The sequence below is a fragment of the Diaporthe citri genome (assembly GCF_014595645.1).
Source record: "Diaporthe citri strain NFHF-8-4 chromosome Unknown scaffold_2, whole genome shotgun sequence".
Taxonomy (NCBI): Eukaryota; Fungi; Ascomycota; class Sordariomycetes; order Diaporthales; family Diaporthaceae; genus Diaporthe; species Diaporthe citri.
The window spans coordinates 3,260,103-3,370,319 of record NW_025064847.1 but is presented as its reverse complement, the minus strand read 5'-3'; the positions used below and the strand labels follow the sequence as shown (position 1 = coordinate 3,370,319).

General features: G+C 55.3%; 29 protein-coding genes across 29 annotated transcripts; 15 read left to right on the top strand and 14 right to left on the bottom strand.

Annotated features, from left to right (window-relative positions):
* Positions 1 to 1,590: 1,590 nt before the first annotated feature.
* On the bottom strand, positions 1,591 to 2,964 carry INS49_006522 (uncharacterized protein; the record flags this gene model as incomplete). The annotated part of the gene is made up of 1 exon (XM_043167294.1): positions 1,591 to 2,964. The coding sequence occupies one exon, from the start codon at positions 2,962 to 2,964 to the stop codon at positions 1,591 to 1,593; it is 1,374 nt and encodes a 457-aa protein (XP_043028438.1).
* Positions 2,965 to 8,662: 5,698 nt separating this feature from the next.
* INS49_006521 (uncharacterized protein) lies at positions 8,663 to 14,307 on the bottom strand (the record flags this gene model as incomplete). Its single annotated transcript, XM_043167293.1, has 4 exons — positions 8,663 to 8,796; positions 9,163 to 10,289; positions 10,405 to 10,747; positions 10,815 to 14,307. The coding sequence occupies 4 exons, from the start codon at positions 14,305 to 14,307 to the stop codon at positions 8,663 to 8,665; spliced, it is 5,097 nt and encodes a 1,698-aa protein (XP_043028437.1).
* Positions 14,308 to 16,269: 1,962 nt separating this feature from the next.
* INS49_006520 (uncharacterized protein) lies at positions 16,270 to 20,000 on the top strand (the record flags this gene model as incomplete). Its single annotated transcript, XM_043167292.1, has 3 exons — positions 16,270 to 16,448; positions 16,536 to 17,237; positions 17,291 to 20,000. 3 exons carry the CDS (start codon positions 16,270 to 16,272, stop codon positions 19,998 to 20,000), a joined length of 3,591 nt encoding a protein of 1,196 aa, XP_043028436.1.
* Positions 20,001 to 20,986: 986 nt separating this feature from the next.
* INS49_006519 (uncharacterized protein) lies at positions 20,987 to 22,468 on the top strand (the record flags this gene model as incomplete). The annotated part of the gene is made up of 3 exons (XM_043167291.1): positions 20,987 to 21,249; positions 21,353 to 21,623; positions 21,695 to 22,468. 3 exons carry the CDS (start codon positions 20,987 to 20,989, stop codon positions 22,466 to 22,468), a joined length of 1,308 nt encoding a protein of 435 aa, XP_043028435.1.
* A 229-nt stretch (positions 22,469 to 22,697) lies between these two features.
* INS49_006518 (uncharacterized protein) lies at positions 22,698 to 23,806 on the bottom strand (the record flags this gene model as incomplete). Its single annotated transcript, XM_043167290.1, has 2 exons — positions 22,698 to 23,585; positions 23,636 to 23,806. The coding sequence occupies 2 exons, from the start codon at positions 23,804 to 23,806 to the stop codon at positions 22,698 to 22,700; spliced, it is 1,059 nt and encodes a 352-aa protein (XP_043028434.1).
* Positions 23,807 to 24,679: 873 nt separating this feature from the next.
* On the bottom strand, positions 24,680 to 26,581 carry INS49_006517 (uncharacterized protein; the record flags this gene model as incomplete). Its single annotated transcript, XM_043167289.1, has 3 exons — positions 24,680 to 25,250; positions 25,316 to 26,390; positions 26,461 to 26,581. 3 exons carry the CDS (start codon positions 26,579 to 26,581, stop codon positions 24,680 to 24,682), a joined length of 1,767 nt encoding a protein of 588 aa, XP_043028433.1.
* Positions 26,582 to 28,100: 1,519 nt separating this feature from the next.
* Positions 28,101 to 30,135, bottom strand: INS49_006516 (uncharacterized protein; the record flags this gene model as incomplete). Its single annotated transcript, XM_043167288.1, has 4 exons — positions 28,101 to 28,521; positions 28,582 to 29,429; positions 29,497 to 29,793; positions 29,851 to 30,135. 4 exons carry the CDS (start codon positions 30,133 to 30,135, stop codon positions 28,101 to 28,103), a joined length of 1,851 nt encoding a protein of 616 aa, XP_043028432.1.
* A 1,566-nt stretch (positions 30,136 to 31,701) lies between these two features.
* Positions 31,702 to 33,558, bottom strand: INS49_006515 (uncharacterized protein; the record flags this gene model as incomplete). Its single annotated transcript, XM_043167287.1, has 3 exons — positions 31,702 to 32,216; positions 32,281 to 33,329; positions 33,392 to 33,558. 3 exons carry the CDS (start codon positions 33,556 to 33,558, stop codon positions 31,702 to 31,704), a joined length of 1,731 nt encoding a protein of 576 aa, XP_043028431.1.
* Positions 33,559 to 35,807: 2,249 nt separating this feature from the next.
* INS49_006514 (uncharacterized protein) lies at positions 35,808 to 36,553 on the top strand (the record flags this gene model as incomplete). Its single annotated transcript, XM_043167286.1, has 2 exons — positions 35,808 to 36,200; positions 36,275 to 36,553. 2 exons carry the CDS (start codon positions 35,808 to 35,810, stop codon positions 36,551 to 36,553), a joined length of 672 nt encoding a protein of 223 aa, XP_043028430.1.
* A 1,690-nt stretch (positions 36,554 to 38,243) lies between these two features.
* Positions 38,244 to 39,382, top strand: INS49_006513 (uncharacterized protein; the record flags this gene model as incomplete). The annotated part of the gene is made up of 3 exons (XM_043167285.1): positions 38,244 to 38,405; positions 38,463 to 38,593; positions 38,659 to 39,382. 3 exons carry the CDS (start codon positions 38,244 to 38,246, stop codon positions 39,380 to 39,382), a joined length of 1,017 nt encoding a protein of 338 aa, XP_043028429.1.
* A 2,379-nt stretch (positions 39,383 to 41,761) lies between these two features.
* On the top strand, positions 41,762 to 45,412 carry INS49_006512 (uncharacterized protein; the record flags this gene model as incomplete). The annotated part of the gene is made up of 1 exon (XM_043167284.1): positions 41,762 to 45,412. One exon carries the CDS (start codon positions 41,762 to 41,764, stop codon positions 45,410 to 45,412), a length of 3,651 nt encoding a protein of 1,216 aa, XP_043028428.1.
* Positions 45,413 to 46,972: 1,560 nt separating this feature from the next.
* Positions 46,973 to 49,140, top strand: INS49_006511 (uncharacterized protein; the record flags this gene model as incomplete). The annotated part of the gene is made up of 5 exons (XM_043167283.1): positions 46,973 to 47,311; positions 47,501 to 47,844; positions 47,933 to 48,445; positions 48,815 to 48,917; positions 49,069 to 49,140. 5 exons carry the CDS (start codon positions 46,973 to 46,975, stop codon positions 49,138 to 49,140), a joined length of 1,371 nt encoding a protein of 456 aa, XP_043028427.1.
* Positions 49,141 to 51,276: 2,136 nt separating this feature from the next.
* INS49_006510 (uncharacterized protein) lies at positions 51,277 to 52,350 on the top strand (the record flags this gene model as incomplete). The annotated part of the gene is made up of 3 exons (XM_043167282.1): positions 51,277 to 51,490; positions 51,580 to 52,122; positions 52,187 to 52,350. 3 exons carry the CDS (start codon positions 51,277 to 51,279, stop codon positions 52,348 to 52,350), a joined length of 921 nt encoding a protein of 306 aa, XP_043028426.1.
* Positions 52,351 to 53,056: 706 nt separating this feature from the next.
* On the top strand, positions 53,057 to 53,373 carry INS49_006509 (uncharacterized protein; the record flags this gene model as incomplete). The annotated part of the gene is made up of 2 exons (XM_043167281.1): positions 53,057 to 53,087; positions 53,162 to 53,373. 2 exons carry the CDS (start codon positions 53,057 to 53,059, stop codon positions 53,371 to 53,373), a joined length of 243 nt encoding a protein of 80 aa, XP_043028425.1.
* Positions 53,374 to 53,980: 607 nt separating this feature from the next.
* INS49_006508 (uncharacterized protein) lies at positions 53,981 to 54,733 on the top strand (the record flags this gene model as incomplete). The annotated part of the gene is made up of 3 exons (XM_043167280.1): positions 53,981 to 54,290; positions 54,319 to 54,522; positions 54,585 to 54,733. The coding sequence occupies 3 exons, from the start codon at positions 53,981 to 53,983 to the stop codon at positions 54,731 to 54,733; spliced, it is 663 nt and encodes a 220-aa protein (XP_043028424.1).
* Positions 54,734 to 55,853: 1,120 nt separating this feature from the next.
* INS49_006507 (uncharacterized protein) lies at positions 55,854 to 57,613 on the top strand (the record flags this gene model as incomplete). The annotated part of the gene is made up of 3 exons (XM_043167279.1): positions 55,854 to 56,190; positions 56,255 to 56,842; positions 56,913 to 57,613. 3 exons carry the CDS (start codon positions 55,854 to 55,856, stop codon positions 57,611 to 57,613), a joined length of 1,626 nt encoding a protein of 541 aa, XP_043028423.1.
* A 740-nt stretch (positions 57,614 to 58,353) lies between these two features.
* INS49_006506 (uncharacterized protein) lies at positions 58,354 to 60,127 on the bottom strand (the record flags this gene model as incomplete). Its single annotated transcript, XM_043167278.1, has 3 exons — positions 58,354 to 58,590; positions 58,657 to 59,894; positions 59,968 to 60,127. The coding sequence occupies 3 exons, from the start codon at positions 60,125 to 60,127 to the stop codon at positions 58,354 to 58,356; spliced, it is 1,635 nt and encodes a 544-aa protein (XP_043028422.1).
* Positions 60,128 to 64,068: 3,941 nt separating this feature from the next.
* Positions 64,069 to 67,523, bottom strand: INS49_006505 (uncharacterized protein; the record flags this gene model as incomplete). The annotated part of the gene is made up of 2 exons (XM_043167277.1): positions 64,069 to 67,383; positions 67,458 to 67,523. 2 exons carry the CDS (start codon positions 67,521 to 67,523, stop codon positions 64,069 to 64,071), a joined length of 3,381 nt encoding a protein of 1,126 aa, XP_043028421.1.
* Positions 67,524 to 68,053: 530 nt separating this feature from the next.
* INS49_006504 (uncharacterized protein) lies at positions 68,054 to 69,059 on the top strand (the record flags this gene model as incomplete). Its single annotated transcript, XM_043167276.1, has 3 exons — positions 68,054 to 68,401; positions 68,450 to 68,706; positions 68,771 to 69,059. The coding sequence occupies 3 exons, from the start codon at positions 68,054 to 68,056 to the stop codon at positions 69,057 to 69,059; spliced, it is 894 nt and encodes a 297-aa protein (XP_043028420.1).
* Positions 69,060 to 71,487: 2,428 nt separating this feature from the next.
* INS49_006503 (uncharacterized protein) lies at positions 71,488 to 74,790 on the top strand (the record flags this gene model as incomplete). The annotated part of the gene is made up of 3 exons (XM_043167275.1): positions 71,488 to 72,397; positions 72,459 to 72,556; positions 72,613 to 74,790. 3 exons carry the CDS (start codon positions 71,488 to 71,490, stop codon positions 74,788 to 74,790), a joined length of 3,186 nt encoding a protein of 1,061 aa, XP_043028419.1.
* A 2,129-nt stretch (positions 74,791 to 76,919) lies between these two features.
* On the top strand, positions 76,920 to 78,389 carry INS49_006502 (uncharacterized protein; the record flags this gene model as incomplete). The annotated part of the gene is made up of 1 exon (XM_043167274.1): positions 76,920 to 78,389. The coding sequence occupies one exon, from the start codon at positions 76,920 to 76,922 to the stop codon at positions 78,387 to 78,389; it is 1,470 nt and encodes a 489-aa protein (XP_043028418.1).
* Positions 78,390 to 80,402: 2,013 nt separating this feature from the next.
* Positions 80,403 to 81,769, top strand: INS49_006501 (uncharacterized protein; the record flags this gene model as incomplete). Its single annotated transcript, XM_043167273.1, has 2 exons — positions 80,403 to 81,407; positions 81,482 to 81,769. 2 exons carry the CDS (start codon positions 80,403 to 80,405, stop codon positions 81,767 to 81,769), a joined length of 1,293 nt encoding a protein of 430 aa, XP_043028417.1.
* Positions 81,770 to 83,122: 1,353 nt separating this feature from the next.
* INS49_006500 (uncharacterized protein) lies at positions 83,123 to 87,282 on the bottom strand (the record flags this gene model as incomplete). The annotated part of the gene is made up of 7 exons (XM_043167272.1): positions 83,123 to 83,706; positions 83,771 to 84,004; positions 84,061 to 84,102; positions 84,156 to 84,314; positions 84,705 to 85,711; positions 86,571 to 87,013; positions 87,076 to 87,282. The coding sequence occupies 7 exons, from the start codon at positions 87,280 to 87,282 to the stop codon at positions 83,123 to 83,125; spliced, it is 2,676 nt and encodes an 891-aa protein (XP_043028416.1).
* A 643-nt stretch (positions 87,283 to 87,925) lies between these two features.
* INS49_006499 (uncharacterized protein) lies at positions 87,926 to 89,256 on the bottom strand (the record flags this gene model as incomplete). The annotated part of the gene is made up of 3 exons (XM_043167271.1): positions 87,926 to 88,456; positions 88,570 to 88,719; positions 88,792 to 89,256. 3 exons carry the CDS (start codon positions 89,254 to 89,256, stop codon positions 87,926 to 87,928), a joined length of 1,146 nt encoding a protein of 381 aa, XP_043028415.1.
* A 1,233-nt stretch (positions 89,257 to 90,489) lies between these two features.
* Positions 90,490 to 91,826, bottom strand: INS49_006498 (uncharacterized protein; the record flags this gene model as incomplete). Its single annotated transcript, XM_043167270.1, has 3 exons — positions 90,490 to 90,795; positions 90,862 to 91,338; positions 91,404 to 91,826. The coding sequence occupies 3 exons, from the start codon at positions 91,824 to 91,826 to the stop codon at positions 90,490 to 90,492; spliced, it is 1,206 nt and encodes a 401-aa protein (XP_043028414.1).
* A 733-nt stretch (positions 91,827 to 92,559) lies between these two features.
* INS49_006497 (uncharacterized protein) lies at positions 92,560 to 93,320 on the bottom strand (the record flags this gene model as incomplete). The annotated part of the gene is made up of 2 exons (XM_043167269.1): positions 92,560 to 92,607; positions 92,673 to 93,320. The coding sequence occupies 2 exons, from the start codon at positions 93,318 to 93,320 to the stop codon at positions 92,560 to 92,562; spliced, it is 696 nt and encodes a 231-aa protein (XP_043028413.1).
* Positions 93,321 to 93,853: 533 nt separating this feature from the next.
* Positions 93,854 to 99,035, top strand: INS49_006496 (uncharacterized protein; the record flags this gene model as incomplete). Its single annotated transcript, XM_043167268.1, has 5 exons — positions 93,854 to 93,951; positions 94,004 to 95,541; positions 95,662 to 95,990; positions 96,342 to 96,432; positions 96,703 to 99,035. 5 exons carry the CDS (start codon positions 93,854 to 93,856, stop codon positions 99,033 to 99,035), a joined length of 4,389 nt encoding a protein of 1,462 aa, XP_043028412.1.
* Positions 99,036 to 100,314: 1,279 nt separating this feature from the next.
* Positions 100,315 to 102,411, bottom strand: INS49_006495 (uncharacterized protein; the record flags this gene model as incomplete). Its single annotated transcript, XM_043167267.1, has 1 exon — positions 100,315 to 102,411. One exon carries the CDS (start codon positions 102,409 to 102,411, stop codon positions 100,315 to 100,317), a length of 2,097 nt encoding a protein of 698 aa, XP_043028411.1.
* Positions 102,412 to 103,378: 967 nt separating this feature from the next.
* On the bottom strand, positions 103,379 to 107,690 carry INS49_006494 (uncharacterized protein; the record flags this gene model as incomplete). Its single annotated transcript, XM_043167266.1, has 4 exons — positions 103,379 to 103,850; positions 103,913 to 106,602; positions 106,751 to 106,942; positions 107,019 to 107,690. The coding sequence occupies 4 exons, from the start codon at positions 107,688 to 107,690 to the stop codon at positions 103,379 to 103,381; spliced, it is 4,026 nt and encodes a 1,341-aa protein (XP_043028410.1).
* Between the last annotated feature and the right edge of the window lie 2,527 nt (positions 107,691 to 110,217).

Genomic DNA, 110,217 nt, shown 5'->3' with positions numbered 1-110,217 from the left:
CGCGAAAGACTCCATCAACTGGAATACGCGTAAGGTCACATCGTGACCCACAGATCGGAGCGTGGCAAGACCTGAGCCGGATTGTCAAGATTTCACATGCTCTCAGAAAATTACCGCTGGCACGCCCCCATCGGCCCCTTCCATCCACATCAAATTCAATGTTTACGGTGTGTCCTTCCCACAGCTGCAGATGCGTTCATCCAAGGGGCAAGGCCGCGACTCAGTAAAGGGGCAGGAACCAGACGTGGATCACCACAGCTACGTGCATGGACTCTAAACAGGATCTATTAATCGCCAGCGGACCGAATTATGGACCGAGCCAGACCGCGGGAGGCGTATCAGATCGCCTAAAAGTGGACCATACGGGGATCCACAGCTATAACACAAAGTGTAGCCCAACACTGAACTCTGCATCAAGGGCGTCAATAGTGTCATTGAAAAATGGTGCTCATCCCTTGGCGACTTTAGCCCATAGCCCGAGGGCTCCAATGACATTGGGCCCCGCGTCATGTTCTGTAGGCTGAGTTGCGCCCGCTCCTGCCCAAGGGCTCCGCCCTCCTGGGAGCGGCGAGAAAGTCAAATGGATGGGTCCTGGCTTCTTCCGCCTCACTGAATCGTGAACTACCTCAGCGACGGGCTCGCGGAACAAACCGGGTGGGAATGTTTCCAAATTTTTTTTGACGGAGCCCATGCATTTTCCCCCCTGTTATTCGTGCTCACCAGGGTTTGCATTTAATTCCCAACTGTCCCAAATCATAGTCAACCAAAATATGGGCTGCAGGAGGGAGGGCTTGGCCCCGTTCAAATTCGGCACCCGCTCTAATGCAGCTTCGGCTTGGCGGCCGTGACGGCTTGGCGGTTATGTGCCGCCTTGAGATCTGAGCTTGAATTATTACGAGGTTGGTGTGCGGCTGGGCTTGGCGGGCTGGGCGAAAGGCACGCCGAGACGGGCCAGTCCGGTAACCCAACGACTTGTAACGACATTGGAACCCGCCCGTGAGACCAGACTGAAGGACAACCGACCGGATCAGGAATTTTCAGAATGGGTGGCGATTGAATTGTGGCGGAGCAGAGCAAGTGCAACAAAGGACAGGGTGAAACTATTTTGTGTTTTGCGCAATGGTTTACAATTGTCCTTCTGGGCATCGCTAAGGTCATTCCGCAATGTCACGTTCGGAGTTACTCAAGCCTTTTCAGGATCGTGGGAAAGGTTTTGTGAAGGAGAGCAACAGAAGGTTTTTTTTTTTTGGGAACGGGAGCCTTTCTGGGCCTGACAAATTAAACGAGTGACGGTAGTTGGTCTTTTTTTTCTTTTTTTCCTTTTGCGTAGCATTCTAGTCAAAATCAAATTAGTCTATGGGGATATCGTACTCTACGTCCAGAAATGAGCGCCTGATGGAGCATTCTGTGACTGTCTCCCAGTAATGCCTGCTCCTCCGTCCGAGTTGAACTGGTCAAGCGCAGTTGCCAACGTTCATTTTTCCCATAGAAAATCAATCCCATCCACAACGCCTGGCAGTAGAAGTGCAATGCTAGCAAATTTTGAATGCTGAATCCATGATGCAAAAAAGAAGTGTGAAATCCTCCTCCTCAGTGGTCTTCGACATCCTCGTCCCTGCCTGGGTACATGATATCCTGGACTATGACAGCCCGGATGTGGTGGTACAAGACAAAGAAGTATGTCAGTAGTATGCACACCGACATGAACACAGCAAAGTCGAGCACGATCTTGCTGTTGATCGCGTTACCAAGTGCAATGGTAGCGAGGGTGAAGCCGGTGTTGGGGAACACACTAGCCCACCATCCGAGATGGAAGTACTTGGGCCTGCTCTGGATCACTGCGACAACAGCAACTCCCCACCACCAGAGGGCGAGCCCCCAGAGGTAGACGCCGCCGAGGACTGCCATCTGGCGGACAAAGTGGACGTCCATGATGCCGTTGGAGTCAAAGTCGAAGTTCTCAGGCAGGCCGTTTGACATGCCGATGAAGGCGAGGCAGGTGAAAGATGGGGGCCCCACGTTCATGAAGAGACCGGCCCTGTGCTCACGGCTGGGCAGGCCAAATGACATCAGGCGTCCGACCATGTGGGCGTACATGAGGAACGACACACTGATGCCCAGACCCTGGCATGCGAGACCGCCGTACACAATGGCAACGGACATGAACTCGGGCTGGGTCTCGGCAACGACGGAGGCGATGGTGCCCGTGAGCATGATGGGGAAGATGGGCAGGATCCAGGTGGGCATCATGGTCTTGACCTCCATGGTGTGAGCCCGGAAGACGTAACTGTACTGGGCGACGGCGAGGATCAGTGTCACGGCAAGGTAACTCCAGAATGCAACCTGGATGGCCCAGTTGAGAGTCTCATCATTCTCCGGGATGGCGTAACGGTAAGTGTTCGTGATGAGTGTCGCGGTGGAGAGGAAGAATGTGGGGAAGAAGAGTCCCTCACGCGGGTGGCAGATGGATTTCTTGAGATCGCCCGGGAACAGGAAGAACCGCGCGACCAGGGCACTGGCGGTGAGTGTGAAGAGGATGAGGGTGATGACATAGACGACGAGACCGATTTGTCTCAGGCCGGGGAACTGGTACGGTTGTGCAAAGATGAGAAGTGATAGTCCACCTGTGCTCATGATGAGAGTCCACCATGCCCAGGTGAAGTGGTGTAATCGTTGCTTGAGCCCCAGCTTCGGCCTGTTTGGGTCGTAAATGTCATAGCCCTGGTATGTCTGTCGCTTGTGGTCGTCCTTCTTGATCGGGTCTTCATCCTCGTACTTTTCAATGTCGCGCTCGCCCGAGGGCGTCGACACCCGCGTGCTGTCGTTGCTCTCGATCTGAACGTTTTGGAAGTCGTTGGAGAAGCTGTTCGGGCGAGGTTGTCTGGTCTCGAACAGTCCTTGTGGAGCGGCTTGAGACTCCATGAAGGATGGCCTCTGGTCGAAGGATCTTCTTGCGCCCTCCATTTTGTGGTCGAGCAGCGGGATGGCTCAAGTGTTGTAAGCCTCGCTATCGGACGTTTATTCGGCGGGGTGCATGTAGGGTTATTGTGAATAGCAGTTCGTGTGATTTGTGGATGGAATATCCAGTCGACGCCAACAACCTCACCGCTAGGATGAGATAGACCGAGGAGGTATGTGCTGACGGACCGGGAGTGGCAGATGCAGATGCGGATGCGGATGCGGATGCAGTGAGCGATGTAAACAAATTGGACAGTTTGAAACAAAAGTGAAAGTCAATAATTGGTGGGACCAGCCTGTGACAGAAGAAATGGATCAGAGAGACCTGGGATATATATCATCAACAGTCGGGAACAGGAATGACAGGATAGGCATTAGAGTTATGTATCTTTGTTCAGAGGTCAGGTACGGGGATCGCCAGGCTAGCAGCGATATCAAATTGTAGATGGAAGATCCACATGAGCCAAGCCCTTCGCCATGCCCGAGCAGCTGGTGTTCCAGAGGGCACACAAGAACCTCCTAGCCACGGCAAACGGTTGCGAATGTGCAACAAATTGTTTCTGATTTTGGACTGACCCAATCCCAGTACTACGTCGTGGCGATCTGGTACAACACACACGCACCCCCCCCCCCCCCCGGCAGTGTGTGCGAAGCGGCTCTTTTTCGTGACATGGCAGCCAAGAGTTTGGAAGAAGTGGGTACGACCGCCCGCGAAGTATCGACGCCAAGGACGGACTGGACTGCCAGCGTCTAAGAAGGAAGGACGGAAGCTTCAGATCTTCAATCTGGCGGCCTGCTGGTGGGGACTGCCGAGAGAAGACATGGCCCACAATTTAACATGCTTCGCGACGTGAACGGCCAGAGCCTCAGGACCATGTCCTTCCACTGCCCCTGACCTACGTGTGAAGTACAAAAATACCAGAGACAGAAAGCGAGAGAAACACTTACCCAGCGAGGGACGGATCCAGACAGGCAGCCAGACAAACAAACAGGCACACCAGTACAGACAGTGGAGAGCTGGGGGCGCCTGGGGAACGGGGTCACGTCGACAGGCATGTGCAGAAACAGAGAACAGACAGAGGTCAGAAGCATCACATGGAGAGCCACGGAAGGCGATGTGCACGTAGCGTGTGCACTGCCTGTTTCTGTGGGTGGATGTTTCCCTTAGCACATGTTGGCATAATGGATGTGCACATATCAGAGATCTGCACGCACGCAACGCACGTACACACACGGTGGCGTCCAGGAATGCCGAGTCCGGGTGGTGAATGGTGAGTGGCAGGGGCGGTTGTCCGGCCTGTCTGGCCGTACTGGGTCAATGATTGCATGGGTGAGTGACATCAGCTTCAGCGTGCTTGTGCGGGCGGGAATACGGTGCAGCGCAGCGCAGAGCAGCGCAGTTCAGAGCAGTTCAGTTCAGAGCAGTTCAGTTGCTGCTGCGGTTCTGGTGCTTGCCGAAACCTTAAAGAAACTTCTGCTCTTCGTCCCGAAAACCCTGCCCCGAAGATTGTTTCGCCCGACTCGGGCGCTTGGCGACTTGGCGGGCCATGGGGGCGTGAAATTTGGGCCTGGACCGTGGGCAGCATGGGCAGAAGGCGGACGAATGAGTCGGGCTGTTATCTGGACCCCCACGGAGTTGGGATGTGGCTTGATGCTTGATGAGGCTCTGGATGATCGACGGAGGGAAGCCATCAAAATTAGAAGCAGGCCAAGACCCCTGAGGCCGGGAGAGGCAGCGGACGGCGCCGTCTCAAGACTTTGAAACCCATGCTGTCAAGGCCTCTCTGCTGCCGCCCATCCACATCCTTGCCACGGCGATTAAACACCAACCGGAATGCCGCCCTCGTCCCTCTCGTCCCTCTCGTCCCTCTCGGCCAGAACAGAGCAGTACAAGACAGCGTATCCCGCCCCCATCGCACCCTCGCCCGGCCTCCATGTCCTGGCACATCTGGCCTTGGCGAACCGGACCAGCCACTGGATCCGAACTCACAGACTCGACGGGACCCCACTGGCGCTGTCTGGCGCTGTCTGGCGCTGTCTGGGCCACTGTTGCTGATGGCTGCCCGAGTCCACTTTTGATAGACGATCGCTGCGTTCCCCGTTGTGAGACGTCCATTCTTGACGTGTCGTTGCTCTTGGCAACCCCCTACTCTATGTACCCTTCGCAGTCCAGTAGAGCTTCCACGCCCATTCAGCCCTCTGCTCTCTTCCTGTCCTCACACCCTCGCCCTCTCGGCCCATTGCATTGCCACAAAAAGAATGCCCAGCCTTTGAGAGCGGGTACCTCGCCCTTTACATAGGCCAAGAGACGCTCACTCTGCAGGCCGAGCCACGCAAGCTTCTCACCCGATCTGACTCGTTTCGTGCAGTAGTACATTCGCCATGCCCGCAGCCCGTGTGTTTTGTTGGCGGTTGGCGATATAGATCAAGCGCGTGTTATACCGGGTACAGACTACAACACCAGTCTTTCTAGTCCCGGCTCGCCAGTGTCACAGATTCACAGCACTCGCATCGCGGGCCCCTCCATTGGCTGGGAGTCGATCCGACGTATGTCAACAACCGCATTAGGCCGGCTATTGATTCTCGCGATGTGGGACTTCGGTGGCTCTTTCCGGACTCTCCGTCCTGATGTGCGAGGGGTGCTACGCAGCTAAGATTGGTACGGTACTATTGGGATTTTTTGGTGGGAGCCCTTGCTTGATCGCCGCGTCCGCTCCTCGGATTTTCGTGTTAGCCTCAGCTTCGGGCACCAAGTGTGCCTGCGTGCTGTGGGTCCTCAATCTTCGCCGCCCCTGGCGACCAGCCGCCCAGAGTCGCCCAGAGTCACCCAGAGTCACCCAGTCACCTCAACTGTGGCAATCACGGTATCATCCAATAACCTGAGCACGTGCGGCAATGTCACAGCTGTCTATCAAGGTGGTCTGGCAGCCTGCCTGTTTGGGAAATGCCCAGTCGGGAGACCGTGGCTGAGCAGCTATCGTAATGATCGTTGAGGTTTCCACCTTTGAGCTGCACAGTCGGTCACTGCGTCGCTGAAACCAACACTCCCGTGCTTGGTAAACCGTGGCGCCCAGGGTTGCGCCTGGAAGAACACGGGTTGTCATTCTGCTATCTTGCCTGTTCGACCCGGAATCCATCGTTCCGATGTTTGCTCGTGCGATAATGCATATCCAATGATTTGACTGTGTTCGTATCAAGGCCGGACGATGTCTCTCATGCGCTCGTGCTGATTACTTACCATAACGGTCCTTTTCCCGTCAGAAACACTTGGCCATAGTTAGTAACCCACCAATTTGTAAAATGCAAAACCGCTCCTGAGGCGGCCGGGTGTTGGCGAGCATCAATGTTGGCCGTGTGCGCTTTCCGGACGATGAGGGCGGCGGCGAGGTGCTCTCACAATACTATCATCTCATCACTACCAGACTTTGCCAAGGGCACACCTCTCACGAGTACGGGGCGACATGATTCTCGCATCTGGATGCCTGGACGAAGAAATGCCTGTTCAGGAAGTCGAATGGGATGGGCCTTGCTCTCCAAAAGGGGGGGTCGTCACGATCAAGGTTGTCTACAGATGCCCTCAGTCTTGTCTCCTGGTTGAACACTCCCAGGATTTCCGCATTTGACCCCATGCGCCCGGCCTCGTTTCTTCGCCGAGAGCCTCCATTCTGCAGGACCAAGATTTCCTCTATACACGCCCTCGCCGGAGAACCTAGTGCCGTAAGCCCCGGTACTTCTTTCCCCAGCACCTGGGCGTCTTGCGAGATTTGATCTTACAGCAGGCGACTCCCCGGGTCTATTCCCGGGGATGAAAGCCGAAATGAAGACAATGCTTATCGAAAAACAGGTTGCGGACCGCTTTCAACTCCATGCGGGTGGGCATAATATTGAAATCTAACAACGACACATGGTCGATGGCATTATCGGTGAGGGTGAACCTCCCGGTCGTTCATATAATCTCGGTGACAAGAACGCAATGAACCCACATATTTGCGACACTGATCTTCTGGTTAAGCACGCCAAAAAAAAAAAAAAAAAAAAAAAAAAAAAAAAAAAAAAAAAAAAGATTCCAAATTCGTCTCCGGCATCTTGTGCGGGCAAAAGTCCAGTTTTCTGTGTGGTCGACGTTACAATTAAAAGTCTTGACTGTCACAGGGGCAAATGCTTACTTACCAATTGGCAATTGCCAAATTCCCACCCTGAAGCTTGACCCTCATTCCAAGGCGCTCGAGTCAAATCGCCAAGTACTAGGGGACTGATTGCGCAACTGTTTCAATGGTAACCGAGTAGTGAGTGCGTTTCAAGTACAGAAACTACAAGGGTTGAAACCACAAGACAATCCTCAGATACCGAACCTCTAAAAACATACACTGTGGATGCACCTGCAAAGACAAAGTATAGCCCGCCGCATGCGTGCGGACAAACACGCGAAATTAGACGCCCTGCATAGATAATGATTTCCTAAATGCGGCTTCTCCAGTGCGCGCGTATCTTCTACCGCCGACCTCTACCAAGCCTAGGTGTGTGCCAGAAGTAGTTTGACTCCAGAAATAGAATGCTAATTGTGCTCATGGTAGGGTGCAGCGCGATGCCTAGCTGTAGGGGACCACTTGCGTAAGGTTCGCTTTGCTTACGTAAGATTAATAGGGGATGCCCAACAAAAAAGGCGGCGAACGTAAGTACCATTACGGAAGGATTGTCACAGGACACCCCCATCGGGATCCGTGAGGTATTTTTTGAAGTACCCAATAAGAATCAGACTTGGCTACAGTGAGCGAGAAGAGCGAGGCTGGGCGCGTAGGTGAATTCAAACCGTGAGAATTACCTCGACATCGAGCCTGTGCGACAAGGTGATGGCTCACGTCTCAGGGGCGCCAACTGCGACCGTGCTGTAGCAACGGCGTCCCGGCGCAGAGAGAGGTGAATGGCCGGCACATGAGAGGAGCCTGCAAAGATACACGAATGTGCTAATGCTACCCAGCAATGTCCTGATCTCGTGGTCTAATGATCGGTCATAATTGGACGTCCCACGCCGGCCGAGTCTTCAGAGGAAAAGCAATCAAGGTTACTGTAGTGACCGTTTCTGACGCAAAACCGATCTATTAATACGAACACAATATGGAGAATCAGAATCAAGTCTTCACGTTTGGAAGGTTTTGGAATTTTCACGACAAGTGGCTAATTACTGGCATTAGTAAAAACGTGGTTCGTACTCCCTTCGTTGCACGATAACACGTTGAGGCGCGGCGGTCGGAGAAACGCGGCTGATTTATCACAAGTTTGGGTCGAGAAATGGGGCCGCCACCTCCAAGAAACCTCCAAGAACCAACAAGAGATAGACGACAGCGATCCGTTCCGGCCGGGAACCGAAGGACAGAAAAACAACCAAGAAAGAGACGTGTCATCCCGCTTGCCGATGGGAATCGTTCCAGGGCCCCGTTGTTTCCCTTCCCGCGCCGATGCTTGGAAGAATCTTGGCCTGCAGCCCCTGTGGGCACGTGAGCGGCTCGCCTCGACGAGCGCGCCACAGGACTTTGTTGACGACATCTCCAACCGACAAATAGGGGAGCAATCAATCACGGCGGATTCATCGTGCCAACGTCTGTACCGTGTGGCCTGGAGTATCGCCCTTGTTCGTACAGCACAACACTGAACGAGCCGGCATGGTCGTGGTATCAAAGAATCACATCATAGACAGCTTGGAAGGTTAGCCCAGTGGTTCTGGTTGCGTGGCCCTTGGAGCCGTCAAGGTCACGTACGTCATGAAGTCCACGCTTATAATCGAGTGCTCCCACGATAGGTATTCGGATCGTAGATTTACAATTTTGTATCTGTTGCTCCCTGTGCACCTTGCAGCTTGGTCGCAGCGACCGCCTGTGCTCCTCTATGTCTACCGAACTGGAGCCTCTCAAAGCATGGCTAATGCGCTCCATAGGTCCCTTTGACCCAACCTCGCGTGTATTTAAGCAATACTGAATAAACGGCGACGATGGCCGAAGCCACATCAGCCCACCATGCATGGTGACTTTGCCATCATGGTAGCATTCCCAGGTTTCTGTCCTCAGTCGAACCCAACTCTGGTCCTCCTTCTCTCTCTCTGTGTATCATGTCCAGCTTGCCCCAGGCCAAAGTTATGCAGCCTCTCCCCAATAAGGTAGGCCTCATCCCGAATCCTGACCCTCCAGGAACGGAACACACCTAGCATACTCCGCAACATCGCCACACCAATAGCGCTAAGCAGCGCAGCAAAGAAGCAGAACCGATGAACAAGAACCACCGCTGCGTCGTTGCCTGGGTCTATGCCTGCAGATATACCGTAAGCGATGCACGCCCTCGCCAGCAGTGGGGGCCCGAATACTGCGATGGCCCAGACCGATAGACCTGGTACGACGAATGCGCGAGTGAGAACCTTGACGTCGGGCTCGAGCCAGCCACGTCTTAGGACAGCGCGGGTGGCAGCTGCAACGCGGCTATCGCGGTGCCAGGCGACGACGTATCGAGCAGCGAGCTTAAGGTAGATGACGCCGATCGTCCAGGACTGCATCACCCGAACTGTGTGTCGAGGGTTTTGGACGCTGAGAAGCGTGGCGTCAGGGGCAGCGCCTTTGGATACGACAGCCCCATACATGTACGTGTCCAAGGGAATCAAGACGTACAATTCCATCAGGCTGGCAACCATGAGTGGGAATACCACCAGCAGGAAGAAGTACGCGTAAACAAGCTTGGCTGCACGAGTCGCAACAAGTGCAGCGCGATGTAGGGTTTCGGGTTGAAGGATGTGTGATGTGGTGTTGGCTACCCGCTTCCTGGCCTTTTTGTAAATATCCTTGAGGTGGAACAGAAAGTAAGCGGCAGAGCCGAGAATGTAAATGCCAATGCTGAAGGCATAGATGTCGTTTGTACGGATACGGTCAGGGATGAGTGACCGGAACATCCAACGACCGAAAATCAGAGGGATAATCGTGAATCCCAGGCCTGTCGCAGCGGCAAAAATCCAAATGAATAGAATGAACAGGAAAATGCGGAGTCGGAAGTTTGGCGGAACATAGACGAATTGGTACTGAGGGGTTGAGTAAAGATCGACGCCCGGCTGCTCGATGCGATCCTGCCTCTGATTACCCTCCGTCACGTCCAAGAAGACTCTTTGGCCTTTAGGAATCTTCACTTGATCCGAGGCTGGAGCACGCACGAAACGTCCATCAGGAATGAGCTGATGAGTGCGCACTAGAGTGGCCTTGCTTGCGTTGGTGTCTTCCAGCTCCTGAGGACTGAGGGGCAGGGCGGGTTTCGCCTTCCCTCCTTCGAAGGTGCCTTTCCACGTCTTGGGTATGACCCTGCTGTCATCACTCCAAGAATATTCTCTTCCAAGGCGGTAAGACATAACCTTCTGGATGCGGTCGCATTTGAATTGTCCCTTCTTCGTCAAGCTTTCTCTCGCCAAATAAGAACCACGTGAGCCGCAAGGCCCGGGCCAATTTGCGGAACCACCAGGTGTACATAGCGTGAAGCCCGTCGCTTGGCTTGAAGAATCTGACGGCGAGGGGCATCAAGAAGTTGTAGAACAACAAGTCGATCGGAAATTCCAAGACAGGCTCGTTAGACGAATAGTGGATGGGAAGTACGTTCTGGAACCCGTAGGACAGAGCCCACACGACGCCACCTAGGCAGACGATGACTAGAGCGCCGTACACAAAAGCAGAGAACAGGATTTTCCGCAATTGCGTGGTGACGTTCCGCTCCAGAACGTCTCGGACAGGATGGAACTCGGCGTCATCAGGATCGCGGATGAAGTCTGCGGCTCATCGTAAGTAAGGATTCGTGGAGGGGGGGGGGGCATTATTGAGGGGGCATGAACTTACAGAGCACCCCCTTGCGCATTATTTTGCGGCACATGGACACGAACAAAGCAAAATGGAACATGTACCCTGTGCCGACAAACCAATGCACGAAAACGGAGGTGAGAGGGTAGTTGACCGTAAACATCACACGCGACATGATCGTCGTGTTCTCGAACAACGGCAGCAACCCGATATCCAGCAGAAGCCCGCAATACAGCGGAAAGACGAGCATCTCGATGCCGATGATGAGAATCACCTTCATGACGCCACTTGCTTGGTTCAACGCGTCTATCAAGGTTGCTTCCCACTCTTGCCCGACCCGCCCAGGGGAAATGGGCCCGCCGCGACCTAGATAGAGTGCTGCGGAGAAGGACAATGCGACGTACCCGCCCAAGATGGCCCAAACCCGGTCCATGGCACTCCAAGAAGCAAATTCCGCCTTCAAAGGCGTCACACTTTCAGAGGTACCAAGGTCGATGACCCATGAAGTCGGGTTCAACAAAAGGTTGGGCATATCACTCAAACCTTGCCACAACGTAGTTGTAGCGATCGTGATCCATGAGCAGAGTTCGGTTGCCTTGGATGAATAGTCACCCCCAAAGAGGAACAACACCGATTTCCCGAGCGTGGTGAACAAAAGTGCCACCTGGCTCTTCAGTGTGAACAAAGCGACATGGCTAACTGTTGAAAAATTGCGCACTTCGTCGGCCGATATAAACGGAAGGTCTGTCCACATGCTGTCGAGTAAGCTTTGGAAAGCATTCTCAGTCATGTTCCACGAGCCTTGCATCGACTGGCTGATCATCTCTGGTCGCGTTGCACTTGGCTGGATCACAGTGAAGAGCGTGTCCACAGCACCACAAAGCAGCGTGGACGCGAGCCCCATCAAAAGCAGCGCTGTGTCCTGCACCAACTTGGAAAGACTGAAGAGGATGCGAACGGGTCGAGCCGGATTGGCAACCAACCATATGGCTAGGCGTCCCAGGTTGTAGGGCAAGAACACACCAAGGAAGAGTGTAATGGAGACCAGAAACGCGCAGAACAAGGCATTCTGGAACAAGCCAGCAATTGGGCCTCGCATGCCGAGAAGTTCGAGAATACCTTCCAGGTCTTCAGCATCTTCTATGGCCTCAGCTTCGGCATCTATTCCTGCGGCTGCGGCCGCGGCTGCTGCTGCTGCTGCTGCTTCTTGGTCCTGTTCTTGATCCCGGAGCTCTGGCAGGGGATCCTGTGCGATTGCAGCTGCTGCAACTTGGTCGTGGTCGAAGAACTCATCAGCGGCATCCGGCAATGGCGGAAGCTCGTGAGCTGGGATCGCCTCAACGTCACGCCACATAAAGTCGGCGAGGCGTCGCGCGAGCCCATCCGCTTGAGGTTGTTCTTGGGCCAGCTCTCCATTGTCTTCGGCATCTTCATTTGGTTGCATTTCAAGAGGCGCGTTAAAGTCCGGTATGGCCTCCCAATCCAGAGGTCGACCAATATGCATCGCGGAACCTAAAAGATTCCCGTCTTCAGGATTCACATCGTTGACGGGGATGTCATCGATCTCGGAGGAGCCCGGCGTCTGGCCTTGTGAGCTCGACGGCGCGCTTTCCGCCAACGTACTTGACGGCGGCGTTGTAAATGCCCAAGGTTGCGAGGCCGAGCCATTCTCGTCGGGAAGTGTCCTTTGTGAGGAGTTCGGCATTCCAAGGGTGGGTGACTGTCGAGGATCTGTACGCGGAGACTCCAGAGAAGCATCTGGCCACGACCAATTGTTATTGCCCAAGGGGTTGATGCCTCCAACTCTTTGCGGTCCATCCGTAGCAGACCGAGGCCTGGACGTGTAGCTCTGTTCACCTCTGACATCCGATGATCCGTTAGTCAATGGCGCCTTGCCTTTGCCAGAATGCCCATCATCTTGTACATCTTCTGCCCACGGCCACTCCGGCTCTGATCCCCACTCCGCCATTTGACTCGACGACTCCTCTTCCTCGGTATGCAGCTCTGGTCGCTTCCGGTTCATCTGAGATTGAGTAAGTCGCACAAAGTAGGCAAGCCTATCCTCGAGGTTCTCTTGGCGAATAATGTTGATGATCGTTTCTGGGTCCCCTGCAGCCGCGCGATGGATTCTCACGTATTCATCTACGGTGCTTCTCCCAACCTCAGTCGCGTGACTATCTGATGCATTGGCATCAGTCGCTAATGTCGTTTGCGCACGTATATTCTGCTGTGAGGTTTCCCCCGAGGGGCCATCAGGGGTGCCTGTCGCAACCCTTGCGAGGGTCTGACCATCAGCTGCTGCACTCCCGTGGAGGTCCTCAAGATCAGTCCAGAGGGCGTCCCCGTCTCCCTCATTGCCATCCAGTGTGTCGTCGCCAAGCCCAACGTCTCGTGCCTCGGGGCCGGGAAGCCTGTCGATATCTTCTGGCCGCAATGCGTCTGCGGGGTCGGGCATAACCGCGGCTGGTGCGACGTTCTCTGGGGGCGCGGCATTCTCTGCGGCAGCAAATGCGGCTCGCATGTTTATATCTGGCTGTTGTTGAACGACGTAGTCTCGGACCAGGATAATCAGGATGAAACAAATAATCACCAGTACAGTGATGATTTGCCCCTCCAGAATGTCAATAGCGAAACTACCCAGCGCTGGTGAGGACGAGGAAATTTTCTGTAGGAATCTAACCTCGCTCAAAAGGGTGGGCTGGTGTACGAGGGTCGCCGGGGCGATGTTCTGCACGTTAGCTGATGTGTTGGTGCGTGATGCTGTGCCACCGATGTAGAACGTCCCCAAGAACATGTTGAGGAGGATGTTGGACAGAGGGTTGTCGGACGTGATGTTGATGCCGTAAAGGGATGTAGTCGTCATGGCAGTGCTGCTACGAGGGATCTGGCTCATGAGGCCCTGTAGCGAGGCTGCGGTTGTTGTTGCCGCATGCAGGGGGCTTGATGGGCACGTAGCCGCACCAGCCGTCGACCCAGCACTCTCGCTCAGGATAGTACCGACCTCAGATCTCCCAAGCACAGGCCCCAGGCCCTCGTCACTGAGCCAGAACAGGGCAGACCAGACTCTCCTCATGAGGTAGGGCAGCCAGACCAACCACACCATCAGAACCAAGCCACCCCGAGCCCAGACCAGCATATTGCGGAATAAGTATTTGGTGATGTGGCTGATAAAGACGTAGAAGGGAACGGTCTTGGGCATGTTCGGGGCGTATAGCTTGGTGAAGCGGAAGGGCGTCTTGCATAGCTCGCAGTGCTTCTTCTGGGAATGGGAGAGCCATTCCATCAGGCAGTCCTGGTGGACGTACTTGATGCTTCCACTGCATTTGCAAGGGTAGAATAGTGGCTCGTCTGGCGTAGCCTCGCCTCTGCATATTCGACAGGTGTCGGGGTCGGATTGTGAGGTGGCATCTTGCGCAGAGGTGTGTCCGGGGGGTATACGCCTCAGCAGGGCATCAGGCTCTGGATCGCTCGTTGAAGGCCGGCGACGCCTTGGTTCGGCCTGTAAGGGCTCGAATGTGTGATGTTGGTCCATGTTGTTACGATGGTTGGCTTGGGGCAGTGCCCCTCGGGAGCGAAGCTGGCTACGGGAGGTTCATGTGAAGTCTCGGTTATTCGCGTGCCGATCGTCTTGTGTGTGAAAACCGAATACGTTGCCCGGTGGCGTGCGATGCCAGTCCTAGGACGACGTACAGGCGGACTAGTTTCGCGGAGGCGTCGGGGAACGTCGAGTTGTTGAGGTGTGTTCAATGTGGTGTGGCCGAGGAGAAGTCGCGACAAGTGTCTGACGCCGGTAGGTGAAGGCAAGGGTCGTTGGGAGGAGGTCTAGGAAGAGGCGTTTACGACTTGCTGGGGGATGAGGGCATCGATGTGTGTTCAAGGACAAAGTGTCAATGCCTCCTAGGTATGTAGGTGGATGGCTGAGTGTCGTGTCCCCGGTGATGGACTGAAAGGAAAGAATGATTGACCGGCTGACCTCGAAAGGCTGACGGTCTCTGTACTGTGGTACAGTGCAGCACGGAGTAAGTGGAAGGCACAGACGGCTACGGAAGGAGAGGAGCAGGGATCTGGACTGCTTAGAAGGAGCGGCGGGATCCTGCCTGGATCTTAACTCCGACGCTGAGGGGAGCTTATCGATAGTGGGGAATGGTGGAACACCGACCTAGGCACCTGGCACCCGGACATCTTACTAGTCTACCTACTGTAATTCTTGGAGAAGACGGCGATCACATGGCAACAAAGTACCTGTCACGGTCCCCCCATACGATGCCTAGGTAATATTTTATGTACCTAGAGGAGTCACAACGCGGTCGGTCGTACGTACGCGACGGTAGGAGGTCTTGTTCTCAACTGTGCAGGCTTGCTCTGTCAGTAGGCACCTTCCCACCCACCCTGTCTTTGACGCTGTATCGATGACGCCTTGTCTGCCAATCCTGTAGGGCTTAACTCCTCCAACAGGCCGCAAACAGGTGGTCGCAACTCAAAGAGGGAGAAAAAAAGGCAAACATCCCCAATACAGTTGCAGACCACAGGCTGATGACGTCTTGCTACATTGCATGTGCCGGGATGATGTTCGGATGCTAGCAAGGTTGTAGTGGACGGTTCCAGCCCTCTCCTCCGGATGGAATACCTTTAGGTAGATACCTAGCCTAGTACACCTGAGCAAGAACAACGGCTCATCTGCTGCATAAACCACCTGGGCACTTGTTGCGCTAAAGGAGCGAAGTCTGAGAAATCTTGGACATGTGGCTTGGCACACCATCACCGAGGTGCAATAGTACTGCAACGCCTCAGGCACGCAGAATACGCAATATAACACCTTTTGCCCCCTCCAGAGCGCTTGGTTTCGTCTCCCCGAGGCCTGGAACCTGTCATGAACAGACCTCTCTGTCTGGTCTCACTCGTGTCTATTCGCCCGCCCGTCTCGTCTCTCCATCTCGTTGCTATTCGCCTGTATCTTGCTTGCACCTGGCATCTTGCTCGGATGGTGTGCGGCTCCCCATGCGATCCGTGTCTGCTGTTGGATAACATCCCCAGGTAGTGCGGGTACCCACCACTGAGCTGGCCAGGTCAGTCCGTCCCACAGTCGAGGCGCGCCGCTGACGTTCGAGCTCCCCCTGCTGCAGCAAGCTTGTTTTGCGGCAAAGGCCCCTGCACCTTGCAAATTGCCCAACGAGCAAAACCTCCGCCGTCCGGGTTCATCGCAAGATCGACTCGGGCTTCTCACGTCTTTGTCTCGCATCATCCCCTCCTCCCCACGACACTAATTGCTGCTGCACACTGCCCTCGGACGCGTCGTCCCTCAGTATTAATTCCCAGTCTCATGAACAACTAACTGATCTTGCATTTTAGCCCTCGCTTCGAGACTGATACTCACACGTGGTCCGGATAGGCCAGTCTGACTCGGCCGCTCACAGCAATAACTGTCTCGTGATTGTTCGGCCTCGTCCCGCGCCGTCTCCTACCTTGGGCCGCTGCTGATTGCAGCCTCGCTGCCATGGAGCACGCAAATGGCTCCGTCAACGGCTTCGCCAAAACAAAGAATGGCCTCAACGGCGTGAATGGCTTAAATGGCTTCAGCTCGTCCATCAACACCCACAGCGCGACGCCTCAGAGGAGGTCAACACCGCGGCCACGTCGGGGACGTCTCTCATGGATCTTCAGTGTGCTTGCTCGGTATGGCTGCCCTCCCCGGAGCTTCAGCTCTTCCCGCACATCCCACTTACCAACTGAAATTCATTGCTGACCGAATGACCATGGCAGGCTGTTCACCTGGTACTCGATCCTGAGCATTCTCTTCCGATGTCCAGCCACACTCGAAGAATGCACCGATGCCGCGCCCCGGATCTGCAAACCGTACTTCCAGCTTAAGCACGCTGTCTCTCCCCATGTCGAGCCTTATTACCATACGTACGCTGCTCCTTACGTCGAGCTCGCGAAACCCTACTACGAGACGGTCGACCAGAGAGTCCTGACGCCTTCCTGGGCTTATGCCACCAAGTACGGATCCCCTCGCGTCGCCCAGGCCCAGGCGTTCGGTAAGGAGAAATGGGAAAAGAACCTGCAGCCAGAGTTGGTCAAGTACCAAGCTCTCGCTCAGGCCAAATACGATGAGACCCTCGCTCCTCATGTCAACCAGCTGTCTTCGACCGTCGCGCCATACTACGAGGTAGCCAGGACGAATGCTCTCCAGATGTACCACGACTACGTTCTGCCAAGCTACGTGTTTGTAGAGCCCTACGCGCAGCAGGGCTACACCGCCGCCTCCACATTCACAACTGAGACGGCGGTTCCCTCCGCCGTCTGGGCTTGGAACAAGACCCTTCTCTTCCTGGATGGGACTGTCTGGCCCCAGCTGCGCTCCTTGTACACGGAGAATGTCGAGCCTCAGCTGCTAAAAATCGGCCAGAGGCTCGGGCGTTATAATGGTAATAATACACAGAAGGCCACCGACACTCTTTCCAGGTATGTACGATTGTCTCGCTCTGCTGGGCACGTTAACTAAGTGACAGCGATAGCACCGCGGCAAAAGCAGACTCAACCTTGACAAAGCCAACATCAGCTGCGTCATCCGCGTCAGCAACGCCCGTCTCCAGCGAAGTCTCATCTTCTACCGTCGAGCCAAGCTCTTCGTCCGATGTCGCTTCATCCAGCCCAGAGGAACCCGCAGTTCAAAGCGAGGCAGCAAAGACGAAGCTGGGTGGCGATCAGATCCCTGCCCCAGACGTCGCTCCAAACGAGAGTGATGTCCGCCGGATCGCGCGCGAGACTGTCGCAGAGGACCTCAAAGCGTGGCAAGAGAAATATGCCAAAGCTGCGGACGAAGGTGCCGCTGAAATCGATGATCGCATTGAGGAGATAGCCAAGCGTATGATCGAGAGACAAGCCAATACCATGGGCAAGTCCCTGGTTAAGCAGCTCAAAGAGACCGTCGACACAGAGCTTGCGACATTGAAGGCAGGCATTCAGGGCATTGTCAGCGAAGTCAAGAGCGATTCCCAGTCCCCTGAGGCTGCCCAGGATAAGTTGACCGGCGCCGTGCGGAAGGCTGGATTGGAAATCAAGGAAAAGTCGCAGGACATCCGCAACTGGAGAGCAAACTACGAGAGCGAGATAGAGATCAGCGTCACCAAGTTCGCCGAGGACCACTTCAAGATTCTCGACAGCATACGGGACCTAGCGCTGCAGAAGATCGGTATGAAGTGGGCGTGGATGGACGGTGTCACCTACAAGGATTGGGCCAAGTACCACCTCCTCAGGACACGCTTTGACGAGTGGCAGAGTGAACTCAAGAACCTGATCACGTCCCACCCCGGGCTGGAGTCTGCCCAGAACGAAGGGCTAGCTGTTGAAGGTCAGGCTATGGAACTGGCTCAATCGGCGGCCAAAGAGCTTGCAAGCCTGAAGCAGGTGGCTGGTTGGAAGATCATTGCCCAGGATGACTCCGATGAGTTCGACCCTGAAGTCACACGGCTTGCTGCCGAGGAAGCAGAGAAGGCGGCACCTGCACCTGAAGTCGAAGCTGAAGCTGAGACTGCTGCGGAGGAACCCGTTTCCACTGAGGACGACACCGGCGCCACTAAGCTCCAGGATAGTGCATCCACTGCAATTGAAGAAGTGGAGTCTGTGGCGAGTTTAGCCTCCGAGTCTGCTAAAAGTGTCGTCCAGGAGGCTTCCACGTCAATCGTCCCGAGCTCCGAAACCCAGACACCCGAAGTCGCCGAGGCCTCAAGCGCGATCCTAGAAGAAACTCCAGTTTTCGTTGGAAATACAACCGAGGCCACAGAAGCCGCTCAGCCCGAGGAGCCCGGGACCGCTCATGTGCCGATTGACGAAGTGGCAGAGCCTGTTGAAGCCGACGTGTCAGCTGTAGAGGAGCCTGAGGCGTCATCGGCTACTGGCACTGTCAAACCTGCGTTCCTCGGAGCTGCTGCCCAGTCAGTGCCTAGCCGCCAGCCGATATTGGAGGATGACAGCTTCGAGGCTGCCGGTAGTGTGATCTCTGCGATCCAGTCTGATATCCCAGCTACTATTTCGTCAGCGGCCAGCTCTGCTTACTCCGCCGCTATGGCCGGGGCTGCTGAGCGTTATTCTGAGGCGTTGTCGCTGGTGTCTGTCCAGGTGTCTGGTACTCCCAAACCTGCGCACGAGCAACTCCTCAGCTCGGTCACTGCGGCCTACAGCAACGCTGTTGCTGCTGCCAGCTCGCAATTGGATGCTGCTCTCGGTGCTGCCCAGCATGGTCTCTTCGCCACTACCACCACGAGTGCCTTCCCATCCATTCCGACTTTTGTGGACTGGGTTCACGTGGAGTCAATTGCGGCTTCCAGACTGAACGAGGGCAGGTCCTGGGCCGAAGCACAGTATGAGAGCGCCAAGATTGCCATTGGTGCGGCGACTCCCACACCAACAGATATCTCTGGAACCGCCTCGTCTGTGGCCTCTGTTGCCGGAGAATCCCTATCCGCAGTCACCGCCGCGGCGGGCGCAAACGCTGAGAAGCTTCTACAAAATGCGCAGTACAACTACTATGCCGGGCTCGGCATCGCACAAGCTCGATACTCCGAGTTCCTGGCGGCCGCGTCGAGTGCCTTCAGCTCTATAACTGCGACCCCCACCCCGACAGACTTCGCTGGAAGCGTCTCATCTGCCGCCTCAGTCGCTAGCGAATCTGCTGCTTCTATTGCTTCAATCGCTCAGGAGAATGCTTCGGCGGCAGCATCTGTTGTCGGTGAGAATGTGAGCTCAGTCGCCGCGGCTGGCTACGAGAATGTTGCCCAGGCAGCCGAGGCTGCTGGTACATTCGCTCAGGAGAACTGGAACGCGGTATTGGACCAGGTCAGCATTCAGATCTACGGAGCCGCTACCCCTACCCCATGGTACGAGAGCCTATACAGTGCCGCAGGCGATTATGCCGCCTCTGCAACAGAAGCAGTTGGTGGCAGCGCGGATGCGGTCACTAGTGCGGCAGGGACTTATGCGACTGCTGCTTCAGAAGAAGCTTCCAAGCAGTACGCAATGGTCAGCAGTATCGTCTCAGAGCTGCTCGTTGGGAAGGAGCCAACCTTCAGCGAGAGTGTCTACTCTCGACTCGCCGCGGCCTATTCTGGAGCTGCCGACTCGGCGAGCAGCTTCGCCAGTGCTGCCTCCGAGACAGTTGCGAGTATAGCCACAGAGGCAGGTGAGGAGGTGAAGCAAGCGACACAGCATGTGAAGGATGAGTTGTAGATGTAGCAAACGATGTCAGCAGAGTGTTCCCCAAACAACACCGATGTCATCAAGCACACTACAATGAGGTTCTCAGACCAGGCAGCCGGGAATCCTTTGCACAAAAATGACGATACGACAGTAACGATGGGGATCACCTGCTCGAGGAACGGGCAGTGTACGCTGCAGATGATTGCAGACGGGCAAACGGTAACAATTGGTATGGTGGAGTGGATGGGGGAGATCCATGTGGGCGGCTCGAGGGGACATTGTCACTCGCGCCAGAAGGACAGGCCATGCGCCGACAGACTCTCGTTTGATTATACCCCATTTTCGTCACGACGCACCTCAAGCTACGCAAGCTCACGCTTGCTAACCAGAGATATCCGGCTCTCTTGGGGTGTGCTAGCATTCTGCTCTCTCCTTTGTCCCAGTCTTGCGAGCAACGTTCTTGATGATTTTGGTGGGCAGATTTGTATGTGTACACGCTTGGGATACTGTTTTGAGTTAGGAGTTCTGAGAGAAATTGATTCAGAAGGGGTTCGAGGAAAACACCATCCTGAGGCCTGCGGGTCGGACTCACCCGGGAGGAAGCGTATTGAGCGTATTACCTGGCGCTGAGCAAATCATTACCAACGCTTATCTTACGCAGTGGCATGATTTCGAATGGGTTGTGTGAAATGCTCATTCTGTTGCAGCTTGAGGTGCTCGGTAGCTAAGCACGCCATCAGTGGACTCATTGACGACACGAGTTGGGGTATCTACAATGCACTCTTGATACGACAAGTCCGACATCGCGTTCAAGTGGCTTATACCGCCTACATCCTCACTCATAATGCCAGGTTGCATCTGTAATTAGTCGGCTGCTATACAAGTTATTCCAGCCCCAGTTTGACAAGTCTTGGCCACCCTGAAACGGGCGAACCAGACCAGAAGAAGCCAGGCTACTAGCACCTACTTCTGGGGGCACCAAGTCTATGAGCACGACCAAGCAAGCATAGTTGACAATGGCAGCGGATAACTCTTCAAACAGATCCTCGCCCCGGCCGCTGAGAGTTGCAGTGGTTGGTGGCGGGCCGGGCGGCTTGGCCACTGCCATTGCGCTCTCCAAGACCCCGAACGTGGAGGTACATATCTACGAGAAGGACAAGATCCTCCGCGAGGTCGGCGCCGGTATTAACATCGGGGCCAACTCGTGGAACGTCCTCGGGCTGCTGGGCGTCGCGGACTCGCTCGTGAGCGGGCATCCGAGCGATGTGGTGCTGAATATGTGAGCCCACCCCCCAATCTTGCGAGGATACTCATTGCCTACCACCTGGCTTGGCATCAGATCGCCAGCTGTACTGAGCTGATCGTACCTCTTTGGTCTGTAGGAACGGCCGCTCGGGGGAAGAACTGCACCGAATGGAACGGCCGGTGGATCGTGAATGGCCCGCTGGGAACTGGAAGGCGAGACCAACCATTCGGACGCAGAGGACCAAGCTGCAGTCTGCTTTGTTGGCGCACCTACCGCCCGGGGTGATCCGTCTGTCGAAGAAGCTGGACAAGATCACGGACCTGGGCGAGAAAGGCGTCGAGCTGCAGTTCGCGGATGGCACGACCGAGACGGCGGACCTGGTCGTCGGAGCAGATGGGATCCGCTCGGTATGTTGACACACTCGGACATTCCCGCTGTCAACCAAACCGCTGGCCGCAACTGACCAAGGAGGCAACAGATTGCCCGAGACTGCGCGTGGCCAGATTACAAGATCGCCTTCACGGGGACGACCATCTGGCGGGCGCTGCTGCCGCTCAAGGAGCTGACGGACCAGGACCCGCGCTTCGGCATCACGGGCTGGTGGCACCTGCCGACCTCGCACGTCTACTTCTCCCCCGTCGGCGAGGGGCTGGGCGAGATCGCCTCGCGCGAGTACCAGGACCCAGCCGTCCACAGCGCGAGCAAGGTCGTCTGGGGCGTGCCCGTCACCAACGAGCACGTGGAGGGCCACTTCAAGGAGTACCTGCCGTCGATCCGGGCGGCCCTGGCCAAGATCCCCGACGGCGCGTGGAGGGAGTTCGCCGCCTTCGCGGGGCCCGAGCTGGCGTCGCTGGCGGCGTGGGGCGGCAGGATCGTGCTGGTCGGCGACTCTTCGCACGCCCTCTCTGGCGCGTTCGGGTCCGGGGCTGGGTTTGCGATGGAGGATGGGTGGGTGCTCGCGCAGGCACTGAGGCATTATGGTAACGATGTTCGCAAGGCTGCATCGTTGTTCGACAAGATACGCGTGCCGTACTATTCCCGGATGTATGAGTACCTCGGGGGCCAGGCGGCTAAGAGGGCCGAGAAGTTGAGGGAGCTGGAGGTTGCGACGGCCGGGCTGACGGAGGAAGAGAGGGTCAAGGTCAAGGTCATCAAGGAGGGTGGTGATATGAGTTGGATCTACCAGAACAACATTAAGAAAGCTTGGGATGCGGCATTGGCGGAGGTGAAGGAAGATGGCGAGGAAATTTGAGCTAGGGGTACGCCTGGGCATGGCTTTGAATAACGGTGGAATACATCTTCCTCCAAGTGACTATTTTGGATAGGCTTTTCTGGGAAGCGTTGAAACCTTGGTACCTTGGAGTACATTGCATAAAGCCTTTCTGCCTACATTATCAACTATGGCCACATATGTGTAGATCTCCGATCTGGGAGCATCATGAGTTGATGCAATAGCAACAATTTGAGTGCGCCAGTGCAATTCAATCCCGAGCCTGAATGGTTGAAGGCGATTGTGTAGTGGTTCTCGCTTCCGCTGTGCCCATATTCTCAGTATTCTCAGGCAACGGCCACAATTGCTTCCTGTTCACTTTCATTTCCAGCACCTCTGGTCGCTTGTAATGGCCATTCCCATCAATCCAGACTTTCACCTGCCCAAGATCATTGAGGTCCAGCTCAGCGATGACTATGCGTTCTGCCTCGCCAGTATGCGGGCCGGCCAAGTACGAGCAGAATGGATGGATCACAGCCGTCCAACCGCCCCCCTTCTTGACCAAGTCCTGCTTGCCGAGATTCTTCTCCATCCATTCCAGGCAGGTGTCGTCTACGGGATTCGAAGCCGTCAACACAAACACCTGCGCGGTCAACGCGTGCGCCTTCATCAGCGCCTCGATCTGGGCATCGGCCACGTCCTCAAAGCCTTTCATCGTCGACAATGAGGGCCACGCCCCAACGTGTATATGTTGGTTCTGCTGGATGAGGGCCTGCCTCGCACCGTTCAGTGTGTTCTCCCAGCAGCACAGGCCTCCCAGGTTGTAACTCCCCCGGCCGCCGCCAGCGTCAGCCGCCCAGACACCCAGCGTGGACCCGTCGCCCTGCGCCCAGACATACCGCTCCGCGTACGTCGGCTGCAGCTTGCGGTGGACGCCGAGGATTCTGCCCGAGGAGTCGATGTGCACCTGCGAGTTGAAGAGCGTGTACCCGCCGCCCATGCGCTCCGACACGCCCAGGCTCACCGTGACGCCTGCCTCGCGGCATGCGTCCTTGATGGCGCGGATGGATGAGTCGGAGTCGTCACAGACGACGCTTTGCTCTGCGTACTGGGCGAGTGCCGAGGCTTGGGATAGGGGAGGGTAAGCCTCGGTGAAGTACTGGTGATGAAATTCAGCCTCTGCGCAGCAGCACAATCTCGGTGCGAGACTCGTACCGGGTATCCGGGGATGAAGGTCTCTGGGAAGGCCAGCAACTCAATGCCATCTGCCCCAGCAACCCGTATAGCATCTGTGACTTTCTTGGTGGTTGCTTCCTTGTCCATGTAGACAGGAGCCAAGTGGGCGGCCGCAACTTTGAGCTTGAACCTGGGGACAGCCATCGCAGCTTGCAATTGCACAATGTTCCCCCCGCTTTAGTTTGTCTGTTCTCGAGATATTTGCGTGCCGGGAGGTTCAGCAACATGCCGCGACTCAAAGGCGTTGGGAGAGAAGCGGAGTCTAAATCAACATCGCGCTGACGGATCGAGGGGTCAAGCAAAGCTAGGGAGGTAGCGCATGTCTTGTGCATGCATGCCTGTCAGATATTCAAATGTAACCACATAAGAGAGCCATAGGCGACCCTTCTGGTCTCCGCATGTACACGTGGCATGGCTCAAAACGGGGAACATGAACGTTGGCACGAACAATAGCCGGCTTGCAGGTTTTAGTCACAATTACATAGGTAAAGCATGCACATGATTGGTGAAATATCCCTCCTGTCATGTTCTAGGACTGGATGCGATCCTCGCTTTGGTGTCTATAATTATGAGGAACTCCCACTAGGACAATCATTGTCGTTCCGGCTTAGTAGAGGAACTCAAAGAATACAAATAGTCTATAATTATGAGGAACTATTATTTTGTGCGCATGCCTTTGAATACTATCTGTATAAAAATTGACTACCGGCCATCCAGCATAGGGACTTAACTTTTGCTCAGACGTGCTGAAGAGATTCGACACCTCTTGCGCATGTCAAATCCTCTCAATATATGTCATGTTCCAATTTGAAAGGAAGGGTTTAACACTGTTGGGTCCTTCTCGCCAGCAATTGAGGAGGTTATTACCGCGTGCTAGCAAAAAAAGAAGAAAGAAAAAAGATTAAACATTTCAGATTACAGCTCATGGAACCTAACTATCCCGAGTAACAACATCCAGTCTCACAAGCGGGGCCGTCTGCGCCAAAGTCGTAGTTATAGTACAGGCCGTTCTCCCAATCAATTGTTCGCCTCACTGGCCTCCGACGAGGACTCACGCACGTTGATGAGAACGTCGTGGTCGCTATCGCTCGTGTCATTCGACTCCTCTATCCCAATTTCCTTCCCGTCAAGCGCCCCTGGGGACTTCCTGATCACATGCTCCAGGCTCCCGTCGTCTTTCAGCACGAGCTCCTCATCCTCCTCCTTGGCCGCCTCCCACATCGCCCTCAGCGTCTCCAGCTTGGACTCGCCGCCCCGCGGCACGGCTTCAAAAGCGAACTTGACGGGCTTCGCGATCAGGAGCGGCGTGAAGCTGTTCCAGTGGACGGGGATCTCCTTGCCCGTCTTGGGATCGCGCCGCTTCCGGATGTCAAAGGCCCACGCCATGCCGCCCATGGTCAGGAAGAGGTCCTGTTCGACGATGGGTATGCCCTGGCAGGTTCGCCGGCCGAAGCCAAACTGCGAGAAGCCGTTCAGGTTGGGGTGCTGGGTGAGCGGTTCGCGATAGGTTGGGTATTCCTTGGAGAGCCAGCGGCCTGGGTTGAAGACCTCTGGCTCTGGGTACATGCTTTCGTCCCGGGTGATGCCCCTGAGCAAAGAGAATGTTAGCTTGTAAACGCATGATGTTCGCACGTTTGGTTGAGGCCTGCTTACCATTCCAGAGCATGGATAGTCGCTCCAGCTGGGATGAAGTAACCGTTGTAAACATCATCTTTCTCGGTGGCATGAGGGATTCCTGTCGGGACCGGTGGCCGCCACCGGATGACCTCTTTCACCACAGCTCTGAGCAGAGGAAGCTTCTCACGATCCTCCCACTGGGGGCACCGCCCCTCACAGACCGAGTCAATCTCCTGTTGCAATTGTGCCTGCCATTCAGGGTGATGACACATGGCCAGCAGATAGCTCTGCACAGGGCTGCCGATTGTGAGCGCACCGGCGATAGCCATCAAGCCAACCGTGTACATCGCCTCGCCCTTGTCAGTAGCCGTTGACTTCATCCAGTCTTTCTCATCCGGGCCCTTGGCCATCTTCTCTTGATCATCCAGGAACGTCTTCGTAAAGCTAGGTTTGGCATCCCCGGCTGCCCTCCCCTTCTCCACAAAGCCGACGTTCATCTTGAACAGCCGCTCTTCCAGCTCGTGCCTCGCGCGCTCCTTCTTCTTCCACGGGCTCATGAAGGCAGGAACGTGGGCAAGCCAGCTGATAACGTTCGGCAGGGCGCCAGACGGCGATATGGTCTCGAGCAGCCCGAATGTCGTCTTCCGCAGGACCTTCGCAGGGTGCGGGCTGCCCCAGCCAAGGCGCGAGACGGTCCGGCTGGTGAACTGCTCGATCCACTCGATGTAGTTGTCGCTGTCCTGTGACATGAGATACAAGAACCTGTCCCGCTCCTGTGTGGGGTACCCGTGGAGTGATTCCTGGGCGCTGGTGGTCATGAGGTGGTGGCAGAGCTTGCGCTGTCGCTTCCATGTCTCTGTCCTCCCCAGCAGCGCAAGGTAGTCACCACTTGTGCGGTTGTCTGGAAGATTAGGGATGACCGGACGATCAGAGTACACCGCGTTCCGCTTGGCCAAGAGGTCGTGGGCTATCTTCTCATCTGAGATCCAGACATGGGAGGTGCCGAAGATCTTCATCTCGTAGATAGGCCCGTACGTCTTGGACCACTCATAGAATTTAAGCCATGTTGCTTCTGGCGGCACATCGTGAACACGGCCGATGAAAGGAAGGCCTGGAGGGAAGGCTGTCAGTCTATCGTGACACCCGCAAGGACAAGTACCGACGCCGTAAAGGAGGATTACCTTTTGGCCCAGGAAGAGGACGAACTCCTTCGGGAAGCTTTTGTCTCTTGGATCTCGTGTACACTGCTTGAATCAGAGCTAGGAGAACAACAGAAACTAGGAGGAGCAGTGGTGGTAACATCTTGGACGTTTGTGTCGGCCAATGTTTACGACCTGATTAGGTAAATTTAGAAATTAGATTTAAAACTTGCAAATATCACAAACACGTTGGCTCGAGGGATCAGCATCGTCGGAAGACGAGGACTACTAATATCGGCTGCTCGAAACCTGTGGCTACACATAGCTGCCTTATGATAGCGTCGGCGTTCTCGACAGCCCCGGACGCGGCATGGACGTCCGCCGAGCTTGAGACAAGATGGTCACCGCCCAGCTCAGTGTGGCCGTTGATGCTGAGGTACATTAGCCCCGGAGCAATAATTAGCACGCCTCCTTGAACGGTGGGCCCAAGCCTTGGGACGAGAAGGGGCCTAGGCAGGATACATAAGTATGTATTGAAGTGGGCTCGGTCCAAGCCAAACATGCGGTGAGCACGACCCAAGCGCTTAGCTCGTGTCATCGAGTATACCGTGAGCGACTGTTTGGGACAGAAAAGACGATATTCTTCAATGTATTACTAGTAGTGAAAGCGGAGCATGCTTTCAGGCTCCGGCAGATACATACCCACCGGTAGACGCACATTCCACGGACTCGAATATCACACACCAGCTACATTGGCCCTGCGAAGAAGCGCAACATGAACGAACAGACAGGCACCACTTTGAGCCGCTCGCTCGGATGAACGGTCTTGGCCCCAAGGTTCGGAAACAGTTTGAAATCCCGACCAGCCAAGTATGCTACAGTAAGCATACATGCACATTTCGAGGCCTCGGCTGCGTGCGAAGTGCCTGTTGAGGCTCAACAGGAGTGCTGCGTGCTCCACCCAAGCAGTCAATATTGAGCCTCATTTTCAGCCGCATGCAACTTCGACAACACTGCTGCAGCTCTTCAAAGCCCGCACGTGGCAAGGCACGTAGAAAGGAGGGGAGGGGGGCATCTTTGCTGGCCTGAGCAGGCGCGAACGTTAGTGCCGAACAAGTGGACACCGACCTCTGTCGTGACAAAAATTCCCCACGATCTACATACAATACTTACATTTCACCTCGGAAGGGTGGGGGCAGTACTTCCGGTGCTTGCTATACCTGCGCTAAAGTTTCAGGCTCCTGAGCTGTGGGACAACACCGAGCCGTCCCTCCATGCCGGCCTTTGCGCCTTGGGCTGTGAAACAAGAGCGCCAGCTATGGATCCAGGAACGGCTCCATGAAACAGCAATTCACAAAGACACGGACCGACAAGCGCAAGTCTCGGTGTTATACGGTCTTGGAATTCCCAAAGCGCCGATCTTGGTCATGTTTAGCGCCGGCGATTCCCCAACAGCACGACGGAAAACGAGAAGAAGGGTCTGTTCGCAGGCGCCACTGATGTCACTAAAGCACGAAGCGTTGAGACGGAATTGAAATGGGTGGGACATGATCCGGAATCCAGTGTTGATTTGGGCACCTGTCCAGGACAATGCCATGTCCTGGGTGCCGAATTATCAGGGGGATCTACTACGTACAAAAGCTTTTCCGAGCCGTCTTCCCTTCGCGAGGTAATGCAACCGTCTACATCCGCTCCACCGGGGTAAGACCCAGCAGACGCATGCCGTTGGCAATGACATGTCGGGCGGCATCGTACAGAGCCATGCGAGCCTTCTGCAACTCTGGCTCACTTCCCACGATCTTGAGGTGGTCGTACGAGGAGCTGAGCACGTGAGTCAGCTTGAAGAGGTAGATGACAACTGTCGTCGGCTCCAACGTCTTCAGTGTGTTCTGGACCGCGTCCGGCCATTGACTCAACACCCGGACCAGGTTGATGGCGTGGGTCTCTGTGAGCAGAGAAAGGTCCGCCTTCTCGAGCTCCTCGGCGGGGATGGCGGCCTTTCGCTCGATGGAGCAGAGACGAGCATGGGCGTATTGGAGATATGGACCCGTGTCACCCTCGAAGGATGTCATGGTTTCCATGTTGAAAGTGTAGTTGTTGATCCTGTGATCCACGTTAGCGCAGAATTCTAGAGATCGCAGAGACTCCCCCCATTCCACCTACCTCTTGCCAGTCATATCCTGGATCATCACACTGCTGATACCGAGCGTATCGGCTGTAGCTTCGGGGTTCGCGACTTGAGAATACTTGTCGTCGTTCTTCTTCATGACTTCGTGCATTTTGTCGCCAACATCCCGGAGGATGTCATCCAGGAACTTTACCGTTCCCTTGCGGGTACTCATTCCCAGAACCATGCCAAAGTTGATGTGTTGGCACTTGGCCGCAATTTCCTTGTGGCCACTGAGCTCCGTGATCTTGAAGAGCTGCTTGAAGTGCAGATCTTGTTGCGAGGCGGCAACATAGATCATCTGGTCAAACTTGTACTTCTCGTGTCGGCCAAGAAGCTCGCTGATGTCCCGAGTCAAGTACAGCGCCGTGCCGTCCCTCTTCCGGATGATAGGACGTTCAAGGCGCTTGCCCTCCTTGCCTGGAATCAGGGCAGCAAAGTCCACAATCTTGGCGCCGTCCGACTCTGTTGAGATCCCCATCTCCTCCAATCGCTTCGCGGCTTCCTCCATTGCTGCCTCGGATACCTGACTCTCGCCTGAATAGCTGTCGTAATGAATGTTGAGCCGGGCATAAGTCTTCTGATATCGTACAATGCTCAGGTCTCGGAACCGTCGCCATTGTGCCAATGCCGCCTCATCTCCCTCTACCATCTTCTTGAAATATTGACGGGCTTGCTCGTCCGAGCTGCTCTTCTGGAGCTCCGCCGCCTCGTCCTCTTTGCCTGCCGCCTTCAACTCCTTAATCCGATCGTCCTCTTCCTTGATCTCCTGGTTGATCTTGACGTAGATGTTGAACAGGTGGTTGATGGGGTCCTTGTTCAACGCCTCCTCATCACCGTATCGCTCGAATCCCAGGGCCCAGCATTCCGTACTGTTTGCCCCAGTCGCCAAGGTAGTTGATACGGATCACATCCCAGCCCGCGCCCTCGTACAAGTTGGCTATGAAGCCTCCGATGATTGTACTCCGCAGGTGGCCAGCATGGAATGGCTTCGCAATGTTGGGCGAGGAGAATTCGACAATAATGCGCTTCCGGTCTTTTGGGTTCTTGGGGTCCCGCAGGCCCTGTGCTGGGTTCTTGCCGAAGTCCTTTCCGAGGGACCGGATCATTGGCACGACAGCTTTGGCGAGGGGCTGGGGCTTGAAGAAGAAGGACATGAAGTATCCTGTGATGACTGGCTTTTCGACCAGGGGATCGTCTGCAGGGAACTGTTTGCGATATGAGTATCTTTCCTCTTGCCTAGGACAACGGAAATGGAGACTAACCTTCTCCTCCCACTCCTTTACGAGCTCATCTGGCTTCTTGCCCTTGACCCGGAGGGCAGGCGCCGCGACAATCAGGTCGCCCTTGTCCAGACCTTGGGTCCACTGTATCGCGTTGTAGATGATCTTTGGATCGACGCCCGTGATCTTCTCGAGCACATTCGTCAAGTGTGCCCTGTAAACATCGACGGGGTTTGTCTCGGGGTAGCAAATCGGGAATTTGTCGCGGATGTTGTCGAGGGAGAGGTCGGAGGTGAGCTTGACGAGCTCGTTGATTCCGGTCGCCATTTTGAGTCTACCGTCCTGGAGGAGTGGGTGAGTGCTACGACTGGGAGACGCAGGAGAGAGGCCGCGGTCGGAACTTTTTACTGCTGTAGTCGCAAACAAACGGCGAGGAATTGAGGCGGAGGTGGGGTTGGATGTGCAGAAGGAGGGGTCCTTGAGTCGCAGCAGGCGTGCAGTCGAAGTTACCCGTGGCGAATTTGCGATGCGCAATGAATTGAGAGAAAGGCTGGAACTTGCAATAAGTGGACGGAAGGCATTCATACCTTCTTCTTATATGCCACCAATATGAATCACTCCTGTATTCAGTCTATTAGTCCGCTGCATGGAGTCTCTTCCCGATTGTGACTCAACCCAAATTTTGTACATGAGCTTCACCAGCCCACTTGCTTATCGATAAGTGGCCCCAACCCTGGCAACCCCCTGGTCAGGGTTCAGGGTTGTAGACAGAAACCTGAACGGCAACTTGCCAGGAGCATTTTCTCCAGTGCGAACCTTGGAACGCTCCATCTCGTCTATTTTTTGGGGAAATCTTTCCAAATATTGGGCCGGAGAATTTCAATCTGTTCCTCCTGCAAATTCATTTCTCAACATGGTCTTGTGTCTTGTCGAAGGTAACCTATAATCCGTGGGTCTTGAGGATACCTAGGTATGGTATTAGTGATTCTCAGGGCAGAAATGGATTAATAAGACACATGAAATTGTTTCCTTGGGGAATGAGGCTGAAAGATAACTCCGTTTATCTATACATTCCAGCAGGGCCACTTTTCGAAAGGCTATTCTATGATGAACTAGTCACTTTGTCCGGAGCATTAAGACGTTATAGGCTTGGTGGATTTGAATCTTGTTGCTTCTCTACCGTTCCCCAGCTGAATGAAGCCATGAGACACTTGATGCTACAGTTCAACATTTCCGTCCAGCGTAATCATTCTGTTCATGTGGTTGGACTCCTAGGCAAGTAAACCACTTTGCATCTGGGCAATCATCGTGCTTCTCAAAATCGAATGAATCCAGCAATCATAAAACTTTGCACAGTCGAGATTCAAAGTGGGAATATTATACAAGCCGCTACTACATGCGCAGAATCTGCAGAATAGGCCGAGAGAACATTAAATTCGACATTACTGGGCAGTCTGGAGTCCTTAACGCTTTCAAGTTTCTTACCTATGTAGACATGGGCGTAAGACACATCTAGAGCCACCATGTTCCAAATATGAGGGTAGAAGAGAGCAAAGATAATTCAACAAATGCTGGACGTTCGGCAGAATTTGTGCCTAACACTTGGGAAGCGGAGGATTTGTCTTGTATGGGACAGAACGATAAAGAGACAGTTGTAAATCATCACTTGTCTGCAAAGGATGTGGATGGAGAAGGGAGAGGGATCTCCGAAATGACATGAGTACGTATAAGTCATTCTGATTGTAAATTATGTACATTCGTAGACGAAAGAATTTGCCCTTGCATAATTATCCTCAAAAGCAGTATTCTTCCACGTGAAGGTGGATTCCTTGTGCCCCAGTGCCCTTGTGCACAGCACGCTCATCACTTAGCCTCGCAACACAGTTCCTCGCTCTAGCCACCAGCGATTTTCCTCCACAAACCACCACCGATGTCTCCCCTCCAGTAGCCTCCACCGGGTCCCTGATGAACGCCTCGATATTCGGTCGTGAGGAGGACTGGTGCACGTGAGAGTCGCTGCTCGCCGAACTGCTGCGTCTGCCGACCTGGGCAGCGTGTTTCTCGATGTCCACGGATCCCACTTCCGACTTGTTGAGACTCCCGCGGTTTGAGGGTGATGGTGCTACTGATGATGATGAGGTTTTGCCGTCCTTGGTCTCGCCGGTTCCTGTCCTGTTCACCAAAGCTGGGACTGGCGGCCCCCTGCGTTACGTGGATGTGTACTCTCAACTCGATGCCCACATCCGCTGCCTTGTCAATCATCTCGTGTAGCCGTTGGACGTAGTAGTCGATTTCGTCGCCTTTCTTGGCGGCAAGGAGAAAGTCTATGCGCCGTGTGCAGAGTGACCTATCCTTGGAAAGTAGGACGCTCTCCAGAATGGGAAGAGTAAAGCTTGCACCGGTGGATGCTGAGATGAGGACAAGTGTCTCGTATATGTCCCAGCGGGGAGGCAGACCGTATGGCCCAGTTACAAAGGCTGTCAGACCCCTTTTCCCCTGAAGATTGTAGCTTCTTCGCATGGTTGTGCAGTCTTCGGGAGAAACCCTTGTGCTTCCGCACGACGAGCTGAACACTGTTGCAGATACATGTGCCGGGAAGCTTATGTGCGGAAGCAATAGTGTATGGGTGGTGATCCGAGTATCCAATTTTCGGCATCCACAGGTACAGGTGCTGACCGGCTCGCCATGAGAAGTGAACGTCTTTGATAGTGACAATTGTGATGTCCTCGCCCACGGCGCGAATCTGTGCCTGATGGCCGATTCGCTGTCCACCCTTGCATTGAGACCTGTTGGGCCGGATCTTGATGTTCTGCCACACAAGCAGGACAGTTCGATAGAGGCGGTCGAAACACAGAGCGGCAATTGCGAACCACACGTTGTACTGCGCGTAGGCCGGCACATGGACATAAATGACGTAGAGGAAAATGATCCACGTCAACATGTGCTGCGCAATAAAAAGTTCGTAGTTCCAATGGCGGAGGGGTGACATGGCCGAGACGTTTGCCCATAGCAGCAGGCCCCATGCCGCAAATCCGTATTTGATCATGGGCATCATTTTGATCATGTACGCCACGAGACCCGCCCGTTGATACTCGGACCAGAAGTGGAAACCGTGTATAGTTGCCGTGACAAACATTGTTCGAGCGACCCATCGGTGCAGCCAGTTGAGCCTCTCGTAGCTACTCCCGGCAATGACACCAAGGATGCTGCTTTTGGAAGCAAGGAGGTATAGGAAAGGAATTTGTGTCACCGTGACCCAAGCGTTGCGGAAACCAATACGCTCCCAAAAGTAGGCGTCTTTGACGATGGCTCCAGCTGTTGCCATATAGATGACCACGGCCCAGTACACCAGGAGAATCAGTATCCGGCCCATAGGCGGTGGCGTCATCCATGAGAGATATTTGGTGGGCACATAGATCTGGGAGTAGCTGGCCTCACGGCCGATTGCCGTTGCCGTTGCGAAGGCTTGTGATAACGGGCCCGATGGTTTCGTGGGGAACTGGATCGAAGATGAGGAGCACCTTCGCAACCTTCTATGTGTTAGCAAAGATTCCTTCTTCAAATGCGTGTATCTTCTACTGACCTTGTCCGTCTTTGAAGGAAGCTGCCGGCTCGTACTGCTACACAGAGGCCCAATACACCGGCAATGAGATACCAGTACGCCTGCGCGAGGCCCATGTTATCGGCCTGGAACATGCCCGTCCCCATTCCCATCCCACTCATGCTCATACTCATTCCTGACATATCCATCTTGGCTGTATCCGAAGCAGAGGGAGGCCGCGCTTGGCAGGTAGAGAATTGATTAGGCTTTCTGCTCTGTCAACACCACAGAACTCATGAGATGGCAATTAATACTCCGACGTCTGGTATGTCTGTGCCAGCCAAGACAACTAGTTCTTCAAACGCAGAGGATGCCGTGTTGCAAAGCCAGACCTTCTCTGCGAGAGCTGGTCGGCTTTAGAGACTGAAGAGCGGTATGGATTCTCGGATACCGGCTTCTGGAAACCTCTCAGCTGAAAGGGTGAGCATGAAAGTGCGCAGACTCGACACGGCACGACCCACGGATAGTGACCGAGGATTTAGGCAAACCAGGCTTCCGAGGACCGGTGGAACCAGTCTAACCACCTTGATCAGTCGTACAAGGTTTGTCTCCCAAACATCCAAAGACCAACGAAAGAAGACTGAGTGATGGAGAGCCTAAGATGGTCACCGCCAAGCAGATCTGACAGGCGCTGCCGAGCATGTGTGGGACTTGAGAAGACGTGAGGCTCCGGTGTAAACCCGAGAGGCGAGGTTGATAGCTGGGAGCGCGAAGAAAGAGGAAGCCTGTAGCACACCAGTCCGAAACGAAGGGGAAAACTTGCTCAGTCTCTTGATACGCTGCGCAGACGTCGAGCTACTACTCCCCACGCGCTTGTGGGAGGTCTGGCATAAGCTCTGTGCACAAGTCAGAAATCGGGCAGAACTAGTCGGTATATTAGGTCCTCGAGTACGTGGCAAGCTCTGCTCTCAATTGGCCGATTGTCGTATTCTTCGTTTGTTGTCCGCCCTGAGTGAGTGCATCATGGGTTGCGTGAGGGTTAGACAGGCAACAGACATCGACACCAAAGCAACTGTGCCGGCCCCTGTTCAGCATCACTGGGGGCTTCCAGGGGCTGCAACTCGTGCGCTGGTGAGACCGAGTTCCCGAAGGTGATTCGAAATGTGTTGGTGTCCATTCGATAACCCAGCAGAAACATGCTCAAGTAGCCGAGGCCTTGTCCTTGCTGGTGCACGGTTGTGGCGCCGGCCTCTAGACGTCTAGTGACAAAGGCTTGACACTTTCCCCCAGGTGGTCTAGACTTTGAGCAAGTTAATCTGTGCCACAAGGCCTTCTTCAAACCGTCAGGGACCCCTCCGCAGCGGTGTGAAGAAGCAGAAGCCACCCCGATATGATTTCAGTGAGGCTGGCTTGCTTTCTCCATTGAACCCAGAGCTGACTCCCTGCTGCCATTGACAGCCATTGTAGATTTGAGCAAAGTCGAAAACAGTCTCGAACAAATTTTACATTCAGAACCCAAAACAAGAAGCTGACATTGCTTGCGAAAATATCTCAGATTCCTTCGAGATCAAGCTTGTGACGCTGTGGCGGGCGAGTCGCCCGTGTGCTACCCAGCAGACAGCCACCGGGTTTCGAAACATTTGAAAGCCCCAATCTTGGAACGCAGATCAACACCCACGATCACAGGGGTACGTACTGAGGGACCTCAGAGCCTACTTGCCAACATGGACGTTCACTTGGCTGCGGTAGCTGGTCCCAGCGAGGCGGTTACGGCTGAATAAGGGTCGCCGCATCTCGGCCGGAGAGCATGTTTGAGATACTCCCCTACCAAAACGCGCTCACCTTGTGGCTTGTCCCATCAATGAATGCCAGAGATTTTCGACCATCCTTGGAGTTCCCACAATATGCTCACTGTTTCATTTCCGCCTGAACATCTCATCCGATCATAATTGATGGGGGTTTCTCCCAAGTGGATAAGCGCCTGTATCTTGACTTTGGTACAAGCTTGAGCCGAGACACGCAAGAAGTGTACCTCCACGCCCAGTTCCGAACCCTACCAGATATCCACAACCCCGAAGGTCTGGACATTCCCTTTCCGCCCCGTATGTCCTACTATCACCCCTTGTAACTCGCTCATCGCACTGGCATCCGAGACCCGTCCGTTGGCGTTCCAACCCCAGCTTGAGCCATAACTTGGCGCCGGCACCATCCCATACCCAGGTAGCTCCTCCAGCGCTAGCCATCACTTAGAGCTCTCCTGTTGGATTTATAGCTCTGTGTTCCCACCGTCGTAGTATGTTGAGCAAGTCGACTCATCGAGATCATTCTTACCCTGTCATATAATAGTACAATTGTCCTCAGCAAAAAGGCGAATTTCTCTAGACTCATAGCTCCACCGCCTGCCATCCACACAGAACTAGTCACAACACTTTCAGTTACTTCTCAACTGCTCTTCAACATGGCTCCCCTCAGGTTACTCCTCCTCCCTACCCTAGCCGCAGCGCACGTCACCCTCAATGCTCCCGCCCCTGTCGGCCCCTTCGACGAGGACAACGAGGCCAATGCCCCCTGCGGCGGTGTCACGATCGATTTCTCCAAGGACAACGTGACGGACTTCCACGTCGGTGGCGAGCCCGTTGATCTGTTTCTCGGCCACCCCACGGCAGGCTGGCTGATCCGCGGCACGCTCGATCAGACCGCGACGTCCAACTGGTCTCAGCTCTACCCCATCTTCACACAAAATGGCCTGGGCGACTACTGCCAGCCAGCTGTCGCAGCACCTGAGAGCTGGGTTGGTCAAAAGGGGATATTGGGAGTCGTGGCTAATGCGCCGGACGGGCTGCTATATCAGGTACGCGACATCCCGCACGAGTACTGGCATTTTCTCCTTGCACGGACACAAAAGCTGACAAGACAACATCTCAGTGCGCGACTGTGAATTTTGTCTCAGGGTCGGGCACCCAGACGTCGGACTGCAACAACGGCAGCTCTGTGACGGCCGAGTTCTCAACGGACGCGAGCCTGTCTGCACTTGTCCAGACCGACCACAGCACCACCAATGGCACCTCGACCGCCTCGGGCTCTTCGAGCTCGGCCAGCTCAAAGAGCATGGCTCCGGGGCTAGCCCCATCTGTCAGTGGACTTGCCGGTAGCGTGGCTGCTGTGGTCTTGGCTAGCCTTTTCGGAGCTGGTCTCCTGCTGTGATGATTTGAAAGCGTTGTCGATAATTCTTAATTTCAAAAATAGCTGGCGTTCTTCGAAAGCAGCGGTCCATTTACGGATTTTGCCATATGTGTCCAGCTTCAATGGATAGGATAGGGGACGGCAAATTGATAATTCACGCACTCGCAATTCGTTCAGCTCCTTTCTGCGGTTTAATTGAATGAGACTAAACCCCATCATACCACACAGTGAAAATAGGCGTCAAGATCTGCTTGAATTAAGTTATGAAAGACATCTCTTTCGTCTGTCCACCTCTGGATTCGATGCCTACACTGTATTAGTTTGACTGTTCCTGGTCTTTCAAACGGCCTTCATACGGTCTTCAATGCGGAACATATGTGTTTCATTATTTTGAACAAATATTTGGTAATTCAAGAGAACTGATAATCTGCTTTTCGTGAATCCGATAGCGTATAAGTCTGGCGTTTTCTTTGGAAGGTCGCAGATATTGACTTGAAGATCCCTGGAACTCCAACGTAGGCTACATCTCCCATTACAGCACATAGAAAGAAGCCGAAACCGTAGGTTGCTAGCTCTACTAGAGAGCATCGGTTCGATGGTGTCCTTGTCACCGGGATGGGTGAGAACAGTGGGCTTCGCGCGGTCTTCATTGATGGTTCTGCCAGGAGGAGAGAAATAAATGCTGTAGATGCCTCACAGAAATACAGTTTCTTAACTTACTCACGCATGCAGTTTTCAAGGCTGACGCTTGACCAAATTAGGAGAATATGATGGCCAAGAACTGAGCTCTTGGTTCATTGGACACGTCGGGTTCGGGGGCTGCAGATGATGTGCATTAGGTACCAACATATGTAAGAGAAGGATCCTGACACGCCAACATACGAGGGAAAATATGCAACAAACGAATAACCCCTGCAAGCGTTAGAAGCCACTTGACGTCAGCTCATGCCTCTATGTTAGTCTGAGAATGGATTCATCCGTGCTTACAGAGGCGCTTTCGTACAAATCAGGTCCTCTCTGCTCTGTCTACTATGACCTATCCATAGTAGAGCTCGCGAGTCTCAACTGTCATGCCGCCAAGGTTACAATAACTAATCACCAACACTCTTCACCATAAGAAATCTGCTTCTATGCAAAGTTTGTCCTAGGATTTCCCGCGAACCAGGGCTTGGAATCCCGGGGGACGACGCCAAACATGGACGAAAGTCGAACGCGCCACTGTTGGGAATGTCTCCGACGTCGATTGGTATGTGATTCCACACGTCCAGCATGCAATAAATGCTCCCAATCGGGGAGTCAATGTCCTGGATATGGTAATGTGAAACCTGCGAGGTTGAGGTGGCTCCCACCTGGGAAGGTCAAATCTCGACAAAAGAACCGGAATGGGACTGCAGACCCTGAAATCGACAAACATCCTACTGAAATTGCCAGCGAAAACGTGGTTGAAGTAATCCCCCCAAATTCTGAGATGAACACGGAATTTCGCGCCTTGCTCGAGGCGGTAGAGTACTGTACTTTTTCCCTGCCACGTTTCGACAGGCCCTCACTGACATGGACAGATAACACCTGCATATACCAAGACCTAGTTCCTATCCATGAACTTGGGCAGCACCCTGGCATATATCTCCTCACGCCTACCCATCTCCAGAGAGGGGCTGAATTCCCCGAGTACATATGGCTCAGCCTGATCTGCACAACACTTAGCCACCGAATGAACCGGTTAGGAAACGACACCCGACAAAACGCCCTCTCCAAGTCGTTCTATCACTTCCGGGGTATTATTATCCGCTCCCTCCGCGAGGATATCGAAGTTAGACACAGTCGTAATGGCGATGTGCTTGTTGCCGGCATCATTTCACTTTTACTCGCTGATGTGAGTTCTAATAGAAAACCTCAACGACCACTCATGCTAAATTATACCGCAACATAGGCTCACCAAGGCGCCTCAGCGAATTGGCGACAGCATCTCAAAGGGGTCCACAGTCTGGTTACGGTCCGCGGAGGTATCCGTGCACTATCGGGTACAAAGAGCCTAGATCAATTGCTTCTCTGCTTTATGTTGTAAGTGATTAAGGGAGGGAAAGTGATGTTTCAATCAGCGTCGAGACTGACGTAGCACAACACAGCGTTGCAATACTCGGGAACACGACATCACCTGCGTCGAGCCTTGCCATGACCGGATCGCACCTCGAGGACCTGGACATTATCGTCAATCATTATGGACAGAGGCTGTTTTCTTTCCAAATGTGCCCCCCGAAACTGTTCGCCGAGTTGATCAAGATCAATCACCTTCGTATGCGAGCTATGGAAAGTGGACATGCCGAGGCTGAGTGTCATACACAAGAGGCGTGCAACATTCTAGACCGTATTCACATCTTCTCACCGAAGGAATGGTCCGAGTCCAAACCTTGCTCCCGAGAAGGATGGATGCTGGTAGGGAAGATATACCAGGCTGCTGTGTCACTATACTGCATCCTGTCACTGCAAAGCCTGTCGATCCTGCCACTCACTTCCGAGATGAGCGCCAAGTGCGCCGAACACGGCCGGCTCCTCCAAGAGCAACTCGACTCGGCCATGTCATCCCCTGGAACCAAGTACTCCATGATCTGGCCCTTGGTCTTACTTGGGGTGCAGGCCGCGAACGGCGACGCAGCTATGCAGGCTTTCGTGTCAGAAAAGCTGCCGGAGCTCAGCTACTATATCGGCTCAAATGTGCCGACGGTAGCAAAGGCCGTGCTGGAGAGGTTCTGGGCTTCAGGCGAGACGCGCTGGGATGCTTGCTTCGATCGCCCGTACGCGTTTGTGACCCAGATTGCGGTGGACATGAGCCAGCTGGTGCAAGAAGGCTGATTTGAGAGATGGGATCGAAGGATTAGCAGTCAAACTCATTACGTCTCTACAATGCTGAACATGTTTAACATGATTGGAGCGTTGTTAGATATTGGGGGATATGGCTCCGCTGCCCTTCAAGTCTCATTTCATCCTAAGAGAATGAAATCTTGGTCAACGATTGCAGATCACAAGGAACGAGCAACATTGCATGCCTTCGCTTGATATCAGTCTGTGGATCGCCCCATCCCAAGGCAAGGCTTCTGAGGCTGCTTCTCAGCCATTTGGGCGTCGAGGATCCGGGCATATCTTACAGGGAGGATCGAGGCGGACAAGCCATCGGCCCGTGTTTGGAATCATTACTGCCTTCCAAGGAGCATCGAGCAGTCCGAAAGCTTTGGTAACTCAGTCCGCATGGGGCATAGTGCGATCCTGCTGGCTTGGGGGTGCAAGGTACTTATGTTAGCTAACTTCAGGACGCAATTTATATCCTTGCTGATTGAATCCTGCATAGCAAGAGCCTCAACCTGTAACCTGGAGCCTGTTTCGTTAGCCTCGGTACGGACGCGGTAGTGTCTCGCTAAATCGCTGTCCGGTCGAAACTGGCAGAAGCAATACCCAAATGAGACGGCCATTGGGCATGCTTCAAAACGTACAGTATCAGATGGGATTGGCGGAACAGGTCTGATGTGGGTGCCTAGTCAGGTAGGTTGCTTGCAAAGAACATCACACCCTCAAATCGCTTTGCCACATGCAGAAGTTCGCATTGCACAACCGAAATGGAGTTTCGCTTTACGGTAGCTGTGCTCTGGTATCCCGGTCGTAAGGCAGAACGTGGAGTGGTCACAATGGCTCTGAATGGAGTAGAGTTTTCCGTACTACTGGTTAATAGGCAGCCGAGAAATGGACACAGGGTGGGCATATGGAATCAATACAGACCTTCCATGCAAGGTCTGAATGTACACAGTAAGACTTAGCATAATCAGACCGATCTGATCTCCATATGACATTGATTAAGGAGTTGACGGGCTTGAGACCACCAATCGGGCCCACAGGAATCGAGGTCAGACTCCGATCAGGTACCCAGAGGAGGGACCTTTGTTCACTCCATAACAAGAGCTAGGGCATGCATGAGATGGCACCCGTTCCGGTGCCGTGCCGAGAATGAGAGCGACAGTAGATGCGAGTCTGTCTGCCTGTGAGGCAGAAGTGATGTGGTGGCCAAGCTAGTTCCCTCTCGTGTTGTTTAAAGTTGGTTCGCGGTCAACAGACAGTCAGACTAGACTGAGATAGAATAGCATCTGAATAGGGAGTGACCCTCGTGCTATGTGGTTGCCGGCTTGAGGAGAATTTTGAATTTCCGTATAGAGATTGCCCAGATAAATTGTGGGCATATACCACAGAAGAAGACAATGTCTCGGTGCCGGGCAGCTCTGAGGGTCATGCAGTGTCGGTACGTAGGTACTTGGATAACATGGGTACTCCCGGCTGCAGTCTCGGCGCAGACCAGCCGGCAAGGGCCGCTGCACGCGACAAGGCCAGGACTAGGACAAAGGCCGCACAGCATTGGCCCCCAGGGCGTCTGAGGTGCCGAGATAGAAGAAATACGGATGCCTGATCCATCACCTCCAGGCAGCCGTCAAACTCGGGACCGGCATTTGCTTGGGGGCTTGTGCAAGCGGCGCCACCGACCCTCGCCGTCCTGACAGTCTGCTGCAAGTCCTGCAGGTCCTGTCCTCTAAGCGTGCCGCCACGACATCCCGACGCGAAGACACGCAAATAGGCCCGCTTGTTCTGGCGTTAGGCAGACGAATTATCCGGCATCCCATTTGCAAGGCTGGCCGCCCAGGTCCATGTTCGGCCTGGCCACCGCAGACGGACAGCACGCTATCGACGCGATGCTTGGGACGAACTAGTCCCGACATTGACATTGATTGCTGTCTGGCCGCCTTTTTTGTTTCATCTGCGCCCATCTCCCGGCTCCCTGGGGGTCGTAGGGTCCCCCTCTCGCGGCCCTCCGTTGAAACACTGTCCGGCCCTGATCTTGATGAAGCCCTCTTCGCCCTCGCTTCTTTCCGTACCATCACACTCTTGCGCCGCATGCCCGCTGCCGTCACTGACCTGAGCTGAGCCGAGCTGTACACGCCTCCCAGTCTCCGGCCTGGTCACACAAGCCCACCATCCAGGGCGATATACACGCGGCAGTTACGCCTGAGCATTTCTCCCGGGTCCACCTTTCGGTTGGACACTCTCCCTTGAGATACTCCCCACTCTGCCACACGCCCAGGGCAATGAGGTGAACAGACAAAATCACCTTAGCACTCTTGTCGTCTGCACAACTGCCGTCACCGTATCTTCATCGTCTCCAGTGAGCGCGTGTATCTCTCACGCAGCCCCATCATGGAGTCGTACGGTATTCCCCAGGGCGGCTACCAGCTGCCCGTCCAGCGGCGGCTCAGCAGACTCTATAACGACACCAAAAAGTCCTCCGACTTCGTCAAGGAACCAGTCCAGAACGCCGAGGACCCTGACATCAAGTCCCTTCACCGGAAGCTGAAGATCCAGAATGACCGTCTCGTCACCTGGGGCCTGGAATGGTCCGACCCTGGCCACCAGGACATCATCGATGACTCCCTGTCAAAGGCTGGGCTGAGCGAGGTTGTAGGGAGTATCATGTCAACGATCAAGGAGATACTGGCTGAGGCGGAACCATTATGGGCGAGCTCCAGACGGCAGGCCGGTGGTCTTCCACCCATAGGGGACAAGAAGATTCCCATTGTGGCATGGGACAAAGCTCGCTTTGAGGACTTGGTCAGAGATCTGACTACATCTATCGACACCCTATACGACCTTTCTAGGACAAGATCAAATGCTGCATCATCAGCGCGGGCAAGAAATTACCCAGGGGCTTCCACTGAGGACCTGCGGGCCTTTGAGTCAACCAGGATGCAGACACCACAGCAGGTCAACCCTCAGACATTAACCAGTCTGAGAGACAGACAGCCAATCCCCATGTCCGAGACCACTCCTGACGTCCACACTCGGGACATTGTTTACATGAGCAAACAGGCGTATTCCGACTTGACTAGGAACAATGGCCGCCCTTACACTGCACTGCTTCTAGAACATGCCGAGTTTGACCCCATGTACTCTGCGACGGGCATCATGCCAGATATGTCTCGATTCGAGAAGCTTTCTGCTGGCCTGCAGACCGAACCACAGCGCTCCCCGGGTTCCTGGACTGGGCTTCCGCAGCTGCTGGGCTACTTCGAAGACATGGACAATTCGAGGCTTGGCCTGGTCTACCACTTCCCGCCGGGCTTCAATCCCATCTCTTACGAACCTTTGACACATAACACCCTAAACACACTATGCTCTCTGTCCGATCTTTTGGCACGACCTGACTTCGAACCGACCCTTGAGGCCAAGTTCCGCCTCGCCTACAACCTTGCAAACACTGTATTCGACATGCACGCACGGGGGATCACTCACGGCAACCTGACGAACTCTAGCATCTCGTTTTGCAAGGCAGTCGGTGTTGAACCGGGCATGGGTGCTGGAGAGGTTGACATCCGACGGCCATTGATCTCTTCCTTCGACTTGTTTCCCGAGAGCTTTCAGGAGGGGTCCACGCCCACAACATCACTTTACCGACACCCTCTCGACCCGAAGACGACAGCGCAACAGTCTCTCCTGTCGAATCCCGACTCCAAAGCATTCGACGTCTACTCACTTGGAATGCTCCTGCTCTCCATTGGCATGTGGACAAATCTTGAGAACCTTGTCTCCTCACCATCAGCCACATCCGTACCCGAGGTCATTCTGGAACAGTTGGCCAAGAACTGTGGAACACTGTACACGAAGGCAGTACAAACGTGCTGGAAGGCCGTTGACGAAGAACTAGCCGCCGGAACAGAGAGCAGTCAAGTCATGACGCGTGTGCAGGTCAGCGCCAGCCGATACCTCGAGGTATGCGCCATACTTGACAGCGTAGGTGGCCTTGAGGATCGCCTGAGTAGCGATTTGGGAATCCAGTCTTCGTCCAAACAGGCAGAGGGGCAGAAGTCCGACAAGGCGATCGCATCGTCATCAAGAGATGAAAAGGCACGGGAGGCTGGCTTTGCCCCGACGGTTCCTCAGACAACCGTGTCGAGGAGCCCTGCAGGGTCGGCGCCGCCGGAGACCCAAACCCAGCGAGGTATGCCCACCAGCGTCCACATACAACTCCGTATGCTCACTGATCAAGCAGCCCCTGCGTCTACCGAACTGCGAGCCAAGCGATCGACCAAGAGCCGCCTCTATCCACATACACCACTTCCTCCTGAGGCTGTCGAGCACTGGAATGCCGTGCTCATGCCACAAATCAACCAGGCTCTTCGACACTTCTATCGCAAGAACCCCGAATCAGTCGAGATCTCACTCGAGTCAATCGGCGAGACGGCAAAGGAAACCACACCTACCGTGCTCGTCGTGTGCACCTCTGTCTCCAAGGTCAAGGCAATTCTAAGACGGAAGATGGGCGCACTGTTCGATGGCACCACCGGCTTCGCCCTGAAGGTGTGCCGAGGACAAGTCCTCCGGTCTCGAAATCAAGGTACTAAGCGCAGCGTGGCCCACCCAGAGAGTGCCGAGCAAGGCGAAGTAGTGGCCGCTAATGGTAGCTTCCAGGAGCGCCCACTGAATGGAGCCAGTATAGGAGCTTGGATTGGCGATCGTCACTTACCGCCAGTCAGCTTCGGAGGACTAGTTGTGGTTGATGAAAAGACCTATGGCATGACAGTGCACCACATGCTTGACGACCCGGAGGCATCTGCTCCTGAAGGTCAAAAGCAGCCTCTGCGGAGCGGAGCAGGCTCGGAGAATCAGGTGCCTGACCTGGCTGCCTGGTACGCTCAGCAATACCCGGATGAGGATTCGCCCAACTCGGGTAGTAGTAGCGATACCGAAGACTTCGCGGCCGAATTCTCCGACGATGGTTCTGACGCCTTCACCGAGTCTGCCGTCACCAGCGAATACTCTGACGAGGAGCCCGAAGAAGACCAATACGGCGAGACTGGAGATATTCCCGGCATAGAGCCGGGCTGCGGAGACGGGTATGTCGTGAGCCAGCCAGCCCTTGACGACGTCGAGGAGGGCTTCTTTGCCAGCCCAGACACGCAAGACGAAGAACACCTCGATACCTTCAGCCTCGGCGAAGTGTTCGCCTCGAGCGGCATCCGCCGTCGCAACGATGACCGGGGTCTTGTTCACGAGATAGACTGGGCTCTCTTCGAATTCAAAGACGACCGACTACCCCAGGACAACGCCATCCCCGTCGCCGACAGTGATGTACCGCAGCCCATACACCCGACTTCAGTCGTGCCGGCCAGCTCTCTGCCGAACCTGGAAGTCCAGTGCATGGCGCGCACCAGTGGCCTGCAGACTGGGGTCATTTTACCGACACTAGTTTCGGTCAAGATCTACGGTCGGACGTCGCCCAGCCACACCTACCAGATCACCAGCTCTCCAGCGTCTGAGAGAAACACCGGCGACAAGCCACGGCTGCCACTGGGACTGCCCGGTGACAGCGGGGCGTGGATCATCGAGCGCAATAACGGGCAGGTGTGCGGCCACGTGCTGGCCTGGTCCCAGCGCAAGCGAGTCGCGTACATCTGCCCGATGGACGTGCTGCTCCTGGACATTGCCGAGACGCTCGAGGCCACGGAGGTGAGGCTTCCCGGCGGGGAGCCGGTGGTGAAGATGGTGGACGACAGCATCAGCATCAACGTCAGCGAGCGTGACGAGGGATACTGCGAGCCGCAGGGTGACGAATCCGACCTGGACGCCGAGCTGCGGTCCATGGCCGCTGCGAAGCGGCGAAGCCTTATGAAGGGCAAGGGATCGATGAGGATGAGAGCGCATGAGGTTGCGGGAGAGGGAGGAGTGGACAGGGCGTCGTCGGTGAGAAGCGTGCCTGCCAACAGGGGCAATGCCCTTGGCGAGATTGAGCAGGACTTGTCGAGGCTGAGCCTGGGGAACAAGGAGGCCAAGGCTGGATTTTGGAGGGCTTAATTCTTGTCCCCTGCACGGAACGGGATACTCATTCTGTTTTCAGTTTGATATGTAAACCAAGGCGATCAGATACCAAAACATTTTAATGTTCGGTCAAGATGATACAGTGCCAGCCTGGTTGCGCTCGCTCCTCTCCATCAGGATACCCTACTGTAATGGAAGTGCCACACTTACTTCCTGCAAGGTTTGACTTCAACACAGTCATCACTTGATTGCTCCAAATGCATGGTTGACACAGCAGGGGTTGAAGTCCGACCCCGACTGCTTCTCTTGCCACATTTACTCCCATATCACTAAGTAGTGTTTCTTTGTCTAGATTAGTCTGCCTGCAGGAGTATGAGCCCTTGTAGAACCGCTTGGGACAGACGTACTGATTCAGTGTAAGGCTTGACTATCGCACTCGTTCGAGGTTCTTGAACTCGGAATAGGCCTTACTGGTACCGTACGCCACAGTGGAACAGAGAATGGCCCCGTGTGAGGACTGTCTAGAAACACGTCGAGATGGGAATATTATGCGACTCAAGCTAGTTTGAGGAGTATAAAAGAACAAAGTCCGTTCATTGCCAGCGGGTGGTTCTCGTGCTCTCTGGTATGGCCAGCCAAGCAGGATTTCCAGCTCCAGTAAGTGGACACGGTAAGGCTCTCCGAAATTACTTAGAACTAAGCAGGTCATTATATGGCAAGAAATGCGAGGCCTGAAATTAATCTAGACTCACTCTAGAGGAGGTTTTCCAATTCGCTCCTCGGCATCTCGCCATTTCCGATGTCGGGGATACTAGACAATCGAGGAACACCGCCGCGGCTTACCCAGCCGCATATTTTATTGGTTTATTATCCCATGGTCCCAGCACTGCCAGCTTAGCTGAACTTCACAGCAACGCGATGGCGCCTGCTCAAAGCAAGTGGGCGTGAGGCTGAGAGCAGGATGGTCGGAGGAATTTGGGTAAACTCGGTACTGAAACTAACGATCTGTAACAAAGAAGCAGTCTTTCCCAGCCTATCAAAATCCTCGGTGCGGGCCAGCACGCATACTATTCGTGACTTTGGAGGCGCACGAGAAAATACAAGACTGCCGTACAGGGTATTTGGCCAATCCGGCCCGTACCATTGGCCATACAAGGCTGCTGTGGCTGCGCCATGGCTGCTGATGTAGACGAGTCCTTGCCTTGTGTATGACCTTTTGTTGGGTGCATGCTCAAACTCTGTCAATGAGTATTTATCTTAGACACACCTCGCCACTCTTCTTACACCTGGAGAATTCAAGCTGCGAATCCACCTGTACGGAAGGCTATTGTTGAAATCAACTTCGTTGTGTGGTTTTAGGCTGGATCTGGGACTCGACCCAATTTGCTCCTCAGTCTCAACTAGGAACTCGCACCCAGGCCCCAAGCCCGCTTCGCAGGAAAAGACAACTACAGTCAAGATGAGTTTCGGCTTCGGTGTGGGTGACTTCTTTACTGTTTTGCAGTTTGCAAACGATGTGCGCAGAAGGATTTTGGGTGCCCCAGAGGACTTGTAAGCTCATTACCTTTGCCACTACCCCGGCCTGTCGACACTGACATGCGTTATGGTAAAGTACTTGATGCTGAAGTGCGGAATCTGTCTATTACCCTTCAGGACGCCGATATTTGGCTGCACACTGCATCATCACGACAAAAGGAGACTGCGGCAACCGTCCTCGGAGAGTGTCGTACACTATTGCACCAACTCCAACAGGTCCTGGACAAATTTACGGAATTGCGACCGCATCGACATGCTGGCGGTAGACAAGAGATGCGCTACAAGCTCAAGAGGTTGTGGTCTAGCATCAGATGGGACCCCGAGGAGATCAACGGCTTCCAACTGCGAATCATTTCCAACATCACGAAACTCAACACGATAGGCCAGGAGAAAATGCAGGTAGATGTGGATTGTCTTTTGACTGCCTACGTATACTGCACATACCAAAGTCAGGAACAGCAATCCCATGATAAGCTCGTTGCTAGCATCCTTCGATCGCTGGTACAACAACTATCGAAGCCGCCAGATGGACTCCAACAATCTTTTGAGACCCAGGGAAGACAGGGCAGGCCACTCACGGCCCAACAGGTCTTTTCAGCCTTGAAAAGTATCTCAGCCTCTGTTGACAGAGTGAACGTCCTTATCGACGCCCTTGACGAGCTGGACGGACAAATAAGGAACGACCTTGTCGCAACGATGTTAAGGCTCCAGAAGGAGATCGGCTTGAGTCTGTTCCTGACTTCGAGGCACAATGTTGGAATTGAAGAAAAGATACATCCAGGCCCAGCTCTCACAGTCGAGATCCGCGCATCGTCCGAGGATGTGCAAAAGTACCTTCGTGCGAACCTGTCCCGTCTTCCACGGTGTGTTTCGGGTAAATACAACCTTCAAAAGACGATTGTTGCGAGTATTACTACGGCAGTGGACGGCATGTAAGTGGAATCTGTTAGCTTTTTTCCCTCCTAAGTGCCTAAGTAAGTCGATACAAGTAACCAGAAGGATGGCTAATTTTGATCCCAGGTTTCTCCTTGCAGAGCTCCATATGAATTCCTTGAAGAATAAGACGTCCGCCAAGGAGATTCACGTTGCGATATCACAGCTGTCATCAGGCTCAAATGCCTACAACGACGCGTACAAGGCGGCTTGGAACAGGATCAACGCCCAACCAGAAGAACATAGGAATCTTGCAAGACAGACGATTTCCATCATACTTACGGCGCGACGCCCGCTCTCAGTCGGAGAACTGTGCCATGCTCTTTCCGTGGATATCGAAGATGGACAGATTGACGATGAAGAAGACATGCGCAATATCGAGGATATACTTTCCACTTGCGCAGGCCTGGTCACCGCGGACCCGGGAAGCAACAAGGTTCGCTTGGTCCACAAGTCAACGCAGGACTACTTTTACCGGAACCGAGCTGAGTTCTTTCCTGATGCCGAAGATTTCGTTGTCAGAATATGTGTCATTTACCGACGCGCCAAAAATTCCGAGTCTCAGAATGCACCTTTCTACGACTACTCAGATAAGAATTGGTGGTCTCACCTCGCACAGGCGACCGCGGATCGAGGGCTTGGTAAAGCAGACTTGGAACCTCAGTCTATCAATGATCAGGGACGCTCGAAGCTTGCAGCTGAGTTAGGCGTTCAGCTGGGTATTGAAATGTTCAGCAGCGATCCGAGCTTGTATAAAACCATGCTCGAGGCCTGTGAATGGGGAAACCAAAGCCTTCTTGAGGCACTTCTTGACATAACCTGTTTTGATCTCACCAGCAACACCGAGCTTCTTTCTATGGCAGTCGAGAGAAGACAACAAGACATAGTGTAAATGATTCCCCAATGGGCTATAAAACGACTTTTAGGCAGCACTTGGTTACAGACAGTGGCTAATCACTTGCTTCATAGGAAGCTGCTGCTGAGCCGAGGCGCGAAACCGAACTTGCTGGGCAAGAATCAGCGGCCCATAATCTTCTCCGCCATCGACGTGGACTCTTCTGCCATCGTTCAAGTCATTCTCGATTTCAAGGGAGACTTGGAGCATTGCGGTGGTCCCGACGGGGAAACACCCTTGCTGTGGGCTGCTGCCCAAGGCAGCTTGTCTTGTCTCACGCTCCTGTTGAAGGTGGCAAACACTGCTGCAACTGACTCGAGTGGCAAAGGCGTCCTGTCGGTCGCAATTCTTCGCCATCGAGTTGCGGTGGTGGAAGCACTCGTTCGGCGCCCCGAGGTAGATATCGATCTTTGTGATGAGCAGGGTATATCTCCACTTCGTCATGCTGTCCGCGAGGGGCAACATCACGCCGTTAGAGCCCTGCTTGAGAACCCACAGGTCGAGCTTTCAGTCCATGATGGTGCTCATGAAGGAATCCTCCACGACGCCATCGAGCGAGACCATTTGGAGGTTGTCAGGCTTTTGCTCGGTTGCGACTTTGTCACTCGCAACTCAGGCAGGTTCAAAGACGGGTTTTCACCATTGCACTGCGCCGTCAGAGGTAACAAATACCTGCCTAAACTTTCTTTCATATCCTTTGCCGAGATTGGCTCCTACACTTACTATTCCGGTGTACCATCCAGGACGATTTTGAAGTTGCTGCTGGAATCGGGTCTCTTCGACGTGAACGCTGCCGACGGTGACGGAATGACAGCTTTACACCATGCCTGCATGTTAGGCCTTGAGCAGTGCTCGGCACTCGAGGGTATCGAATCAGGCTTTGTGGACAATCTGGATTACGGGGCCCGGGGTGATATTCTGCTGGATTTATGCTCGGCACCAGGTATTAATCTGGATTTTGTGGATCATGGAGGTGAGACGGCGTTCTACAAGGCAGTACATTCTGCTAATATTACTCACGTCAGGGTACGAATAGCCAAGGGGGTTTCCATTCATGTGAAAGGTGCAAAGCAGATAACTTGCACGTTGCCGAAGGGGTGTAGGGAAAAGGTGGGACTTCAAGACCTAAGTGATTTGAAGGCTCATATGGAGCATCATATGGAGCACCAATTCAATTAACATTTCCATCTGCATGGCATAGCAGCCCATTCCAGGACCGCAAGCCCTATACAGCCCTACAGAATCAAAGTGGGATTTGGCAGCATGCCACGGCAGGGTATCCCTTGGAGATCGACCTCTATGAGACACACACACAGAGTCGGCGGATTGACCTATTAGAGTGTCGACTTGGTCAGGTTACGTAGTACCTGGATAGTGTTTGGGTCTCTTCGTCCACACGCCCAAGGAAACTCAACCACCGGCGTTGCGGCCGAGAAGGCAGTGACAGCAACGGTGGAGCCCACTCGCTGCAAGCACCCAGATGGGACCCCACCGATGCGCAGGAGTGGGGTTGCAATTGTTCCTTTAGCACGCTCTAGGTCCCCGCGGGACGGGATGACGTCTGAAGCGGGGCCTGGACCAACGCCCCCAAGGCCTTCCCCCACGATGTGGCACAGCAATGTCATCGCTTGGCCAGCGCTGGGGCATGACAGTCGCCTTTCTCCAATTCGACCACCCCTTTCGCGAGGTAGAGAAGACGGTCTAGCAAACCATATTTCAGAGCTCGGTGTTTTGGAAAAGGCCATTCGGTCCTGGAGTAAATCAAGCGATAATTCTACTGGCCCGGGGCATGGACAGTCACCAGATACCTAGGCATGCAGTCTACTTGTAGCTAGGTCCATGTAGGGAGATGTCCCCAGAGCCATGGCAAGAAGCTTGGCCCAAGCCAAGCACCTCGACACCACGGACTGCCTGGCTTGGCGCCTGTGTTTCGGTAACCCGCAAACCATGTCGCAGGCCAACCACGGCTGGGACGGCTTCTGGGGGTGTGTACAGAGCACAGAGGAGCGGCCTGCCATGATGCGATAGACCAACAAGGAACTAGGCGCACCTTAGGCTTTGCGCCAGGCAAGCCGGGCAAGAAAGGAACCCATGCTCCCCCCAGACTTTACCCTGCACCACGTACGTCACCCCTTCCGCCCTTCCAGGTTCCTCTGCAGGTAGGCGTTGGTCTTTCCTTCAGCCACGCGAGACGACACCAAGAACCAGGCGCAAGACGTCAGAGCTTGACGTGTGGTATGGTCGGTCGTTGTTCCCTTTATAATGCCCATGCCCACTCAAACCGTCACTTGGAAGTGTTACCCACAACCAACCTGCATATCTCGTAGTAACAAAGAGCTGATCGTCTGACATCCACATCCGCCCATCACACACATCATCCTCCATCCGCCACAGGAACAAGAAAAAGAACAGCCACATCAACGTCACGCATCATCTCACTCACTCCATCACTCACTCCCTCGCACTGACGGGCCCGCCATTACATCACTCTGCCACAACTACTTTGGCCACCCTCATCGCCATCAATCGATCCACAATGGAGACTATAAACTCAATGGCAAGCACCGCGGCCAAGGCCATCTGGGGAGACAACAACAACAATAACGACAACACCAACACTACCACTACTACCAACGACAACGCCAAGACGCGCACAGAAACCATGAACAACGAAACAAAGGGAACAGAGCCTGTTTCGGGCAAGCTGGGAGACACCTCCGCTGGGGAGCCTTTCGATGCTGGTAACATAGGTATGCTGCCGCTCTGCTAGTCTTTCCTGTGCCTCTGAAGGACTCTGTACGCAAAATCCAACCTGAGCTGAACTGACCATTCCGAGCAGAATCTGGAGCAACCAACACCACGACCTCTACCGCCCCCAGCACCGCGCAAGCCGGAAGCGAGAGCACCTCGTCCGGGTTGCCTGCCACCACCTCGACAGATACCACCGCGGCTGGAAGTAAGGACTCCACCGCACAATCCGGGGCCAAGGGCCCGACGGCAGACCACCCATCCACCACCGGCAACACAGGTTTCAAGGCGCCCCAAGCCGATATCAGGGATCCAGATTCAGCAACTGCGGACCCCAAGAAGGAGGCCGAGCGCAAGAACGTCGACAACAGCGGCGGCGTTGACACCTCCGAGAACCCTACTAAGGTCGAGGGGCCCGGCCCCAAGCCCATTGAGGAGGTGGCCAAGTCACACGGCGGTGACGCCGGGTCCGCGTCGAAAGAGTCCTCGGGGGCAGGTGGCGCCGACGAGGATGGCCCGGGCGCCAAGAGCAAGGGCGAGGGCACGGGAGAGCAGTACGTGAAGAGCTCTGGTCTGGCCGCCGACGGTGGTGACTTTGATGCGACGAAGCCAGGCGCTGGCCGCGAGGCTGACCGTAAGTGTTTTCGCCGACGACATCCCCCTGCATGTGTTTTCGCATTTTACTGACACTGTCACAGGACTCCTGGAGGAGAAGGGCATGACCACTCAGTCAGCCGCCGCCGCCGCTTCTAGCAAGAAGACCGAGGAAGACAAGGCTGAGAAGACACCTGATTCCCCAGACTCCAAGAAGGAGAAGGCAAGCCTGAAGGATAAGATCAAGGCCAAGCTCCACAAGAACTAGAGGGCTTTCTGGTGCTACCAGGCCTTTCCTGATGACATCTGAGAGGGTCTTCCCGCCTCGGGGATGAGGCGGCCAGGTGTCATGTGACGTGTACGGAACTGCACGAGGAAGACGATTAACGAGAAGTACCCATTTGAATTAGCACTTGCTTGTTTCCATAGTCTCCCTAGTAATCACTTGGTCAGCATGTAATCACCAATTGACAACAAATTGCCTCGTTTCTCTCTCTGGCATGTGAAAATCTCAAATTTAAAACTGGAAATGCCGTATGTAGTTCCCTGCCAGCAAGCTCACAGTCCTGACTACGTTGTGTTATTCGACACCGTACCCGCCAAACAAAGTTGGTGGTGAACTGGGAAGTGTTTGCCCTTGGTCGGCGGTAAGGCAGCCAAGGTAATCGGGACTGTATCCGCGGTGCCAGGCCGGCATATGACGTCGGCGAACATCGGAGCTTCCGAGACTAATCGGCGACCACCAAACCTCCTGCACCGGACCGCACGGCAGAGAAAATCGGACGCATTTGCGGAGTCCGTCGCCGTCCCCAAAGAATAAAAGAGGTCACACAGCACTTCCTACCGCTGCACCGACCATTCAAGGCCAGAATCCTTCCAGCCCTACTCTCTCTTCTTCCTCAAAGCGTCCACCCACAGCAAATTTAATCACCACAAAACCACACATAGCGCACCAGACCATCCTGACTGACAAGATGTGTATGGGAGCCACGTGCCCAGACTGCTGTAAGCCGCAAACATGATCCTATCCATGAACTTCTCAACCCCGCTGACACTGACCCCTTCGCCGGGCATCACAGCGAAGAAGTCGTGGCGCGGCTGCGGCCAGCATATCCCGAGCGCCCTGTCCGGGGTTCCGGAGGACGAGTGGTGCACGTGTGACCCGAGGGTCGAGATCGACGGCAAGTCGTACCCTCATGCGGCCCGCGTCGCCATCCCCGGCGCGTCGTGGCTGAGCGGGCTGGTCGGGGGCGGCGGTGATCACAAGAAGGAGGGCAAGGATGAGCTGTGAGCCCTTGCCGGTGGGGTTCTTGTCTGGGGGCTCTCGGAGTCCTATTGTGTCTCGAGTGGGTTTGTGGGGGTTGAAAAAGTCTGAGCATGGTGTACGGTTGGTGTGCGTTGTGGTTTTGATTGATTGAAAGGGGCTGGTCTCCCTCTCCATGTCTTACGACGTTGTCTTGCTGCGCCTACCTGTTCGTTGTGGAGGAGGTGACGCTTGTTGAGAGACCCGCACTTGTCTTCGGGCGCCCAAGAGAACGAGTCTCCGGATCAGCCTTCATTTACAAATTGGCAAGCAGAGAAATGGACAGTGACCCATACGCGTCCCTGTTCCCCTACATCAACCTGATTGAATGGTCCTTGTCGTGTAGTTCGGTGCCGAAGCGGCAGCGCAGACGGGACCGACACACCCATCGTCTCAAGTGCTCACGCACTCTGGGCCAGATATATTCGCGTCGTTTCCCATTTTGAGCAATCAGGCTGTTGTTTCCGCGAGATGAAATGTGACCGGAAACACTTTAAAGCAGAAGCACATATCGTAAGCCGTACCGCGGGCTGCCGTTTCACCATCCATCGACAAACGCTGGAAATCCACCTGTGCACCACACACGAAAGATACGATGCATCCAGTCGTGGAGGTGACCCTCTCGTGGCTCCTCTCCAGCGCCAAAGGCCGCGACGAGAAGAGCTTCTACCGGTCCCCGGCCTTCAAAGATTTGCCGGAGCCGACCATCGAGGTTACATCTACGGAGCGCGGAGCGGGTTCCCTGGCTGAGCCGGCGCAGCTGAAGAAGGAACACTCCCACGATGGAGAGGGCAGGTTTCCCGGCTTGCAATGGCAAACGCCGCCGGCCATCTCTGGGATGGTGAAGGAGTGGCTGGTCGTGGTTGAGGATCCTGATGCGCCGCTTCCGACTCCATTGTGCACGGGTGAGTTCCGATCTGGTCTATTCCGCAGTCGAGCTAGCTAAAGCGGCCTCATCGATCGCAAACAGGATATACGGAGGCATCGATGCTGCGAATACGAAGATCGAACATCCCCACCTCGAGGTTGCCGATGAGACCAAGAGCATCGTGAAGGGTGGGTTCCATTACGGGGTGTGTCGTAGACCCGGGGTGTACCTTCCTCCCCGACCTCTGATGAACCACGGGCCTCACCGGTGTAAGTCCGACACGCTCATAGACCACCCCCTGGGCGAGATTCTAACATGCAAAAAATGATAGACTTCTACGAGGTCGTGGCATTGAATGAGGCGCTGCCCAAGGAGCTGCTGCAGGGCAGGCCGACGAGGGAGCAAATCGCCGAGGCGGTCCAGGGCAAGGTGCTCGCCTGGGGCCTCTGGGTCGGGGCATATGAGAGGAAATGGGAGTAGAGGGTTGATAACAAGTGCACCGGAAGTCTGACAGTGTCGTCTAGAGCTCACGAGGCAGTCCTGAGGCCGACGTCACGGTGGCAATGTTTCTCTTAATTTTCCACCTCACACTCAAACGTGAGGGAATAATGTACCTAGAGCATCAGACGCACATGTAATAGACAGTCCTACTTGGTAAATTCCTTGCAGCTGGTGGTGGTGAGACTGAGACATTTGGCCGATCTTATCTCGGAGGTAACGACCTCGGGGATCGGGGAACGCTACCCATGTGGTCTGAGGCTGGGATTAGCACCCCCGCCCCACCCGTCAGCTTGCAGAGCCGAACCGGCGAACATCGTCGGTAGCGCTTCGGCAACATCTCCCTCCCCCTTCCACCACGGCATACCCAGCGACGTCGACTGACTGAACCTTCATCTACAATGTCCAACGGGGAGTCGCGTGAGTCGCTCGACCTGCTGGCCTCGGCCGCCGAGCAGTCCTCCCCGCAGTCCCGCATCAAGAGGAACACTGCTTGTGTGTCGTGCAGGGACTCCAAGGTGCCTGAGATTGCCCGTGGGCGCGCGCTCTCGAAGCCTCCTGGGCGTGGCCCGTTCATAGCCCTTCGCCCGAACCACTTAGCTGACCACGATCGCAGGTGAAATGCAATGCGAGCACGGTCCCTGGTCAGCCCTGCCAGCGGTGTCAGAAGCTGAAGTTGCGCTGCGTCGTCGACAAGTCTCACAAGAGAGTGAGCAAGCGGAGGTGGGTCGAGCCCTGGCCCGTTTCGTTCCCCGTGTCCGAACCATTCCACCCGTCGCCAGCAGGGCATGGTCGACATGTTGAGACTGTTCCCTGTGCTTGCGCGTGATTCTGTACCTACGGAAGGTACTCGTTGAAAGTCATGGTCTGAACTTTGCCGTTTGCATTACCGGCTGTGTCCAACTTGGCGAGGATTGGTCTTCGGCATCGCTCTACATCTTCTTATCTCCCCTCACATGGCCAGATGTTCCCCCGTGCTACTCTTTCTGGTGAAAAGTCTAAAGAAGCATTCTAACACGCTGCAGTAAATTCGACGAGCTCGTCCAGGAGGTCCAGAGCATTAAACAGGCCGTGGCTCCACAACCGTCGTCTTCCACTCCACATGGCCAGCTTCCTCTTCCCCCCGATTCCACCACCGCCACCACATCTACCAAGCCCCAGGTCGGATCAGCCTCGCCTGTACACCTCCTCCGGCTTCTCATCCGGAGTGTCGCCGTTGGCGTCCATCCCGTCCTTCAGCAATGCTCCGCCCCCGCGAACCTTCCCGGAGACGTCGTCTGTCCCCGCCCTGACCCCGGGCCCCCTGACTACCCCGTCTTCTGCAAGTAGCCGCCCTGCGCAACCGAGGGCACTCAAATCGAGGGTTTTCTCTAGCGAGGACATCGATCGGTACTTCGATCAGTACTTTGAGCACTTCCACCCGTATTTCCCCGTTGTGCGTATGAGGGAGCCAGATGCCATACAATTCCGGCCCAGTCCTTTTCTGGGTCATTGTCGTCACAGCCTGCAGGAAGTCGACACACGAAGGTGGAATATTTGACTTCCTCGTCGACGCAGTCAGGAACGAGATCTGGGGAAGTGTATCTGATCCGCCTGTCTCTTTGTCTACGATCAATGCATTGTTGATCTTGAGTGTGTGGCCTTTACCGACCATCCGCTTCATGAAGGACCCTTCTCCAATATACGTGTCACTCCTCATGAACAGCTGTTACATGCTTGGCATTCATACCGGCCGGGGAGACTTCCCGACGCAGGTATACCCAGCCTATCGCCTGTCCGTCAGCGACGAGGAGGCCGTGTATTCTTGGGTAGGGTTCAATGTTATCTCCCAGCGCGTGTCGACGTATAGTGGCACGCCTTCCACAGGCCAGTACTTCAACAGCACTATTGAAAGTATCCTCGACAGGACGAGTCCGGTCAAGATTCCGATGTACTTCTACATCCTCCTGGAAAGTGCGGCATTCCTACACAGGGTGGGAAGAACAATAGCTGCCAACCTCGAGCAAGAGAAGGGGATTTCCCACCATGTTGTCGAGCAGTTAGAAGAAGACTTCTTGAAGGTCCAGAGCCTCATGTCTGCGGGCATCTCAGGTAAGCGTCCCGCCTCGTTCGGACAACCCACACACCATGTTGGTTCTGACCCTGACTTGTCTCTGCACAGAGGTGGACCAATTCACCATACTATCGACACTGCTAGAGCTACAAGTATTCTACTTCATGCCGATGCCCGGCTTCAGCCAGGAGGCATTCAAGCGCAACGCCCTCCGCTGCCACACGACTGCACAGTCTGTCATCAGGCTCGCGCTGAAGCTCAACAACGAGATCGAATTCCTCTCGCACTCGCCCCACTTCGTCTGCCGCTCCATGCTGTCGGCAGGCTGCATCGTGATATCGGCGCTGCTGTCCCCGTCCACGAAGGAGGTCATCGAGCGGCAGATCCAGGACGCCGGGGCCACCCCGGACGCGGTGGTCAACGAGGCGCTCTCCGGCGTGAGGCTGTGCAGCATCCAGGACGGCGACCTGCCCGTCCGCGCGGCCAAGATGATGGAGAGCGCGTGGAGCGTGCGCGAGATCCTCCCCGCCACGGAGCTGTCGCAGCTCGGCCAGATGGACATCTCGCACCGCCTCGGCATGGGCCTGCCGCTGGACTGCATCCGCAGGTGGAAACGCCAGATGGAGCAGATCCGCCCGGACAAGGTCACGCCTCAGCCCGTTGCCGCCGAGGGAGCAGGGACCGCGGCCGTGGCGAGCGCGGCCGAGATGCTGGCTGCTGACCCATTTTCGAGGGTCGACTGGGACGCGTTCATGAAGGACTTTGACATGAATTTCGATCCGGCCCTCATGGATACTGTTGTCGCCTAGAAAGCTAATTACCCCAGTCCTCGCGCGGAGGGTGACTCCTTGGAGAAGTAGAGATGGGCCGGGAAGGCAGCATGGTCTCTGAAGAGCGAATGGCTGATAGGCCAAGGCTGCGTATACTATAATAATACTACCTAGACCAGACCCTCCCTACCTGGGCCCAGGAGGGGTCAATTCAAGACAAGCTCGCCAAGCTTCGTTCTAGAACCTCCTTGGTGCAGCCGAAGTATAATCTCCCCATTGCCCAAGCCCTGCAGCGCGCAATGTGACCGTATTCCTTGCCAGGGCGGATTGCGAGCCTCGCCTGCCCGTCATTGAAACAAAACGAGAAGGTTGCCATGGTCGTCTCTGGGGTAATATAAGCGCATACACGCCGGTCTGCAACCATCCGGCCTGATGCGGCATGTAGCACTTGGTGAATCTACTAAAAAAGAGTCGCCATGCCACTTTCGGAAGGTCAGTCCTAGCTTCATGTCGTGGTCTCGGGGACCGGCTGAGTTGGGGTCGACCATGGAAACATCATTCCAGCTGGTGCTTAGCAACAGCCGTGGGAGTCATGTGGATGAAGCAATGGTCAATGTTTGGTATCAGCACAGTGGTGTCTCAAAATGGTATCGATTTATGGGAGTTCCCAGATGCCTCCTCTGTACACATCTAAGTTCAACTGGAAGGATATGCTATTTTCTTTTTATATAGATGGGCCAGACGACATCCCTAGTCCAAGGTTCTAGTCGTAAAATTGTCTAGAAGAGACCGCGGACAATACGCTTGAACCAGGATTGCTTCTTCAGCTCATCATCCTCATCCTCCGTAACGCTGTGCAGACGGGCGCCGGCCATCAGATCTATCTCGTGGATGGGTACCAGAAGACGCCACTCTCTCGAGTAGACCTTCCAGAAGAGGTACAGCGCCAAAACCACCGGTGCAGCCAGGTATTGCTGGAAGAAATACTCTGGATCGGGAGTAGCATCTGGGGATGGCTGGACAGTGTTGTTAGCAGGCTTCACTCGGAGCACATTGTGATTAGAAGCCTGGGGTGAACTTACGTAGAGCGAGCTGTAGAACGTGGCAATCAGGCAGAGACCGCAAAGGAAGAAGCCGATCCAACTTCCCCAGACACCCAAGGTTGGCTTATACGGGATGAGGTCCAGGCTGTAGCCCTGCTGCTTCCACGCCTTGCGGAAACGGATATGCGTCGCGCAGATGGTGCCCCACACAAAGAAGTACGACAGTCCAGAGAGGGACAGGAGCCAGGTGAAGATGGTGCTCTGCGACGATGCTTCGCCGATGAAGGCCAGCAGGCCAAAGCAGAGCTGCACAACGATGCACCAGATTGGCCGCCCGGACTTGTCCACATATGACAGGAACTTGGGAGCCATTCCTTGCTCAGCCATGGCTTGCATTGTCCTGGTAGAGCCAAAGGTGCAGGAGTTTGCGACAGAGATGACGGCGAGGGTGATGACAGCATTGAAGATGGATGGGAGAACCTTGATGCCGGCGTCCTCGATGGCAAGCACGAAGGGCGAGGCTTTGGTGTTGGCGCCAGAGGAACCCAGAAGACGTTCGTCGTTGGATGGGATGATCAGGCCCACGATGAACAGGTTTACGACGTAGAAAAAGAAAATACGCCAGAAAACCTGCTTCGTCGCGAGGGGAATCGCCTTCCTGGGATTGGCAGACTCGGCAGCCGCAAGCCCGACCAGCTCCGTACCACCGAATGCGAAGGCAGCAACGACGAATACGGAGCAGAATCCGTTGAAGCCGTTCTGGAACGCACCAGGGTCACGCCAGAACTTGGCTCCGAGGTAGCCTTGGTTTCCGACACCTCCGCAGTTGATGACGATTCCAAGGATGATGAACCCAGTGCAAGCCGCGATCTTGATCATGCTGAGAACGAACTCGACCTCGCCATAGCCTCGAACGCCAAATATCTGGATGGTGGCGAGGACGACAAGGAAGACGGCGACCCAGATGCCCATGTTGAGATCGTCACGCCAGTAGCTGATTGTAATGGACGCGGCAACAAGCTCGAAGGGCAGAATAGTCAACCACGAGATAGCGTAGTCCCAGCCCATGGCGAAACCCCATGATGGATCGATAAAGCGGACGACGTAGTTGTAGAAGGCGCCGTTGACCGGGTAGAGAACAGCCAGCTCGGCCAAGGCCTGGCAGGTGAACAGAAGCATGACACCGATGATTGAGTAGCAAATGACAAGCGATGCAGGACCGCCAGTATGAAGGGCACTTCCGGAACCGACAAAGAGACCAGCACCAATGGCACCGCCTAAAAGAATGGGCATGTCAGCTTCCCGCCACACGAATAAAGGTCTGCGGAGACGAGGGTGTTGATGTCGTACCAATGGCAATCATCTGCATGTGTCTTGACTTCAGGTCGCGGGCCAGGCTGCCCGACTTGTGGACGACCCCGACCTCCTCATCGACAGTTTCTGAACCATAGCCATTATGAGGCTCGATGACCTCCTTGTCGGTCTGGCTCTTCTCGCCGTATTGCGCCATCTTGATAGGTTGTTGGGCCTCTTGTCGTCTGAGCAGTCGATCCAACTGGTGGATGTAGGTTGTTGACCAGGAGTAGGGAAGCACCGAGGGCATGAGCACGCTGGCAACAAGGTAGAGGGGCAGCGCATACTTATAAGATTGGGCACGAGAATGGAACACGGAGGGACTGTCCAGGACTGGGGCAACCAGCCGGGACCAGTATTGAGACAGGGGGCCGAATCCAAAAAGGCCTCGATGGCGCGCTAATAACCATGGAGGAGGAGATTGAGCTAGCACCGAACTGCAGTCGGCCCTGGGCCCAGAGGTGCGGCTGACTGGGCAGGGTGCTCCCCGGTGGCAGAGACATGGGCGGGTGTCTGCACCGACAACGCGGGACCTGGGCATCTGGGTGGCAGGAGGTTGGATATACACAGCCCCCAGATGCTCAGCGACGAAGGTTCTGGTGAGCGGCGGTGGCTGCCCACTGTCCAGGCTGTTTGCTGGACAGATCATGAGGCTGGAAACACCAAGAGCAATGGCGCTCCTCATGTGCACGACGGCGGACTAGACAGACGGCTCACGTATGCATTGTGCCATGTCCCGGTGGGACAAGGACGCCCACAGATGGCATATTGTGGCATGCCGACGAGGCCGCGAAACCTTGAGGCACCGGAGGGCTGGGATCGTGTTTCGGGTACTGATAGACACTCGAGTCTATGGGAGCTCCCGCCATCTTGGCCGACCAGCCCTGATCTGCTTCCGGCCCTTGCGAGTTGTCTACTCACACATGACAGACTCAAAGGCAGCCAGTCAACTGACAAATACCTTGCCGTGTAGGCTGCCAGGCTGTCAAGGCTGGCTGGTCGACTGGGAATGATACGGTCGGATTGACACAGCAGGCAGGCTGCAGGGTCTGGGCTCAACGAACGTTCGTTGGTGGACCATGTTGCCGTGCTGATAATTGAAGCTAATAATTGACAATCTGGGCACGAAGCTTGAGTGGACAATGGGCGGAGGCAGGATCCCTGCCACCGGTCATCCCTGTCCCCGTTGATAAGGAAGGGACGACTGCCAATCAGGGCATTCAGGAAAGGAAGGTTGCATCAGCTCAATTTTGCAAGGTACCGAGTTCATCAGACCAACTGGCTCATTTTGCCGAACAGGCTGACAGGTTTCAGCTGTGTCCATCTGTGGCATCAGGCGGGGAGGTCAGCTAGAATGTGGTCTCCTTGCCGTCTCCTTGCCGGAAATCGTGGATTGCTACATACCTACAGTAGGTACTGTGTGTACAATCCCCGCAGGCAACGGGCGGGTGATTGCAGGTCTGCGCACAGGGCCGCGTTCCGCCCCATCCACCTGCAGAAGCAGTGCACACGGCTGCCGCTTTCCCAGCCCTGCCTCCCGGACCCTGCATCGTTTCCTGCCCCTCGTCTCGGCAGGCCAGGCTGTAGGGCACTCGCACATGTAAGTGATCTCCTCGATTGCCAATCATGGCTTGTTGACGTTGCCTGGCGTTTGTTCTCCCTCTGATCTGCGCAAGAATGGGCCGTTGGCCTCCTTCTTGCCTGGACGTCATCGACGTGCCGCGTCTGACTCGGCCACTTGATCCTACTGACCCACTGTATCTCTGGGGGACTCTGGGGTTGGCCAGGCCAGACCAGACCAGATCTCTCGCTCTCATCAATCAATTACGTACGTAGCCGCTGTGAAATCTGGGGGTTGGAACTCGCTATCTGGCACTAATGTTCACGCGTATTTCTTTGACGAAACCGCCCCGACCTCTTGTCATATCAAAATCCACTCTGGGAATCCTAGGATTTCTCCTTTCAGACTACCCTCGATCACGTCAAGCAGCGCACCGAAACATCTGGCAGATTAGCGGGTCTGGACAACGCACGGTCTGGTCCACAGCCTACTGTAGGAAGTAGGTAGGGTGGTCGCCACTATCCGGGGCAAATTCCTCCTCGCCTGCGTCCCATTGGATCACACCCGAAAGCTTCTAGCGTTTCCAGAAAAGCGAACACGCTGGATAGCCCGGTTTTTTGGAGGGCTCGCATGCCTGCAATCCCTTGGAACTACGCTCCAGTCCGGCGGCTGATCCGCAGGGAACACCAGGCTCTGACCACCACCTACAACCTCAGCACGGCTATCGCTCACGCAGCCCCTGCGCGGGCATGCCCCCCGGCGACTACCTGTTCAAATATGCAGATCAGGCTCACCATTTGCTTTGGAAGGCACCCACATCCAAATTGCTGGGACTCCAAAAGCAAAGCGTGCTTGTTGTTGTGGCTAAGCTTTACGAGACCCATGGCCAAGAGTCGCCCCATCTTCTTGGCTGCGGCCCTCAGGGCTATCACATCTGGGCAAAGGCTTGACCCCAGCCAAGCCCGATGGGACCAACGAAGGATCTGCCTACAGAATGCAGACCTGTCACACGACTGGGTGCTCCTTCGAACACCTCGTACAGACCGAACCGAATGGCTGGCCTGGGCCCACTTTGCGACATGCTAATCGTCCAGCTTCGTCGAGCCTGTTGCTGTTACGGCTGCCACCACTCGTTAACCTTGTGGTGATCCGCGAGTTATCCCCCTAGACGCATTCTGGTTTCTGAACCCTAGCCGATCAAGCTATAGCTTGCCCTACGTTTGGCAATACACCCGCAAAACCGCCGAGGGCAACCTTGGCAAGCCGAGCCAGACATTCGCTCGGCCACGCCGGGGTAACCAACCTACTGGAGGGTATCATTTTGGCCCAAAGAGGTCTCCCCGCGAAAATGCAGCGACGGGTTCCAATTCGCCGGGTCGGTCTGCAGTTAATCGGGCGTTGCTAACACCCTTCTGGAAGCATTCCATGCAGTCGTGTACAAGTCCAGAGACTAATCCCGGCCTCGATGCCACTCCATGCAACGTACAGACAAGCCTGTAAGCTTGTTCGCAGCTGCTCGTGATCAAGCAACAACCTACCATGAACAGCCAAAGAGACACTAAGAGCACAGCACATTGCTGGGAGCCAGCCGGGAGGCGGGGCACACTCGGTACAGGTGAGGCGATTCACAGCGGGTCAGCAAGCCTGGCCTTTCCCACCGCGGAAGCTTCTCCGTTCCCCCAATTCTCAACCCCCGCGCATCTAGGCCAATGGCACCCCCGCCGGCGTGATCTGTTTCGTACCGCAATGATGCATATCATTCATTTCGAAGTCAGGACCGCCGATCTGGCTAGCCCTGGCCGAGGCTTCGGGTCAGTACCAGGCGCTTGAGCCTGGAGAGGCAGGTACAGACGAAATCGTGGGATTTTGATCTGTTCCACCCCCGGTCTGCCGACATGCAGTTCCTAGGCAGCACAAACGTCCTTTCGGGACGACTTCTGAGTGAGTCCCTCGACGGGGCCGCATTACGTGTGGCCTGAGCAATGGTGGAACGAGTACGCGTGTACTCGGCTGGACGTTAGGACGCGGTCATCACCTTGTTGAGTTGACCAGTCAGAGAGCTGCAGTGGCCCTATGCCACCCACACCACTCGGATCTACTCTGTCTAGTCAGTTCGTGTGGCCAAACGCCACTACGATGGCTGAAAGCGATGGGTGTGTTGATGTAGTTTCCGCACATGCTTCTGGAAGAATGCATGGAAGGTCGTTACCATGGCTCCTTGGGACGGGATGTTACCTCCCTGTCCCCCACTGTGACCATAAATGACAGCCTCGTGTTGGGAGCTTACCGCGTTAGTAGTCTCTATCTGTCCGACAATCGGGGTGAAGGTGGTTGGGCCGTGACTGTAAGTAAGCCCAAGCGAAACCGAGTAAGACATCCCTTCCGAGGATGGACGCCTTGCGACGCCACTTTTTGCACCGGACTCATTAAGGGGTCATTGCGGACCGCATGGCATGACGGGATTTTCAGATGATTGATTCTAGATATCAACCCGCTAGTGGGCTTCTCACATCCTGGCAAGGCTCCCTATCATCCATTCAGCCTCCAGCCTTCTCCATCCGCGCGAAGCGCACGCCTTCCATGGTCGGGGTTGGCCGTGGCTCGACAATATTCCTCTCGTACAGAGCAAGCCAAACCGCGTCAGCATTGACAACTTCCAGAGCCCTGAGGGCCTCCTCATTTCGCGGTAGCACGTTGTCGGCTAGCAGATCCAGAATCTGCTCGAAGATGTCGTCGTCGATCCGCACAAATGATACTATCGCGACGAGGAGCGATACCGTTGCGTTCCAAGTCTGCGCCGCCGATGCGAACCTGCCGAGACCGCTTGACACCGTGCGAGATGATGGCGCATCGAGTTGCAAGCCCGAGCCAGTAATTTCCCCTCCTCCATGCACAGGTATCAAGATGCCGTTCTCGCCGCCGGTCTTGTGCTGTCTGCCCGGCATGCTGCCCCCCGACGGCTTAGCCTTGCTCACACCGCCTCCACTCCCGCTGCTCTTCCGCGCCTCGTCCTTCATCCTGAAGCACCACTTCCCTAACCCGTCCGACCACTCTGTCTTGACCCGCGTGCCCAGGAAATCACCTGCGCTTTCGCAAAGTGCGGCCAGTGTGCCGCACGCCGATATGACAACGTACGGCTCCGGGTCGTAGAGCCTGCTCACAATGACAGGCCAGACATCGTTGACGATTGGGAGGAAGGCATTCTCGTCCAGCGACAGCGCTGATGATACTTTCGAGAGCAGGTCGAGTAGCTGTTTCCGTAAAGTCGGCGTAGGTGAGGTGAGGTAATGCTGCGTGAGAGAGGTGATTTTGGTGAGGATGGTGTATGTAGGAGTTTTAGGTGGAGCCACTTGCTCGTCATTGTTGGGAGCAGGATCTTCAGAGTCGTCCTCGCCATTTTCTCTGGACTCGAAAGCATCGAGCTCGTCTTTTGCAGACTTCCACGCTTCTCTAGGGTGATCGCGTATAACTTCTTCCACGCCCTCCTCTTCTTCTTGTTCCCGCTTCCTCCTCGCTCGTCTGTCCAGGACGGCAAGCGTATCCTCGATACCCGAGGATTCAAGCGGCCGTTTTCTGTGACTCACAGCCTTGGCCTTTCCGTCTTCGATGAGCAGCCTGTCGGACTTGACGCCTTGCTCGACCACCTCCGACAACACCCCAAATAGACTCTCGACGAATGCAGAATAGCCATGGTAACTGTCTAGAGCGGCAAAAATGCCAGCGACCACGTCGTCCAGGAAGGGTAAAAGGCTCGGACCTGTCAGGCGGATCATCATCGTAAGCACCTTTGTTGATGCAGGCGAGATGTCGAATTGGTTCAGCCGAAGCGACACCGAGTTTACCATGTAGTCCACATTGTCGATGATGAGTTCGGACACGCTGCCGTACCTGCACGAGGAAGCGAGGCTGTTCAGCGTCGCGATCGCGTGGCCTTTGAGCTCCGGTGTTGGAGAACCCAGGAAGGTCGCCACGGGGTAGACGACGTCTATGAGTTCTGGGCGGAAGGAAGGGCCGAGACGGTGGCCGGCGAAGGCGGTGACTTCCAATGCGATGGCCTCGAGGCGCCAGTCCACCTCGTCGATGGCCGCGTCAGAGTGTGCGTCGAGTATGGAGACGGAAAAGGAATAGAGCTCATCGAAGACGGATTCTGCATCTTCAGGCGAAGATGGATCTGGCGCTGCGTCCGTAAGGTCCAGCAAGTCGTCGACATCAGAGGTCTTGGCGAACGAGGACTTGAGGAGCTCAAAAGATAGCCAGAAGGCAGAGATCTGGTCAACTCCAGTGGAATCGAGGATGAAGGGGAGCATTTCATTTGCTAGTTTGATCTGTTGTGAAGACGAACCGATGTTCTGTATGAGATTCGCAACGTCTTTCCTTGTATCCCGCTGGCTTTCTTGAGGTAGTAGGATAGGCCGGTATGTTTGTAGCTCCTTGCTTGGCTCTACCATGCCTGTACTTCGCCACAGGTTTCCATCTATATCGACTTCATTCTGGACCTTGGGGTTCTTTGAGTTTAGAATCAGGGACACAACACTGTCCCTCAGGGCTGAGGAAAGCGACTCCTGTAGATTCGAGGACTGAATTTGTAGTGCTGAAACCAGCTCGTTTCCTTTGATTATGTTGCGGATGGCTTGCTGCTTCACCCGCTCATCGCTAGACTGCATCACGCGCGGCATGCCCGTGATCCAGCTATACACGGTGGCTTTGATAGAATCCAACAGTTCAGGATAAATTGTCGCCAGGTCCTGTAACGAAGTACCGTAAAACCCCGTCCTCTCATCTCCAAGGACATCGATGCCGAGACTGGGCTGTTCACTGTGTTCTTCCCGGAGCATGATGGCACTCTCGGCGAGCATTGGTGTACAATCGGACAAGGTCGAATGACACTCGTCTAAGAGTGTGATGCAGAGTCGATCCATGGATCTCAGGACATCTGACTCGCCATGATTTCTCAGCTTAAGAACAGTAGACAAGGCTGTCTTGACTTGAGCAGCTGTGGCTCTCAGCCACGAAGCCGTGAGGACCTTTCCTTCGCCCTTCTCGTCCTCTACGGTCTCGTCAGGATTGGAGGTATTCCTCTCCGTCTGCCGTAGCAAATTCCGTAATTTGAGGTCCCCAAGGACTTTCGTGAGCACGGTCCTCAGGACGTTGATGGAATTGACGAGCACCCGCCTCTGCGCTCTGGTTGATAAAGGTGGGGAGAGGACACGGGTCAGCGAGGACACGGTTCCGGGGAAGAAGGTAGCCAGCACATCGTCCTGTTTAATGGTCGTATATACGGCGAGCACGGCACGCAGCGCTTCGACCTGGATCTCAGGGGTGCTCCCGCCGGTCACGCCGTCCATTATGACCGACACGGAATGCCCAAATGACGGGATGATGTCGGTGTCCGTCAACGGGGAGTCTTTGGCCGATAGCCCTGCTGCCTTGATCAGCGCCGTCAGAGCTTTGTAGCCCTCCAGAACGGTCTCCTCGGGCTTGACAGGATGGCTTTGCTCCCTGCCCGGCACGCCGCCGACGATGAAGGTCAGGAGGATGAGGAGCTGCTGCGAGAGTTCCTTTGAGATCCTGGTCTTCCAGCCGTGCTGGATCAGGAGACGGAGTGACTTGATGACGGTCTCGATCAGCCGGATGGGATATGTCTCATGCTGACGCAACAGATGTGACAGCGGGAAGAAGACATAGTCTGCTATCTTGTTGTCGAGCACTGTGGCATCGTACTGGATCTGGTCCTCCAGGACGCCATTGAGCTGGGTAAGCAGCTCTTGCAGCCGCTTGGCAACGACGGTCTTGTCCTGGCCCTTGCTGCCTTGGAGGGCAAGTCTGCTAATTTCTACACAGACCGGTTTGAGCTGAAAGCGAGTCAGTAGGGAACATGGCAGGCATGAATGAGTATGGTGGTAGAGGAGGCGGCGGCGGCATTCACCTTTGCAAAGAATTGATTCCTCGCTGATGAGGTAAACTCGGATTTTGGGCCAAGCTGAGAAGCCATTCCGACCACACTGCCCTTGATGCCCGGGCCGGGCGACTTTGAGACAAGATCAGAATAGCAAGAGAAGAGAATTAATGTTGATCGAGGTGGTATAAGTGCCTCATTTGCTTGGTTATGAGGAAGATGCGAACAGAATGTGGTAGAGGGGCGCAGTCTCAATCTTGGAGTGCTGGTGCAGCCTAATGTCCGCTAAAGTTCAGTACACCCACTGGGCAGCTTCAGCCCCTGGGCAGTCAGTGCCTGGTCGGCCACTGTAACCAGGCTGAGCCGCTGAGGCGGGGCCGGCCGGTCAAACGGCCTCGGGAACTGTGGATACCTGGGCCAACTTTATGGGTCCGCCGTTGACCACATGCAGTGTGTCTACATACCTAGGTACGTGCGATGGTTGGAGGAGAAATGCAACTGTCGAGCTCTTGCATCAACGAGCAGTTTAATAAGCAAATTGATACCCGATAACCTGCGACTCAACGCAACCCGAACGGAGCCTTGCATCATCACTGTCGACAGTCCTCACAAAAACCCCGCACATCATGGCGACGACGCCCTTCTCAGTGACAGCCCACCCCTACCCATCCAAAGTCAAGCATGCGTGTGCTTACGAGCTGGGCTCGTCCCCGGCTCGCAACGCCATCATCTTTGTTGGAGGTCTCGGGGATGGCCCTCATACGGTCCCCTACATCCGGGCAGTCGCTGCCAAGATTGCAGCCGACACGGACCTGAGCTACTCTGTCTTTGAGATCCGGATACGCTCTTCCTTCTGCGGCTTCGGTTGGAACAATCTCGCCAAGGATGTTCAAGACATCTCATCTCTGGTCAAGTATCTACGGGGCATAGGGAAGGAGAAGGTGGTGCTCATGGGCCACTCGACGGGCTCCCAGGTATGTGCATATTATTGTGTTTGTCACACAATTACTCACCGTAGACAGGACTGCATCGAGTACACGGACTATGAGAAGCACCAGAACGAGCCCATAGATGGCTTCATTCTCCAGGGTTCGGTGTCTGATCGGGAGGCCTTTGCTGAGGATCTTGGCAAAGACGAGGCGGACAGGATGGTTCGCCTCGCCACAGATATGATCAACGACGGCAGGAAAGACGATGCCGTGCCCAAGTCACAACTTCCTCGGCCATTCTTCCCTTGGCCTGTGACTGCGTATCGAATTCATTCTTTAGCAGGCGTCGGGTGAGTCGCCCGACCACTCCTGGGGGGCATGAGAGCACCAGGCTGACACATTTCAACCCTCAAGCGGCGACGATGATTATTTCTCATCAGACATTCCTGACGAGAAGCTTGCTGCAATTTGGGGCCGGGTGAAGCAACCCATCATGGTTGTCCCATCTGCAGAGGACCAGTATGTCCCCAAGACCGTCGATTTCACGAAGCTGCTGGCCAAGTGGAAATCCTTCTGTCCTAGCATGAGCGATCTTTCGGGCTTGATACCTGGGGCAAACCATACGGTTGATGCTCAAGAATCGCAGGACTGGCTTGGGGACAGAGTGGCAAGCTTTTTGAAGAGCCTGGAGAAGTCGAATTAGACAGTCACCTTTTGTGCGAGGGTGATATGATTTGAGTATGATCGGCGCAAGCAAAGTAGAATAGTAAGTAGACTGTTGGGCTTACTGATACATACCCATCCCTTGAATCTGCGGAGCAGGGGTAACAGGAGATTCCAACGATGGTTTCTTTGCGCCATGTGGTATGAGAACAGGCTGTAAGTCGGGCAGTCTCGTCCCTGCTCAGGCAGTCAGATTCGTACAGAAGATCTTCCTTCATATTTGTAGAGGACTGACCTGCTGGTAATAGCATCATCATTTCCTCTTTCTTCAATAAACTCGACTCAGGACACCGTCCACAAATATTTCCCCTGTCTTTGCCCATTATCGGTCGGTTGAGCTATGGGGTCTGCCTCAGAAAAGACGCCACGATCCTCCGCCTAATCCCCTCGATGATGATACGACGAAATATCCCACTACTTCTTTTACTTATTATGAGACACTGGCATTCATCACGCAAATTGCAACGTCCCTGTGGCTTCTGTCGTCACTGGGTCGAGAGGTTGCTGACTCCAGCTCTGAGCTTCCCGAGACACAGACGCCAATTTAGGGGAGCTAGATCACAGCTGCGGTGTCCAACAGGATAGGGATTGGTGTTTCTTGTGTGATAGGCATGCTCACAATGCATATCTTCCCGAATTCGAACTGTAAGCATGGTTTGTGCTACCGCTCTTGAGTCTTGAGCTTCAGTTGCCGAGCGTTAGGAAATACAAATATGTAGCACTGCTCTGTGGAAGACCTCGCCTTTCCTCCAAGACAGCAAGTACAATCTGGTATAGAACCATTTCCCCCACATTGATTTGTCTATCTCGCAATCGCAACAGAGACGTGTTCGTCCTTTCAGACTTAGACTCTGTACATCAAAATGAGACTCAGCGATCGTCCTCCTTTTCGCCCAACTCACCGGGTTCTTGCCCGCAGTCGTCGCTGCTGACGCTGCAGAGGAATGTGGCGACCTCGGCGTGATGCAGACTGATAACCTTCCTGAAAGTGTCGACCCTAATAATGTCCGCGCATACGTCAACCGGCCAGGCAACGACAGCGACCTTTTGGACCCCAGCCACCTCTCCAAGCGAGCATGTACTTCGGGGAAGTACAACTTTGGGTGCAGCTGGGGTTACTGCTGGAAGATCTGCGACATTGGGGGACTTCCACCCCCTCAGCCCGTGGGCTCGCCTCACACCTGGTGCTGGACTGCTGAGAACAAAGGCTATGTGTCTCGGATTTGGTGTAACAGCTCACGGTGCTGCAACATGGACATGGCGTGCGGCCAATCTAACGGGAGCGCCTGCAACGCCTGCGGCTGCGGCTGCTGAGTGGGCATGGGGCATGGATAAGAAAAGAAACAAGTAAAGCTATTACAAAATTCTGCCATTACTTTAAAATAAATAAATAGGCGGGGAGATACTATTAACCCGTATAATGCTATAGAGAGGCCAGACGTCGGTGGTGGCGTCTGGCAGTCGAGCCAACGAGGACGTTGATTTGTGTTCAGCAGAGAGATCGCATATCAGATGAAGTTAGAGACCAATGTGACAAAGAGGCTCCCCCACAGCGTATTGATCTGACATAAGGAAACAGAGAGCCACCCACCTCAGGGTCCAAGTTGGGTGGCGTGCAAGTCAGTCAGGAACCGCAACAGATTCAAACTTCATGTCCCAAAGTTCATGCGTGTTCTTGGCGCCCTTTTTAGTGCGTGCCAGGTCCCCATAGCGGCTGACGACTGATCCCAGCAAGAGACTCTGACGCTGGCAGGAGCACTGCCAGGCACCCAGCCAGCCAGCCAGCCAAGTCAGGGACCAAGCTGGGTGCAGACTCCAGACACGACTACAGTGCCAGGACTGCATGGTGTTATGTCTTGTGTGGGTGGGGTGCCATACAGTGCAGTGCCGCATATGCATTTACCACAGAAGCCAGGTTGAGCTTGCGTCACGACACGCATCGACCCCTTTGCGACGACAGAAGCCACAGCAATAGCAACGGCGACAGCGACAGCGACAGCCACAAGTCCAGAGGATCTACTCGGCCAAGCCAAGCACAAGCCAAGCCAGCTCACCCAACTTGAACTTCTGCCGCATCTACAATCGTCACATTCTCCCAGCAAGAACCAGCACAGGCACCCCTCGGACATGGCATCTTTATAGCCACCTTTACACCGTCCTGCCCTGTTCTGTGCCTTGTTCCTGACCCAGGCTGCGACCCGCTCTCGACGCCGTCGCCGACACCGACACCGATCCCGATATCCCTTTACCTAAGCGACCCCTATACTCCACCCGACGCTGCCCTCGACGCCCAAGTCCCACCTCCATTTCCCTCGACGCCGCTCCTCCCCCCCTTTCCTGCTCGATACTCGGCCCAGCCTCAGGCTCAGAGAGGCCCTCCATAACCCCCCAGAGACCAAGCCAGCGCGATGGCTTCCTACGGCCACCCTGCGCCGGTCGCCGCCCCGAGACATGGCCAGGCAGTCACATACGGCTCCCCCATCCCAGTGGTGCCAGGTTCCGGAGCTCCTGCCGGCACCTTTGCGCCCGGAACCAAGATCCAGGTCGGCAGCCATCGCGTGGTGATCCAGAAATACCTGTCAGAGGGAGGCTTCGCCCATGTCTACCTCGTCAAGATGCCCAAGCCCGTCGACGGCACGGACCTGGCCGTGCTGAAGCGTGTTGCTGTCCCGGACAAGGACGCCCTGCGAGGCATGCGTACCGAGGTTGAGACCATGAAGCGGCTCAAGGGGCACCGCCCCATCGTCACCTACATCGACTCGCATGCCTCGGAGCTTAGGGGCGGCGGCTACGAGGTCTTCCTGCTCATGGAGTACTGCAACGGCGGCGGCCTGATCGATTTCATGAACACTCGGCTACAACATAGGCTGACCGAGCCCGAGATCCTCCAAATATTTACCGATGTCGCAGAGGGCGTGGCGTGCATGCACTACCTGAAGCCTGCGTTACTCCACCGCGATTTGAAAGTCGAAAATGTTCTCATAAACGCGACGGCCTCGAGGAAGAAGTTCAAGCTGTGCGATTTCGGCTCTGCTGCTCCCCCGAGGGCTGCCCCAACAACCGTCGTTGACTGTCGCCTGGTGGAGGAAGATGTGCAGAAGCACACGACCATGCAATATAGGAGCCCGGAGATGATTGACGTGTACCGAAAGCAACCTATCGACGAAAAGTCAGACATATGGGCATTGGGCGTTTTGCTGTATAAGCTGTGCTACTACACCACCCCATTTGAAGAGCAGGGCCAGCTGGCGATTCTCAACGCAAGCTACAGGTTCCCCAGCTATCCGGCCTTCTCAGATGGCTTGAAAAGGCTAATTGGTGCGTCTGCGTCTGGCTCTGGAGGAGATGGGAGTGTGCGGAAAGCTAACAAGCACTACAGCATCCATGTTGAAAGAGAATCCGCAAGCCAGGCCCAACATTTATCAAACCCTGAAGGAGGCCTGCGCCATGCAGGGCCGCGAGGTTCCGATTAAAGATGTATGACCTGCCCTTTCATACACCTCATTTATTGTTCCCGCTGACACGGTATCTAGATCTACACCGGCAGGTCGAGATCGGAAGGGCGGCCTCAGGAGGCCCCTCGACAAGAACCGTCGGCGGCTGTTGTCGGAGCTGTGTTCTCGCCGCCACCACAGCATGAGACAGTGATACCGGATATCCAACCCATGCGACGGGGCAGGCCGCCGGCTTCGGCTCCACGCCCGAACCCATCTGCGAAACCAAATCGGTCGCCTATGGCGGTCACCGACGGAGATCCTTTCGCTGCGCTTGACGCCAACGCCGGCGTGAAGAGCGGCGACGAGCTGTCATCTCGGTTCCCGACACTCGACCAATTCTCGATATTGCATGAAAAAGGCGTCGCGTTTGACTTTGACAGTTCCAATTCGCCAGTAGTTCCAAAGACAGACGCAGGAAGCGCGGCAGATGAGGCTTTTGCCATGCCCCAAAGCCAGCTTTCTCAGCCTCCATCAAACAGTAGGACCTCGAATGATATAAACCGTGGTCCTACTTTGCCCTCGACATCGCCTGAAAGGCAGTCTGTTCTGCCAGTCAAGAGCGCGTCAGCTCCTCCCAAACCTACCGAGATGAGCCGTGCATCAGCTATCATCAAGAATACGCCAGAGCTGCAAGCCATCTCCTCCGGATCAGCCCAAGGATTTCAACCTCCCCCAGCCCGAGGGAACATGGTATCAACGGGGACGATGACGACGCCGCCTCCTGAACGGCAAGCATCTACCACTCCATCGCAGTACCAGACTTATCGCTTTCCTCCAAACGAGCATCAACGATCCTCAAGTATCTCGAGACAGCAGCAGCAACAGCCCCAACAACCACTTCAAGACGTTCCACTACCAATCCGTACGGATTCTCCGTCCCTGAGGCCTGCCGCATCCCCGCGCATATCGTCATTCCAAGGCCATTCGCGACAACCGTCCTCGTCGAGGCCTTCACTTGAAGGGGCACGGCCTAGCATGGAAAATTTCGAGCCCATCACCAAATCGAGGTCGATATCTGGACGTCCGCGCCCAGTGAGTACCCATCTCGAGTCTAACTTGGATTTCCTGCGCGAGCAGGAAAAGAATTCGAAGCCACTGGGCTCCCCAAAGATTTCCTCGCCAAGGCTACCTCCAGCAGACAGAGCACCGTCACCAAACCTGCTTGACGATGACATGAACATCGAATCGAACGTTGATTTCCTCCGTTCCATGGAGGACGCTCAGCCGAGAAAGAGTTTAGAAAACAAACGATCGAGTCTTTCTAACCTCGGGAAGAAATCTATCTTTGCCGGGAAGTTTGGTGATGCTTTCAAACGATTTGAGGGCAGCCAGTCAGAAGCACCACCTCCAGATCGCACCCCCTCGCCATTCAAAGCCATGGAGCGCAGGGACCTGACACCAATCGCTGGGTCGGAAGCCACGGACGGTCGAAGTGATGATGGTCAGGCTCTAGGGGACTCAGAGGAGTTGACGCCGGCAATGCGCCGCGAGATAGAGCAGCGACAGCTCGAGGAAGAAGAAAGGAGGGTTGCTGCTGCGCAAGCGGAATATCGTGCGCGGCTGGCTCAGCGTGGGGGAGGAGGAAAACCTGCGCCGCCTCCCGTCGGTGGCTCTTCGAGGGCAGTCGCAATACAGAACAAGGTGCAGAGCCTTCTTGACGAGAATGCACGTTCCTCAAATGTCAAGAAGACAGCGGAGGGTTATGGCCAATACACGAAACCCGCTGCGAGCTCTGCGCAACCCGATACGAGACCAGAAATTCCGCGGAAGCCGATTGGCACCGGCGGAGGCTCAACAGGAGCCCCTCGTCCGATGTCCAGCTCCAGCTCCCTCAACCGAGCTGCAGGTATGGCGCCTGCGGCTTCAGATTTCTCGAAACCTATACCGCCGCCTAAAGACCACATCAGCAGGCCGACGGCGCCACCAAAGCCGGGGCATCTGAACAAGACCTTGACAAGCAGCAGCAGTAACCTCACGCTGAGGTCATCCTCACCGCCGAAGCAAGGCATGAGCACCGCGGGAATGCGCCAAACGGGAAAATTAGAGGCACTTATAGCCGCCGACCTCCCCGGTCAGCCAGCCCTGGATATGACGGCTGAGGAGAAGGATGACTATGTCCGCGATTTCTCGAAGAGATTTCCTAGTCTGACATCTATCGAGATGGTCGAACGAGACCTGTCAGCCGAGGATAACAACAAGCCCACGGGAAGATAGAGTGCACCCTGGACTTGGTCGTCTAGGCGGTTCTCCCGTCTTTGTGGATACTAGGAGACGGCGACGAGTGGTCGTTTCAGCGGTGCCCTCGTGGAGGATACTGATGTTGGTGAGGGCGAGGATTCTGGATCACCACACCATGAATAGAAAAGGCGCGAGTGCCGTCATGTGGCTGGCGCTTGTGAGCAGTGAATAAGCGACTTGCTTTTGTTAGCATAGCAATCCCGGCTTCGTTGATTTGCGATCAAGGAGCCGAGTCGCGTTGAGTTGAGCTGAAGCATACACATACTTAGATTATAAAGACATTTGATTATGAATAAAGCAAACGCTTGAAAGAGAGTGTACGCTCCCTGACCGCCGAACTGCGCGCTCGCTTCCCTGGGAGACAGCGTCGGTCGATTACTGTCGTACAAGAGGTCCACCCGCGCTGAGATGGACAGTGAACCCTGCTATTTCTGTGCACGCATCCATCTCTGTTGACCAAAAAGGTCATGCTACATCAGACGCGAAATCTGAACATCTGAAATGTACCTTTCAAAATATTTGGAAGGCTATACCCCACGTAGCTACCGACCCTGCTGGCATTTTCCTTTGCTGTCGGGCGGAACACAGACGTTGGAAAACCCCAGAACAGCATGAGAGGGAATCTAGTCCAAGAATTGCCTGGTGAAGACTCCTTTAGGGTCCCATGTCCTCTTCAACGACCGAAGTCTTTCCAACTTGCCCTCACCCCTGAAGCGAAGCTCGATCGGGTCAGTTCTGGTAGCATTTTGAAAGTCCGCATATTCAGATCGGTCTGGGCCCCTCGAAACGGCAATGCACTCTGCATTCAGCTTGCTGATTCCAAGAGAAGAGAGCTCGATGTTGTTCTGCCCCAAGCTCACAGTGCAATTCTGGCTCGATCGATGAGCAAGCACAACTGTATCTGCGCGGCCGAGGTGGGTTTCAAGGTGAGCTTGACGCTTACGAGGGCTTGAGCGTGGGCGGCAACGGTCCTCGTGATGCCACTCACTCTAGCTGGATCCTTCCATGGACAGGTGCTTATGCGAGGACTTTGTTGCACGGTGTTTTAAGAGCTCCACCCAACGCTCGCCATCTGCATGTTGGCAGGACCGTCATCCCAGCCAACAATAGATCTCGTGGACAAATCAACAGCTTCATATTGAGCCCACGTAGGTCGTCGAATCCTTGTCGCACTCTATTAGGTGTTGGCTCCTGGGTAGGGTATGCTGCCTTGAAAGATTCGCATGGAAGAGACAATATGCTTCTTTTACATTTAAATCTAGTCGTTCGGAAAGAATAGTCGAAACTAGCTAGATTCTATAAACGGATCGAGCCTTCAGCTTGAATTTTGTAGATCCAATTCTCCGATAAACCATTCTAGAACAATGGCATATATATAGGCGGTGCTGTTGTTGGCTGGCACCCGGGCTGCATGAGCGCTTGAGCTCAGGGGCTGACGCCAACTCGGTGGACGCACAACAGCATGTGCGAATAATGGACCAATCCCGTAGAGCCCATAGAAATCAGGGCCTACTGACCTACGACTCAAATCCCAGCGATTCTTCGCTTGACTTCTGGGATATCTGAAGCATTGGATCTCCGTCATCCGGTGGTACTCCGGTTCGGAGCCGATTGCCGGCCGGGCTGTTGCTGATCAGAAATGCCGAGGATGTACATTAACTAGTTCACCGTACGGGACCAGAGGGCGTGACCTTCTTTGTCTTGGACATTGTTCCCTAAGGCTTGTTCGGACAGATACTCAAACCCATCGCTCGCATTGCCAGCAGACACAACTTTGGTTTGTTGGGTTGGACGTGGCTGTCCTCTGACGTCCCGGAGGTCCTTCTTGGCACATTGTCGAGAGTCCTGACCCGAGAGCATGCTAGCTCCCCCTCGCGTTTCTTGGAGTTGAGTCATTCTTGGACCAAAACATTAATAAAGGAGGGGGGACGCCAATACTGCTAAACTGCTCGAGACTCTTGGACCTTGGCGACACTCGAGAGAGCGTTTGAGTCTTGGGTTTTCAACAAGACGAAGTGAACTTGGGGCGGTTTTGGGCTCCTCGTGACTTACACGATTGCGAACCGCTCCGGATTAGGGGAGCCTCATTACCACCGACTTTCACAATGTTGCTTCTCTCCCCGCTCATCATCGGACCTTCTCTCCTGCTTCTCGCGGGGATATTCATCCTGCAACGACTCCGATCGCCCCTCGCCAGCATACCTGGGCCGTGGTACACGCTCTTCACCTCGCTCCCGCTCAAATGGCATGAGTTCAACGCCAACCGCACGCGGCACATCAACGCCCTGCACCTGCGCTACGGGCCGGCGGTGCGCATCGCGCCCGGGGAGGTGGCATTCAGCTCGGCGGCGGCCGTCAAGGAGATCTACTGCTCAGGCGGAAGCGGCTATGACAAGACTGAGTTCTACGACCTGTTCACGGTCTACGGGCGCCGGACCATGTTCAGCACGCTCAACAAGGAGGACCACGCGCGGAGGAAGCGCGTGCTGGCCGACCGCTACGCCAACAGCAACGTCATGAAGCCCGAGAGCCTGGGCGGCATCGAGGAGCGCAGCGGGCGGCTGCTGGCGCTGGCGGGGCGGAGCGCGGCGGCCGGCGGGAGCCTGGACCTGTACATCAGCCTGCACTCATACGCTTTCGACTGCGCGTCACACCACCTGTTCCACCCCTTCGGCGCGGACTCGCTGCAGAGCCGCGAGGACGAGGGGATCATGCGGGAGGTGACGTTCGACTCGTCGCTGCAGAACCGGCTCGTCAGGTACTATAGCCCCGCGGCCCACAGGATCATGGGGAGCGTGCTGAGGCTGTTCGGCGCGACGCCGCGGGAGACGCCGCTCGCGGACAAGTTCGTGCTGGACAACAGCGTCAGGGGCCACGACGCGAGGAGCTTCACGCTCCTGAGCAGGCTGAGCGACAAGTCCTGGGACCTCGAGAGCCTGAGCATCGCCGCCGAGTGCTTGGATCACATGGCCGCTGGGATCGACACCACGGGGGACGCGCTTTGCTTCCTTATGTGGGAGCTGAGCCAGCCGCGCTCCCTGGGGTTCCAGGAGAGGCTGAGGGAGGAGCTGCGGGGCGCGGGGGCCGCCGAGGGGTGGGACAAGCTCCCGTACTTGGACGCTGTGGTCATGGAGGGGCTGAGGTGTTTCCCGGCCATCCCTATGTCCCTGCCCCGTTACGTTCCGAAGGGCGGGAGGGTGATTGATGGGCACTTCGTCCCGGAACGGACAATCGTCAGCTGTCAGGCGCACTCGGTCCACCGCGTCGACGAGACGGTGTTCCCCGCGCCGGAGTTGTTCGACCCCGGGCGATGGCTTGTAAGGGAAGGCGATGCGGAGAGAAGGAGATCGTTCTTTGCCTTTGCCAACGGCGGTAGGGGCTGCGTGGGTAAGCACCTGGCGCTTGCTGAGATGAAGATCCTGCTGAGGGACGTGTACTCTGCATACAGCACCCTCCCGGATGAGACCATGCGTGCGGCGGAGATGGAGATGGATGACCAGCTGATCTCATCAAGGCCAGCCGGGCAGAGGTGTCTGTTGCGATTTACTCCTGATGGTTCCAAGGAGGAGCCATAGGATATATAGTTATGTAGAGGGGCGTGGGAATATGCTTCACAATACCTATCCAGTTATCCTGCAGTATACTTGTGGTCTTCCCGCCGGACGTTATCCTATAGGTTACACTACAGGGTACACCGCACCAGTCACATGCCCACGTACGAGACCCTGGGAACTGGGGTCTAATTGAAAACGACGGAGAAGACTCAAGTGAAACGGTGCTCTCAAACCCATCCAAGGGCGCACTTGCGTACGCAGGTGCGTTGCCAACGGCCTCCTGAAGATCAAGGTCCATCGGGCGGCATTGCTGTAGAGGCCACCAACCAGTTCTGAGGCCAAGCAGCTACGTTGGCCGGTCAGTCAAGCCTCGAACCATTGGGCCTTTCACGGTACGTAACCGAGCTGCAGGATTGCAAGTTGTGCGACATGAGCCAGCTGGACAGGGCTGACCCGAGGCAGACGCACACAATGTACTCCCTCGGCGGGGCTTGTCTGCTTCAGACCCTCGACACATGCCAGGCATAAATCACCATACGACAAGCCAGTGCGTGCGTGCAGGCGTCAGTGCGCGCGTGCGTCTACCTACCTGCCTGCCTGTGACAGATGGCCGGCAATACAGTGAGGCCGTCGAGCTATTACCCGTGACAAAGTGCCAGGTGGGCAGTTCAAGGTTTATGGGGAATCTGCGGGACGGCGGTTGGGCGAAAGTATAAACGGGCAGGGAGTGTGACGGATCAGACCGAGCGAGTCTGATTGATTCGGTGTAGACTTTGTTGGACACTATGGATTCACAGGCGCACGGGGTACGGTTACAGTCTCACACACAGTAACAATAAGGGCAGGGCCTTCTGGGTAGCCGCTTGCATTCAGCCCTTTCATTAGAGCTGCCGCCGCCCTGCCTGGTCCCACGTTGGCCCGTCTGGCCCGTTTAGGAGCGACCGTTCCGTTCCTTCTCGAACGGTCCTAGGTGGCTATAATAAGTCACAACGGAGAATGGGCAAGCAGCACCGTGAGTGACTTTGGGGGTGTGACTGGTCAAGGTGGCCGCCCGCCTGACTAAGTGGGCTGTGTGTGCCAGGTGGGTCCGCCCTGTGCCCCCGTCTGGCCCGTTTGTTCTCTTTTTTTCAAAGCGTCTCCAATTTTCTGCCTGGGAACAAAAACGTGCCTCCTCTTCCCACTTCTCTCCCCTTGCACACACACCACTCGAACTTCTCTACTCAACTCATCATCCATCGCACTCCCACACCTGCGCTGGAAGTATTCCCATCCACCATCACGACTGCCTGAAAGCGCACTCCAGTCTTCCCAACCCGCCTCTGCTTCGGATCAATCGAGGCCTGCCACAAATTACCGCCCCAGCTCCGTCTCCGGCCGCCTCGCCTGAACTCAAGCCAGCCCCGCCACTCCCGAAGCCTGCTCCCTACGAGTACGGTCATTCCTCCTCGCAGCCACAGCCCGAGTCATCGTCGGCCCTCGCTCCGCTCTCCCTTGCCCCTTCGTTCACCGACTGTCAACAGTGACGAGCCACCCATCGGCGTTGCATCTCGTCCCCTCTGGAGTCGTCGTCGAGAACCCACCCCCAACACCCCACGTCTCAGTACAAGACACAGAAGCTGTTTATGTATCAGCACGACAAAATTCCCGTCCACCGACACTCCGACCCTCCCCTCAAGCTACAGCTCTTTCGCAACCCGCGGAAGCCTTGTAGCCCCAATCCCAGCCCCGACGGTTGAACAGAATAGACAACAAGCGCTCGACGCATTCATGTTCATGCCTACCCACCAGCCTAACATACAGGTCTGTCCTATGTTGAAGCAAAGCCCCGTCTACCATTAACGCCTTGGCTCGCTCTGCCCGCCATTCCTCCCATCTCCTCGCCTCCCAAGAGCAGGATTCATGTCACCTCAGTCTATACAAGCCCAATAATTTGGTTCACTTGCCGCTCCGATCGCCTCGATCCAGACACCATCTCTCGTCTATCCTCAGAAAGCCTCAGCTTCTCAAGCCAGTCTTCAGACTCTATCCGCAATCATGGCTCCCCTCCTTAACGTTCGTCGCGATGTCAGCGACCCCTTCTATCGATACAAGATGGAGCGTCTTCAGACCAAGGTCGAGGGCAAGGGCAACGGTATCAAGACCGTCATCGTCAACTTGAGCAGCGTCGCTCAGTCCCTCGCCCGTCCCGGCTCCTACTTGATCAAGTACTTCGGCTTCGAGCTTGGCGCCCAGACCAACATCGACCCTAAGGATGATCGTTGGATCATCAACGGTGCCCATGAGTCTCCCAAGCTCCAGGACCTTCTCGATGGCTTCATCAAGAGGTTCGTCCTGTGCCACAAGTGCAAGAACCCCGAGACCGTCGTCAACATCAAGGATGGTCACATCATCCTTGACTGCAAGGCTTGCGGCCAGCGCTCCGACGTGGACCTGCGCCACAAGCTCAGCGGGTTCATCCTGAAGAACGTCCCCAAGAAGGGCAAGAAGGACAAGGCCGAGCGCAAGGCTGCCCGCAAGGCTAAGCAGAATGGCCAGGCCAACGGCAGCGGCAGTGGTGACGACGATAACTCCAACCACTCCGGCGACAAGGAGAACTTTGAGGATAGCGGTGATGCCAACGGCGAGATCGCTAGCGACGATGACGCCTTCACCCGCAAGATCAAGACTGAGGCTCAGGAGATCGAGAAGATCGAGGTCAAGGAAGACGAATGGGCGGTCGACATGAGCGAGGAGGCCGTCAAGGCCCGGCAGCAAAACCTCCCCGGCGAGTTCAAGCAGAAGCTTGTCCTCAACGGCGACGATGAGGACGAGGAAGGCGAAGGCGGTGGCAACACCGTCTACGACCAGCTCGGCGACTGGATCCAGGAGCAGGCCAACGAGAAGGGCGGCGTTGACAAGGTTGAGGACCTCGACATCTACGTCAAGGCCAAGGAGCTCGGCATCGAGAGCAAGCATCGGACCGTCCAGGTGCTGGTCCTGACCCTCTTCGACGACCACATCCTCGCCCAGATCCCCAAGCGTGCCAGCATGCTGCATAACGTGAGTTCCTAACTCCCCACATCCCAAAAATGCTCCCCTGTATTTCGAGAAATGCTAACAAATGTTGCTTTTAGATCATCGGTGAATCTGAGCGTCACCAGAAGGCCCTCCTGGGCGGCACCGAGCGCCTCATTGGCGAGCGCATCGGAGAGCAGCCTGAATTCATCGACAAGATTGTCAAGATCCTTGGGCTGTACTACCAGCATGATCTTGCCTCCGAGGACGTCATCACCAAGTGGGGTGGCAAGGCCAGCAAGAAGTACGTCGATGTGGCCGTGTCTCGGAAGATTCGCAAGGCTTCTGAGCCCTTCCTCAAGTGGCTCGAGGAGGCCGAGGAAGAGGAGTCGGATGACGACGAGTAAAGGCCCTTTCTGCCTGCTTCTGTCTTCTCCCGTTTAGGTGAGATGACTTGGTCATCGCCTCTGCCAGGAGGACTTCAGAGTGGTATGCGTTCTAGTCACATGGAATTCGTTTCAGTTTGCCACCATACAGATTGACACCGACGTGGCTTGTGTTATTTTTGCTTCTTCCCGGGGGAACGGTTACCGTGGGCTACATAAAATTTTGTGCTGAATCTGGCATTGTATTAGGTAGTCCTGCCAAATATACTTCACTCTGAGAAGCTCTTCTACACGCTGGTGACTTCTTTTCCCGAAGACGGACTCCTTTCTCAGAGTAGCAAAAAGGATGAGAGCAATCTAAAGAGACTGTCTGCCTCGGGTGGGAAATAGGACACTCGGTATCATCCACGGTGTTACGATAGGTTCTGTCATCACATCGGGTCTGCCGAAACCCCATCGTCCTTGTGTCTCGTCTCTCGCGGTCGGTGACGCATCTCGATAATTTCACGCGCACGAAACGGTGCAGCCCCATCAAAGTCGTCCCGCATTTCTAATGTTGTCTCTCCGCTGGTGGTTCACATGTGGTTTGTCGACAGCATTGGCTCAACTGCCTACCTGCCGTAATTATCCAATGCGAACATCTGTCTACCTACCGCTGCCGCCCACTCGGACGGCCTGCGATCCCGCACGAGGCGTGTCCCGATCCGAGGTTGGTGCATCTCCGTGTTCAACAATTTCTTGGACCAGACACAATGCATGTGCCGTTGACTGAGGAAGTGTCCACTCCCTGGCTTTGACAGGCACGCGGTCCGGCGGCAGGATTCATGAGGCCAACAAGCCAGTGTGGGAAATGTGTTCCTCTGAATTGGGTCGTGGGAACGGGCATCTTGGCCACAAAAGATAACTGCCTTCTCGTCAAAATCGAGCCTCGGCTGGATGGGCCATGTGTACGTCCAGACGGTGATCGCGTCTTCAGAAGCAGGACACTTTACAATATACTGTTCTAATAGTGCCTATGCTGAATGGTATGCAAGCAAGCTAGCCATGCCAGTCCACCAGTCAGTTTTGGCAGTGTGAGCCTCCGACCAGCATCAAACCAACGCCTTCACAAGGCCCGCCTCTCGTCAGAGCATCTCCATCATCCAGAGTCACTCATGTCCTCGCAATCAGTCCACTCCACTCCCATTCTCACGCACCACGCACTCCTCCTTGAGTAAAGAAATCAACGCTTGAGGGTGAGAAGAAGTAAAGAAACAGTAAAATAACAGCGCCCCCAAAGCGCCCACGCTTCTCATGCTCGCCCCGCAGTCCTTACCACCCCCAGTGACCATATCCATGACAGGGAGGATACCGAGGCCGACTCCAGTACTGCCACTACCAATTCGTGGCCGCGCCTTTGGTGTCTCCGGCGATGTTTGCCTCCCACGAGTTATTGGTCGGTCCAGCGTTGTTGGATGGGTTATCGTCCCATCCACCTCCTGGGCCACAACCTCCTGTGTTCCAGTTGCCCGCCTGACTTCCACCTTTATTGCTTCCTCCTCCCCAACCTTGGTCACCGCCCTGTCCGGAAAATGGTGGTCCTGGAGGTGCAGAGGGCCCGCCCCACCCCTGACCGCCGTTGTCGCCGGCATGGGGAGAGTTGCCAGGACCAGAATGGTGCCAGCCTTGGGGAGGCTGGTGGGATCCGCTAGGCTTTCGAGAATGAGCCCCTGCATTGTTTTCCCAAGAGCCTGGCATGTTGCCCGGAAGACCATTGTTATTATTGTTGGTATTGTTGCCGTGGCTTGGTGCCCAGCCACCATGACCCCATCCACCACCAGTATTGCTCGGAGGTCGTGAGTGGTGAGACGCTGGCCTGGATCCTGGAGGCCCGCCCCAAGTGTTTCCCCCGAGGACTATTGTGAGTCGAGCCTTGTTGATTCCAGCCTTGGCCAGAATTCGCATTTCCCCACTGAGGACTGTTGCGGTGTGAGCCATGCTGGTTCCAACTTTGGCCATAGTTCGCATTTCCTCCCTGAGGACTATTGCGATTCGGGCCTTGAGTGTTCCAGCCTTGGTCGTTGTTGGCATTCCCCAGGGATCCATGGTGTGACCCAGCTCCCCAGTTCTGGTTGCCATCTGCAGCATTGCCGCCGGTATCGTTCCAGCCGCTGTTGCCGGGGTCTTTCCAGCCAGCATTGCCTGATTGCTCTCCCCAGGCTGTGTCACCGGCTGGATTTCCACCCTGCTGGTTCCAGTTGTTCCCTCCGCCAGTATCTTGGGACTGGTTAGCCACAGAGGGAGCTTTTGAAGGTGATGATTATTGTACTTACTCCAACCGCCATTCGGGCTGCCCTTCGCACTCTTGTTACTCGCTGTTGCCAGTTAGTGATCTGTTTGTCACCAAGGAATAGTCTTGTTGGCTTACGTTGCTCGAAGTTGGAGTGCTTTTGGTGCAGGAAGCTCAAGTCACATTCTTTGGCCTTGCCGTCTCCGCCAGACGTCTGTCCCCAGGCGTTGTCGCCTCCGTTGGCATTTCCGTCGTTTCCCCAGCCCTGATTTCCACCACCCGAGGCCCAGGCTGGTCCTACGTTGTTGGTGGTTTCCGATCGTTCTTTTGCCTTCTCGCGGGCCTGATGTTCTCGAATCATGGGTGGTGTTGCTGGCCAACGTATTCCACTGAGTCCCAGACCATTTGCAACTGGTCCACTTGGTGGTTGACCAGCTGTCGCGTTCTGACCAATGGGTGTGCCTGGTGGAGGGCCACCTGGAGGAAAGGGAGGGTAGGGGGGATGGGGGTGATATGGAGGGAATTGATCATAGTGCTGCGGTCCAGCCCAGGTGGGAGGGTACCCAAGGTGAGGCCTCGCAGATGGTGGAAGTGGGGAGAGCTTGGAAGGGTTGACAGCACCATAGAGCTCGCCTGTGTGGTTGCCCCAGACAGGTCCGTGGTAGATTCGTACGATACCCTTTCCACTGTCAATGAAAGCATTGGGCCTTGGATCATTGGGCCCCTCAATTGTATGCTCGCATTGAACAACATTGGACTTGATGGGCATGATGAGGTTCGGCTCCATGCTCTTTGGGTATGTGGGCAGTTTGAAGGCGGTTTTGTCGAGGGCCTGCTTTGGCTCTGCGGTCTTGGGCGAGGATTTCTTCTCCTTGGGCGAGGGCTTCTTCTCGGCTTCCTTAGGTTGGCCTTTCTTCTTCTTCTGTTTCGACGGTGGCTCTTTGTCCTCTTCCGTAGCCTCGGTCTCCGTCGTTTCGCCAGCCTCTGTAGACGTGGCCTCGGCCTTCTTCTTCATGTCCTTTTGCTGACCCTTTTGCTTCTCGCTGTCACCCTTCTTGGAATCTTCGCCCTTGTCCCGTTTCGCATCGAGCTTTATCATGGCCTTGAGGATCCTGCGTCCCTTGACACAGTCTTTGCAGTCGCATGTTTCGTGGGGAAGGGCGTCCTTAACGGCCGAAGAATCCTCCGAGTCGGTATCCTTTTTGCAGATGGGTGCTTTCGTTGGCTTCTTTTCTGCCTTGACCTTATTTCTCTTGACCCAAACCTCATCTTCGGAAGTATCGCTCTCGTCAATTGCTGACGACTCGTCCTTTTCGGTCGTCGCGTCGTCTTCAGAGGTGTCTTCCACTAGCGTGTCGGAGGACTCACTTGGGCTCGTTGATCGCTTTTTGAGGGCCGACTTGAGTGGCTTGCGTTCGCCATCGAAGCTGACCTTCTTTCGCGATGATGATGACTTGGGAGTAGCCTGCTTGGTGGAGCTACTGCCTCTACGTCGACCTGGGAAGGTGACTTGGAGAGTCTCGTCGCCAGACGCTTCGTCTTCGGAGAGAGAGACCTTGAGGACTTGCGTCTGGCCGGAGGAACGCCTCGAAGTGCCCTTGAAGTTCTGCCCGACCACCCATTCCCCGAAGGAGTTTGGTGGCCAGGCTGCTCCACGACCCATGGTGCTGAGCTCCTTGGGCGGCGGATTGAATCTGGGGAGGGAAGAGCGAGTGCGCGAGGCTTTGGATTGCTTGGAGATTGTGTAGAAGGAGATGATAAATTGTGTCAGGGCCCTGAGTTGTTGTCTTGCAATTGAGAAGGTTTTGCTGGAAGCCAGGAAGAGACTGGCTTGGATGAAAGGTTTAAAGTATGGCGTGCTCAGGTAGGAGTTCAGATTCCCGAGTGGTCACCAGGTGAATGACGTTGGAATGTTGTTGGCTACGTCCAGGTTGGCTATCATCCAAGTCTGTTCAAGTGGTCCAGGGAGGTAGCCAAGTGTGTCCCAGGTGGTGGTGAAGCACCCAGAGCCGTCTTTCAGGTGCCAGCCGAGAAGTGGGCGCCTGATCAGATGGAAAGTTGCAACGGGAAGGAGCGCCTTGTGGCACTTCCAGCACTCACTTTCCAGGATCTCAAGCACGCAAAATAGAGTGGGAAACCTGTCTCAACTCCATGGGCCCCCCTTGACACCTGACCGAGTCCAGTGGATCAGTATGCTTCCCTTTTGGTCCCTGGGATGAGCGTCTTTCCAAGGAGACCTAGGGTCGAGCGGCATTGGCAGATCGATATAGACGAAGGGGCAAGAGAACAAGCCCTGCAAAAGCCAGTTGAAATGTAATAATCCTCCCAAACCACGGATAGTGATGAAGGTCTCCCATGGACACCGGTCTCCCGTTGCTCTTGGCACTTTGATATCAGCCTCTCCCCGGCTGCAGACAGCTACAGTCCTACGTTTGGCCCTTTCACAGCCTCGCCCTCTCCCTAGACTCGTCCTTCTCCCATTTCTTATTAGTCCTCCAATTCATCACGAAACCCCAGACCCCAGAAGCCACGGCCAGCGGTGGGCAGACCCACAACGCCGTGCTCCACCACCACGGGCTCCTCGCCCTGACCTCCGCCATGACCTTGTCGACCTCCCGCCTGAGCTCCTCCCTGTCCCCGTCGTTCCACACCACAATCCCCCTCCCCTGGCCCCTGGCCTCGCACCTCCTCGCCTTGAGCCGCACGTCCGCCTGGCTGCGCACGCGGTTCTCGGCGTCCTCGGCGCTCAGGTGCGGGTCCCGCGCGCGCAGCCTCTCCATCTGCACCGCCGGGTCTTTGACGGCGACGACAACCACCGTCCCGCAGAGCCTGTCGGTGCCGACCTCAAACAGCAGCGGCACGTCCCACACCACCGCCCAACTGCCGGTCAGGTACGCCCTCAGCAGCGCCCGGTACGCCTCCCTGCGCACTGCCGGGTGCACGATGCCGTTCAGCCGCGCCCGCGCCTCCTTCGCCTCCGCCGAGTCCCCGAACACCTGCGCCCCAGCGCCGGCCGGTTCAGCGGCCTGCCCTTGCCCGCCGGCCCGGCCTCTGGCACCTCTGAAGAAGCGGGTACGAGCAGGTCGGGTGTGCTCGGCCCGAAGTAGTCGACTATCGCGCGGTAGCCCGGTGTGCCCGGCTCGACCACCTTGCGTGCGAGGAGATCGGCATCGATAATGGGGAGGTTATATGGCGGCGATGACAGGATGGACGATACCGTCGACTTCCCCGTGGCGATGCCGCCGGTTAGGCCTATGATGAGCATCTGTGCGGTTTCTGTTTGATCCCGATACACTGGAGAGACTGGAAAAATGCACAGCCGTACTCGACGACTTTATTAGAACAGACAATGTGAAAGAGTCAAAGCGATGGTTGCACGACAAGAAATGAGGTGATGTCGCCATCAGTGGAGCTCCAACTATAGCCTGTACCGGGGTGGGGGTCCCCTCCCCCACGTTGGCCCAGGGCCACAGGCCTTACCCCAGCACTAAACGGGCCAGGTGCACGAACTTGTGGGGGCCCGTTGAAACCTCGGTTCAGCCTCATTCACTACACTCCACTTCACACCATCACAGGCACAAATCTCAAATGCCTGTATTCGTGTGGATGTCAATTGAGTTATGATTGCCACCCTTTTCTGTGTGTTTTCCGAATACCATGCCGCGTACGCCAAGCCTCCTGGCTGTGTTCCGTTGAATTGGGTTGGGAAGTTGACAACAGCCCCGAGAAGCCCTCGATCAAGTGATTCCCTCAAACCCTTCCAAAATTGACCTTCATGATCACCGAAATGCAAATATGAGTCCCCTCCCTTGAACCAAATCGATCAGAGAATGTGCAAAGAACTCCAGAACCCCTTTTCGGACCATGTCATCATCCCCATCCTTGTCATCGTCATCAACTCCTTCCCTTCATGCCTCCTCTAAGCGCACTGCGTAGAAGACTCCCTCAGGCGTGACAAACCAACGGGCTGCCTTTCCGAAATAATCGATCGTGGCGCGGGGCATCTGGATCCAGTGGCCGTCGAGCTGGCGGACCATGTACATGCGCGAGGGGCTGTCGTCGGCGGGCTTAAAATCCTGTGGCTCGTTGAGCTCAGGGTTCGTCATGAAACCAGCAGCGACCTCGCCAGCCGTCTGTCCGATACCCGTGGCGGGCTCGTGGTGGATGGGGAACTGGGAGGAGTGAGTGGGAAAGTTACCTGGCATCATTGGCGCTCCTCCCATTCCCATGGGCGCGGGGCCTCCGTGCACAAGCACCGGCTGTCCGGGGGGCACACCGCCACCGCCAAAGCCGCCTGCTACCATCATGGGCGGGCCCTGGACGGGGGGACCACCGCCGAGCATCATCGGCTGCGCCGGGTAGGGCTGCTGCGCGACGACGGGCATGATGGGGGCGGTGACGGGGCCAGCTTGCATGGGAACCGCGACGCCTTGGGGACCCTGTGAGTAAGACACGAGTTAGCGACAGTGCTCAAACAACAAGGCAGGCGCCCTCGCAAACAGAGCTTTCTGTTTGGAAGAAGAGAGGCAAGGCGGGGTTAGACGCGTCTCACAACAAGCACGCGTGGAGCTACCACTCCGTCATCGCCCTTGTAACCCAAGGTCGTATACACTGGAGCACTTGCAATCAAGGTAGGCAGCACCGGCGCGACGGCCGGCGCGACAACGAGTGGCTGCGGCGCAAAAGTAACAGGCCGAACCGGCTGGATTGGGGTTGTAAGAAGGGGAGTCAAAGGTGGAGCGGAGATGGAAACGAAGGATGAGGGTTGACATACAACGATGCCAGGGTGAGGGAAGGCAACACAGCCGTTGTCGAAACGCGGCTGGTAGACGTGAGTCATCGGTCCAAGCGAGGTGTCTGGAACCTGCGGCTGAAAATGCAGGCCGACGTTGTTGGGGAACGCGTTCTGGTATCCGTCCATGTTGGTACCGTTGCTGACAGAAGTTGGGGTTGCTTGACCAGGTTGGTTGGTTGAGTAAGGATAGGGTGCGAAGTTTGTTGTTGGGTTGGTGTTGAAGAGAGCTTGAGCAGGGAGGGCGTGGGTGTAGAGTTGGTTGGGGCCTTGCTGAGGTACGGTACCACCGGGCGCGTTGTAAGGCGTGACGCCAGGAGGTGCAGCGCTGGAAGCACCGTTTGCGGCAGTGTTGGCAGCAGTGGTGGCCTTGCGGTTGTCCTCATCCGGGGTTGAGTGACGAGAAGGCGTAGGGAGTGGGGGCTCGACGACCTCCAAGATCGGCATATCTCTCGTGGAGGTCTTCCTCTGAAGGGCTATGGATCGTGACACGTCGAGACTTGGATGGCTTCAAGGAGCTCTTCATGTTTGCAGAGGCAGCAGGCGGAGGGCTGATGGTCTGCCACGAATCGCTAGACTCAGAGTCAGAGTCGGCAAGGTAGTCATTGACGGTCTGCCAAGAGTCGCTGGACTCACAGTCGGCAAGGTAGTTGCTGTGCTGGTGGTCTGCTTCGCTGGCCATGGAAGTCTTGACCGACTGGAAAATCGATCGAACCTGAACAAAAGTGTATGGAAAAGGGCAAGTCTGCAAAGAAGTGCCTACAAACAGAAAGATGTATGGGCCGAGATTGTTCCGAAGAGGTGCAGTGTTGTGAAATTTGAAGAGCAGGCGATTTCTCAGGAGAGGCTATCCGCAAGTCTCAAGCTTCACTGGAAGCAATCAAGGGAGCAGTCACCTTTGGTCTTCGTGCTACGGGGAAAGAACTCGTTGATCAATTCTAGCGGTACACAGACAAAAGGAACAAACAGCTACTTACAGTAGGCACCTGGATCTCCTGCAGGTCCCACGACTGCCCATTCCACTGATACCGGTATCCCGTCGTGGTGTTTTTGTATTTTGGAGCCGCCTCATACTCGACGTCCTTGACTGGCCAGCCCAAACAGTAGCACATCTTGCTTGTCTCGGTGGGGTGATTCAATTATCGAGGTCGTAGAGGCAGGATTTCAACAAGGCTTCGCGTAGCATGGATTGATAGCAGAATGGTTGCTGACCAGATGGAATGCCACAGATCTGCTGTTGAGATTGATCTGTAGTAAAGTTCATGCTTCGGTTAGATCAAGTGCTACTGATGGGGGCTATGTGGCAGCATTTGGCCGGCAGAGTGGTAAAGGACAAGTTGCGATGAATGGCTTTTCATTGTCTAGGGACCACACAGCGGGACCACCACCGGATCTCAGGTAGTAATGAATTTATACCAGAGTTCCACCCTCCTGTGCATCAAGGCCAGCTCAAAACACATAGTACTGCTCCTCTACCCGATTACAATCCGACCAACACTAATAGAAGATGAAGTCAGGATCGTATGCTACTGTCTTTCGTCTCATGGGCCTACAAGAAATTTCCCGACAGGTAAAAACCCTACAAACTGTGGCTGCCAGCTAGCTCTGTCAAATTGTTGGCCTTGATATTCAACTCCGGGCTTCAAAACGCTCAGAATCCTGAAGCGCCGAACATACTTCCTAGCTCTTATCAAAGTTCTTCACCAAGCTCCATGGGAGCTGCCTGTCCTCCTCTTCATCATCGTCATCACTCAAGAAGGCCCAATTAAACCCAACACCAAGAGTCCTGGCAAGCAAGTCAAATGAACAGTCATCGATAGTGAAGCTGTCGATCCCAGGCGCACGCTCGTCATTGGGCTGCTGGTTGCCCGGGTCGCCTCCAGTATGCTGCGAACCTGCCTGGTTGCTGGGGGAACCACTCTCCTGAAGATTCTTCTCGAAGAACTTGAGCTCATCAGATATGTATATCAAGTCCTTGTCCACAGCCTACAGTATACAAAGATGTCAGTCTGGGCGTCACATGCCTGTAGACGGGAGGGCAAGACGACATACCCTGATCATGCATGCCAGCCGATTATCCTTAGCAGGATTGGTGACGATGTTGATGACATGCTTGAAATCATGCTCATTCTCGATGGGTACGGCGTAGGCGACCCGTTGGTTGGTTTTGTAGAACATCCATTTGGGGACATCATTATAGTTTGTGGCCTTCTGTGTGACGATGAGCTGCTCAATCTCCACGAGCTTGGGGTGGCCATCGTAACCCTTCTTCTTGAGGTCCCGTAGCTTATCAACCCAGAAAGATGCTGCCCAGACGGTGTTGAGGTTGAATTCTTGAGGGTAGTTGTCCATCAGGACAAGGAACGACGCAAAGTCTGTATCATGCTGGAGGCAGCACTGTTTCAGCCGCATGTTGCCGGATTTATCGACGAAGACGACCTTCAGATTAAATGTCGTCTCCTTTTTCTCAACGTTTTCCGTGAACTTGACGTATTCCATGAAAATTCGGTTTTTGGCAAGTTCGATGAGCTACAGAGGAACGCATTGATGTTAGAAGATAGCACACAAGAAAACCCGGAGGGCTGGAGGCTCACCATGCCAGTGAAGCTGGTCTCTTTGCTGTCGCCGTCCTCATATGGATCATCGGCAAACGGATCTTTCGCGAGTTCCTCCCTCACCAGCTCGATGAGTGCCGGGAGGCGGGGGAGGCCGACACGCTGCATGTGCTGCAGGGCGTCGACCTTGTGGTGTATCGCGTCAGGCACTTTGTCTACGCGGAACTTGATCACAGAGTCCTCGTCGGGGTTGTAGAAGACTAGCTCGTGAAAAGCAGACGCAGTGACCGCGTCGGCTGACGCGTTATGCCATTTCACCATGGTCTTCTTCCACTCATTGATAATCAGTCCAACAAGGTACTCGAGATGTTGGCGGGTGTTGAGTGTTGGGGCTTCGTCCAGAGAAGTGGAATGCGCCGCACCACCGTTCGCATCAGCTTCAGTCGGATTGGTCACTGTCATCTTGGTGGAAGTATTATTTGGTGATCCCTGGTCGAGGAGTGAGGAGAGGTCCGTATGTCTTGGCTCTGTAGTGGTGAGAAGGGACCTAGCCAGGTGGACGCGATGGGGCGAGATAGCGGAGTGAGGCCGGAAGGAACGAGCGTGTGAGTGTATACAATCAGGCGCTGGGTTGGCAGTACTAGGAAAACATTGAATGTGAAGCGCCTTCCTGCCTTGAAAATCGACCGTGGTAACCGGAGGGGGTGAAGATCAAGGGACAACGCAGACATACCACGGATTCTCCATTAATCTGACTTAAAGCAACCCGTGTACATGAAGTCAAACTGCTCCACGATATTGAGAGGAATTAGGACGAATATGATTTAGTTCCCTCTATTCCCTCGGGCCTGAACACACTGTCTGCCCTGGGCCCCAGCCTTCTATGGTCGTGAAGTCCCCTTCTAATGTTACAAAGTTTCAGAGATGAGGAGAGATCATCCGTTGCTATGCTCGTCACTATACCGACAAGACTATGGAATTAGCCCACCTATTTGAGAAGCCATCATCATTGAGCGACACCTCTGCTCCCGTCCTTGCTAAGCCCTCTTTTTGGCACAGTCATCAGCTGGTGCCCCTGCGCAGGGTCGCGCACCAGCTGTCCGCTCGATGTGGTAGCCAGATCTCCCGGCTCCGTTCGTGAGCATCATAGAGCTCGTCCGATTAGGATGTTTTCGCCAGGTCATATCGCCTTGGTTTACGGGTGGTGTTGTTCCGGTGCTGGGAAGAATGTCTTGCGTGTGACCTAGAAAGACGTCAGCGCCAAATTCATCTGATTCCCCGCCAACCCCCTAATCGTGCACAACTTACCGTCCATACACCAGCGACGGATGCAACGATCCCGCCCGAGATCGCCATCGGCCTCAGACCCCTTGTGCTCTTGAACAACGCCCCGCTCAGGAAGCCAGCCGCGATGCTGTTGGTCGCATCATGCTTCCCCCGCAGATATCCAATGTACGAGTTGACACAGTTGTACACGATGGCAACGACGCCTGCCGAGTTGCCCAGGAATGGACCCCGCCTTGTGATCGCGTTCAGTGTCGAGTTCAGCCTCAGCTTGGGCGCCTGTCCGGCGCTGCGCCTGAGACCCTCTTGCAACCCCCATGCGCCACCTATCGACAGGGCGGAGAGGTATGTGATGCCAGTGCCGTAGCAGAGATCGTCTGTGAAGCCGCGCGAGGGGAGGACAGACTGCCCGCCGGGCAGGTCGGAGACTGCGGATTCCTCGAGGGTGATGTACTCGAGGGCGTCCTTGTTGAGGCCGGCGAGGGGGTGTAATTGTGAGGGGTCTGCGAATGCGGAGCTGTTCAGGAAGGAGTCGACACCTTGCGCCGAGGATGGATCGAAGGGAGGGGGCGTGAAGTGAGTGGTGGGTTCTGGTGGTGGCGGCGCATGGCTATGGTCTGGCTTGTTTTGGGAGGACTTTTGCCCTGTCAGTGCGTTCCAAAGGGAAGACATTTTCGCAAGTAGTAATACACAAGACGAGATAAGAAGAAGAAGAAGAGTTGTGTCACGAAAAGCGCATGCAGTGTGGTGGTTATCGTGATGCTGTTGCGTGGGTGGAGGCAGGGCGTTGGAGCAAGTCAGCCCAGTGTCGAGGTCCTTAGTCCAAGCAGCCTCGAAAAATTATTCCTAGCAAGCTTCAAAAGCGATGACGGCCGTCAGCCGCCGGGGACCATCTGGACCGCGCATCCAAGCTAGAGTGACCGCAGAAGGTCCGTGCTCGGCCGGCCTCTGCTGCGGGCAGGGATGACGGCTTTACAAAATTTAGGCTCGCCGGGGGAGGTACGTACCGGGATACCCAGTTCTGCAGTCTGCAATCTTTTTTCCCAATTCGATGCCGTAGGCATGAGATGCCGGCCTATCATTTTCAAGTGGAACCGACACTCATTGCTCTTGATGTTATGATACGATATTGTATGAATGTATCAACAGCAATGATCTTTCTTGTGCAGAATCTGCCCAAATCGAATTCCTGAGACTCCCCAAGCATGGCACCGGTTGAGTTCCCTCCCCTCGAGGGGCCCGGCAGCAATGCAAATGACCTCTTTAGATGGCTTCAAAAGAGCCCACAGGAGGAACTTGTTCCGTGAGTAAGGACCTGTGCTTGTTGTTGAAACAAAATTGACGCCCACGCTCAGGTCTGCCCAGGGCTTGTTCCAGCAGCTGCTGGCAAATGCCTCCCAGCCTCGAGGTTCCACGGCGGACGCATGTGTGAAGCTGTGCGGTTTTGTTCAGCTATGCGCGAAATCAAGAGACGATACTCTGACAGCTTGGGCTTTTTCAGAGAAAACATCTCAGGACCTGTTCAACTTCTTCATCGAGTGGAACGAGAAGGACCAGCACCGTTCCATGAGATTGGTACTCGACCTTCTGTCCTTTCTAATCACACAGAATCCATTGCCCCAGGTCAAGGAGGATGTGAAGGCGGACTTATTGCACACTACATCTGCCATTATCGCAAGGAAATCGACGCGCCCGCTCGTTAAATCCTGCATTACCGCCCTCAGCCATCTGCTTCCAAAGTCCGTCTTCACTCTGGAAGACGTGGCGCAGATGTATCAGTCCATGCGGCCTGACCTCTCCGAGCAGCCTGCCGTCATTCTGTGGCAGGAGTGGGTGGTAGAGATATTCCGGTGGATGGAACTGCATTGCGTCTGCCCGGTTGCTGGAAAGCTCCTCGGCATCGTATTCAGCGGCTTGTATGGTTCTTCCCCATCTCGTGGCTGCCATGGGGCAAGAACGCCGGCACTCGATGCGGCAACAATCCGAGGGTGGCTCGAAGCAGCCTTGGTGGCCAACCCGGAATTACTTGAGAGTATCAAGAACTATTTCTTGGCGCCCTTGTTCAAGTCTGATCGCGCCCTGTCCACTGCATTGCTGAAAGAGCTCCACCACGTGCAGCCGGAGGATGAGGTTCACGCCCGCAGTGGTGAGCTAGACACTGCCGCTTTGCTACACCTTGCTGCCCTGGAACTTGGTAAAAAGGCCTCTATTGTCAACGAACCAGATCCCGGTCGAGCAAAAGCCACGGGTACCGTGGAGCTGGATGGCAAGGTTCTGGAGCGCTTTTTGCTCCACAATTCTTATGATGTCCGATCCTTCGCCATGTCCTTACTGATAACGTCCTCGTCTAGTACACGGCCTTACTCTATGATGGCCTTCGGGCTTTTGAAAAAGCATCTCAGATCCTGCCACGCAGATCCTGATGCCAAATTTCGGAACGAAATCCTAGGCCATTCGAAGAACATGATCAAGAGGGTCAAGGGGGCGATTTCTGTACTCGAAAAGGATTTAGCTCGCACAAGGACTAAAGCTTCGACTTCTAAAGTCCGGGAAACAGGGGTCAACACTCACATAAGCAAAGGGGCAAAGGAGATCACCAATGCTGGGGAGATCTGGCTGCGAGATACTCTTGAGGCCCACGAAAGGTTCCTTAGCTGGTACTTAGAGTTTCTACGGCAGGAGCTGGCACCCACAGCTTCTTACCAGCGGCATATTACCGCTCTCAAGGCTTTGGTGACAGTCTTGAAGCTCGGGAAAGAGTATCCAGGTGCGCCTGAACAAAACGTATACAAAGATCCGCAGTGGATCCGCATCATCCTGGACCTGATTATGGACCCTTTCGACGACGTCAGAGAGACGGCCACTGGTCTTCTGATGCTCTTCCCACCAGAGTGTACGCAAAGGGAAGTTGCATTCTGTGGTACGGCATGTACCACCCCGATGATGCTGCTGGCGGAATTCTCTTCTCGGGCAGCGGCTCAAGCATCTCGCACCGGCCGTGCGGACCATTCAGATGGAGCCGCCCGCTCCGCTGGCCTGCTTTGTGCCTGGGAAACAACAATTGAGAGACGGCTAGCACTACTATCACAGACCCTGGATACTTTGGACGCCAAGATCAGTGGGGCAGAAAAAGACCTTGGCCACGCAGTTATGGCAGAGCCAGTGCATGGTGACTTTGCCGCGGTCAGATACATGTGGGAAGTATTCTCACAGGCTCGGTACAGTGAAGCTCAGCTGCAGAGCCTTGCACTTTCTCAGACCTGGATCGTTGACCTTTGCGTGCGGATTTGGAATGCTGTTAGCTACGTGCTGTGCGATGATTCTCCGGAGGGGAAGGAGCTGGTAAGCATGGGCCCTTTCTTTTATAGAGAATACGGATTTTCGCACCCGTAACAACGGAGGGTACAACGGTATATCACCACCTCACCCAACAGCTACACCCAACACCCACACCCAACACCCATACGCCCAACTCACACACCCAATTTGCACGCCTGGTGTTAGGTGTGGGTAAGCGAATTAGACCTGGGCCATGTGCTCCATTTGGCTATAGCTATGGTGTGAGTTGGTACCGTTGACCCTCCGTTGTTACAGGTGTGAATCCCCGGTTTCCTTGTAGATCCCGTCTTTTGTGTTTACACATCCTATAATGTATCACTTTGGGTCCCGTAGTAGGCTATTAACATGCACCAGGAGTCGACCGAGGGTCTCGACACCAAAGACCTGCTAAGCTACAGCTTCCGGGCCATTCACGAGTCTAGTAACCTCCAGCGTACTATCGTGGGTAATTTAGCGCTCAGCCGTGCAGCTGTCTTTCTCTTACCAACGCCTGAGGCTTTCCGGAGAGTGGGCGATTTGGCATTCTCGCAGCTCTCTACTTTGAGACATCGGGGTGCGTTCTCAAGCGTCTCGCTCAATTTCACTTGCTGCTGCCAGAACGCTCGAAATCCTCACATTGCCCCTGTCGAAGCCGAGCAATCCTTGCTAGAGGATTGGTACCAGGGGGCACTATCGTGCATTTATGCGCAGAGGTCAACCACAAGACGGTCTGCAGGTATACCGGCTTTGATTACTGCCATTTTAGCATCGAACGCCGACAGCCCGTCGTTTGAGCAGGTGATGCGAACGCTAGAGGAGATCGCACAACGACCAGCCTCGGTTTCAGAAACGGATGGGAGTAACCTTCCCCAAGTTCACGCCTTTAATTCTCTCAAGGAGGTCTTCAAGAGCTCGCTCCTCAGCAAAAAGGTGGAACGCTACCTTCCAGAGTGCCTCGAACTTGCCACAAATAGCTTGAAAGCAGAGGTCTGGGCAATCAGGAATTGCGCGCTCTTACTACTGCGTAGCCTGATGGACAGTCTGTTCGGTACCGGTGACAGCAAAGCTGCCATGGAGGCCGGATGGGACGGGAAGACGCTTCGTATCTCATACACCAAATACCCGTCTCTACCGCCTATACTCCTGAACCTTCTGCAGTCAGGACAACTGGCCATGGAACCTGGAACCTTGACTTCAAGCTCAGCAGCCGAATCTGTCTTCCCGGCGCTGGATATCATCCGGCGAGCCGGGCCCCCAGAGTCTCACCGCAACGAGTTGTATAGTCTGATCACCAGGTATCTGGGCAGCCAACAATGGCACGTCCGCGAGATAGCCGCGCGGACTCTATGCTCCTTCCTCTTGAGTGAACGTTGGCTCTCTTCAGTCAAGAGTCTGTTGGAAGAGTCACGGGGCTCGGCAAACAGGCTGCATGGAACCTTTCTCACAGTGAGATTCTTCTTGGAGAGAACGTCCATGGACAGAAGTCAAGGCCAGCTGCTCGGTCAAACGTTAATACCCGAGCTTGATGGGCACTCTCAGCTTGCGAGTTTTGTAGACGAGATCAGGGCTCTCGGACAGACGCTGCAAGAGTTCGAGATGGATGCCACAATATCTTCCGAAGTTTGGGCCGCCTTCGTTGAGATTCGCACGTTGACACAGCAGATCGCGCCTCCTGCGAACATTCAGACCAGCAAGGCCGAGCAATTCGCCAACCTGAAAATCGCACAAGGGAGGAACAGCTTCACCTCAAGAGCACTCCTCGACCACCGGATAGGGTCCAGGTCTCTGCGAGAAGCAGTAGCGCTCAAGAGCATTGACGAACTCAAGTCCAGCCTCCTTGATGCCCTCGACAGGGACACAGACACTGCATGCATGCTTCTCGAGGCCATTCCCACGATCTGGGGCAAGTCGCAAACTCCTGAGCTTTGCAAGATGTATCTCGAACTCTGCGAGCACACAAAAGTGCCGGAGGCCCGCGCACAAGCCCTGACAAACCTGGCCGGGCTTCTGGATGACCATATCTTCCAAGGCAAGTTGCAGGACCTAGCTGCACCAGAAGAATTCGAGTCCTTCCAGCGATCCACCCTGGACAGCATCAACCCAGCCCTGGCGAATGCAATTCTCCTCGCCTCGGGGCCCGTCATCGCAATCCAAACGCTCCCGCACAACGGGCAGCTGTCATTCTTCATGTTCGAACAGCGGCTGCGGGCCTGGGGCAAAGCCATCGCGGACGCCCTGCACGACAGCAACACATTTGACATGCGCATGGCAGCAGCCATGGCCATCAGGTCTTTTGCGGCAGCTGTGCGCTCCGCCGCCGGGAACGACGCGGCGTACCTGCCCTTCCTGCTAGCGTTATACAACACGCTCGTCGACGACGACGACGAGATCCGCGACGTCGGCGCCGTCGCCACAGCGCTCGTCACCTCGCCGGACCCCCACGTACTTTCTCCACAGCCCCTCGTCGCGGTCGACGCGGCCGACGCCTTGCTCTCGTGGCTCCGGGAGCGCTTCGGCCACACCAATGAGTTCAGGGCCTACGTCGCCTGCCGCCTGGCCGGGAACCCGATCGTCGCCCTCGACATCGGCGTGCAGGACCTTACCGCCTGGGCGTCCCCCGAGCAGCAGTTCGCTGAGGCGCTCGAGGTGGACGAGAGCCTATTCGCGGTGGAGGAGCAGAACCTGTTTATAGACGAGGTCCGCGAGACGCAGAGATGGGCTGACGTGTTTAGGTCCCTGCCGCGGGACTATGACCAGACAGAAGGTGATGATGGCGTGGCCGGGAAGGTGCTAGTCATGGACAGCTCGCTAGATGCGTTGAAGGGGTGGGTGGAGAAGGCTCTGGAGGTCCTAGCCGTACAGGTCGGGCAGGACGACGGCCCGCTCGGATGGGCTTCGATGGCTGATGCATTTGCCCTGTGCCACCGTGTCTTAGTGTCCGGGCAGGCCATGGCTGAATTGCTGGGTGAAAAGGATACCGCGATTGCGAGCTCCCTGGCCAGAATAAAGGACATTGGACAAACATCGAGACTTCATGGGCTCCTGTTGTCATCGTTGGATCGAGTCTAGGCTGTCTGGCATAGGTTACGACTGTATATTGTACATCCCAGAACTGCTGGGCGCGGGCGCCATTCACAGTGACAATATCATCACCTCTGCTTTGCCTGTCCTTTACTCAATTAGATGACTGTCCAATTGCAAGCTGAATGACCATGTTTCTGCAATCTGGTCGTCCAATGGTATGTGGAAACTGGGACAACCTCTTGTGGGCCGACCTGCCTCGGGATAGCCTGCTCTGGAATAACCAGTCATGGGATATCTTCTGGGATCACCTCCTATGGGATAAACTCTTACGGGATATTCTCCAGTGGAATAAGCTCATGTGGATTAAACTTTCATAGGACAACCTCTTATGATATAATTCCGCAATAAGATGTCCCCTACTAGGATAGTCTTTTCTGGGATAGACTTCTCTGGGGGTAAACTGGTATAGGTTAGTACTTAAGAGGATATCCTCTACTAGAAGAACTACCTTAGGATAATCTGCCGTAGGATAACCTGCCGTAGGATAACCTGCCCTAGGCTAACCTTCTCTAGGATAGCTAGCTATAGGATCACAGCTATGAGATAATTAGCTATGGGATCACCATCTATAGGATAACCAGCTGTGGGATGACCAGCCTTGGGATGACCAGACATGGGATAGTCTCTAATAGGATATATTCTCCTGGGATAATGAGGTACCTGAGTGAACAATTCGAAAATCCGGAAATAATCTACGGAAAGATCAACATCGTCTCATCAATGAGTCTCAACTAAGAGGAAGAACAACGATGTAGGACTGCAAACCGCAACGAACAGAGTAAGCAGCTGAAAAAGAACAATGAGGTGCCAGGCCCTGGATACTCAAGTTAAAGGGGGGATGATGATCCAAGGCCTGTCGACCGCGTACCCGCGCCACGTTGTCTAACAATATGATGGCGTTAATGAATTTTCATAAGATATCGAGCATGTTTCACAACTCACCCAAGCATCCGCTTCCCTTCCATTTACCCTGAAGGGCGCAGTCTGCGGCAGACATCTGTGCAGACTATGTGCCCTCCAGTTTCGTCGACAAATTCACTGTTCGGAAAATCTTTCATCGTGAAGCGTTCAAGTTTCGAATCATATGCGGTGTGGAAGACAATCGTTGTTTTTGATATACAAGTGACAGCACAGTGCAACCAGAGATGCTGTTTCCTATGCTAGGGAAAAGGGTATGGAAAATCTACGCTTGTTGCTTGGAAAACATAACCCAGATGTATGCTTGGTCGACCAGGAACTACCGAACTTCCCCTTCACTTCTGCATCATTTCGACCGCGACGAGGCCTGTGACAGCTTGCCGTCCTCCAGTGGTGCCGTCCCGTTGAAGGCTAAATCAGTCGTACTCGCCACGCCGCCCAGCTTGCCCAGCTGCGCAACGAGCTTCGTGTTCTGCGCCTGTAGCTGGCCCACCTGCTCCTTAAGGATGTCGATCTGCTTGAGCGCCATGTCCCTCTCTACCTTGACCTTTTCGAGCTGCATGGCGGCGTTCGCCCGCTCGTCCTTCTCCTGCTGCTTCTTTCTCCTCTCTTCGGCCTTCCTCTCTTCCTTCAGCTTCTTCTCCTCCATCTTCTTCACTTCCTTCCTGTAGTTTTCCTCCTGCCGGGCAATCTCCTTTTCGTGCTTCTCCTTAAGCTTAGCTAGTCCGTCGTCGCCCTGATTCGACTTGCCCTGTGAGGCCCGCTCCTGCTGGCGCGCCATCTTCTCCGCGAGTTTCCTGTGCCGATCCTGCAGCTTCCTGAGGTGCTTCTCGTGTTGCGACACTGCGGCCTTGGTGGACGATTCGTCACTCTTGGAGGAATGCATGGACGCCATGTCGCCTCCTCCTAAGCTACGATCCCCTCCCGAGGGGACTTTGGCCAAGGGTGTCTCGGCATCGGGCTCCTGTGCAGAGGCGAAACTACGCTCTGATTCATCCGAGTCCGAGTCGCTGTCTTGGAGGTCGGAATCGAGCTCTGATGTCGAGTGGGCGACACCCGGTAGCCGCGACGTCACAATAGATGATGCAGCGCCTATAGCCCCAGCAATCATGTTGTAGAAACCACTTGGTTGTACATCTTCCTCCGCTGCGGCTTGGGAGGGTTGCTGTGCCGGTCTTGATACACTGGCAGAAGGTTGGTGCTGTCTAGGTGTCGTCGTCTCACCCACACTGTTCTTTGGAGATTCATCCTCGGGGATTTCAGCGCGAGAGTCCTCGAGATTCTGTTCTGTCCTCGTGTCCAGCCACTTGAGGAATTTCCCAGCGTCTGTCACTATACCACCAGGGGTGCCTTTCTCGACCATGAATCTTGGCACGCTACCTCCAGGGTCAGATCGAGTCACCATGACCCACTCGATTGCCATTTCCGTGTCCTCGCCAGGCTTGCCGGCTTCCGAATCCTCGTTACGGTCACGGGGCGGCAGACCGGTGAGTGATCGCGACAGGCCTCTCTCACCACCAGGGCCAGCGTCCGACTTGGCCTCAGCTCGTTTCTGGGCTGCACGCAGGACTGCCTCCTGGCCAATGTCCATGTCACCACCCGTTTTCCGGCTCGGCAGCTGGATGTCCTCCCGTCTCATGTCAACTGAAGACCTGACCCGCCGCAGTGGCTTCTCGATAGGGATCTCCCTGATCAGCTCCACGCTCTCGTAATTACCCCTGATGTACGCCGACCGGGGCGCACATTGGGGGTGGTTGCAGGGCTTCGACACGATCATAAACTGCCTCGGCCCCTTGCTCTTGTTTTTGTCGTCACCGCCGCTGGTACCGGTCAGGAAGAGCGTGACAAAGTCCCTCGGCGTTGTTGGCCCCGGAAATTGAGCGTTCAACAGCCACACGTCAGCCTGGCCCACCCCGTCACATTCCAGATGCTCGGCCTTCCTCTCTGCACCAATGCCCCTGACGTTGCCCGTGCCTGGGCCCGTGGCGTGCTGCAAGGTATGTCCAAACTCGGTCTCCAGCCCCAGCCTGAACTTGTCAAATGATATGCCCTCGTGCAGGCTCCGCCTAGCGAACCAGGCGCCGCGGCCGTCCTTCCCGGCGAGCTTGTAGACGCTCATGTTGTAGGGGTTGTCGCGTGGGGGAATCTTGACCTCCTTCCACTCCTTCTGCAGCTGTGCCGCATGGGCGGCGGCGGCCGCTGTTGAAGCATCCGCACTTGCCGAAGTGTTGGTGTGGTGGCGGGAGGTAGGGTCGAAGACGACGGAGCTGTCGGTGTGGCTCCTCGCGCGGCCGATTTGCTGGGGCTTGGTCGCTGCGGGTATGCTGTCGACAACAGTCTGGGCGTGGAGGAAGGTCGTGTTCAGGAAGTGCTTGATGTCGTCGCCCGTGACTGCTGTCCAGTCAATTGGCCCCAGAGCCTTCAGTGGCTCATGATGAGACATGGTGACCTCGTGGTCGCAGAGGGCGACGGCGGAAAAGTAGAGTTAGGTTGATATTCTGTAAGTACTCGCTAGCAATGACGGTCTTTGGGGCAAAAGGATTTCATGTCCCAGGGCTTCCGAGTGGTCTATACGAGACGAATACGATGGATACGGTGACCGTCCAGGCGAAAGCATGAGTGGGTCAAGGTTGTGAGGCAGTGAGGCCGATGACAGAACAATTTGACGTCCCGCTAGATAACACACATAACCAAGGCCGTAGACCTGCTCGCTCCGCGGGATTCTGCCTGTCGAGTTTCAATTTGAGAGCAAGAGACAAGAACAAGAAAAGGATGACCGTCTGCAGCAGCCACCCCCTTCTCTGCCTTTGTCCGTCCGAGACGTGTATTTACTGACGTCATCCTTGTTCAACCAGAGGCCAGACCCAGCTCAGCTCGAGCTCGACTCCAACTGGAAACCCATCTCCGGTTTCCCCCCTCCCCCACCTGCTTTCCCCCTGGCCCAGACGGCCGGGCTAGAATGCTGACAGACGTCAGTGGGTTTGAGCTTAGCAGGGGCCATGGGGAAACCGGAGCCAATGCTCCAAGACACAAACTACAACCTTGTAGGCCGAGGAACTCATCACATGAGCTACCGTAGAAAGGGAGGAACAGGCTGCAAAAGACAAAACCGTGTTCAATGAAGACTATCTAGACCGCACGGGTATCTGTGTGTAAGCGCTGTCGCATGAAGGAATACGGTGACAAAAACAAGAAAAGAAAAGAAAAGACAGAAGAGTGGAAGACCCCTTGATGACATCGCAATGCATAACGAGCCCAGGTTTACCCAGCTGTCCTGATGGTCCCCTCCCTTCCAGTATGAAAATCTGCACGTATGTTTATGACCACGCGTATGTATGTATGTACCTCCCCAGTCCATCTACCATTGCACCAGCCAATCCCATTACAAGGCGCATAAAGACGCCTTCCTTTTACACGTCAACCATCTTCATCCTCTTCGCAAGCGCCATGTCCTTCTCCAGCTTGCAGCTCCCGCAGTACTCGGCGTGCCACTGCGTAAGGGCCTCGACTCTCTTCTCATCGATGGGCCGCATGACTTTCTGCCCGCCAGCACCGACGCCCGCAGCGCTAGGTGTCGCTTTGCTGCTGCTGCCGCTGCTGCTGGTGCTCCCCTTCTCATACAGCATCATCTTGACCTGGTCACACCGCAGGTTCTCGTCCGCGAGCCAGTTCTCCCACTCGCTCTGGATCATCTCCTTCTCGATCTTGTTCACAACCCGCATCGCGACAAGCAGGTCGTGGCGGTACGACCCGAGTCGCTGGCGGGTGCGCCGTAGTTGGCGGGCCGTGGCCCTGCTGGTGGTCGAGGTCAGGACTGCGCCGGCCTCTTCGTACGACGAGTCGAGGGACGTCGTGTTTAGGATCTGGCGGAATGTATTGTAACTAGGGTGGTGTCGTGTCAGTGACTGAACCTGGAGTGTTCAAGATGACGAGCGGCAACTTACCATTCGCTGTCCCCCCCAGGAGCCGCAACCACCGAAGACAGCGCTGCCTCGTCAAGATCCGCAATGTAGACGGCCTTGCTCATCATAACGTTGGGACCAACACCCATCCGCCCCATGAACTTCGCCGCGCTCCTTTCCGTCCACCATGTCGACCCCTCGCGGCCCGTGAAGGCAAGGTTCGTGAGGACGCTCAGAGCCAGCACAGCCAATATCACCCGGTGCGCGGTCACAACGCTGAAGATCTTTTGCACGCCCGCAAAAGTCCACATCAGCAGGCTCGTTGCGACGCTCTCCATGAAACTTCTCACCGTCTCGAACATCATTTCCGTCAATGTTCGAGGCTGGATCATCTGTGAGCTCTTCTTCAGCCCCGCCTCGCTTGTCTGCGATGCTTCCCCAGGGGTGAACACGACCACCTGCTGCTGCCCCCCAATGTTGCCATACACCTGGATCGCCCTCTTCGTGCGGCTGTGCGGGCCCAGTTTGCGCACCTGGTCTGTCGCCACTTCCGCCAGTTCTTCCGCGTCGCGCCGTGCATCCTCGAGAGCCTGTCGCTGCACGAGGGCCTTGGACAGAGGTGGCGTTTTAGACCACTCCACCTTGGTGTACAGAGCAAGCTTGCACTTGGACTTGGCGACGTGCGTGATGACGACCTTGGTGATCAGCTTGAACGCATGCGAATGAGGAAGATGCCAGGGTGTTTTGACGTGTGTGACCAGGTAGGTGATGTGGTCGCTGAACACGTCAATGAGCTGGAAGTCGGCCACATCCTCGCCGTGTTTGGCCCGGCCCATGAAGCCGACCGAATCGACCTTGAACTTGAAATCTCGCTTCATCTTGCCATGATCAATGAGTTGCCACGGCCCCTGGGCGATCTCCTTGGCGCGCCGCTCGAAGTAGAGTTTGGGGAAGATGAATGACTTGTCGCCAAATAGTACGTGGAAGCATGCCTTTGCGCTGATCTCAAAGTGGCGCTCTTCGACCGCTTCACCCATACCCTCAGGCTCGTACACAACTGGGTGCACTGGGAGCTGGAATTTGGGAACCGGTTTCCGCACCTGTCTTGATGACCTATCTCTGGCACCATAGCCACCCTTAAAGACCGGTCTGCCCGAGGCAGTGCCATCATCGATCGGGGTGTTCGGGGAAACCTCTTCCCAACTCTCCGCACTGGGGCTTTTCTTCTCGTACTCGTCGCTCTCCAGGTTCAAGAGCGCAGCTATGACCTCCGGGACTTCCATTGGCTCCTCAGCCTGAAGATCATCAATAAGGAGATTCAGCCGGGAATGAAGGAGTCCCAGATCCATCAGGAATGTCTTGATGGTGATGCGGGTCAATCCGTCCGTACTCATCTTGTGGCTGAGGTGCAGGAATAAGAAGTCGCAGTCCCTGCCCGGAGCCGCCGTAACCTCTGAGATGATGTCCAAACTGAGGGTGTAAGTGACCACTAAGCCCATCTGGTGACCATAGAAGTACATGTTGTCCGAAGTGACATAGATGCGGCCATTGCCCATAATGCCATGGTTGCTAGCAGATCCCTCGACCGAAGTGCTCGTCCAGGCAGCATTGAATACCATCACCAACTTCTCGTCGAGCGACACATTGGGAAATAATAGTCTGAACTGTGGATGATGTGCCTTGAGCTCGACCGGGTATTTCTGTGGGAATGTCTCGCCGGTTGGCTTCTCCAAGACTCTGAAGTCGGAGGCGTTACCTCCGGCGCTCAGAGTCTTCCGATGGAGAGTCGAGGGCGCATGGCTGCCCTGATTCGAGGTGGCTTCACTAGCAGGAAGTGTCTGCGCGTTCGCTGAGAGCAGTGGATCGTCGTCCAGTCTAAGGTGCGTCGTGTCGTCCTCCCTGGGCGGGTACAGTGTACTCCAGGGGATGCTGCCCCAGTAATTGGCAACCACAGCCGTTGGCAAGCTCAGGCTGCTGTTGCTGTCCGAGGTGACGGACCGTTCAGCGCTCACGGACAGGGCTGTCTTGCTGAGAGACGTCGCTGTAGGGGCTTTGGCTAGCGTGGGAGGCGCGAGGCTGCTACCATTCATTTCGCTTATAGGTTGTAAGGCTGGCAGAGAGCGACCGAGGTTTGTTACAGATTGATTGTAGGCAGCATATCCAGGCAGGAGGTTGGAACTGGCAGAAATCAGGCCGGCTATGCCTGATGACTCGCCACGCGCAAGGGGTAACTTTCGGTGCAGTTCCAACCTCTGCATGATGCGTGCAGCATGCTCTCTGCCACTTTCGCCCTCCTCACGTGGGAGGTCTCTAGCAATGTCCCGTGCCAGGCCTGTGACGGAGCGGCGCGGCGCGGCGCCTACTTCAAACGAAGACCGTGTCGCTGATCCATCATTGCCAGGCACTGGCAGCGTGGCGGATCTCTCCGTGCCGTCTTCAAATCCCTCCAGAGACTTGGCCGAGAACTCGGGGATGGTAGGCGGAGTGATGGCGAAGGCGGGGTCAATACCCCCGGGCAGTGTGCTGGCATCTCTGGCCACACTCGCATCAAATGCCTGCTTCTTGGCGATCTCGAAGACCTCGATCCATTGCTCCAGTTCCGCCTGGGTCTCGGCCTGTAGCATTATGTTTTGAGACTTGGTCTTGACCTCGAAGCAGAAGCGCCGTTCCTCTGAGACCGCAGGGCGAGCGCCGCAAAGAAGCACGCCGATCTCGTCGCCTTGGAGAACACCCTGCGGCCCTTGGACCAGCCATCCGAAGATTCCATTTCGGCAGTAGTACCAACGCCTGATCCAATTCGTTCTGGCAGGCTTTCCTGTGATGGTCCGGAGGAAGAGCCAACCTTGCTTCTCCGAGACGACAGCGCCCTCCTCCTTTCACCTGGACGTTCACGGGACCCCTAGAGCCGAGAAAGGCAACCGTTGATATGTTGTAGTCTTCCAGTTCGCGAGAGGGCTTGAACGAGGCCACCGCGTTTTCGCCGACGTCCCTCCTAGCGGCCTGCAGCTCGCGCTTGAACAGGGCCTCGCTGGCCTCCATCTCCTTCGACCATCCTCTGACGCGGTCCATCTCCTGGGCATACTTGTTAGACGCGTATGAGCTGTCACGCCATCGCTTCATCTCGCCACATGTCGACGGATATGCGGACAAGCAACTTGTCGAGGGAGAAGCGGATCTGCGGCGCAAGCTGGCAAAAGTCCATTGACGCCTTGAGGTACGCCTTGCGGGTCTCGTAGACGGCAAAGGCATCCTCACGCAACGAAGACGGCTCCTTTGCCTTGCTCTGCGCCACGTAGCGTGCCAGCGTGGTATCAAACACCTTCTGTGTAGTCTCCAGCGTCCTCCTCGTCTCCTTGAATGTCTTCAGCTCCCCGATCAGGAATGAGCGGACTGGCTCCACGGTCAGGTTATCCATGCGGCGCATTACCGCCAGTATCTGGCTCCACCATTCCCGCTGGCCGTCGCTGCTCCTCCTCAGCGCGAGCATCGTGTAGTCTGGGTCGATGGGGCCATCGGTCGTGACGGCCAGGGGCGGCATGGTCTTGCCCAGGAAGCCTTGGATGGTCTCCTCGAGGGCGAGGATGTCGTGGACGACCTTCGAGCATGACTTCATGTAGCCGTCGAGCCATCGCTCGACCTGCTCGACCTGCTCGGCAAAATGGACGGCGACGCATCGGAAGGTCGGGGAGTCGAGGGCAGCTTCTTGCAGGCCTAGGGGGATTGCCGGGCTGGGGTGCTTCTGCGGCGACGTGGAAGGGTTGGGAGGGACGGAGGGTTTGTCGACAGCCGGGTTGGCCGGCGCCGCGCCGGAGTCAGCCATGTCGGAGGTTGGGGTCGAGTGAGGAAACTATCGCGGCAGTGGGAGGTGTCGATGGCTCATCCTGGTCGGTAAACAAATCAGGGGTTGCGACGAAGGGCACGGGTGCATTCACAGTCCAGACACACAGGCAATGCAACGGTTCAATCGGGGTGGACAGATTGACGGCGACAAGGCTGAGGATGACGATCTCGGGGACCAGGGATCAGGGACCAGGGACAAGAAGGTCGATGGATGGAAGGTTCCTCTCTCAGCCTCGGGCTTGCCCTGACGTCGGTGATGCTGTCTGGAAAGGGCTGTTGCGGCTGCTCTGTTGCGCCCTCCTCATTTCGGTTGGAGGGCTAGCGTTTTGACAGCGGACAGATCCCGCCCCCACCCCACTCCCCATCTCAGCTTACCCCGGACGGCAATCTCGACCTCAAACTTCAGACAACCTGCTTGGCTGGCTCGCTGGCTGCCTGTCTATCTGATTGTTTCTTTGGTTTGTCGACGGTTGGGATCGCCTTGAGATCGCCCCAACTGGTAACTATCGTAATGCCACCCTTCTCTGTTTGCACAGATGTTTGCACAGACGTTTGTAGGCGCCCGTTCTCGCTAGCTGCTCATGGCAGCAGCTGCCTGCCTGCCTGCGAGCTCGCTCACGCGGGCTATGCGGCCTCGGCTGGACTGGTCTGGCCCTTGAAGCGTGCACAGTAATCACCGCCAATGCGTATTCCATCTGATTTCTTGACTCGTTCTATGTTCGTCTCGAGACACCGAACGCGTGGCCGGGCGGCTTCTGAGCGTCTACTGCGCTTTACACAGCCCGCAGGGATTCCAAACGTTTCATACCGGGATAGGAAGCGCGTAGCTTGGGAGCCGTCAAGAGTCCCAGGTCCCTCGTTAAGACAGATTGCGACCTGAGGAGTAACGTTCTAATTCATGCCTAGGTGTAGCGTCGTCCGTTGTAGGGCATTATAGGAAGCCGTCAGCTTTATCTCTTGCTTGTTCCGTTGAGAGGCAAGGTGCCTGTGCTAATGCTTGGGACGGCCGATGTTTGGGGCACACCTGAGGATGAAAATAGCTCTACATTGTTTCAACCAACCCCTTCTATTACCACCAGACGGCGGTTGAACGGATATTCAGGATTCACTCACAAATGGAAGCACAATGACCGAAGTCGCCCGCACTTTAGATGCCACCAACTAATAGGATTGAGTGCTTCAGGCCCTCAGCTTCGGGCCCAACTCTGTTGCTGTGGCCTTTATTAATGAACACGGAGATTCGCACCTGTAAAAACAGAGGGTACACCGGTACATCTTTAGAGTGCATCACCCAGGCCTAATTCACACACCCACACCCAACACCTACACACATAATTTACACACCTGATTCACATAGCTAATTTATATACCTAGTGCTAATTAGATGTGTTAATAGGTATGTAAATTGGGCGTTCCGTGTGTGAATTGGGCGTGGGTGTTGGGTATGTGAGTTTTCACCTAGTTGAGTGCTGGTGATGTACCGGTGTACCCCCCCCTTTTTGCAGGTACGAATCTCTGATTTCTTATTAATTAGGAGGATGGGAGAAACGGCTGCTCATCAACGAGGTCCGCCTGCCTCAAGCAAAGCTTGAACAAGCTGTGAATTGGGAAGAAAGGGGAAGTGGGTTCCGTATCAAGCTATCTGATATCACATGAGGCAAGAAGTGAGGCATCTGCAACCACAGTTGGCTTAGGGTATGTACCGCAAGTCGGTGGGCCTATAGCTAGCTCGGCTCGGAGGTCGTCGGGCGTCTATGTGAAATGGAAATGCTCAGCCCACCAGCCGCGACGTTGACAAATGGGCAAAACACTTAGCCTGAGTCGGAGAAAGGCCAGCAGTTATGAAACGCACGCGCGGATTAAGCACAAAGTCAGCAAGTTCCTCCGGGGTCATGATCTTCGAGTGATGTGTAATTTGGAAGGTCTCCGGAGACACGTCGACTTTTCGCCTCATCCGAGACCTGGTGATGATGTGCACCATGCAGGCAGGCAGGGCAGTTCGAGTGGAGAAAAGCTTCTTTGACCGAGGAGTTGTCATGCAAAAGTCGAAATGTTTCGTGGCGTGCTTGGGGCAGCATTCCGAGAGAGGGTTGCCCCTGGGAAACGTACGGAACGACGTTACTATGTAGAGGTAGAGGCGCGGGTGATCCACGCTGGCTTCATGCAAGCCCGCGGCTTTTTCAGCTCCTCAAGGATCACAGCCGGGCAAAATGCGCCAGACAGGACGAATCAACAACCGACGTGTCTGGGGATCTCTCCTTGACAACGAACCACGGCTGCAGAACTTGGACGCTTTGCATGCATCAGACCAACAGGCGGTGCTGTTAAGGTAGACGGAGCCAGCAGGATAAGTCTGGTCCAGGACAGCGCCGTCGACGCTGCGCCACACTAGCCGGACCACAGGTTCTGCCCCTGCCCGCCCACCCCACATTTTAGAGCCGCCGAAGCGCCCCCGCAGGTATTTTCAACCCCTGAGCCGATCTTGACGCGGCTCACAGGAGCCAAAG